The sequence below is a fragment of the Aegilops tauschii genome, chromosome 3 (genome assembly GCF_002575655.3).
Source record: "Aegilops tauschii subsp. strangulata cultivar AL8/78 chromosome 3, Aet v6.0, whole genome shotgun sequence".
NCBI lineage: Eukaryota > Viridiplantae > Streptophyta > Magnoliopsida > Poales > Poaceae > Aegilops > Aegilops tauschii.
This window is the reverse complement of record NC_053037.3, coordinates 265,280,306-265,424,484: the sequence shown is the minus strand read 5'-3', so window position 1 is coordinate 265,424,484 and position 144,179 is coordinate 265,280,306. Positions and strand designations below refer to the sequence as shown.

The following is a 144,179-nucleotide window of genomic DNA, read 5'->3' as shown; positions in this document are numbered from 1 at the left end:
AACTTGCTAAGATTGCTGTGAAACAACAAAGGGCCCTTGAAAAGGTTCAAAACATGCTAGAAAAAAGTGATGATATGTTGGGTGAAGAAATGGATCGCACTAAAACCATGACTGAAAATCTTCAGAGACTTCAGACTAGGTATGAAAACCTTCAAGGTCATCATAACACTCTTTTGTCTGATCATGAGAAGCTTTCTTATGAATTTCTTCAAAGAAAGCAAGATCTAGAGAAGCTAAAAGTGAGTTATGAAGATCTTCAGAAGGAGCGCGATTCATTACTTGCTCAACAAATCAGCGCTGCTCAGGAAGAATTTGTTCCTCCATGTTTGAAATGCATTGAACGTGAATCTGCTAATTCTTCACCTAAATGTTCAAATGCTTCTAATGCTACAAATTCCTCAACTGTCTCTGCTATCACTAATTCCTCAACTGAGGACATTGCTAGTATCACTGACGATGCAGGGCTGGAGGAATTGTACAAGACAGGCATGTACAAAAGCCTCAAAGGGCATTAGACTCTTTGTGATGTGCTTAAAAAGCAGATCCTCAACAGGAACCCTAGGAAAGAGGGTATTGCCTTTGAGAGGAAACTCAATGCTGATGGTACATATTGGAAGCCTGAGCAGTACCCCAAAACCTCATGGGTTGCTGCAAAGGGACCTCCAGTTGATCCATCTAACTTATCTGGCTTTACATGTGAATCTCCTCATTCTTCTGATGGACTCCAACTATAAACTGTTCAAAAATCAGAATGGTGAAGTATTTGCTAGATATGTTGGCACTAACTGCAGGAACGGTTCTCCTATGAAGAAAATCTGGGTTCCCAAAAGATGCCTTGAAAGTCTTCAGGTGAATGTCCTCATGACACCACCTGTGAGGAATAGGAACCCCAGATCAAATTCTTCATACGAACCAAATTCCTCACATGGATCAAATTCCTCAAGAGGATCAAAGTCCTCATATGAACATCATCGTGCTAACAACTCCGTTTCGCATGGAGGAGCCAAGGGCTATGAATATGAGCATTATTCTTCTAATCATTATGTTCATAAGTCCTCGAAGAATTTCTCTGCTTATTCATATGCTTACCCTAACTTCTCTTATGTGAAACGAAACGGATTGGCTTCTATGCCACCTTTCTCATATGGAGCTCGCAGAGTGATGAACTCTTTGCCACCCCTTCAGATGTGGGTGGTGAAGAAAAAGAACTAATCTCTTCTGCAAGGTCAGGTCTCCAGACGTACTTGAACGTCTGAAGAATTTGCTGGAGACCTGAAGTATGCCTGAAAGGACGCATGCTAATCATGAATAAATGAACTTTCATTTCTCACGTCCTCATACTGCTTTATCTGTTCTATTGCTTGATGAAATTGATCTGATGAATTGTGATGTCATATTCTTCACTGATGAAGTATATGAAGTTCGTAAGCTGCACTAATTCATCTACAGGATGATCAACCCAAAGCCACTGAGTGGGTCCTCGATAGTGGATGTACAAATCACATGACTGGTGACAAGAATCTATTGATGGATGCTTCCTTATCACCATCGCATCTGAAGCATATCATCTTCGCTGACAAAGGCAAAAGTCAGGTATTGGGTCTAGGTAAGGTTGCGATCACAAAGGATCGACACATGGACAAAGTCATGCTTGTCGAGTCCTTAGGATACAACCTCATGTCTGTCTCAATGCTTTGTGATCTTGATATGGTAGTTGTCTTTGGCAAGTATCGTTGTGTTGTGGTTATGGAAGCTGACAATTCCAAAGTCTTCGAAGGCTTTAGGAGAGGAGACTTGTATATTGTTGATTTCTCTACAGGACCGCAACCAGCCGTGTGCCTACTTGCAAAAGCTTCAGAAGGATGGCTATGGCATCGACGACTTGGTCATGCAGGCATGAGGAATTTGCACACGCTTGCGAAGAAGAAGCATGTCATTGGCATTGAGAATGTCAAATTCCTCAAGGATCACCTATGTGGAGCTTGTGAAGCTGGAAAGATGACCAAGGCTAAGCATCCAGCGAAGACTATCATGACCACTACTCGACCATTCGAATTGCTTCACATGGACCTCTTTGGTCCTAACCATTACTCAGCTGTCACAAATGACGCATCTCTCTATGGCCTTGTTATTGTTGATGATTACTCTCGTTACACATGGGTACACATTGTTACTTACAAACATGAAGTGCAGGAAGTCTTCAAACGATTTTCCTCGAGGGCTTCAACCAACTTTGGTGTGAAGATCAAGCACATCAGAAGTGACAATGGAACTGAGTTCAAGAATTCTGGTCTTGATGACTATCTTGATGAACTTGGTATTACTCATGAGTTATCTGCTCCTTACACTCCTCAGCAAAATGGCGTCGTGGAGCGCAAGAACAGAACTCTTGTTGAGATGGCTCGCACTATGCTTGATGAGTACAAGACGCCTCGTCACTTCTGGATTGAGGCAATTTATACTGCGTGCCACATCATCAACAGGGTATATCTTCACAAATTCTTCAGGAAGACTGCCTATGAACTCCTCACTGACAAGAAACCCAATGTGAGTTATCTCAAAGTCTTCGGTGCTAAATGTTGGATTAGAGATCCTCATCACAATGCTAAATTTGCACCGAAAGCACATGAAGGTTTCATGCTTGGTTACGAAAAGGACTCGCACACCTATAGAGTCTTCAACACCGTTCTTCACAAGGTTGTTGAAACTGTAGATGTGCGGTTTGATGAAACTAATGGCTCGCAAAGAGAGCACCTACCCTCTGTGATAGATGAACCAGCACATGAGGAAACTATCAAGTTCAAGGCTACTGAGGATGTCATTCCTACCGAAGAATCTGCTAAAGAGTTCATTCCAAAATGTGAAGAACGTCGAGCTAATGCACCTGAAGAAATTGCTGAAGAAAATGGTGCTGAAGAAAATGTTGATCAAATTCCTCGACGACAACCAACTCATCCTCGCGTTGCAAAAGAAGTGCAAGTTGAGAAGATCATCGATGACATTGAAGCACCAGGTCCTCTCACACGCTCAAAAGCTTCACATTTATCTAACTTTTGTGGGCACTATGCTTTTGTCTCTATCTCAGAGCCCACTAAGGTAGATGAAGCATTTCTGGAGCCTGAGTGGATTCAGGCCATGCAAGAAGAATTACATCAGTTCGAGCTCAACAACGTTTGGGAACTGGTCAATTGTCCAGATCCTCGCAAACACAATATCATTGGCACAAAGTGGATCTACCGCAACGAGCAAGATGAAAATGGCCTTGTGGTGAGGAATAAGGCACGGCTTGTAGCTCAAGGCTACACACAGGTTGAAGGAATTGATTTCGATGAAACTTTTGCACGTGTTGCTAGACTTGAAGCTATTCGCATATTACTTGCTTATGCTAACCATCATGATATCACTTTATATCAAATGGATGTGAAAAGTGCATTCCTCAATGGTAAGCTTGAGGAAGAAGTATATGTTGCTCAACCCCCAGGTTTTGAAGATCCTAAGCATCCTGACAAAGTCTTCAGACTAAATAAGGCCCTCTATGGCCTTAAGCAGGCCCCTCGGGCGTGTTATGATACTTTGAAGGAATTCCTCATGAAGAAAGGCTTCAGGCCCGGTTCACTCGACCCTACTCTTTTCACTAAATCATATGATGATGAATTGTTTGTATGCCAAATATATGTTGATGATATCATCTTTGGCTGTACTGACCAACGTTATAGTGATGAATTTGCCTATATGATGAGTGAAGAATATCAAATGTCTATGATGGGAGAGTTGAAATTCTTCTTAGGTCTTCAAATTCGTCAACAGCGCAATGGCATATTCATATCTCAGGAGAAAGACCTCAAGGATGTACTGAGGAAATTCGGCATGCAAGATTGCAAAGGCGTCAAAATTCCTATGCCCACAAATGGCCATCTGTGCACTGATGAAAATGGTATTGACTTCGACCAAAAGGTATACCGCTCCATGATTGGTTCCTTATTGTACTTATGTGCATCTAGGCCAGATATTATGCTTAGTGTTTGCATGTGTGCCCGATTTCAAGCTACACCGAAGGAATCACACCATAAGGCTGTGAAGCATATTCTTCGATATCTAGCTCACACACCAACACTAGGATTATGGTACCCCAAGGGCTCGGCTTTTGATCTCGTTGGATATTCTGACTCTGACTATGCTGGTGATCGTGTGGATCGCAAGTCAACATCTGGTACATGTCATTTCCTCGGACGATCTTTGGTCTGTTGGTCCTCGAATAAACAGAATTGTGTATCACTGTCTACTACTGAAGCTGAGTACATTGCTGCTGGATCTTGCTGTGCTCAATTGCTGTGGATGAAGCAAACTCTCAAGGACTACGGCGTCAACGTGAAGAATGTGCCTCTCTTCTATGACAATGAGAGTGCCATCAAGATTGCTCACAACCCAGTTCAGCACTCGAAGACAAAGCACATTCAGATTCGCCATCATTTTCTTCGCGATCATGTGTTGAAGGGCGACATTTCTATTGAGCATGTGAAGACTGAAGAACAGCTAGCCATATCTTCACAAAGCCCTTGGATGAGAAGAGATTTAGCAAGTTGCGGTGTGAGCTAAATATCTTAGAGTCTTCGAATGTTCTTTGAAAAGGACACTCATCCTAACACTTATGCAAAATTGATGACTTAGATGTGCAACACATGAAGAAACGTTTTTCTTCAATCAATGAAGAATAACACTCTAAGTGTGAAGAAATTAATGAAGAATTTGATTCTCAGAACCCTACGACAATTGTATGCGGTGTCTGAAATCATCATTCTTATACGGTGGGTCACACCACCACAAAAGTTGAAAATCTTCAATTTGAGTTTTCCCTCAGTTTTGAAATTCCTCAGCTGTTCATATTCTTCAACTTTGCAAAATATTCATTGTTTCTATTGTTTCTCTTCATTGGCTATATATATATATATATATATATATATATATATGAATTTATGTCCTCTACAGCATTCACTTATGGCTAATTCTTCAAGTTGGTTTTTCTGCTATGTGAATGTGATCGGACCCTTCCCCCTCTATGCTATACTCAACCCAATCTATTCACAAATTCTTCATGTGCGTTCTATTTGAAACTCGTTCAAAATCTTCACTGTGTCCTTGTCAGCTGAAGAATTTGCGAACGGAACTTTTAACTTATCTTATCCAAATTTTCGGCTTTGCCGCTCAAACCGTTCCGCTTCCCACGATATACTTATCTATTCACCCATGATCTAACACGATCTCCACTTCTCAGTACATGGGTGACACATGTCATGCGAATGAGAAGGGTCAGGGGCACGTTCGTCCAATTTCCTCAGGCAAACCATTTTTCACCGTGGCTATAAATACCCCCTCTCCCCTTCCTCACTTCTTTTACTCCGCTCGACCTCTCTCCAAGCTCGAGCTTCTAGAACCCTAGCGCTGCCGCCACATCATCGTTGCCGGTGAGGAAGAGCTTCACTGCCTCGACCTCGTCGCCGCCGTACTCACGCCGGCCGCGGAAATCTTCACTCCGCCGCCGCCGTAGCCGTCTTCCTCCGCCAAGTTAGGGCATGGAGGATCTGCACAGACGAGCTTCACTTCTCCACATCCCAGTACGTCGTGTTCTTCGTTCAAGGTAATTAAAAGTTACTTTTACTGCCCACTTTGATTCAAATGTTTACTACAAAATCTTCAAAGGTGTTTTTCTTCAAATCCTCACACACTAAACACCTTACATGTCATCTGTTCTTGATTCGTTTCTCTAAGCATCATTTTTCTTCAAGATTCCTCAATTGTGTGGATCTTCGATCCATACAACTCTGGAACCTAAGACAAAGAACGCTTAGTGAAATTCTTCAAGACTCATCTGGTCAAATTCCTCAAACTTGTTCTTATTGAAAAACCTTCTGAGAATGCATATGACCTCTCCAAATTCCTCGCAACTATACTCTGTTCACAGGTACTCATGCCCGCTGCTGAATCACTAGGTTCTCATCAACTTAACTCATTTGCAGTGTTCCTTGAAGAAAATTTGCATACTTCGTCAGAGAGTTCAATTGTTCAAATTCCTCAACTGAAGAACATGGCTAATGAAAAGAGGCCACAGAAAGGAGGAAAGAGGCCTGAGGTCAATACTACCTTTGAAATCCCTGAGGAAATTTATGCTGGGTACTGCACACCCCCTGAGGAAGATAAAAATCAGTGCAAGGTGCGCATTCAGAGGATAGAAAGGAGATGGGCAAAAGAGTGGAGGGAGTACAGGTATGTGACTCCAAAATACATGAAGAAATTCACTGTTACTCCTCCATGCTCAAGACCTCCATTGGCACCTGGCCAAGAGGCAGATCCCTCTAGCATCAAGCGCGGTGAGGAATTTCCTGAAGAATGGGCCAAGCGCCAGGCCAAGTTGGCCAAACAGGCAAAAGATGCAGTGAGGAAATTCAACGAAGATTCCACTGTTGCTGCTGCTGAGGCCTCTGTAAGGCCGAAGAAATCCATGGCAAAGAAGCCTGCGCACAAGCCAAGTGCCTCTTCTTCAATACCCTCACAGCCAATTTCCTCAGCTAAGCCCTCACGGCCAATTCCTCAAGCCGCTCCTGCTCCTCCAAAGTCCTCAGCTGCTCCGACAAAATCCTCAGCACATGTGCATCTTGCCACGTGCCAAAGGACTACAGGCATCTCCATTGCCTCAGGAGCTTCATCTAGTTCCTCAGCTGCACCATATTCTTCAACAGGACCCTCTCTGCTGAAGACTAAGACCACTGCAGGACGAGGCTCTCGCCCAAGTCCTCAGAAGAAGCAGGTCCCCTTCCAAGTACCGTCTGAAGATGACGAAGCTGATGCTGAAGAACTTGCTAAGATCATCAGAGACAGGCAAGTCAGGGCCGCTAGAGCCAAGGGCACAGAAGTGCCACTGCTTTTGGATCCAAAGCTGATCCTCGACTATATTGATCTCTGGCACAAGGACCCAAACACTACTATGCCTGATTTCAAGTTGACACCTGGCCAAAGTCACATGCTGACCCATTTCATCAGTGAAGAAAAATGGAAATATGAGAAGGCCAGGCAACTCAAGAAAGCACAGTACAGGAAGGAGAAGTTTCTGAAGAACAACGTTGTCTCTATGACAACTGATGAACTCGTAAAGCTCCAGTCTGAAATCAAAGTCCTCAGCAATGATTTCAACGCTTACTATGCTGATTGGAAAGGAGCCAAGGTTAGGTTCGTCAATCTGACGAAGACACTCACTTCAAGTGCCACTGCCCATGTGCATATTGAAGTCACTCCGGCTGAAGCATCTGCTCAGCAAACTGAAGAACATGCCAACACCGCTGATGACAATCAGGCTGCTGAAGATAATGTGAGTTCCAGGGCTGATGACTGCATTCCAGCCACTGATGAAATTCCCAGGGCACCCACTTGTGGTGCGCCTGAAGAAAATGAAGAGGTCAGGGCAACTGCATCAGTTGTGCCTGAAGAAACTGCACCAAATTCCTCTGCTCCACCTGCGCCTACTCAAACTCCAATCCTTCCATCTGCATCAGATGTGAAGAAGACCAAGGCTGCAGAGCGTGCAGCAGTGAAGAAAAGGAAAGCATCAGCTTCTTCAGATTCTTCTGCTCTGAAGAAAATGAAGCCAATGACCAGCTCTTTTGCAAACCCGATTGATGATGTTCCAATCTCAACCATGCCATCAAAGGACCTTGTTCCTTTTGATGAAGAATATGTGATCCCTAGCGGATCTGATGAAGAAACTCCTTCTGCTGCTACGTCAGAGCAGATGGATGAAGAAATTGAAGTGGATGAAATCCCTTCAACCCCAGTTGTTTCCTCGCCTGTGCCTCAGTTTACTGCTGAAGAGGCCGGCATTGAAGAAATTGAAGATGAAGATGTGGACATTGGTTGTACCACACCTGTGATGAATGATGACTTTTGGGAAAGTCGGCACCCCAATTCTCCACTCTTCACTCCACTGCAGCAAATTCCTCAGTCCCCAGTCACTACAGTTCAAATGGGATCTGATGAAGCTCATGAAGACATTCCAGCCGCTAGTGCTGAAGAAACTGAAAATGAAGAATTCAAGAACCAGGCTGCCAGAAGAGCCAGAAATTCCTCAACCTGAAGAACCTGAGATTGCGATTCCTGAGGTTGTGATGCAACTCACTGACACTCCTCTGCCCAAACCAAAGGATCCATTCTCCAGGAAGCAAAAATTCAAGACTGATGCCTTCTTTGGCGAGCATGTATTCTTCACTAATTACAACCCTTATGACTCTGCTCGCATAAGGAAGAGGCGTTTCTGGACTGCCAGCCAGGCAAATTTCTATTCCTCAGTGCTGTTCGACAAAGACAAAGTCTTCGATCATGAGCACATTCCTCACATGGACATGGAATCTCTGTCGTGCTTCGAGCCAGTCCTCAGTGTTCTTCACGACGCTGGACTGTTAAATTTCTGCACTAACATCTGTGATTGGAATGAAGAACTTATTCTTCAATTCTATGCAACGCTGCACATCACCGGAAATTCTGAAGATGTGAATTCATGGGTGCTGGACTGGATGTCTGAAAACACTCACTACAAGGCACCAGCTACTGAATTGCTTCATGCCTTACCTCTCAGTCCGCCCCTTGAAGGTGCTTGTTGCGTCTACAATGAACCTGAGCTAACCGATCACTACATGCAAGTGCTGATGAAGCCTTTGAAGCAAGGTCAGACCTCAAGAACAAAATTCCTTGTGAAGGAATTATTGTATGTGCCACGGACTGTCTACCGCATTCTGACGAAGACATTGAGTCCAATCAAGGGCCACAACTCAAATGAAGAAGAAGTCGTTGGCATCATGAAGAATCTGCTTTTCAATATCATTCATGGCATTCCCATAAACTTCCATGATTTCTTCATGAGGACTCTGGCTAATGTCGCCATGTCACCATTTGAGTTGAAGCCTTATGCACCTTGGATTATGAGATTCATCAGGACAAGGTCTTCACTCAACTATAAAGCTGATACACTGAACCATTGCAGCTACTTGCCCCCAATTAAAGTCCTCAAACGGACATTTTCCTCAGCTGATGAAAAAGGCAAGGCTACTGCTGTAATTGATGAAGGCATTCGTCCATTGGATGGAAAATTTCGCAAGGCTGCATTCTACTCCACCAATGATGACTCTGCCACCCATGACTCTGCCGCCAACGCATCCAAGCAAAATCCTCAAGGCACAACACCTAGGGTGATGACTGACCGTGAGCTTCTCCTCAGTCTTCACCAGAAGGTTGATCGCAATCATAAATGAGTCAAGCGTCAGTTTGGTTCAATTCTTCACAACATGACTGCTACCCACAATGTAGTGAAGAAAAACCACTACTACCTTCATGAAATCCTCAACCACACCTGGGCTGTTTTGTCTCAAGTCTATAGTGAAGAAGATCTGAAGAAAATGGGTCTCAAGGACGATCTTGACTGGGCTGCACCTCCTCTGAAGAAGTACAAGAAGGTCAAGGTTCCTTCCTTGGTGGCCAGCTCCTATTCTTCATCACGTGACACTGATGAACATGAAGATTTGGACGACACTGCGGCAGGCCCTACTCTAACAACCGACCCCAACAACGCTGACGCTCCTTCATCACCTTGATATTCTTCAGGGGCGTTAGTCCTCATTTTCGACCCTTTTGGTCATTTGATGACAAAGGGGGAGAAATTTGAGTTAGTCTTCAAGCGGGTCTATTATATGGGCGTTTTTTAAGTTCCAACTCTCGTTCTTTTGAAGACTTTGCTGGATCGAGTTGTAAACTTAAACTCTATGGTGACCTGATACTTTTGTTGTTTCTTCTGCATTCCTCGTTAATGTTATTGCACGCATGCTGAATTACATCAGTCACCATATTTCATCATGCATTTCAAATTCGTCATATATTATGTCAAATGCGTGTATGAATTACAAGATATAGGGGGAGATCTCCATGATTCAACTCTTCAAGTGTGCATTGCTTCAAAATCAAATTCCTCACTATGCACATCTTCAGGGGGAGTTCTTCTATATCTTGCAATCAAATTACTCAATATCAGTATTTACACTTCATATGTTTATCCTCGTTGAAAACTTAACCTATATTGTCATCAATCACCAAAAAGGGGGAGATTGTAAGTGCATCTAGTGCCCCTTAGTGATTTTGGTGTATTGAAGACTTATAGGTTAAGGGACTAATGCGTTTGTGAGTTTACACAGATCTATAAGTCTATGAGGAGTTTGATAATTACAGAGAAAGTCGACCCCTAAAAATGAAGCTCTTCGACTGAAGACTTTGGATTTCTGAAGACTTTCTGAAGACTTTGAAAGTGAAGAAATTGGTGTGACCTTGAAGACTTGGTATTCATTTGAGGAATATGAAGCGTGAAGACTTTTGTTTTCGTAGTTTCATTTTCTCTTTCTTGAGTCATAGGAAACACCGTACTGTTAAAGGGGGTCGAGGAAATACTAAGGAAAAATTTCCATGTGATGCTCAACTCAAAATCCTACACCTACCAATCCCTTCGAGTGAAGCCATTGGAAATCTCATATAGTTCAGTCATATTCTTCAGTGACAGAGACGAAGTTCTTCTGGTCTCTGAGGAATTTGTTCTGACTGACGAGTTAGGAATTCACCAGTGTGGATTGCCTACACAATGAGGAACATGATAGCCTTGAGGAATTTGAACCTCAAATTTCCGACCGTTGCTGTGCTGTGCACCAGCTGTCCCAAAATATCTACCCACCTAACGGTCATATCGTTGAAGGGCATTTATGTCTTATCATGCGGGCTGCTCCCTAGGCTATAAATAGCCGCCCCCTACAACCACTAGCTGGTTGGCTGCTCCGAGAGAAACTGACACTTGTCATTTGAGAGCATCCCATCCTCCAAGGACTTTGAGCGAAAATCATCAAGTGAGGACTATGAAGACTTTGACTGAAGACTTTGACTGAAGACTTTCTCAATTTCCTCAGTTCAATTTCCTCAGTCTGTTTGTCTTCATCCTGTGCTATCCCGTGTTTACGCTTTCTGTACTCTGTGCTTGTCTTCATTTCATCATGATGACCATGCTAGTGTTCTGCTATGCATACTTTTGAGTACTTATTCCGCTGCAAGTAGTTCTTCTCTAAGGAATTTCCTCACCGGCAAATTCCTCAGTGAAGAATTCATAAAAATCGCCTATTCACCCCCCCTCTAGTCGATATAACGCACTTTCAATTGGTATCAGAGCAAGGTACTCCCTTGTTCTGTGTGATTTTGGTTTAACCACCTAGAGTTTTAGTTATGTCGACCGCAGGTATAATCAAGGTCTCTGCTGGGTGTCCTACCTTCGATGGGACGGACTACCCCTACTGGAAGAATAAGATGCGAATGCATCTTGAGGCAATTGATAACGATCTCTGGTATGTTGTGGAAAAAGGTGTTCCCTTTGTCTCACCCTCGCTGAACGCTGCCGATGTGAAGAGATTCAAGCAACTCGATTCTCAAGCGCCACACTCAAGTTGTTAAACTATGTCCAGAAGTGGTACCTCTCCTGGGTTGGGATGTAGTGCTTGTGAGTCAAGATATGACCAACAAGTGTGCAGCTCCTAAGTGCCAAATTTAAAAGAGGGTTCTCACTTAAAGTGAGGAACTTACTACTAAGAAACTTTTGTTTGAGCTGGGTTCAAATTCGAAAACATTACCGGGCACTTGTAGTTGAGATTTATTCAATAGAAGCAACCAAGTGGCTTGTGCGGATCTTCATACGGTAGGCACCATATCATACACATGAGCACATAAGGTTCAAGTCCCTGTGGAAATAACACACAAAATAAAATCATCGATTCGGTATACAAACCCAACCAAAAAAAGAAAATAGAAGAAGAATAGGTTGCTAAAGCATAGGTCAAGGAGCTTCGAAGGTAATTAAATGGAAGAACAAATAAAATAATCGGTTAGAAAATTCCTCATCGACCTCAGACGTCGAAAATAAACCAGTTGGAGGTATTTTTGCGCTCATACGGCCGGCTGCGGTCGTTGAGTATGTCGTCTTTCGCCCTGGAAGTCTTTGCCCAACGTCACCCTCTCATACGAGCGCGCATACGAGCGCAAGCACTCACACGGAACGCTGTCTTGATCTTTGTAAGGTTGCTCTTTGTGGCCACCAGGTTATACGAACGTGCATACGAGCGCGAGTGCTCATACGGTAGACCATATTTCATTCTAGTCCTCTTCTGCTCGTGGCCACGAGCTCATATGAGCATGGATACGACCGTAGCGGTCGTATGATACATCGTCTTCTTCCTTGGAGCTACAAAACTTCATGATATTTTTCGTGCTTCCCCCTCCCGTTAGTAACATAACATTTTTGCATAAGAAATAAGAGGAGGTGTGCAGCAAAACATTGGGCTACCAGTACACTAAATTTTTACCAACAAATATTATTCCAAGACCAATGCTAATAGCAAATGTGCAAAACAAAATAAAAGTGCCAATGCAAACATGAATTCAACTAGACTCAAAGACACAAACCTAAGAAAGACACCTACTTACTTCCAGGTTGCCTCCCAAGCAGTGCTTTCTTTATAGCCGTGTAGCTGGGCTTCGGTGCTCCATTCGGTCATCCACCCGATCCCAAGAGATATCAACCTCGAGCGTGAGACCTGACTCCGACCAGGGTTTGGAGCACTGATATGTCTCCAACGTATCTATAATTTTTGTTTGTTCCATGCTATTATAGTATTAATCTTGGATGTTTTATATGCAATTATGTGATATTTTTGCCTGTGCCAGTTGCTGTTTTTTGCCTGTTTTTTTGGCTTTTTAGGAAATCAATATCAAACGGAGTCCAAACACAATGAAACTTTAGGGTGATTTTTTCTGGACCAGAAGGGACCCACGAAGGCTTGGGTGAATACAAGAAAAGCCACGAGGGAGCGACAAGCTCATAGGGAGCGCCCATTGAGCTTGTGGGCCCCTCGTGGCACCTCTTGACCTAATTCCGCCTATATAAATTCTCAAATATTTCCAACATACCAGAGAGCCACCTGAAACACTTTTTCCGCCACTGCAAGCTTCTGCTCTTCCGTAGTCCCTTCTGGAGGCCTTTTCCGGTACTCTGCCGCAGGGGGTATCGATCACGGAGGGATTCTATATCATTCTTTCTCCCCTTTCGATGATGCGTGAGTAGTTCACCATAGATCTACAGGTCCATAGCTAGTAGCTAGATGGCTTCTTCTCTCTATTTGATCTTCAATACAATGTTCTCCTCGATGTTCTTGGAGTTCTATTCGATGTAATCTTCTTTTGCGGTGTGTTTGTTGGGATCCGATGAACTATGGGTTTATGATATGAATATTTATGACTATTAATTGAGTCTTTGAACTCTTTTATGCATGATTGTTTTAGCTTTCTATTCCTCTCCGATCTATCCCTTTGGTTTGGCTAACTAGATTGATTTATCTTGCAATGGGAAAGGTGCTTTGTAATGGGTTCAATCTCATGGTGCTTTATATCCAGTGACAAAGTAGGGGATAAGACACGTATTTGTATTTTTGCCATTAAGGAAGAAATGACAGGGTTTATTCATATTGATTGGGTTTACTTTATCTACATCATGTCATCTTGCTTAAGGCGTTACTCTATTTTATACTTAATACCCTAGATGCATGCTGGATATCGGTTGATGGGTGGAGTAATAGTAGTAGATGCAGGCAGGAGTCAGTCTACTTGTCTCAGACGTGATGCCTATATTCATGATCATTGCCTTGAATATCATCATAACTATGCGCTTTTCTATCAATTGCCCAACAATAATTTGTTCACCCACCGTATGATATGTGCTCGAGAGAGAAGCCTCTAGTGAAAAGTATGGCCCCCGGGTATACTTTTATCATATATAGAAACACAAAATACCTTGCTACAATTTTGTTTCTTTTATTTTGTTTTTCAATTTATTTATTTACCTACCACTACGAGATTTAATCATTCCAAGTAACCACCAAGGGGATTGACAACCCCCTTGTTCGCGTTGGGTGCAAGTATTTGCTTTTGTGTGTGCAGGTGTTGTTCATGAGGCTTTGTGTGATTCTCCTATTGGATTGATAACCTTTGTTCTTAACTGAGGGAAATACTTATCTCTACTATACTGCATCATCCTCTCCTCTTCGAGGAAATCCCGACGCAGCTCACAAGTAGCAGGAAGAATTTCAGGCATCGTTGCCGGGGAGACATCATCAAGACCTATCCAGTACCTCTACACAAACTATCATTTACTTGCTCTTATTTTTATTTGCCTTTGCCTCTCGTTTTCATCTCCTACACTTCATTTTTTATTAAAAAATAAAAAATAAAAAATATTTGCTCGTTTGCTTGCTTTGTCGTTGTGACTAGTGCTACTTTCCCTCCTTTGTCTCTGGACTTTGAATTTCTTTACTTCAAACAGAAACAAGGAGAAAAATTGAAGGATGCTTGGTATAGGATAATGGAATCTTATTGTGTTTGCACTACAAAGGGGGATATAAGAATTTTGCTTCGAAATTTCTATGTGGGACTAACTGTGCCCCATGGACAACTTTTGGATTTTACCGCTAAAGGGAACTTTACTGAAAGTGATGCTAATACTGTGTATGAAATAATAAAAGGAATAGTGGGAACTCCACCCCCACAAAAGGGATTCAACTATACTCAAGAGGGAGTCCAAATCTTGGAAAAACTAGGTGATATGCAGAACAATTTGATTGAGTTACAAAAGTCTAATGAACCCCTTAAAAATGTTACCGGAAACCACAACTGCATGAATACCCTTATTACCCTTTGCAATAAGCGGCTACATACTTTAGATACTAAAATTGCTTCATTCTATGAGAAAGTGGAAAACATAATGAACCTATCGGCTTTGATAAAAGCCCTACTAGGATGGTGAAGACTAAAGATGACAATACTTGAAACTATGCATTACGTCTAGCTAGGGGCGTAAAATAATAGCGCTTGTTGGGAGGAAACCCAATAGCTATCTAATTTTTATTCCTTTCTTTTCTATTTTTTTGTGTCCACACAATTATGCTGCAGTTATGATTGTGTATTCATGTTTTAATTAGTGTTTGTGGCAAGTAAAGCCTTTGGGATGATTTGGTTGATAGTTGACTTGATTCTGTGAAAAAAAAAACAAAAACTTTTGCCCCCAGTATTGGAATTCTTTAATTTCAATGGAACATGATAAAATGCTGAATATTTTTGCACATGATTGATATACAAATTTCCAACGTTGTTGTCATATTTTTCAGATTTTTTGGAGTTACGGAAGTATTGCCTTTGTTTAGATCATTACGGATTGTTCTGGTTTTGACACATTCTATTTTTGTTGCATAGTTTGCTTGTTTTAATGATGCTATGGATTATATCGGGGGGTATAAGTCATGGAGAAGTTAGAGTACTATAGGTATTATGCAATAATAAAATATGAATGGGTTGACAACAGTACCTAGAGTTTATAATTTTCTTGTTATACTAACGAATCTCAAGAGGTTTCTGTTCAGTTTTGTGTGCTGAAGTTTTCAAGTTTTGGGTGAGATCACGATGGATGAAGTTATAATGAGCGCTAAGACCCTAAGCATGGGGATTCCTAGGTCACCCCAAGTTAATATTCGAGAACCACCAAGCACCTAAGCTTCGCGATGCCCCAAAAGGCATCCCCTCTTTCGTCTACAATCCATCGGTATATTACTTGGAGCTATATTTTTATTCATCATATGATATGTGTTTTGCTTGGAGCGTCGTGTATTATAGTAGTCTTTCCCTTGTTTGCTTTTTATTTTTCCACAATCATTGTTTGCTGGACACACCTTTTCAGAGGGACACACATTTATTCGTGATTTGTTAGAATACTCTATGTGCTTCACTTATATCTTTTGAGCTAGGCAGTTGCTCTAGTGCTTCACACTACAACAAAACAAAGATTAAGTAACACAATCATGTAACATATAGAAAAATGTATTACAGAGCAAAATTGCAGTAACACATCGTGTGTGTTGCAGCGCGGACAGTAACACACAGTTGATAAGGTTTGAAAATGTGTTACCGCCACATTACCATAGTAACATATAAGTTTGTGCCGCCGCAGGTGTGTTACAAACCATTTGGTACAGTAACACATGATCCTGTGTTGCCGCATAATGTTACAAGCTATATAACTTTAGATAAAAAACAATTAGTGCAAACTATAGTAAAAAGGAATAGTGCTACTATGCTTACAAACATAGGTTCAATTTTCACTCACTTGATTTTCTCAACGTTGTTTGTCTCGTGAGATAAGCTTGTACATAGGTCTTGAACATTTTTTCCGTATTACTTGAGCCTTAATTGTATACATATATGATGAACCAGAGCGCACAGAGAAATACTATTCTTTCCGGTCTCTCCATATGTGGCTCACATGCACTTCGAAACTAAAGTAGGAGCATTTAGCTGACCAATTAAACATCTCTCAGTTTTACTAATATCAGCATTAATATCAGATATGAATTTGTACAACTAAGCTTGTTTAGCTCGATGGGTGGAGTAGTGCTATTATGACACGAACCACGTAGGCTGGTCGTGGTCATCATAAAATGGGGAAACCATAAGCATGATGAGTACAGTGCTGACCGTGGCAGTGGGATGGCAGATCTGAAGCTGCAAACCGCGCAAATGGTAGTTAGCAACCGATGTTTTCTTTGAAATAACAACTAAGATTTGGTATGGACAAGAAAGTACAGTCAACAAGTGACAAAGAAATGCAATTCTGCTGTCTCTCTATATGTCGCGACATGCATTTGGAAACTCAAGTGGGACCTTTAGCTAACCAATTAAATGTGTCTGTTTACTAATATCAGTATCATATCACAATCATATTTGAATAACTAAGCTTTCGAATTTTGAGTGTTTTGTTGTTTAGCTTGAAGGGTGGAGTAATGCTAGTATGATAGAAAGCACCTACGCAGATCATAGTAGAGTAGATAAAAGGGGGAAACCCTAAGCATCAAGAGAAAAATCAGGAAAGTGGAACTAGCTGGACCAGTGGGTGGCGCACATGCTTTTCGAAACGAATATAGGAACATTAGGTGACCAATTAAATGTTCTCTGTTTTAGTGATATGAGCATCATATCAGATTCGTATTTCAACATGTAAGCTTTGGGTTGAGGTCTTGAGGAGTAATGCTAGCACAACACGAAGCACCTACGATGATGGTAGTGAATATAAAGGGGGGAAACCGTAAGCTTTATGAGTATAGTGCCCGTGCCATGGCGGATCTGAAGGTGCAAACCGAACAAAGCTACTTCGCAACCAATGTTTGCTTTCAACTAGCCATTACGATTTGGTACGGACAATAAAAGTACAGTAAACAAATTATGATCTATTTTCCGGGTGAGATCAATAACTTAAGCACATATGGAAGAGTAGCACCTCTCTTGTGACGCCGTGTAGGCCTCTGCTGATATGTTGAGGGTGCTGCGGGTGCAATGGCTGTCGGCAGCGGGGAAGAAGACTTTAGACGGCAGACGGTCGGGTCGGGGGATAAATCCTGTTGCCGTGGACGAGGCGGTCGTAGGAGCGGCAACGGCAAGGTGGACGATGGCACCGATGAAGCGAGAGGACGCGATGAAAGGATCTTGGTCCAGCGCCGTCGATGAGAGACGTCCATCTCTTGCAGTGGACGACGGGGTAGGGGTAGCGGCTCCGGCAAGGTGGAGGATGGGGTGGCAGACGGAGGAGGCTGGTTGCAGTGGGGAGGTTGTCGTGGTGTCGATGGTGTATGAATGGGGAAATGGAGGGGAGGGGGATCTCAAACTTTGGGACACGCTTCTCTGAAATGTGGGAAAGTTACGAACTTATCCCCCGTTTAAAATTTCGGACATCGCGTCGGTTGGGGATAGGACGGTAATCTCGCATCTCCCAAATGTTTGTTGGTAACTATTTCGGGAGAGGAGAGGGTGTTTTGCCACCCACGGTAGGTGCCCACGGTGTATGAACGGGGCTGACACGTAGGGCGTTTGTGTCACGTCTGAGGGAAGTTACACAGCTGCCCTTATTTAAAATATTAGCCTACATCGATTTCGGACGAGGAGAGTTTGTTTTGCCGCCCACCGTGCATGAATGGGGAAATGGAGGGAGAGACACATGTCTTTCGGATGAGCTTGAATCAAATGTGTTTTGCCGCCCACGTTTGGCGCCCTGATACGTCTCCGTCGTATCTATATTTTTTTATTGTTCCATGCCAATATTCTACAACTTTCATATACTTTTTGGCAACTTTTTATACTATTTTTGGGACTAACATATTGATCCAGTGCCCAGTGCCAGTTCCTATTTGTTGCATGTTTTTGGTTTCGCAGAATATCCATATCAAACATAATCCAAACGGGATAAAAACGGACGGATAATATTTTTGGAATAGTTGGAGAATTCCGGAAGAAAAATCCACGCGAGATGGTGCCCGAGGTGGCCACGAGGCAGGGGGCGCGCCTGCCCCCCCGGGCGCGCCCCTGTCCCTCGTGGGCCACCCGTAAGGCGGTTGATGCCCTTCTTCGGCCGCAAGAAGGCTATTTTTTGGTTAAAAAATCACGGTGAAGGTTTCAGTCCAATCGGAGTTACAGATCTCCATATATATACGAAACGGTGAAAGGGCAGCGGAGGAGAACGCAAAAACAGAGAGAGACAGAGAGACAGATCCAATCTCGGAGGGGCTCTCGCCCCTCCCACGCCATGGAGACCATGGACTAGAGGGGAAACCCTTCTCCCATCTAGGGAGAAGGTCAAGGAAGAATAAGAAGGAGGGGGCTCTCTCCCCCTCGCTTCCGGTGGCGCCGGAACGCCGCCGGGGGCCATCATCATCACCGCGATCTTCACCAACACCTCCGCCATCTTCACCAACATCTCCATCACCTTCCCCCCTCTATCTACAGCGGTCCACTCTCCCGCAACCCGCTGTACCCTCTACTAGAACATGGTGCTTTATGCTTCATATTATTATCCAATGATGTGTTGCCATCCTATGATGTCTGAGTAGATTTTTGTTGTCCTATCGGTGGTTGATGAATTGCTATGATTGATTTAATTTTCTTGTGGTTATATTGCTGTCCTTTGGTGCCCATCATATGAGCGCGCGCGTGGATCACACCATAGGGTTAGTTGTATGTTGATAGGACTATGTATTGGAGGGCAAGAGTGACAGAAGCTTCAGCCTAGCATAGAAATTGATGCATACGGGATTGAAGGGGGACCAATATATATTAATGCTATGGTTGGGGTTTACCTTAATGAATGTTAGTAGTTGCGGATGCTTGCTAATAGTTCCAATCATAAGTGCATAGAATTCCAAGTCAGGGATGACATGCTAGCAGTGGCCTCTCCCACATAAAACTTGCTATCGGTCTAGTAAAGTAGACAATTGCTTAGGGACAATTTCGCAACTCCTACCACCACTTTTCCACACTCGCTATATTAACTTTATTGTGTCTTTATCTAAACAGCCCCTACTTTTTATTTACGCACTCTTTATTATCTCGCAAACCTATCCAAAAACACCTACAAAGTACTTCTAGTTTCATACTTGTTCTAGGTAAAGTAAACATTAAGCGTGCGTAGAGTTGTATCGGTGGTCGATAGAACTTGAGGGAATATTTATTCTACCTTTAGCTCCTCGTTGAGTTCGACACGCTTACTTATCGAAAACTGTTGCGATCCCCTATACTTGTGTGTTATCTAGACCTTTTTCTGGCGCCGTTGCCGGGGAGCAATAGCGTGGGGTGAATATTCTCGTGTGTGCTTGTTTGCTTTACCACTAAGTAATTTTTATTTGATATTCTTAGTTGTTTTCTATCTTTAGTTATGGGTAGTAAACGCAAAATACCAAAAAAATTAGTTGTACCTACTGAACCAATGGTTGAAGAACCACTCAAAATCTATCACACTCCTGAAGCTTATTACTTGGATCAACTTCGATCCCTATGTGCTCATGCTGAAACCCCAACTAGCTTAGTTGAGGGCAAATCTTTAGATGAGCATGCCTGTTATGTGCGACACCGTATATCTGAAAAAGGGAAACTTTTACTGGGTCAAATTCATCGTTTGCAATGCTATGCTTGGAATCTATGTTATTTATATGATTTTACTTGTTGTTCTGAAAACCCTAAGAAACACCTTCCCTACCAATGTGAGTTTATTGATAATGGAATCTTATCTTCGTATGCTAAAGGTGTTTATAGTTACTATGATGTTCAACAAATTGAAGAATTTGTTGCTTTTAAGGGTGCTTATGAAATTGCTTCTTTGATCGAAAAGTATGGTGCTACTCTTTACAAATCTGAAAATTTTGCCATACTTAAATATTGCTATGATAATTATGCTTCTAATGCCTATGTTGAACCATATATTGAGGACTACTCCGCTGTCCAAGAAGAGACTAATATTTTGCAGGAGTCTATGGAAGAAGAACTTGATGAAACTGTGAGCTCATTGGATGAAAAAGAAGATGAGGAGAGCGAAGAACAAAAGGAGGAAGAGCGGATTAGCTACCCGTGCCCACCTTCTAATGAGAGTAACTCTTCAACTCATACATTGTTTAATTTCCCTTCGTGCTTACCGAAGGATGATTGCTATGATGATTGTTATGATCTCGTTGATTCTCTTGAAATATCCCTTTTTGATGATGCTTGCTATGCTTGTGGCCAAGATGCCAATATGAATTATGCTTATGGAGATGAACTTCCTATAGTTCCTTATGTTAAACATGAAATTGTTTCTATTGCACCCACACATGATAGTCCTATTATGTTTCTGAATTCTCCCGATTATACTATATCGGAGAAGTTTGCCCTTATTAAGGATTATATTGATGGGTTGCCTTTTACCGTTGCACATGATGATTTTGATGAATATAATATGCGTGTGCTTGCTTCTCCTACTTGCAATTATTATGAGAGAGGAACTATATCTCCACCTCTCTATGTTTCCAATACGATAAAATTGCAAGAAACTGTTTATACTATGCATTGGCCTTTACTATGTGTGCATGAATTGTTCTTTTATGACATGCCGATGCATAGGAAGAGAGTTAGACTTCGTTGTTGCATGATATATGTTGCTTTGTGCTCACTACTAAATCACAAATCATTGTTAATTAAAATTGGCTTTGATATACCTTGGGATCCGGGTGGATCCACTACTTGAGCACTATATGCCTAGCTTAATGGCTTTAAAGAAAGCGCTGCCAGGGAGACAACCCGGAAGTTTTAGAGAGTCATTTATTTATGTTGTGTGATTTTATAAAGTTTAGAAATAAAAATAATGTGCCAAGGTTTGCCTTTAGGATGTTTACGATGCTTGTTGGTTTGTGCGGTGCAGGACAGAAACTTTGGCTGTAGTGCACGATTTTAAATTTTTTACTGGAACATCAAATGGTTCTGATTCTTTTTGCACTGTCTTTCTATACAAATTTTTTATTTTTCCTAATTTTTGCAGAATTTTTCAAGTACCATAAGTATGGTTAATGTTCAGATTACTACAGACTGTTCTGTTTTAGACAGATTCTGTTTTTGATGCATAGTTTGCTTGTTTTGATTAAACCATCAATTTATATCAGTGGATTAAGCCATGGAAAAGCTATATTACAGTAGACACAATGCAAAAACAAAATATGAATTGGTTTTCAACAGTACTTAGAGTAGTGATTTGCTTTATTATACTAACGGATCTTACCGAGTTTTCTGTTGAAGTTTTGTGTGGATGAAGTGTTCGATGATCGAGAAGGTTTCGATGTGAGAAGAAGGAAGAGAGGCAAGAGCTCAAACTTGGGGATGCCCGAGGCACCCCAAGTAAATATTCAAGGAGGCTCAAGCGTCTAAGCTTGGGGATGCCCTGGAAGGCATCCCCTCTTTCTTCAACAAGTATCGGTATGTTTTCGGATTCGTTTCGTTCATGTGATATGTGCAAATCTTGGAGCGTCTTTTGCATTTAGTTTTCATTTTTCTTTTATGCACCATGCTGGTATGAGATAGTCCTTGGTTGATTTATAGAATGCTCTTTGCACTTCACTTATATCTTTTGAGTATGGCTTTATAGAATGCTTCATGTGCTTCACTTATATCATTTGAAGTTTGGATTGCCTGTTTCTCTTCACATAGAAAACCGCCATTTGTAGAATGCTATTTTGCTTCACTTATATTTGTTAGAGCGTGGGCATATCTTTTGTAGAAAGAATTAAACTCTCTTGCTTCGCTTATATCTATTTAGAGAGATGACAGGAACTGGTCATTCACATGGTTAGTCATAAAGTACTACATAAAACTTGTAGATCACTGAATATGATATGTTTGATTCCTTGCAATAGTTTTGCGATATAAAGGTGGTGATATTAGGGTCGTGCTAGCTGAGTAATTGTGAAATTGAGAAATACTTGTGTTGAGGTTTGCAAGTCCCGTAGCATGCACATATGGTGAACCGTTATGTAATGAAGTCGGAGCATGAGGTGTTCTTTCATTACTTTCCTTATGAGTGGCGGTCGGGGACGAGCGATGGTCTTTTCCTACCAATCTATCCCCCTAGGGGCATGCGTAGTAGTACTTTGCTTCGAGGGCTAATAAACTTTTGCAATAAGTATATGAGTTCTTTATGAATAATGTGAGTCCATGGATTATACGCACTCTCACCCTTCCATCATTGCTAGCCTCTTCGGTACCGTGCATTGCCCTTTCTCACCTCAAGAGTTGGTGCAAACTTCGCCGGTGCATCCAAACCCTGTGATACGATATGCTCTGTCACACATAAACCTCATTATATTTTCCTCAAAACAGCCACCATACCTACCTATCATGGCATTTCCATAGCCATTCCAAGATATATTGCCATGCAGCTTCCATCATCATCATATACATGACTTGAGCATTTATTGTCATATTGCTTTGCATGATCGTAAGATAGCTAGCATGATGTTTTCATGGCTTGTCCGTTTTTTGATGTCATTGCTACGCTAGATCGTTGCACATCCCGGTACACCGCCGGAGGCATTCATATAGAGTCATATCTTTGTTCTAGTATCGAGTTGTAATATTGAGTTGTAAGTAAATAAAAGTGTGATGATCATCATTATTAGAGCATTGCCCCAGTGAGGAAAGGATGATGGAGACTATGATTCCCCCACAAGTCAGGATGAGACTCCGGACGAAAAAAAATAAAAATAAAAAGAGAAAGGCCAAAAAAAGAGAAGGCCCAAAAAAAGGAAAAAATAAAAAAAATAAAAAATGAGAGAAAAAGAGAGAAGGGACAATGCTACTATCCTTTTACCACACTTGTGCTTCAAAGTAGCACCATGTTCTTCATATAGAGAGTCTCTTGAGTTATCACTTTCCTATACTAGTGGGAATTTTCATTATAGAACTTGGCTTGTATATTCCAACAACGGGCTTCCTCAAATGCCCTAGGTCTTCATGAGCAAGCAAGTTGGATGCACACCCACTTAGTTCCAATTTGAGCTTTCATACACTTATAGCTCTAGTGCATCCGTTGCATGGCAATCCCTACTCCTCATATTCACATCAATTGATGGGCATCTCCATAGCCCATTGATTAGCCGTGTCGATGTGAGACTTTCTCCTTTTTTGTCTTCTCCACATAACCCCCATCATATTATTCTATTCCACCTATAGTGCTATGTCCATGGCTTGCGCTCATGTATTGCGTGAGGGTTGAAAAGGCTGAAGCGCGTTAAAAAGTATGAACCAATTGCTCGGCTCGTCATCGGGGTTGTGCATGATGTGAATATTTTGTGTGGTGAAGATGGAGCATAGCCAGACTATATGATTTTGTAGGGATGAGCTTTCTTTGGCTATGTTATTTCGATAAGACATAATTGCTTGGTTGGTATGCTTGAAGTATTATTGTTTTTATGTCAAAAGATAGACTATTGCTTTGAATCACTCATGTCTTAATATTCATGCCATGATTAGACATATGATCAAGATTATGCTAGGTAGCATTCCACATCAAAAATTATCTTTTTTATCATTTACCTACTCGAGGACGAGCAGGAATTAAGCTTGGGGATGCTGATACGTCTCTGTCGTATCTATAATTTTTGATTGTTCCATGCCAATATTCTACAACTTTCATATACTTTTTGGCAACTTTTTATACTATTTTTGGGACTAACATATTGATCCAGTGCCCCGTGCCAGTTCCTGTTTTTTGCATGTTTTTGGTTTCGCAGAATATCCATATCAAACGGAATCCAAACGGGATAAAAACGGACGGAGAATATTTTTGGAATATTTGGAGAATTTCGGAAGAAAATCCACGCGAGATGGTGCCCGAGGTGGCCACGAGGCAGGGGGCGCGCCTGCCCCCCTGGGCGCGCCCCTGACCCTCGTGGGCCACCCGTAAGGCGGTTGATGCCCTTCTTCGGCCGCAAGGAAGCTATTTTTTGGTAAAAAATCATGGTGAAGGTTTCAGTCCAATCGGAGTTACGGATCTCCATATATATACGAAACGGTGAAAGGGCAGCGGAGGAGAACGCAGAAACAGAGAGAGACAGAGAGACAGATCCAATCTCGGAAGGGCTCTCGCCCCTCCCACACCATGGAGACCATGGACCAGAGGGGAAACCCTTCTCCCATCTAGGGAGAAGGTCCAGGAAGAATAAGAAGGAGGGGGCTCTCTCCCCCTCGCTTCCGGTGGCGCCGGAACGCCGCCGGGGGCCATCATCATCACCGCGATCTTCACCAACACCTCCGCCATCTTCACCAACATCTCCATCACCTTCCCCCCTCTATCTACAGCGGTCCACTCTCCCGTAACCCGCTGTACCCTCTACTTGAACATGGTGCTTTATGCTTCATATTATTATCCAATGATGTGTTGCCATCCTATGATGTCTGAGTAGATTTTTGTTGTCCTATCGGTGGTTGATGAATTGCTATGATTGATTTAATTTGCTTGTGGTTATGTTGCTGTACTTTGGTGCCCATCATATGAGCGCGCGCGTGGATCACACCATAGGGTTAGTTGTATGTTGATAGGACTATGTATTGGAGGGCAAGAGTGACAGAAGCTTCAGCCTAGCATAGAAATTGATGCATACGGGATTGAAGGGGGACCAATATATATTAATGCTATGGTTGGGGTTTACCTTAATGAATGTTAGTAGTTGCGGATGCTTGCTAATAGTTCCAATCATAAGTGCATAGAATTCCAAGTCAGGGATGACATGCTAGCAGTGGCCTCTCCCACATAAAACTTGCTATCGGTCTAGTAAAGTAGTCAATTGCTTAGGGACAATTTCGCAACTCCTACCACCACTTTTCCACACTCGCTATATTAACTTTATTGTGTCTTTATCTAAACAGCCCCTACTTTTTATTTACGCACTCTTTATTATCTCGCAAACCTATCCAAAAACACCTACAAAGTACTTCTAGTTTCATACTGGTTCTAGGTAAAGTAAATGTTAAGCGTGCGTAGAGTTGTATCGGTGGTCGATAGAACTTGAGGGAATATTTATTCTACCTTTATCTCCTGGTTGGGTTCGACACTCTTACTTATCGAAAACTATTGCGATCCCCTATACTTGTGGGTTATCACGCCCACCGTGTCTGAATGGGTTCAGAGGCCGTTGTGTCACGTCTGATTGAAGTTACTAGTCTACCCCTATCGTTAGCAGTGTAAATCCGGTCGATAAGGATGTAAGTGTCAGGGGTAGACAGTAATTTCCATCTCGCAAACACTTGCTTCGGGCAGCCCACAAATTATAGTGGGTGTTTAGTGCTACCTCTTGAGCACTGCGTGTTTTCCCTTAAAGAGGAAACGGTAATGCAGTAAAGTAGCGTAAGTATTTCCCTCAGTTTTTGAGAACCAAGGTATCAATCCAGTAGGAGGTCACGCTCAAGTCCCTTGCACCCACGCAAACAAATAAGAACCTCGCAACCAACGCGATAAAGGGGTTGTCAATCCCTTCACGGTCACTTACGAGAGTGAGATCTGATAGAGATGATAAGATAATATTTTTGGTATTTTTATGATAAAGAGTAAAAGTAAAGAAAGCAAGTAAAAGTTAATGGAAATAACGGGAGATTAATATGATGGAAAATAGACCCAGGGGCCATAGGTTTCACTAGTGGCTTCTCTCAAGAGCATAAGTATTACGGTGGGTAAACGAATTACTATCGAGCAATTGATAGAATTGAGCATAGTTATGAGAATATCTAGGTATGATCATGTATATAGGCATCACGTCCATGACAAGTAGACCGAAACGATTATGTATCTACTACTATTACTCCACACATCGACCGCTATCCAGCATGCATCTAGAGTATTAAGTTCATAAGAACGGAGTAACGCTTTAAGCAAGATGACATGATGTAGAGGGATAAACTCATGCAATATGATATAAACCCCACCTTTTTATCCTCGATGGCAACAATACAATACGTGCCTTGCTGCCCCTGCTGTCACTGGGAAAGGACACCGCAAGATTGAACCCAAAGCTAAGCACTTCTCCCATGGCAAGAAAGATCAATCTAGTAGGCCAAACCAAACTGATAATTCGAAGAGACTTGCAAAGATAACCAATCATACATAAAAGAATTCGTAGAAGATTCAAATATTGTTCATAGATAATCTTGATCATAAACCCACAATTCATCGGATCTCAACAAACACACGGCAAAAGAAGATTACATCGAATAGATCTCCAAGAGAATCAAGGAGAACTTTGTATTGAGATCCAAAGGGAGAGAAGAAGCCATCTAGCTAATAACTATGGACCCGAAGGTCTGAGGTAAACACTCACACATCATCGGAGAGGCTATGGTGTTGATGTAGAAGCCCTCCGTGATCAATGCCCCCTCCGGCAGGACGCCGGAAAAGGCCCCAAGATGGGATCTCAGGGGTACAGAAGGTTGCGGCGGTGGAATTAGGTTTTCATGGTCTCCTTTGATGGTTTGGGGGTACATAGGTATATATAGGAGGAAGAAGTAGGTCGGTGGAGCCACGAGGGCCCCACGAGGGTGGAGGGCGCGCTTGGGGGGTAGGCGCGCCCCCCTACCTCGTGGCTTCCTCGTCTGTTGCTTGACGTCCACTCCAAGTCCTCTGGATCACGTTTGTTCCGAAAATCACGTTCCCGAAGGTTTCATTCCGTTTGGACTCCGTTTAATATTCTTTTTCTGCGAAACACTGAAATAGACAAAAAACAGCAATTTGGGTCGGGCCTCCGGTTATTAGGTTAGTCCCAAAAATAATATAAAAGTGTATAAATAAGCCCACTAAACATCCAAAACAGACTATATAATAGCATGGAACAATCAAAAATTATAGATACGTTGGAGACGTATCAAGCATCCCCAAGCTTAATTCCTGCTCGTCCTCGAGTAGGTAAATGATAAAAAACAGAACTTTTGATGTGGAATGCTTCTTAGCATAATTCTCAATGTAAATCTTTTTATTGTGGCATGAATATTTAGATCCGAAAGATTCAAGATAAAAGTTTAATGTTGACATAAAAACAATAATACTTCAAACATGCTAACCAAGCAATTATGGCTTATCAAAATAACATAGCCAAAGAAAGCTTATCCCTACAAAATCATATAGTTAGGCTATGTTTCAATTTTGTCACACGAACGTTCTCATCATGCATAACCCCGATGACAAGCCGAGCAATTGGTTCATACTTTTTAACGCGCTTCGGCCTTTTCAACTCTTACGCAATACATGAGCGCAAGCCATGGATATAGCACTATGGGTGGAGTAAAGTATAATGATGGGGGTTATGAGAGAAGACAAAAAAGATAGAAAGTCTCACATTAACGCGGCTAATCAATAGGCTATGGAGATGCCCATCGATTGATGTCAATGAGAGGAGTAGGGATTGCCATGCAACCGATGCACTAGAGCTATAAATATATGGAAGCTCAACAAAAGAAACTAAGTGGGTGTGCAACCAACTCGCTTTCTCACGAAGACCTAGGGCATTTTGAGGAAGCCCATCATTGGAATATATAAGCCAAGTTCTATAATGAAAAATTCCCACTAGTATATGAAAGTGACAACATAGGAGACTCTCTATCATGAACATCACGGTGCTACTTTGAAGCACAAGTGTGGAAAAAGGATAGTAACATTGTCCCTTCTCTCTTTTTCTCTCATTTTTTTTCTTTTTATTTTTTTTTATTTTGGGCCTTCTTTTTTTTGGACTCTTTTTTTTAGTCCGGAATCTTATCCCGACTTATGGGGGAATCATAGTCTCCATCATCCTTTCCTCACATGGGACAATGCTCTAATAATGATGATCATCACACTTTTATTACTTACAACTCAACAATTACAACTCAATACTTAGAACAAAATATGGCTTTATGTGAATGCCTCCGGCAGTGTACCGAGATATGCAATGAATCAAGAGTGACATGTATGAAAAATTATGAATAGTGGCTTTTTCCACAAAATATGATGTCAACTACATGATCATGCAAAGCAATATGACAATGATGAAGCGTGTCATAATAAACGGAACGGTGGAAAGTTGCATGGCAATATATCTCGGAATGGCTATGGAAATGTCATGATAGGTAGGTATGGTGGCTGTTTTGAGGAAGATATAAGGAGGCTTATGTGTGATAGAGCGCATCATATCACGGGGTTTGGATGCACCGGCGAAGTTTGCACCAACTCTCAAGGTGAGAAAGGGCAATGCGCGGTACCGTAGAGGCTAGAAAATTGTGGAAGGTTGAGAGTGCGTATAATCCATGGACTCACATCTATACCTACTAATAAAAGAAATAGGTATTCTTAGTCCGTCATGCTATTTTGTAGAAACCCCCTGATGTTTCTGACATTAAACCCGCAGTATATATCAAATGTTTTTTAAAGTACTCATATCTTTTAAACCGTAACTTCGAATTTGACATATTATATATGAAATTTGATTAGAAAAATATGTAAAATCTAAATATGATGTTATCTTACCTGTTAACAATTAAAAAATACTATCTAGGCTGCAATGTTAATCAACAATGCATTATCCGTCTTTTTTCATACCAGTACTGATTCAGATTGGGAATGAACACCTCAGCAAAATCAGGATTAGACATCAAATTGAAGATAAATTTGTTAGAGATATAAATAAGGACATGCGTGACAAGCAATAAAAGGACCAAATAAAGATGGAATGTCCGCTATAAAATAAATAAAAGAGAAAATGCAAAGGAGATCCGATAAAGATGAGATGTTGCGCTATTCTCCTATATATAAGAAGAAAAAAGACAGGACATGCATGAAAAAAATAAAAAGGAGGCATGCATGACAAAAAATAAAATAAAAGACAAGTTTGATAAGAAATAAATAGTGATGAAACAGGGACCAATACCTATGACATGTATGGCAAGAAACAGTGATGAAATAGGGGCGCAAGTACTTGCTTCAAAATGAGACCGTAAAAGAATGTTCTTTTCCAGAAAAAAAAAAACTCTTTTTATGATTACAAAATCCTGTATCTTTTTAACAACCTTTTAACTCTTCATGTATTTAAGAAATAGCTACAAATTCTCAGATTATAGAACATTTTTTAAAATTAAGAGCGTGTGGCATTTTTTCTCCCGTTGCAACGCACGGGCCTTTTTGCTAGTTAGTCATAAAGAACTCATATACTTATTGCAAAAGTTTATTAGCCCTCGAAGCAAAGTACTACTACGCATGCCCCTAGAGGGATAGATTGGTAGGAAAAGACCATCGCTCGTCCCCGACCGCCACTCATAAGGAAAGCAATAAAAGAACACCTATGTGTCAAAATTGTCACACAACTTTTACCATACGTGCATGCTACGGGACTTGCCAACTTTAACACAAGTATTTTTGAATTTCACAATTACTCAACTAGCACACTCTAATATTACCACCTTTATATCTCAAACACTTATCAAGTATCTAACCTCTCATAACATTCAATGAACTTGATATGGAAGATTAATTTCACAATTAAAGCGAATTACCATGCTGTTTAAGACTCTCAAAATAATATAAGTGAAGCATGAGAGATCAATAATTTCTCTAAAATACAACCACCGTCGTGCTCTAAAAGGTATAAGTGAAGCACTAGAGCAAAAACTATATAGATCAAAAGATATAAGTGAAGCACATAGAGTATTCTACCAAATTCTGAATCATGTGTGTCTCTCTCAAAAGGTGTGTACAGCAAGGATGATTGTGGCAAACTAACAAACAAAGACTCAAATCACACAAGACGCTCCAAGCAAAACACATATCATGTGGTGAATAAAAATATAGCTCCAAGTAAGTTACCGATGGTTGAGGACGAAAGAGGGGATGCCTTCCGGGGCATCCCCAAGCTTTGGCTTTTTGGTGTCCTTGGATTTACATTGGGGTTCCTTCGGCATCCCGAATCTTAGGCTCTTTCCACTCCTTGTTCCATAATCCATCAAATCTTTTACCCAAAACTTGAAAACTTCACAACACAAAACTTAACAGAAAATCTCGTGAGCTCCGTTAGCGAAAGAAAACAAAACACCACTTCAAGGTACTGTATTGAACTCATTCTTTATTTATATTGGTGTTAAACCTACTTTATTCCAACTTATATATGGTTTATAAACTATTTTACTAGCCATAGATTCATCAAAATAAGCAAACAACACACGAAAAAAGAATCTGTCAAAAACAGAACAGTCTGTAGTAATCTGTAACTAACGCAAACTTCTGGAACTCAGAAAAATCTACCAAAATAGGAAAACCTAGATAATTTGTTTATTGGTCTTCTGCAATTGGAATCAGTATTTTATCAAGTTCTGGTGATTTTTGACAATTGTATTCGTGAACAGAAAGTTTCTGGAATTTTCAGCAAGATCAAATAACTATCCTCCAAGAAGATCCTATAGGTTTAACTTGGCACAAACACTAATTAAAACACACACAAAATCTAACCAGAGGCTAGATCAAGGATTTATTCCTAAACAGAACCGAAAAGCAAAAAAAAACTAAAAATAAAATTGGGTTGCCTCCCAACAAGCGCTAGCGTTTAACGCCCCTAGCTAGGCATAAAAGCAAGGATAGATCTAGGTATTGCCATCTTTGGTAGGCAATCCATAAGTGGCTCTCATAATAGATTCATATGGTAATTTAATTTTATTTCTAGGGAAGTGTTCCATGTCTTTCCTTAACGGAAATTGGAATCTAATATTCCCTTCCTTCATATCAATAATTGCACCGATCGTTCTAAGGAAAGGTCTACCAAGAATAATAGGACATGAAGGATTGCAATCTATATCAAGAACAATGAAATCTACGGGCACATAATTCCTATTTGCAACAATAAGAACATCATTAATTCTTCCCATAGGTTTCTTGATAGTGGAATCCGCAAGATGCAAGTTTAAAGAGCAATCATCAAATTCACGAAAACCTAACAAATCACATAAAGTTTTTGGGATCGTGGAAACACTAGCACCCAAATCACACAAAGCATAACATTAATGATCTTCAATTTTAATTTTAATTGTAGGTTCCCATTCATCATAAAGTTTTCTAGGGGTAGAAACTTCCAACTCAAGTTTCTCTTCATAAGATTGCATCAAAGCATCAACGATATGTTTAGTGAAAGCTTTATTTTGACTATAAGCATGCAGAGAATTTAGCACGGATTGCAACAAGGAAATACAATCTATCAAAGACCAATTATAATAATTAAATATAGTGGCTTCATTGCTATCTAAAGTTTTAACCTCTTCAATCCCACTTTTACTAATTTTTGCATCAAGATCTAAAAACTCCGAATTTTTGGGACGCCTTTTAACTAAAGTTGACTCATCTCCAGTCCCATCATTATCAAGATTCATATTTCAAAACAAAGATTTAATAGGGGACACATCAATAACTTTTATATCTTCATCTTTATTCTCATAAAAACTAGAATAACACGCTTTCACAAAGCAATCTTTCTTAGCATGCATCCTAGCGGTTCTTTCTTTGCACTCATCAATGGAAATTCTCATGGCTTTGAGAGACTCATTGATATCATGCTTAGGTGGAATAGATCTAATTTTCAAAGAATCAACATCAAGAGAAAGTCTATCCACGTTCCTAGCCAATTCATCAATCTTAGGCAATTTTTCTTCAAGCAAAGCATTGAAATTCTTTCGAGAAATCATAAATTCTTTAACACTAGTCTCAAAATCAAAGGGCATCTTATTAAAATTTCCATAAGAGTTGTTGTAGGAATTACCATAATTATTAGAGGAGTTACTAGGATACGGCCTAGGATTAAAGTTTCCTCTATAAGCGTTGTTACCGAAATTATTCCTACCAACAAAATTCACATCCATAGATTCATTATTATTCTCAATCAAAGTAGACAAAGGCATATCATTAGGATCAAAAGCAACACTCTTATTAGCAAACAATTTCATAAGTTCATCCATCTTTCCATTCAAAACATTAATTTCTTCTATTGCATGCACCTTTTTACTAGTAGATCTTTCAGTGTGCCATTGAGAATAATTAACCATAATATTATCTAGGAGTTTAGTAGCTTCTCCTAAAGTGATTTCCATAAAAGTGCCTCCCACGGCCGAATCTAAAAGATTTCTAGAAGCAAAATTCAATCCGGCATAAAAAAATTGTATAATCATCCATAAATTCAAACCATGAGTGGGGCAATTACGTAACATTAATTTCATCCTCTCCCAAGCTTGTGCAACATGTTCATGATCAAGTTGCTTAAAATTCATAATATCGTTTCTAAGAGAGATGATCTTAGTGGGAGGAAAATACTTAGAGATAAAAACATCTTTGCACTTATTCCAAGAATCAATACTATTTTTAGGCAAAGATGAAAACCAAGTTTTAGCATGATCTCTAAGCGAAAAAGGAAATAGCTTCAATTTAACAATATCATTATCCACATCTTTCTTATTTTGCATATCACACAAATCAACAAAGCTATTTAGATGGGTAGCGGCATCTTCACTAGGAAGGCCGGCGAATTGATCTTTAATGACAAGATTCAACAAAGCAGCATTAATTTCACAAGATTCAGCTTCGGTAAGAGGAGCAATCGGAATGCTAAGAAAATCATTGTTGTTGGTATTGGCAAAGTCAGACAATTTAGTATTATCTTGAGCCATCGTGACAAGCAAGCAATCCAACACACGAGCGAACAAGAAGCAAGCGAAAAAGAGAGCGAACGGAAGAGAGAGGGCGAATAAAACAGCAAGGGTGAAGTGGGGGAGAGGAAAACGAGAGGCAAATGGCAAATAATGTAATGCGAGGGATAAGAGTTTGTGATGGGTACTTGGTATGTCTTGACTTGGCGCACACCTCCCCGGCAACGGCGCCAGAAATCCTTCTTGCTACCTCTTGAGCACTGCGTTGGTTTTCCCTTGAAGAGGAAAGGGTAATGCAGTAAAGTAGCGTAAGTATTTCCCTCAGTTTTTGAGAACCAAGGTATCAATCCAGTAGGAGGTCACGCTCAAGTCCCTTGCACCTACACAAACAAATAAGAACCTCGCAACCAACGTGATAAAGGGGTTGTCAATCCCTTCACGGTCACTTACGAGAGTGAGATCTGATAGAGATGATAAGAGAATATTTTTGGTATTTTTATGATAAAGAGTAAAAGTAAAGAAAGCAAGTAATCAGTAATGGAAATAACGGGAGATTAATATGATGGAAAATAGACCCGGGGGCCATAGGTTTCACTAGTGGCTTCTCTCAAGAGCATAAGTATTACGGTGGGTAAACGAATTACTGTCGAGCAATTGATAGAATTGAGCATAGTTATGAGAATATCTAGGTATGATCATGTATATAGGCATCACGTCCGTGACAAGTAGACCAAAACGATTATGCATCTACTACTATTACTCCACACATCGACCGCTATCCAGCATGCATCTAGAGTATTAAGTCATGGAGTAACGCTTTAAGCAAGATGACATGATGTAGAGGGATAAACTCATGCAATATGATATAAACTCCATCTTTTTATCCTCGATGGCAACAATACAATACGTGCCTTGCTGCCCCTGCTGTCACTGGGAAAGGACACCGCAAGATTGAACCCAAAGCTAAGAACTTCTGCCATGGCAAGAAAGATCAATCTAGTAGGCCAAACCAAACTGATAATTCCAAGAGACTTGCAAAGATAACCAATCATACATAAAAGAATTCAGAGAAGATTCAAATATTGTTCATAGATAATCTTGATCATAAACCCACAATTCATCGGATCTTGACAAACACACCGCAAAAGAAGATTACATCGAATAGATCTCCAAGAGAATCAAGGAGAACTTTGTATTGAGATCCAAAGAGAGAGAAGAAGCCATCTAGCTAATAACTATGGACCCGAAGGTCTGAGGTAAACTACTCACACACCATCGGAGAGGCTATGGTGTTGATGTAGAAGCCCTCCGTGATCAATGCCCCCTCCGGCAGGACGCCAGAAAAGGCCCCAAGATGGGATCTCACGGGTACAGAAGATTGCGGCTGTGGAATTAGGTTTTCGTGGTCGCCTCTGATGGTTTGGGTGTACGTAGGTATATATAGGAGTAAGAAGTAGGTCGGTGGAGCCACGAGGGCCCCACGAGGGTGGAGGGCGCGCCTGGGGGGTAGGCGCGCCCCCCTACCACGTGGCTTCCTCGTCTGTTGCTTGACGTCCACTCCAAGTCCTCTGGATCATGTTTGTTCCGAAAATCACGTCCCCGAAGGTTTCATTCTGTTTGGACTTCGTTTAATATTCTTTTTCTGCGAAACACTGAAATAGGCAAAAAAAACAGCCATTTCGGCTGGGCCTCCGGTTAATAGGTTAGTCCCAAAAATAATATAAAAGTGTATAAATAAGCCCATTAAACATCCAAAACAGAATATATAATAGCATGGAACAATCAAAAATTATAGATACGTTGGAGACGTATCATTTAGCCGCTTCGTTCAAAACTTGGGAGAATTAGCATTCACATTTGTCCTGGGCCCTGGCAAACTAAATTCAAATCCAATTTGTATTCGATTACAAATATCCACAGAAAATTCTACATTTTGTTATTTATTTCTTCAAAACCACAACAAAGATTTATTCCACCTTTATATATGATTATGATTTAGAAATGCCGTGATCTTCGAATTCAGTAGGTTGGATACACTTTGAGTCAAACAATTATTTCATCCAATACAATATGCTCACACGAAAAATAGTTCACCTTATGTCAATCATACAAGTACTGAGGATTACCTCGCCTAAAAAATTCGGATCATTACTACACATGGACAACATAGGGGGTCTTACAACATAATCCATTCAGAGACATGGCACAACATGCAAGTACAATAATCTAATGACAATTTCAACTGGTATCTAAAGAAGAACCTGGATTACCCTGGGCTTCAGATAGCAGAAACAGCAGGACCTCCTCCGTCTTCAAATGCAACATTCTTACTTCCTCCAATTCTTGGGTTGCTTCCATAATGTGTGCCGCTAATTCCATAATTTCCAGCCTCAAGATAAAGATTACCTCATTCATGGCAGCCACACCATCTCTTTCTGCCTCTAGTAGAGCCTCAAGAACTATAATATCTGTGCTCAGACTGGTCTCCGGCGGTGTTGCCACTGAACTGCTACCATCTGGTAACATGGATGGTGCACTGCTTCCACAAATAGATTCTGGGGTTGTACATTGTGTCCTAGTGTGAACGGCATCCCAAAAGGTTTCCGCTGGACATAAGTAAGAGATACTTATCGCATGATCCAGGCAGTAAGCTTACATGGTAAACGACATACGAATTATTGCCAAGCATGGCAAGCTATATTTAAATGATTCGAAGCAGCATCAGCGAAAAGAAATTAAAATGGTAAGATGAAAGTTGAAAGGGAGTGTACCACCGCTATATTTAAGTTGCCAAGGCATCTAAGCAGTTGAAATAAGCTAAGAAAGCACTTAACAGTGTGTCCTCATATAAACTACGAAGACAGTCTTGTGATGAAGTTCAGAGGAAAAGTTAAGGACTCAAATGAACTAGGCATGCATTTCTTTACGATAGTACAACAGGCACTGCTGACATATTGGCCAACTCAGGTATAGCGTAACAACAAACAAGCATTCGAATCAAGCAATACAGCAAAGGAGACAACTGAATTGTTTGTAATTCTATAGGATTACAGGTTGAGGGCATAAGCCAAGAAACCAGCCCACTCGCATTACATTTCACATGTACTAAAACACACTGGCTTACCATATGTTGCTATGAAGCCTCGCTGCTGTTGCAATGTTCTTTGAAGATATCGTCAGCATCCCGTGGTTGCAAATCTAGTTGTTGTAGTTTATTCTGCACCCTCTATTTAGGTAAAATTAATTTTAATCGCATGCACTGGTCCGAATTGATCATCAATGGTTCATATAAACTAATGAAAGAAGGGTGTGTGCATACACGACAATATATCTGCTTCCCTCTATTTTTATGCTTGTTCGAGGTGCCAGCCCCAAAAGAACAAATATTTTGCTTGATGGGGTTGGCAGCTCCATAATTAATAGAAGCATCAAATTAGTCATGCAACTTGGGAAGATCAAGAACACACAAACAAGTAATGAACAGGGGCTCGGAGCAGTGATGTAATAGCTAGCATCAGATAATGTGGGGTAAAACAAACAAAAAGCAGCGGAACCACATGCTAGTTTGCTGATGTGTAATTAAGCATAGAGAACATTAAGCAGACTGATGGAACCAACAGGTGGCATCAGAACAACACCATTATCATAAATATAGCATTCAAGAAGTAAAATAGTAGGCAGTGATATCTAGGAAGTATAATAATACTTAGGACAAAACTAAAGCATATTAACTATATGTGCACTGGTATGTAATTTAGCACATGTAACATGTTCACTGCTAGAAGTATGGCCCTACAGGTGCAAGCAGAATAACGCGTCTCATGAAAAACTGAATGATGCCCTGAAGAAATTCAAAGGTGCGGTGCTTATGCTAAGAAAGTGAACGTAGGCGCCGGCCGTTGGATAATAGTACCTGATTCTCGGCGGCGTATGGGTATCGTTGTCATACTTGATAGCTAAGGATCATCGATGGTGCTCGTGTTGCGGTTGAGTTTGGGCCGGCTGTCGCCGTTGCTGAAGTGGCTCCAGTGCTACGGTTGCGGCGCCTGTCGACATACAAGAAAGCTCATCTATGGTATGTGAACAGTTGCACGATAAAGAGAAAAACCAAAGGAGTACAAATTGAAATAACCTGATGAGGCTGCGCCCTCGGTAAAGCAGGGCCGGTGGAGTTGAATATGGCATACGTGGAGCGGGTTTGGTGCAGTGGACGAAGGCTTTGGCGGGCACGTTGTACAGTGATTTTCGTGAGGCGGATCTGTTGCGGCGGACGAGGGCTTGTATGAAGGGCCAGCGAAGTGGCGGACGAGGGAGTCAGTGAAGGGCCTACACTGTGGTGGACGAGGGCGCCGGTTAAGCAGATCCGGTGCGGTGGACCATGATGGTGGTCAAGGAGATCTGGAGCGGTGGACAAGCCAGTCGCTGAAGCGGCTCCGGTGAAGTGGTGAGTTGGCAGTTGGGGGTTCCAAGGTGCGGAAGGTAGATCCGTCGGGGAATGAGGTCCACCGCTGCGGCGGAGGACTAGATTCGGCGGCTTGCCGTGGTTGGGGGGTCGGGGAGGGGAAGGGGAGGGGCTCTGGGGAAGAATGTTGGGGCAAAGAGGGGAAAATAATGGAGTTACCAAAGTAGCCCTTTTCCGTTCATGTGGCAGGGGTAAAACAAGAATATCGCAGGGCTAAAATTTCGGGCGCGAGATATTTCGATGTGAGCAGGAAGTTTGAAAGCTTTTGGCGCCTGAAATTATATTCTGCTCTTGTACGGCCGACTATGATATCATGGCCAAGAATTTGTTTCTTTTGCACGCAAAAAAGTGCAAGTTTTGAAAATCAATGTCTCCAACTCGAAACTTAGATTGTCCATTCAATTCAAATATGGATCATTGAGCTACTACAAGCAAATACCATCATACAGTCCAATTCAAATGAAATTCCAAATGTGTTTATCCTAAATATGATGACAAAAGCAAAAATGTGTATGTGTATGAATAAAGTGGATGATTATAAAGTTTGAACATGCCCGTATGTGTATATCTCTAGGTTTGATATATGAATTTGAAATCACGAAATTCCGGCTTAAAAAGTGTACCTCCATTTAAATGAATTACAAAAGCTAATGATGGAGTCAAATTTCAAAATTCCAATCTTAGGTTTGTAATTCTGGTACATCAAGGTATATCACGCATGTTCAAAAGTATCATTATCTCATAGTCCAAACTGTGAAACAAATTGATCAACCATGAGTGCACACAGTATTGACCATGTATATCTCAATTACGCTAAAGTCCCTCAAATATAGACACCTCACTCTTTATCTGAAGCCAACCCCCCCCCCCTCCTCGTCGCCCCCCACACACAGAGAAGTCGTTCTCTCCCCCAAACACCAACACACGAGCACATTAACACCCCTCTCTCTTCTAAAGTATGGACCCCAATATAGGTCTCTATCACTTTATCTCTTGGGCATGCACACATCTCTTCCCCCACTCTCTAGCTAGGTCTCGCAGCATCTCTCTTTCCCAAGAACACGCACTATGTAGAGTGTATCTTTCCCATACACACAAAACGTCGCCCCCAAACGTCTATCTCGCTAGTTATGTGGTTCTCGCACACTCACCTCACACACCACCCCCACTGCAAACAAGCACACTTTGTCTCCTTGTGCACCACTCTCCTCTTTCTATCTCTCCCACATGCGGACCCGCCCCAGCTCCTTCCATGTATACATATATGTCGTGACTCTCTCCATAGCTCCCTAATGTATCATCGTTCTCGATCTCGCACATTGTTCTCTACACCATCTATTCTAGATCTCTCATGAAGTCCCTATCACACACACGATGACTCGCTTCCCTTGCGTCTCCATACATAGGCCAATTTCAAACAACGTAAACATTGTCTCCCTATCTATATGCCATTTATAAACACAAACGCCCCTCTCTCGCCCCCTCTCTTCCTCTATCTCTCCATCGCTAGCTCTCTCTCTCTCTCGCTCTCACACCCCTCTCCCACACACACTCGATGTCTCTTCCAAATAGTCTGCTCCCCCCGCCCGCACCCATGCTATCCCGCTACTACACATGTCACACCATTCCCCCTTCCCTTATACTAGGTTTACATCATTAGTGGTCTCTCTACTCCACATACACACACTCCCTCTCACACACAAACGCGCGCACAAACACACACAGACACGCACAAACACCCATTAATCTGGATCCTCATCTCTCCCCATGTCCGCATGTGTATCTCACACACTCACTCTCTAATTATGTATATGTGTCTCCACGTTACACAACACAAAGCCCCATGTACATGTCTCTCTCTATCCTCCACACGCATAGACACAAAGAATCTGTTATCATTGCCTCAGTCTCTAGACATATCACACACGCACACTGGCTCTCTCTCTCTCGCAAACACGCTCAACAAGGGTTTCCCCGTGAATAACTTACCGTCTATTCATCAACAGTCGTGGCAGTACGGCGAACACGAGACGTGAAAAAGAATAAATCTACATGTGCTCAGACCACCTAGTATGACTACTAGGACTAGAGCAAGCCAAAAAGCGTGCCGCCGTCACCCCCTCCTTATCGGCGACGGGAAAACCTTTGTTTTACATAGTCGAGAAGTCGTTGTGCTAAGGCCCCACATGCTGAGGCGTTGAATAGAATGTAGATGCTAGTTTACGGAAACAAGTATCGATAATACGTTTGTATCTCCATACTTATATTTCTTCTCTTATAAAAATCCGAGTTGGTGATGATGGTGCGCGTGCCATCTTGCAATATAGACCGTCCGATCTATATCTGACGGATGGAAATTAAACTAAAAGATACCCGCACCCCTCTCCACATTTGCAGACATGGCCTTCCCTCGTTCATCCTTATCTCCAACAACCTCATTGTTGAGCAATTAAGAAAGGAAGCCTCTGGAACAAACTGGCCTGGTGGCTGCTGCCGGCGTCGTCAATCCCCATGCCTCCGCTCAGTCCGACCACCAATCACCACCACGCCCCACTCCTCTTCACCTTATCTCCTATTTCTCGAGATATCATTAGTTTTTACACATTGGATTACTCCCGCATGGGTCAATCACAACGAGTGTTTTTATTTAAAAAATGCATCTTGATGTTCCGTGCAATGCACAGATCTTGCTAGTACTCCTACAGAAGACTAAGTTGGTGATGATGGTGTGTTTGCCATCCGTCGTTTGTGACCATTAGATCTACATCTAACGACTGTGAGGTAAGTTGTTGCCTTTTCTCACCAACATCCCACTTGTCTACCAATTTGCAGAAAAACCCATAATTAGTATCTTAAAACCAACAACATCCCTCCCTGACCTCACCAAAACAGCCCAAGGAATATATTCTAATTGAAACATAATATATCTCTAGTGATATATGTATATCAAAATTAGAGTCTTTTGTATCAAGTTTGTGAATAAGTATTATTCTAATTATGATTCGTTGCAACGCACATGAACATTGCTAGTATTTCCAACAATGCAATTTTTTCCCTAGTATTCCATAGTTTCGAGTTTTCCATCAAGATATTAGTCACTCATGGTTGATATTTACTTTTAATCATGTACACATATGCACTATGTAACTAGCCTTGCTTATTGGGTTCCAAAGCTTAACTTTCACTCCTACTTACAATATGTAGAGTATTTAACAAAAAACTACCACTTTCAACCAGCCCTAGGAAGAATCTATTGTACAAAAAATAGCAAAAACATACCCAAAATTTCTTAATCCACGCCAAAAACTACTACCTAGTACTCCCTCCGTCCCACAATGTAAGACGTTTTTGCAAGCTAATTTAGCTTGCAAAAACATCTTATATTATGGGACAGAGGGAGTACCGATTAGGTTAGTTTAAACCCATTTATGACAGGGTTGGCCCACACGTCCATGCTGACGAGGCAGCTTAAACCAACACATTTTGTTTGACCGTTGACACGAGGGACCCACATCTGACCTTCTATCCTGTTATTCCCCCTCAAATCATTATTTTTCCTGAACATTACTTCAAACAGTACTGATGCGTGTTCATCGGTGGCGCCGATGATGAGCGAGTTGGCCGCCGCTCCGCCGGAAGGGCCGGACGCCGCGCTGGCCTCCGCACGGGTTGGCAGGCTGGCCCGAGCGTGACTCACGAGCGAGCAAGCCGCCGCGCTGGCCTTCGCTCGAGCCAGATGGCTGGCCTTAGCGCGGTGCGCGCGAGCAAGCCGTCGCGCCGCCGTGCCAATCTAGCTAGCAAACCTTGCAGACAAGTAGCTGGATGGAGCTATCTTGGCTAGCTAGCGGCCGTGAGCGCCGGATGGAGCTGGCATCCGGGCTGCCGCAAGATGGGCTCCGCACCGCCGGCGGTTTTGACCTTGCCTTTTGCCGGCGGCGGTAGCTGCGTCCCATGGCCGAGGATGACTAGGTGGACGGGCCGGAGGTACGAGGTCACTCGGGGATTTTTTTGCAGACTGACATGTAGGTCCCACAAGTCATAACGCTCGGTCGAATAGAAGGCGTTGACTTAATGGGCGACATGGGCCCTATTTGGATACTCTAAGTCAGAGGTTGGATTCTAACCCTGAACTAACTCTAACCAAAGTGGTGTTTGGATGGCAGGGTTAGATTGACAACAAATGTATCCAAACAGGGCCATGGGTTGAAACGTGCCTATAACGGCACTTTGTAGAGTAGTCGTTTCTTGGTAGGGCTGGTTGGTAAGAGCATGTACAATGGTTGATAAGGTAGTCTTATCTTAAGTCTGCCACGTATGCAAGTGGTAGTAGTTTCTTGGCATTATTAGTGGTTTCTTGCATTATTAGGGGTTTCTTGTAAGGAACAATGTACTACTAGCGACAAAAGGCGATTCTAGGTTGCGTTGTACTCCAACGAGTACTACTAGTGGTCGCGGGAGTGTATACCTCGTTTTGTGGGTTCGGTCCTGGCCGAACGCACGGCGGCCTTTTTTTAATAGTAACTTCGCTGCGAGCCAATATTTTACACTGGTAGTTTGAGTTTTGAAGTCAAACGGACGTGCGGCACCACAATCTGGGTGCACTGGATAGCCTAGCCACGTGAATGGGTTTTCCTTCCCAGCATCTCCTGGCTCGCATGGTCGCCCTAGCCGCACCTCGCTTGCAGCTTCCTCATCAGCTAGTAGCATATTTAAACTAGCGCCTCCCAATTAAGCCCGAGGAGCTAGAAAAGCCTGGCGGGGCATTGGGAACTGTGCAATATGGCTCTGTACGTAAAGTGCTCTACTACTACTCTGTAGCTTGTGGCGTTGCACGCATGGACTTCACTCCATTATCGGCTCTACTATAAAAGAAATTCCTCTTGACGTGTTTTTTTTTGAAACGGAGGCAAAAGCTTTGCTTCATCTCATTCATAAAGAAGGAACTACTAACAAAGTTCGACGAGATCCATTACACCTCCACAAATGGAAGCGAAAAGCCTAGTCTCGCTATATCAAATAACTCAAATGTTCTGCCCCCGCAGTAACCGTCGCTGATAAACAGGCTGCTAGTGTGTGTGTGAGAGGAGCGGCTGAGTAGGCCAGCTACGTGAGAGGAGCAACTGAATAGAGCACCGAGAGTACCCACTAGGCCACTACGCAGGTGTACTTTCCCTGCATTGATAGTACATCGATGGTTCTAGAGAACAGTAGTACCCTCCACTTCCAACTGTAGCTCCTTGGCCCTGAGATTCAAGAGTTCAAAACTGGTGCACTATACTAGAAGTACAATACATCGCACTACTAGTTGAGAAAGTAGTACTAGTACTGCTACAGTGCGAGTACGTACTCCTCCGTCGCATAATGTAAGACGTTTTTTGACACTAGTTGGCGTGTACAAAAAATAGCAAAAACATACCCAAAATTTCTTAATCCACGCCAAAAACTACTAGCTAGTGCCAAAAATTTCTTACTAGTGCTATTATTTACAGTATAATGCAATCCCATAATGCTAGTACTAGTAGTAAATAATAGCCTCACCCCTTCGCTAAGGAACGATCTACAGTTGGAAGGGACGAGGCCCTGCGGTTACTATGCTCTTATCTCCTCCTCGCCAGTTCCCTCCCCCCAAAGAGAAGGCAGTTTGTCGCTGCTCCCATGGATTCGCCAGGCGGTTCTCCTCCTCGTCGGGGCTGGGAGACCTTGGACGACGATCCTCTCAGAGAAATCGCATGCCGCTCCGACGTCCTCACCGCCGCAAGACTCGGTGCTTCCTGCACCAACTTTTTCAAGACGGTGCTTAAAAAGGCTTGGGAAAAGGCCATGCTTGTTGGTCTTCCATGCGTCCTCGAGGAGAAGGTTCTTCTATGGGACAATCCTTCGAACAGTCCACTGCTCCCTGGCCATGGTTGCACGTTGACTCCGCTAGAGTTGCCGACGTTGAGAGGTAGTCGGATTTTGTCCGATGAGCAGGTCAAAAATGGAGTTTGATCATGTAGTACTTAGTTATTCCATTTCCATCACGTAATTTCTCCGCTGCCCACCATCTTATATATAGGTCTGGGTCGGTGCCAACGAAGATTGGCTTGCATACCTCCGGCCGGATACCACCATCATTTTGCACAACATCCACAGCAGTGCGGCCGTTCCGGTAGACCCCTTCTCCACCATTGGGATTGTTGGGGAACGTAGTAATTTCAAAATTTTCCTACACACACACAGGATCATGGTGATGCATAGCAACGAGAGGGGAGAGTGTTGTCCACGTACCCTCGTAGACCGAAAACGGAAGCGTTAGCACAACACGGTTGATGTAGTCGTACGTCTTCACGATCCGACCAATCAAGTACCGAACGCACGGCACCTCCGAGTTCAGCACACGTTCAGCTCGATGACGTCCCTCGAACTCCGATCCAATTGAGCTTTGAGGGAGAGTTCCGTCAGCACGACAGCGTGTTGACGATGATGATGTTCTACCGATGCAGGGCTTCGCCTAAGCACCGCTACGATATTATCAAGATGGATTATGGTGGAGGGGGGCACCGCACACGGCTAAGAGATCAAGAGATCAATTGTTGTGTCTATGGGGTGCCCCCCTCCTCCATATATAAAGGGGGAGGAGGAGAGGGCCGGCCAAGGGGAGGAGACGCGCCCAAGGGGGGCAATCCTACTCCAAGTAGGATTCCCCCCTCTTTCCTAGTCCAAGTAGGAGAGGGGAAGGAAGAGAAGGAGAAGGAGAAGGAAGGAGAGGGAGGAAAAGGAGGAAAGGGAGGCCGGCCCCCTAGTCCAATTCGGTTTGGGCTAGGGGGGCCGCGCGCCCTGCCTCCTCTCTTCCACCACTTGACCCATGAGGCCCATTGCTTCTTCCTCGTATTCCCGTAACTCCCCGAAAATACCCGAATCACTCGGAACCTTTCCGATGTCCGAATATAGTCGTCCAATATATCGATATTTACGTCTTGACCATTTGGAGACTCCTCGTCATGTCCCCGATCTCATCCGGGACTCTGAACTACCTACGGTACATCAAATCACATAAACTCATAATACAATCGTCACCGAAACTTTAAGCGTGCGGACCCTACGGGTTCGAGAACTATGTAGACATGACCGAGACACGTCTCCGGCCAATAACCAATAGCGGAACCTGGATGCTCATACTGGCTCCCACATATTCTACGAAGATCTTTATCGGTCAAACCGCATAACAACGTTCGTTGTTCCCTTTGTCATCGGTATGTTACTTGCCCGAGATTCGATCGTCGGTATCTCAATACCTAGTTCAATCTCGTTACCGGCAAGTCTCTTTACTCATTCCGTAATGCATCATCCTGCAACTAACTCATTAGTCACATTGCTTGCAAGGCTTATAGTGATGTGCATTACCGAGTGGGCCCAGAGATACCTCTCTGACAATCCGAGTGACAAATCCTAATCTTGAAATACGCCAACCCAACAAGTACCTTCGGAGACACCTGTAGAGCACCTTTATAATCACCCAGTTACGTTGTGATGTTTGGTAGCACACAAAGTGTTCCTCCGGTAAACGGGAGTTGCATAATCTCATAGTCATAGGAACATGTATAAGTCATGAAGAAAGCAATAGCAGAATACTAAACGATCATGTGCTAAGCTAATGGAATGGGTCAAGTCAATCACATCATTCTCCTAATGATGTGATCCCGTTAATCAAATGACAACTCATGTCTATGGCAAGGAAACATAACCATCTTTGATCAACGAGCTAGTCAAGTAGAGGCATACTAGTGACACTCTGTTTGTCTATGTATTCACACATGTATTGCGTTTCCGGTTAATACAATTCTAGCATGAATAATAAACATTTATCATGAGAATAAGGAAATAAATAATAACTTTATTATTGCCTCTAGGGCATATTTCCTTCAGTCTCCCACTTGCACTAGAGTCAATAATCTAGTTCACATCGCCATGTGATTTAACACCAATAGTTCACATCACTACGTGATTAATACCCGTAGTTCACATCGTCATGTGACCAACACCCAAAGGGTTTACTAGAGTCAATAATCTAGTTCACATCTCTATGTGATTAACACCCAAGGAGTACTAAGGTGTGATCATGTTTTGCTTATGAGAGAAGTTTAGTCAACGGGTCTGCCACATTCAGATCCGTGTGTATTTTGCAAATTTCTATGTCAACAATGCTCTGCACGGAGCTACTCTAGCTAATTGCTCCCACTTTCAATATGTATCCAGATTGAGACTTAGAGTCATCTGGATTAGTGTTAAAACTTGCATCGACATAACCTTTTATGACGAACCTTTTGTCACCTCCATAATTGAGAAACATATCCTTATTCCACTAAGGATAATTTTGACCGCTGTCCAGTGATCTACTCCTAGATCACTATTGTACTCCCTTGCTAAACACAGTGTAGGGTATACAATAGATCTGGTACACAGCATGGCATACTTTATAGAACCTATGGCCGAGGCATAGGGAAAGACATTCATTCTCTTTCTATCTTCTGCCGTGGTCTGGCTTTGAGTCTTACTCAATTTCACACCTTGTAACACAGGCAAGAACGCTTTCTTTGACTGTTCCATTTTGAACTACTTCAAAATCTTGTCAAGGTATGTACTTATTGAAAAAAAATCTTATCAAGCGTCTTGATCTATCTCTATAGATCTTGATGCTCAATATGTAAGCAGCTTTCCCGAGGTCTTTCTTTGAAAAAACTCCTTTCAAATACTCCTTTATGCTTTCCAGAAAATTCTACATTATTTCCGATCAACAATATGTCATTCACATATACTTATCAGAAAGGCTGTAGTGCTCCCACTCACTTTCTTGTAAATACAGGCTTCACCGCAAGTCTATATAAAACTATATGCTTTGATCACACTATCAAAACGTACATTCCAACTCTGAGATGCTTGCACCAGTCCATAAATGGATCACTGGTGCTTACACACTTTGTTAGCATCTTTTGGATTGACAAAACCTTCTGGTTGCATCATATACAAATCTTCTTTAAGAAATCCATTAAGGAATGCAGTTTTGACATCCATTTGCCAAATTTCATAAAATGCGGCAATTGCTAACATGATTCGGACAGACTTTAAGCATCGCTATGAGTGAGAAAATCTCATCATAGTCAACACCTTGAACTTTGTCAAAACCTTTTTTCGACAAGTCTAGCTTTGTAGATAGTAACACTACTTTCAGCGTCCGTCTTCCTCTTGAAGATCCATTTATTTTCTATGGCTTGCCGATCATCGGGCAAGTCAACCAAAGTCCACAATTTGTTCTCATACATGGATCCCATCTCAGATTTCATGGCCTCAAGCCATTTCGTGGAATCTGAGCTCACCATCGCTTCCTCATAGTTCGTAGGTTCGTCATGGTCAAGTAACATGACCTCCAGAAAAGGATTACCGTACCACTCTTGGTGCGGATCTTACTCTGGTTGACCTACGAGGTTCCGTAGTAACTTGATCTGAAGTTACATGATCATCATCATTAGCTTCCTCACTAATTGGTGTAGGAGTCACAGGAACAAATTTCTGTGATGAACTACTTTCCAATAAGGGAGCGGGTACAGTTACCTCATCAAGTTCTACTTTCCTCCCACTCACTTCTTTCGAGAGAAACTCCTTCTCTAGAAAGGATCTATTCTCAGCAACAAATTTGCCTTCGGATCTGTGATAGAAGGTGTACCCAACAATTTCGTTTGGGTATCCTATGAAGATGCACTTCTCCGATTTGGGTTCGAGCTTATCAGTTTGAAACTTTTTCACATAAGCATCGCCGCCCCAAACTTTAAGAAACGACAGCTTAGGTTTCTTGCTAAACCACAGTTCATACGATGTCGTCTCAACGGATTTATATGGTGCCCTATTTAACGTGAATGCAGCTGTCTCTAATGCATAACCCCAAAACGATAGTGGTAAATCGGTAAGAGACATCATAGATTGCACTATATCCAATAAAGTACGGTTATGACATTCAGACACACCATTATGCTATGGTGTTCTAGGTGGCATGAATTTGTGAAACTATTCCACATTGTTTTAGTTGAAGACCAAACTCGTAACTCAAATATTCGTCTCCGCGATCAAATTGTAGAAACTTTATTTTCTTGTTACGATGATTTTCCACTTCACTCTAAAATTCTTTGAACTTTTCAAATGTCTCAGACTTATGTTTCATCAAGTAGATATACCCATATCTGCTCAAATCATCTGTGAAGGTCAAAAAATAACGATACCCGCCGCGAACCTCAACACTCATCGGATCGCATACATCAGTAAATATTATTTCCAATAAGTCAGTTGCTCGCTCCATTGTTCCGGAGAACGGAGTCTTAGTCATCTTGCCCATAAGGCATGGTTTGCAAGCATCAAGTGATTCCAAAATCCCATCGGCATGGAGTTTCTTCATGCGCTTTACACCAATATGACCTAAACGGCAGTGCCACAAATAAGTTGCACTATCATTATTAACTTTGCATCTTTTGGCTTCAATATTATGAATATGTGTATCACTATGATCGAGATTCAACAAACTATTTTCATTGGGTGTATGACCATTGAAGGTTTTATTCATGTAAACAGAACAACAATTATTCTCTGACTTTAAATGAATAACTGTATTACAATAAACATGATCAAATCATATTCATGCTCAACGCAAACACCAAATAACACTTATTTAGGTTCAACACTCATCTCGAAAGTATAGGGAGTGTGCGATGATGATCATATCAATCTTGGAACTACTTCCAACACACATCATCACTTCACCCTTAACTAGTTTATGTTCATTCTGCAACTCCCGTTTCGAGTTACTACTCTTAGCAACTGAACTAGTATCAAATACTGAGGGTTTGCTATAAACACTAGTAAAGTACACATCAATAACAAGTATATCAAATATACCTATGTTCACTTTGCCATCCTTCTTATCCGCCAATTACTTGGGGTAGTTCTGCTTCCAGTGACCAGTCCCTTTACAGTAAAAGCACTTAGTCTCAGGCTTAGGTCCAGACTTGGGCTTCTTCACTCGAGCAGCAACTTGCTTACCGTTCTTCTTGAAGTTCCCCTTCTTCCCTTTGCCCATTTTCTTGAAACTAGTGGTCTTGTCAACCATCAACACTTGATGTTTTTCTTGATTTCTACCTTCGTCGATTTCAGCATCACGAATAGCTTGGGAATTGTTTCCGTTATCCCTTGCACATTATAGTTCATCACGAAGTTCTAGTAACTTGGTGATAGTGACTAGAGAACTCTGTCAATCACTATCTTATCTGGAAGATTAACTCCCACTTGATTCAAGTGATTGTAGTACTCAGACATTCTGAGCACATGCTCACAGCTGAGCAATTCTCCTCCATCTTGTAGGCAAAGTACTTGTCAAAGGTATCATATCTTTTGACATGGGCATGAGTCTGAAATACTAATTTCAACTCTTGGAACATCTCATATGCTCCATAGCGTTCAAAACGTCTTTAAAGCCCCGATTCTTAGCCGTCAAGCATGGTGCACTAAACTATCAAGTAGTCATCATACCGAGCTTTGCCGAACGTTCATAACGTCTGCATATGCTCCTGCAATAGGTTTGTCACCTAGCGGTGCATCAAGGACATAATTCTTCTGTGCAGCAATGAGGATAATCCTCAGATCACGGACCAAGTCCGCACCATTGCTACTAACATCTTTCAACTTAGTTTTCTCTAGGAACATATCAAAATAAACAGGGGAGCTAAACATGAGCTATTGATCTACAACATAGATATGCTAATACTACCAGGACTAAGTTCATGATAAATTTATGTTCAATTAATCATATTACTTAAGAACTCCCACTTAGATAGACATCTCTCTAATCTTCTAAGTGATCACATGATCCATATCAACTAAACCATGTCCGATCATCACGTGAGATGGAGTAGTTTCAATGGTGAACATCACTATGTTGATCATATCTACTATATGATTCACGCTCGACCTTTCGGTCTCAGTGTTCCGAGGCCATATCTGTTATATGCTAGGCTCGTCAAGTTTAACCTGAGTATTCCGCATGTGCAACTGTTTTGCACCCGTTGTATTTGAACGTAGAGCCTATCACACCCGATCATCACGTGGTGTCTCAGGACGAAGAACTTTCGCAATGGTGCATACTCAGGGAGAACACTTATACCTTAATAATTTAGTGAGATATCATCTTATAATGCTACCGCCAATCAAAGCAAGATAAGATGCATAAAAGATAAACATCACATGCAATCAATATAAGTGATATGATATGGCCATCATCATCTTGTGCTTGTGATCTCCATCTCCGAAGCACCGTCATGATCACCATCGTCACCGGCACGACACCTTGATCTCCATCATAGCATCGTTGTCGTCTCGCCAACTTATGCTTCTACGACTATCGCTACCGCTTAGTGATAAAGTAAAGCATTACAGGGCGTTTGCATTGCATACAATAAAGCGACAACCATATGGCTCCTGCCAGTTGCCGATAACTCGTTACAAAACATGATCATCTCATACAATAAAATATAGCATCATGCCTTGACCATATCACATCACAACATGCCCTGCAAAAACAAGTTAGACGTCCTCTACTTTGTTGTTGCAGGTTTTACGTGGCTGCTACGGGCTGAGCAAGAACCGTTCTTACCTACGCATCAAAACCACAACGATAGTTTGTCAAGTTGGTGCTGTTTTAACCTTCGCAAGGACCGGGCGTAGCCACACTCGGTTCAACTAAAGTTGGAGAAACTGACACCCGCTAGTCACCTGTGTGCATAGCACAGCGGTAAAACCAGTCTCGCGTAAGCGTACGCGTAATGTCGGTCCGGGCCGCTTCATCCAACAATACCGCTGAACCAAAGTATGACATGCTGGTAAGCAGTATGACTTATATCGCCCACAACTCACTTGTGTTCTACTCGTGCATATAACATCTACGCATAAAACCAGGCTCGGATGCCACTATTGGGGAACGTAGTAATTTCAAAAATTTCCTACGCACACATAGGATCGTGGTGATGCATAGCAATGAGAGGGGAGAGTGTTGTCCACGTACCCTCGTAGACCGAAAGCGGAAGCGTTAGCACAACGCGGTTGATGTAGTCGTACGTCTTCACGATCCGACCGATCAAGTACCGAACGCACGGCACCTTCGAGTTCAGAACACGTTCAGCTCGATGACGTCCCTCGAACTCCGATCCAGCCGAGCTTTGAGGGAGAGTTCCGTCAGCACGATGGCGTGTTGACGATGATGTTGTTCTACCGACGTAGGGCTTCGCCTAAGCACCGCTACGATATTATCGAGGTGGATTATGGTGGAGGGGGGCACGGCACACGACTAAGAGATCAAGATATCTTGTGTCTATGGGTTGCACCCCTCCTTCGTATATAAAGGGGGGAGGAGGAGAGGGTCGGCCAAGGGGAGGAGGCGCGCCCAAGGGGGGCAATCCTACTCCAAGTAGGATTCCCCCCTCTTTCCTAGTCCAAGTAGGAGAGGAGAAGGAAGGGACGGAGAAGGAGAAGGAAGGAGAGGGAGGAAAAGGAGGAAACGGGGGCCGGCCCCCTAGTCCAATTCGGTTTGGGCTAGGGGGGCCGCGCGCCCTGCCTCCTCTCTTCCACCACTTGGCCCATGAGGCCCATTGCTTCTTCCTCATATTCCCGTAACTCCCCGGTACCCCCGAAAATACTCGAATCACTCGGAACCTTTCCGATGTCAGAATATAGTCGTCCAATATATCGATCTTTACGTCTCGACCATTTCGAGACTCCTCGTCATGTCCCCGATCTCATCCGGGACTCCGAACTACCTTCGGTACATCAAATCACATAAACTCATAATACAATCGTCACCGAAACTTTAAGCGTGCGGACCCTACGGGTTCGAGAACTATGTAGACATGACCGAGACACGTCTCCGGTCAATAACCAATAGCGGGACCTGGATGCCCATATTGGCTCCCACATATTCTATGAAGATCTTTATCGGTCAAACCGCATAACAACATACGTTGTTCCCTTTGTCATCGGTATGTTACTTGCCCGAGATTCGATCGTCGGTATCTCAATACCTAGTTCAATCTCGTTACCGGCAAGTCTCTTTACTCGTTCCGTAATGCATCATCCTGCAACTAACTCATTAGTCACATTGCTTGCAAGGCTTATAGTGATGTGCATTACCGAGTGGGCCCAGAGATACCTCTTCGACAATCGGAGTGACAAATCCTAATCTCGAAATACGCCAACCCAACAAGTACCTTCGGAGACACCTGTAGAGCACCTTTATAATCACCCAGTTATGTTGTGACGTTTGGTAGCACACAAAGTGTTCCTCCGATAAACGGGAGTTGCATAATCTCATAGTCATAGGAACATGTATAAGTCATGAAGAAAGCAATAGCAGAATACTAAACGATCGTGTGCTAAGCTAACGAAATGGGTCAAGTAAATCACATCATTCTCCTAATGATGTGATCCCATTAATCAAATGACAACTCATGTCTATGGCTAGGAAACATAACCATCTTTGATCAACGAGCTAGTCAAGTAGAGGCATACTAGTGACACTCTGTTTGTCTATGTATTCCACATGTATTACGTTTCCGGTTAATACAATTCTAGCAGGAATAATAAAAATTTACCATGAGAATAAGGAAATAAATAATAACTTTATTATTGCCTCTAGGGCATATTTCCTTCAGGGATCGGCCTTCCGGAATGGCTGGGCTTGAATACGTATGATGATGCCTACATGAGATTGAAGAAGATAGCAATTGCGGACCCGCCGACAAAGCGACGCGGCTACGACGATTACTATCTCATCACGGTGTTCGACATAAGGATTGCCATCAATGCAAGAGGCAGTAACGGCAGAGGCTGGCGCATGTTGGCGGCGACAGATTTGTACCCCTACACGTTCGAAGACGTCGTGCGCCATCTAGGGCGCATCTTCGCGGTGACAAGCCAGGGGACTTGTTTCATCTGGTTGCCATCCTACGGTACAGGAGATTACAAACGGAATGCACAAACCATCATTGCATCCCTAACGGTACTCCATTATTTTGCAGGGACCAATCATCCCGCGATCAAAATAAGATCGCCGATCCTGGATGTGCATTTGCATCCGCGATCCGGTCTAACCTGGAACCTTGTAGCTGACTTTGGCATATTGGTATCAACCATCTTAGCAGTCATTACCCATGGTACCACTGATGTGCAACATGGTCACACAATCTACCATGATCGGACGTCACCATCTACCCAGGTATTCCATTTTTTAACCCTCTCGCCTTCTCTTTCATTGTTGTACTGGTAATCTACTTACGTACTAGTAGGAGTAGTTTTTACCTTGGAGGATGCGTATAGCTAGCTAGGCCCTTGAAGACTTGAACCCACTAGCTGGCACCATTTTTTCTTTTCCATGTCTTACTATCTCATCCATGTAGCCAAGAGTGGCTATATATAATAAGCCGGTTATTTTACTTCCTCTATACCGGAGTAGTACTATTTGCTGCACAGTATTACTGACCGCCATATTTGAGCACAACATTATTATGCATGGACCTTGACTATGTACGTCACCATGTGTCCAGATCTGAGATGCCGCGTGTACCAGATGAACAGCGCCGAGTTCGACCCCCGTGATGCTATGTGGGTGCCGAGGAACACTCTTGGAGAGTACTCGCTTTTCATTGGGGACAGCTACCCCATTGTGAAGCGGATGCCACCTTCCGTGCACGACACGGAAGGCCTGCCGTTCATGAAGCATGGTTGTGTCTTCAGTGCGCACCGCCGGATGAACGACATGCTAGGACACGCTATCCCTGATTTATGCCACTATAGCTTGGATGAGTCTCCATCGTGTGGAACCGGACTAGAAAGCTGCGACAATGATTCCCGTTGCCCACCGCTATGGATCATGCCATCCATGAAGAACACCTGGGACTGGAACCTGGAGGAGGACATGTAGCCCATCTATAATGTGTAAGTGGAGTACGGTAAATTGTGAACGGTAGCGCTGTGAATATATGTAGACTAGTCGTGCACAAATTTATCACATGAATTGGAGATGAACTTGTGTGGCATACTGGCATTTGTCCTTTAGAATTTATTACTAGTAAATGTGTTATGTGTATGTGCAACTTGTGTGGTTGTTGCACGGGCTCCAACACGCTCTTTGAGAAAAAAGGTGGCACAGCTTTGGATATACGTGACGTGGCGGCATCATACAGTAGCATCGTTCGCTATAGTTGTAGTACACTCCTACTAGGACGACAACTCCTATAAAACCTTGCGCTTGGCTCTTTGCCTCTTCGGGAGGTTCAACAGTTTGTACTCGTGTGAACCTTGCACTTGGCTCTTCGCCTCTTCGGAAGGTCCAACAATGATGATACTACAGTACATTATGCTTCTGGCAATCTGACACCGATTGAACTGCTGCACGTCCACTGCGAGGGTGAGGGCGAGGGAGAGGGAGAGGGCGTTGTAGTCAAAACTTTCTCCTCGTCCTGCGAACCACCGCGCGCGTGGGCGAGGGAGAGGCGTAGTAAGCAAGCTTCTCCTTGTTCGGTGAGTTGACGGGACACATCAAAGCAGTACTAGTACTAGTCCATACTGCGTCCTTTCCGGTTAATATGGCTTAATTTGAAATGAGAAAAATACACTGGCGGTCAAGGTATGTAACAATACGCTCTTTACGGTCACTATATATAGTTTTGCGGTGATTATACGATCACTAGCTCATCATAGAGCACCGTATTGCACCCTACTGACCGACCACATAGTCGACGGGGCACTTTGTTGACTGGTTAAATTGTTACCTGGTTTCTGGGTCCCACCTGTCAGTTGGCAGAGCAAAGAAATTAGCTAAAAAACAAAGAGTGTAGTACATCTACACTTCCAATGCATTTAGCCTTTAATCTAAATCGATATTGATTGACTAATGCACCAACTTGTGATCTAGGTATAGGCTACATGTCTATCCTTAATTACAGCATGCAACGACCTTCATTTAATCTTCTTCTCTCAATGGTCGCATGCACACATAAGTCTGCTACTTTTGGGTGTTAATTATGCCCTGGTCAATGTGTAAATCTCTAAATGTATAGTCGTTCACGGACGTAGGGAGTAGGTTGAGCACTTGAGCGTGAGCGTGTGTGTTGCGTCATGTGCTGGGTGCCGCATGGGTGCATGAGTGTTGCGTGTGTCCATGTGTACGTGTGAGTGTTGCATGTTGCATGCACGCATGCATGCATGCATGGGGCTTACCCCTCCCATTGACATGTTCATATTTCAAGCTTCCTCTATTCCCTCCATATGGTGATACTCCCTCTGTTCCCAAATACGGAGTAAAATCCTCCCTCTGTTCCCAAATACAGAGTATTTGTCTTCCTAGAGATTTCAACAAGTGACTACGTACGGAGTAAAATGAGTGAAGTGAGCGTATAGGCATAGGGATAATGTAGAAAGGAAGTCTTCGTGATCCATTATTCCCCATCTCGGTCAGAGAGAACTATCCAACTAGTCTTCGCAGTGAAGTGACAATACACGCTGCAGCAGATGGGACACTTAATTAATAAGCTGAACCAGCGTGTTGGTGTTACTAAATCAGCCTTACCCAGTACTGCCATCATATTTGCCAGTAGAGCACGCTTCTGTCCTCCATTAACTCACATATGGGCCCTCTTGTGGTAGACCCACATGTCATCGGTGTAACTATTTACATTCCGAAGGACGATATATCCTAGTAGTAGTACTAGTAGAATTGAGATTTAATGCACTTTCTTCCCCGTCTTCCACTCTTCTTCCTCCTCTCTTCCCCATCGTCGGCCGCACACCATTTCCCCCCGCTCACTGCTCGCCCGCCCGCGCTATCTTCCTTGGTAGCTCACGCGTACCATATCCCCCCGCTCACTGCTCGGCCACACGAGGAGAAGCTTCTTCACTCGCCTGCCCGGATCCACTTCCCCGCTGGCTCGCAGGCACCGAAAACCCCAATGGCAGAACCGACTGACACGCAGAGCCGCGATTGGAATTCCCTCCCCGATGTTCTCTTGGAGCAGATCTGTAATCGTATGGACCTACTCAGCACCGTCCGTCTGGCCTCATGCTCGGTGTCTTTGTACCATCTACTCGTCTGCAACCGGCCGGCTCTTTTCAAGACACCCTGCTTGCTGATGCCCGATCGTCGCAAGTGGCCCAAACACCGACTTGATGATCCTATGGAGGTTGCCGTGGTGCCCCTCGACATGCTACCACTACCCGTCCACCTGTCCTTCATGCGCGGCCACTACTGGGCGGGCATGAAGGCCAACTGGATCGTCCTCATCCACCAATCCGGTAGTCCGTGGCGTCTCGTGGATATCTACACCCAGCGAGAGATCACTCTTCCATCGTTGGATACCACCACCATCGAGCCTCGCGGCCTGCCGGACACTCCTGCCTACTACGCACGAGACGCGTCAAGCTTTTGGCTCGACCTCTGTTTGCTGAAAGTTGTAATCTGTGAAGTGCCCACACCATCAGAAGACTACATGGATTACAAGCTCATTGCCTTGTTCAACATGGGATTAGTCTATCTGGAATCTGGTCACCATACATGGTTATGGATCATTGTCAATCCTGTTGAGGCAACATTTTTGTCTGATGCTATAGTGCACGATGGCATCGTTTACGCGGTCGATGCACAGATTGGCTGCCTATACTGGTGGAATCTATCATCGTGTAATTGTTCTATCTCATCTCATTTTTACCTTATGAATACAACTGCATGTTCATTGTTACAAATTTAGAATAGATAGTATGTCTATAACCACATCATTGCTATATGTTCCTCTCATTTCCTAGATTTTTATGACCACACATGTTATTGTTAGAGTTGATATGAGAACAATTGGCATCTATTGATTGTTAGAATAGCTATTATGAGCATAACATCATGATTGCTATATGTTACTCTCATTTCCAAGATTTTTATAACAACGCATGTTATTGCTTAGAGTTGATATGAGAACAGTAGTAGTAAGTGCTATGGTCGAATATGAGTAGGCTCTGTCATAGCTGTTTTCCTCTGATTGTTACATGATGTTTGAACCATGACATATTGCTAGAATATGAAAGCCATTGGCTTATTTTTTTTAACTTGGGGTATGATTATGACCACGGCATTGCAATTCTCTGTCTATGATATGTGTCACTGTTATAATAATCTTAATTCCACACATACTCTGAACATGATTGTTTATTTTTGTCCTTTTTGGTCACCAATTTGAATTGTTGCAGCAGACGCAAATGCGCTGACCTTCATGATTCCAGGTCCTGGAATCATACCAGCCGATGGGTGGTGGTTTATCGCTCGTTCAGCTGACGGCGGTCATTTGATGCTCATTCGCACATACCAAATTGACCAAACCATTACATCAAACCACATGCAGTACAATGCCTGGGGCGTTCGTGACATTGATGGCTATGGCTGCTTCGTGTTCGAGAAAGATCCCAGCTCCATTGGGCCAGGCGTATTCAACTGGAGGCGGGTTTACAGCCTCGGCAACCACTCCATGTTCCTCGGGCTCAATTATCCGATCATCCAACCAATCATCGATCATATCACCGGCGATGATTACCGTGCTATGCAACTTCCATTTGCCAGGGGGGACTGTGTTTACACATCATACCATGGGTTTCATGAATCACCATATCCATAGATTCGTCGACACAGCTTGTTGCCAGATAATCTTCAGTGTGTGAAAGGCATCAAGCTTCCATGCGATGGATGGCTTTTGCAAACCCGACATGCGGCGATGTGGTTCATGCCAACAGCAAATATGCACAACTTGATTCGTACTGATATCTAGACTGAGCCATGTATTCTGTTGTTGTAGCACGACCCTCTTTTGTTGGATATTATGTACTGTTGTTAGTTTGAAGCACTCCTCTGGTTTGAAGGATAGATATCTTTCTGGGATCAAGTGCATCCTAACTCACCTGCACAGGATGTACTGATAATGATGATGGAGATGCTGTGCAGTATATATATATATATAGGGCTGGACTATTCTGTTACCCGTAACAGAATAATATTCTGTTACCCCCCCCCCCCCCCCCCGCCCTATATAGGCGCGACGCGCAGACCACCGTAGAATCCCCCCGACCCAGCCCGAACCCAACCCGCCTTCTTCCGCCGGAGGCAGCCGTCGTGGGCGAGCGAGCGACGGCGGCAGCCGGAGCGAGGGAGCCCGCGGCGCCGTGACTGGCCGGCGACGGATCCGCCGCCGTCTCCTGCCTCCTTCCGTCGCCGGATCCATCGACGGGGCCGTGATCCGCCGTCTCCTGCCTCCCTCCATCGCCGGATCCATCGACGGGGCCGTGATCCGCCGCCTCCTGCCTCCTTCCGTCGCCGGATCCAACGACGGGGCCATGATCCGCCGCCTCCTGCCTCCCTCCGTCGCCAGGGCTCCTTCTCCGGGGCAGTGATCCCCGCAAGGTGCTGCCTCCCCGGACCTCTTCGCCAGACGTCCACCACAAGCAGGAGCTGCATCAATGGCGCCGCCTCCCAAGAACATGCCAGTCCGCCGCCCACGAGAGGAAGAAGAAGAAGTCAGTCCACTGGAGGTAATGTCTGCTTCCCACGTTTGTGTCGGTCCATCAGTTCATCAGTCCTGCTATGAAGAAGAACCTGATAGTACATTGCAAATGCTTGATCAGTTCATTACACCCCTGCCACTTGATGCACAATTTGGATGTCGAGGTTACTGTCAGTACCTCTAATATGCTAGCTTCAGTTCAAAACCAAAAAACATAAACTTATGCATCAGTCCAAGGAGCTACTAGGCTTTATATAAGGTTCAGCTACCACTGCAAGTTGTATGATGTTATTTCTAATAGTACATGCCGTGTAGTTGCATCAGTTCGAACTAGTGAAAGAATGTTGTTGAAAAAAATATACACATGTTACACAGTAAGTTAAATGATACATAAACTAGGAGTACTTCTAGTGTAGTTGCATAAGTTATAGATGAACAAAAGAGAAGACATGCATCAGTTTTATATATATGCATATCCATACATCTCTGAAGTTCAATGTTCAGTTTACAAGCAGTGCTAAAAAACAGTACATCAGTGTTGAACATGTACGGTTATACTGTTCGACTGAAAACGAAACCAGATACAAAATAGAGAACAAAAGTTTAAATAACAACCAGCGATGCAAGTTCAACTTGTACATTGCCTTCAGTGCATGACATGTTACCCATAGCATGTATACGAGAAAAATGCAGAAAAGATTAATCCCAAAACTGTTGAATGTCATTGCAGAAGCATGCAAGGCGGCACACGCAGCGAGCGTTTGATGAGCCAAGCAGATATGGGGCACCACCTGGTTGGGTAACACCAGAAATACCACCTGGATACTTCAACAATACAGGCAGATTTCAAGATACATCGGAATCATCAGAAGCACGGACAAGTTCTTCTATCCAGCAAACACCGATATCTGGGAATACAAGCTTTGTCACACCTGGGTTGCAACAAGGCCAACAATATCCCCAACAACAAATGTTTTCCTTCCCTAGCGCATGCAGAAAGCCAAGGACAGGAAGCCGTGGATGGGTTGCAACAAGGCTTCCACCAGTCGCTCCGTCAACATCAACCATCCGTGCTGCAAAAGCGGTTGCGACGGGAAGACCAGTCCAAAGAGACAGAAATTTTGGCCGCTCTAGCAGGTTCCAAAGTACAAGATATGAGCCATATAGACAGGAGCAACCTCACAACGAATCTGAGGGGAGACGGCCGTACAATGAGAGATGGAGATCTTCGTCAACATTGCTCCCTCCAAGAGATGCATTGCTGCATGTGCCAAGGGTGACACCACCCGCGCCCATACACCAGGGTGAACAGCAAACACCGGAGGCAGCACAGAGCTATACACATGTAAGTATCCATATAGAAAAAAAACATACAAGCACAGTCCATACCATGTTACTATGACCACCCCATCTAACATTTTCATAACTGCGTTTTTGTTTGCTCACTGTTGCGTGCAGCCACCTAACATTGAAGCTTACGTTCTGCCAAGACTAGAGATGCGCTATGAAACTTTCGAAGAAGCAAAGAACTTCTACAACGTCTATGCGAAGCACGCGGGTTTTGCTGTCAGGGAAGGCCCCAAGTTTAAGACCAGAGCCTACCTTTAGTGCACGTGCTATGGAGTCCATGAATCGAAGGTGTCTGAAGCAAATAGCCAGCGGAACAAACAACAGCCAGGAGTAACTGCGGGGCTAAAATGAGGCTGAAGAAGGAAAAGGATGGAACATTTGTCGTAAAAGAGATAGTCTGGGAACACAACCACAGGCTACTTCTCACTCTGGAAATGCTTGTCTTCTTGCACTCCCACAAAAACTTTGACAAAACAATCTTGGAGTACGTCAAGTACCTACAGTTCAAAGGCATTGAACACGCGCAAATCATGAGCATACTGGGCGGTGATGACCCTGGTAGCTACTTCCTCGAAATGAATGCCAAAGCTGATTAACCTGTAAGTACAAACTTGTTCTCCTCCCATAAACCGCCTCCGTCTTTTTTCCTCTGTCAGTACAAACATATTACGCAACGCATAACCTGACGCCAGTTCAACATTCATTTTTGAATGAACTTTTAATATGCAGGAAAGCAAAGAATTCAAGGATGGATGATGTGGACGACATCCTAAAGACTGTCAACTTCTTTAGGGAGATGAAAGCTATAAACAGGGAATTCTTCTGTGACATGCAACTCGATGAGTCCGACAGAGTTAAGAACATATTCTGGGCGAATGCAAGCTGCCGAGGGGCCTATCAGGACTTCGGTGACTGCGTAACATTTGACACCACATATAAGACCAACAAGTACCATATGCCACTTGGGGTGTTTGTCGGTACTAACAACCACTTACAGACTACATTCTTTGGTTTCGCCCTGATAAGAGATGAGGATGCAGATTCATTCAGATGGTTGTTCAAGACATTTTTAAGGTGCATGAGAGGGAAGGCTCCTACATGCATCCTCACAGGTACAACCGCGAAAACCACCCCCAACCACCACCACCCCACCCCCTCCCCCAAAAAATAAAAGGAAAATAACACACTAAAAAATGTTGTGTCAGTTCTATTGGTATATATGCACCACCATCTGCTGACCACTCCATGTCTCTTTTCTCATTACCAGACCAGTGCCCGGCAATGGCTTTGGCGATCCCAGATGCTTTCGGGAACACAGTACACAAGTTGTGCCGCTGGCACATTATGAAGAAGTACATGGAACACCTCACATACCTGTACTACCTGCACGAAGACTTTAAGGATGAATTCACATCAATCCTCAACTGGCCCCTCATGCCAACTGAGTTTGAGGATGCCTGGAAAGGACTCATGGATAGGTACAACCTCCATGATGATGCCACGATGGTGGCCATGTGGAACGAGCGTGAGAAATGGATATCAGCCTACTTCAAAGAAATTTTCTGCGCCAAAATGACATCCACATAGCGAAGTGAGCGCATGAACTATGTGCTCAAGAAGAACTTTGTAACCTACACCGGTTTGTCAGCCAGGTAAACTCCTGTGTCAAAACCAGGAGGCAGACAGAGAACCAAGAGACAATGGGTAACAGGGTATAGCTCTATCACCTGTCGTGAGACAAAAAAACATGCTTACTAAAGTAAAACTTTATTAGTTAGACAAGTTTTTGCTGTGAGAAAATTAACAATTTGGTCATCATTCTTGCATGTGCAGAAGGTGTTGGGGAACGTAGTAATTTCAAAATTTTCCTACGCACACGCAAGATCATGGTGATGCATAGCAACGAGAGGGGAGAGTGTTGTCCACGTACCCTCGTAGACCGACAGCGGAAGCGTTATCACAACGCGGTTCATGTAGTCGTACGTCTTCACGGTCCGACCGATCAAGTACCGAACGTACGGCACCTCCAAGTTCTACACACGTTCATCTCGATGGCGTCCCTCGAACTCCGATCCAGCCGAGTGTTGAGGGAGTTTCGTCAGCACGACGGCGTGGTGACGATGATGATGTTCCACCGACGCAGGGCTTCGCCTAAGCTCCGCAACAGTATTATCTAGGTGTAATCTGGTGGAGGAGGGCACCGCACACGGCTAAAATATCGTATATCAAGTGTGTCCATGGGGTGCCCCCCTGCCCCCGTATATAAAGGAGCAAGGGGGAGGCCGCCGGCCTAGGGAGGAGAGGCGCGCCAGAAGGGGGAGTCCTACTCCTACCGGGAGTAGGACTCCTCCTTTCCTTGTTGGAATAGGAGAAGGGAAGGGAGAAGGAGAAAGAAGGAAGGGGGCGCCCCCTTTCCCTAGTCCAATTCGGACCAGATCATGGGGAGGGGCGCGGCCACCTTTTGAGGCCTTTCTCTCCTTTCCCGTATGGCCCATTAAGGCCCAATACGAATTCCCGTAACTCTCCGGTACTCCGAAAAATACCCGAATCACTCGGAACCTTTCCGAAGTCTGAATATAGTCGTCCAATATATCGATTTTTACGTCTCAGCCATTTCGAGACTCCTCGTCATGTCCCCGATCTCATCCGGGACTCCGAACTCCTTCGGTACATCAAAACTCAATAAAACTGTCATCGTAACGTTAAGCGTGCGGACCCTTTGGGTTCGAGAACTATGTAGACATGACCGAGACACCTCTCCGGTCAATAACCAATAGCGGGACCTGGATGCCCATATTGGCTCCCACATATTCTACGAAGATCTTTATCGGTCAGACCGCATAACAACATACGTTGTTCCCTTTGTCATCGGTATGTTACTTGCCCGAGATTCGATCGTCGGTATCTCGATACCTAGTTCAATCTCGTTACCGGCAAGTCTCTTTACTCATTCCGTAATACATCATCCCGCAACTAACTCATTAGTCACAATGCTTGCAAGGCTTATAGTGATGTGCATTACCGAGTGGGCCCAGAGATACCTCTCCGACAATCGGAGTGACAAATCCTAATCTCGAAATACGCCAACCCAACAAGTACCTTTGGAGACACCTGTAGAGCACCTTTATAATCACCCATTTATGTTGTGACGTTTGGTAGCACACAAAGTGTTCCTCCGGTAAACGGGAGTTGCATAATCTCATAGTCATAGGAACATGTATAAGTCATGAAGAAAGCAATAGCAACATACTAAACGATCGGGTGCTAAGCTAACGTAATGGGTCATGTCAATCACGTCATTCTCCTAATGAGGTGATCCCGTTAATCAAATGACAACTCATGTCTATGGCTAGGAAACATAACCATCTTTGATTAACGAGCTAGTCAAGTAGAGGCATACTAGTGACACTCTGTTTGTCTATGTATTCATACATGTATTATGTTTCCGTTAATACAATTCTAGCATGAATAATAAACATTTATCATGATATAAGGAAATATATAATACTTTATTATTGCCTCTAGGGCATATTTCCTTCAGAAGGAACAAAACACGCTGACCTTCTATGGGTTTGACACCCAGATGGCAAAGGTTTACTCACGAGCTGTGTACAGCGAGATCAGAAAAAGGCTAAAACTGAGCACACTCTTCACGGCGACAGAGACGAAAGAGCCCACAAAGTACCTCGTGCGCTACAACAACCCGCAAAAACTGTCTGCGTGGTCTCAGCACGCGTTCCGGGTGGTTGCAGACCCCGTGGGATGAACATATGAGTGCGAGTGCAGGCTATGGGACCACACAGGTGAGGACTAAAAAAAGATGTTACATACTGTACTATTTTTTTGCAAAGTTTTTCTTCGAATGAAATGACAAAAAACATGCACCTCTTCCAAAAAATACAGGTCTTTTCTGCGTGCATGTCATGTGCATGATGCAGACAATTAAGGCTGCCAGCGTTCCAGAGAAATACATCCTCAGGAGATACACCAAACGCCCGAACATCCAGCCAACGTTCAACAGAAATGACTTGAGGACAGTAGCGTCAAACAAGGCATCCCAATACTGCATTGAAAGCTCACTGCTGACGCTGAACATGAGGGTGCACAGAAAAAGCGTGAGAAGCCAAGAGCAAATGGCGAGGTCACGGGTCGTATTGGACAAACTTGAACAAGAACTCAATGCCATTCACTCTGCTGAAAATGGAGGTGTCACGGACAATGAAGCCATTGAGCAGGATATTGCTACAATGTTATCCGAGATGAACCATCTGGGATCTGTTGACCCATTCGACAACGAGGAAGAGGAGTAGCAGCAACCAGAGCTTGCCCATGTGCACACTCAAGAGCGGCAACATGCTCACATGCACGATCATGAGCTTGATGGTGCTGTAGGCGAACGACATGACAACAGGACATCCTACCGGCAGTAGCAGGAAAGGGTGATTAAACCACCCATATTCTCAAACACAAAGGGGAGGAAGAGTAAAACGCAAGCAGCGAAAGCAGCAGCCAAAAAGCCACCACGCCCCATCAAGCGCGTGGAATTTGGCCCGGACGGCAAACCTCTCGGGATAAGGGCATGCGGATTCTGCAACGTCGTGAGCAACCATAACTACCGCACATGCCCACTCTGCACAGATGGCACTCTCAACAAGCAAACACTGCACAAGCAGATTGGAGCCTCCCAGGTTTCTACCAATGGAGACAACACACGTAACAGATACACTTGCCGCAAGTGTGGGGGAACTGACGGGCATAATGCCCGCACGTGCAAAGTGGGCAAGGAGGTCAGTGGCGCTGAACAGACACAGGGCAAGGTGCAGAGTTCCAAAAAATCAAATGATGACGATGAAGAAGAAGAGTTTGACGAGAATGATGACCAATCAGACGAAGACAATGAAGATGACAGTGTCGGGGACGAGGAAACTGAAACTGACGATGAAGCTGCCAAGGCTCAACCAGGAAAGGGCGCCGGCAAGGCACAACATTCGGGGCCAGTTAGGAGAAGCTCAAGACTGAACAATACATAGTGGTTATGCTGCTGCGTCAACTAAAAAATAAGCTTGTAGTCTCAGTTGCCTCGGCACACAATGAGGAAACATTTCAGAAACACTGTCGTTACCAAAACTTATTTAGCTTTATCGTCGATTTCTCGATCAGTACTATAGTTAAGATATAATTTGTGATTTGTGCCCGCTGGACCAGTGACATTATTATGTAAACCATTTGATAATCCTTTTGAATGCAGTCACAAATACATTTGAAAAAACTTGTCTGGATTTATCTGACGCAAACGCTACTGTCGACCAGTAACTCAGCAAAAATATGTTAAGGAAAATTTAAACTCTTATAGTACATCAGTACTGATAGTTCTCAATCGTCAGTACAAAGGCAGAGTACACATCAGTACTGATATAATTTGTGATTTGTGCCCACTGGAGCAGTGACATTATTATGTAAACCATTTGATAATCCTTTTGAATGCAGTCACAAATACATTTGTACTGACGAAAACACTACTGTCGACCAGTAACTCAGCAAAAAAAATTAAGGAAAATTTAAACTCTTATAGTACATCAGTACTGATAATTCTCAGTCGTCAGTACAAAGGCAGAGTAAAACAAACACACCCGTGAACACCTCAAAAAAACATCGTTCTGAAAAAACAAAGCTATGTCTGCTTCTGCCAGTCCCAATTCAGAAAGACCATCAGTACATAAAAATAATTACCTCAAACAAAAATGCGAATATAATACATTCTGTACTGATGAAAATCTAATTTATCTGTAAAATATACTCAGAGATTATCTTGATATAAACAATCCTTTAAAAATACAAAAATTGTTCTAAAAAACATTAGCATCACACATAGTCTCACTGGTATTTGGTAAGTTCAATTACACTTCAATCACCAGTCCAAGTACCACAGTAGAGGAGTACAGACCTCCATCATCACCAACCCTGACACGTGCAAGTGGGATAAGCAGCTGATAAGTACAGCTTGACAAGACGAATCAGTGAGTAAAATGCCGTCATCACCACCCCTAAGACGTGCAAGTGGGATTTAGCAGGTCATAAGTACAGCTTGACGAGACTAGTCAGTGCAGCAGTAAAAACCATTTGACTTGGACGGTTACATCTTCCAGGCCACCACCCGCGCCACCCACTGAGCGGTTGCCACAAGGGACTGCAAACGGCGACCCCACGCCACTACACCCACTACACCCATGCCCCCGACGAACCGCCTCCCACAAATCCCCGTCGACGCACTGCAGAAAACCCCATTCTCTTCCATCTCTCCATCATCCCCATAAACCACCATTGTCGCTTCCATCTCCACTGCACACAAACCACAAACTTCTCTCTCACAAGCCCACAGCCGCCGAAGGAGGGCGATGGCGGAGGAACCGTCCGCCAAGCGTCATCAAGACGAGCCGTCGAACAAGAGCAGCAACCTCGTCGACGTTCACGTCCCCGGCGAGAAGTGCGAGTACACCAAAACCCTCAGAGGGGTTGAGCTCCACGGCAAGGAGACGCTGGAGATCGTCTGCACCAGCGAACCAGACAAGGCCAACGAGGTGATCTCCAGGCTCTGGAGGAAGCTTGGCGGCATGCTTCGTAGGATCGTCGGCGTTGGTGTGCACTACACCAACGAAGATGAACCTCCCCAGATGGCAGCAGTCCTGCAGTTGTGCGTCGACGAGCTCTGCTTGGTGTACCACATCGCAGCGGCCACAAAATGGTGAGCCATCCTACTCATTTGCCCTGTTTGGTTTATCTGTTTTATTAGTATTGTATCCTGAAAATCTCATCAGACTTGTTTTCCAACTAGATGTACTAGTGTGGTTTGTGAAAAGTGGATGCACTACTGCATTTTCTCAAGTAGATACACTATAAATGTATTTTTGAACCTGATGCACTGGATTACTATTTGGAAAATCTTGCGGAAGATTAATTTCTGAAGTTGATCCACTAGTGTAGTTTCTGAACTTGATCCAATAGTGTAGTTTATGTACTCGATGTATTAAAAAGATGTTTCTGAACTTGATGTAGTGAAGTATTTTCTGAATTTGATCTAATGTTATTTTCATAAGAAAATAAACTAAGGACTTGGTAAAGCACTGGTTATGTGTTATCCTATTCAACAAAAGTAAACTAAACTACTACCAAAGCATAACATACAACATTGACTGAAACTATGTATAATCCAAAAAGAAGAATAACATGATGTACTTAATTTAATTTCAGAACTTTGTTTACTAGTTTTTGAAGCACGTTCATCCATTATTTATGCTACATAAACATCTACTTCATGGATTCGTCGCTTGTAAAACAAAACAAAAATGAATAATTCAAACATCAAAGTAATGCTAATTTTCAAAAATGTCTCTCCCCTTGCAGGCCCAAGCGCCTGAACGAGTTGATGCAGCATGAGACGTTGTTCACATTTGCCGGTTTCAGCTTTGAAAGCGACAAAGAGAAGCTGAAGTTGTCCGGTTTGGAGATCAACCCCAACAAGTTCATCGACATTCAGCGCAAGTGGAGAGTTCCATACACCGGAAAAGAGTACGACTCCTTGACTGATGTTGCAGCCAGCGTCATCCACCCATTCTACAAAGGCATGAAGAAGAACATCAACACGCAGGAAGACTACAAACTGTGGGGGACCAGCCCGCTGCCAGACAACCTCATTGAGTACGCAGGAGTAGATGCGTATGCCACGTACAAGTCATGGAGCATGATCGACTACATCATAGATGGTTCGGAATTTGCAAAAGAGCGGGAGGATGCGAAATTCTACGACCACCCCTATTTCCCCTTTTAGGGATGAAGATACATCAGAGCCTGCCTTCGTTTTCCTTCCGCTTGTGCTTGCCTTTTATCTTGTTGTTTCAAATTAGTAGTTTGCTCTTGTTGGGTTGAACCAGTATGATTATGTCGTGCTTGTCATGGTTGAACAAGTTTACTTATGTCATCAAGTACAATGTTTTGCTTATCTCATTATATAAGTTTGGTAGCTTCGTATGTTGTTAATCCATCATTTCAAATTCAAAAGTAGCTTCTGAATGGAACTTTGTGGCTGCTCTAAAGTACTGGTTACGATGCAACTAATCACACAACGTTGTTCCATGTCTAGTTTCGATTCAGTATTGTATAGAAAACATAACATTGAGAACAATCAGCACAATTTGAGTTGCTTAACAACACTTCAAAAGTTGAAGCAAAAATTCTTAGTACTTCATGTAGTGTTCTCATTCATATGTAGCTGCTAGAAAATTAACAAGTACTACAAACAGAAAAAGTTAAGAAGCATCAGCACACACTTATGTTGGTCGCTTGCAGATTAAGAATGACAGTACTAGTACACTTGATCGGACAGTACATACTTACTACAATAAAAAGTACATAGAAGCATCAGTCCGTAAGCGCTACTATGAATGGACTATCAGTACAACTTAGTCTACACGCAAGTACATCTTAGATTACACTTACACAAAACTGACAAGAACTAGACAAAAAGTTTCAGTCCAAGTTACTGCTGGAGTCAAGTACTAGATTCAAACAAACAAAAAAAGAAAAAACTGACCGCCCAAGGTCAGGCGCAGGCCCTGACGCTGCTAGATACTTGAAATCGAACCCATAGGCGAATCCCTAGTAATCCGCACAATGCAGGGCCCATCGATCAGGGCCCACAGGTCAAGAGAGAATGAGCGAGCGCCGTGTATAAGCGCGCAGGTAAGTATTCAGAGGAGTTCAACCAGTGAGCCTCGGCTGCGCTTATAAACAGGTCCGGAGCCCCCTCGACTAGCGAGGTGGGACTAAACCCAGAGCGCATGCGCACGCCGCACTGCACAGCCGCGCGGACGAGCTATCTGCGCCGGAAAACGGCCCAATAGCCTGCATCGTTTACAAACACCACACCAATAAGCCCAGTTAAACAAACCAGAGGGCGAGGCAAAGAAATATAAACTACAAGAAAAATGTTCGAAACTCAAAATATATATTCAAATACTAGTTCGCAGGAAATAACTTTGAATACGAAAAATATAAATAAAAATAATTTTAGCTCTGCACCACGGATGATAAAAAAGGGAGAAAATATGATACAAAAACAATGAACCTCTAAAAAGAAGAGAACTTAATAGCCTATCTGTTAAATGTACATAATTTAAAAAACCAAATTAAATATTACTTTCAAGTTCAACTACTAAAATGCAAAAAGTTCAAACATATAATGTTTGTCAATTATGCTAAATTTCTTATTTATATAAAATCTGACAAGTTCAACTACTAAAATGCAAAAAGTTCAAAACATATAATATTTGTCAATTATGCTAAATTTCTTATTTATATAAAATCTGACAAGTTCAACTACTAAAATGCAAAGAGTTCAAAACATATAATGTTTGTCAATTATGCTAAATTTCTTATTTATATAAAATCTGACAAGTTCAACTACTAAAATAAAAGAAGTTCAAATAGAATTTATTTGTCAATTCTGCTAAATTTCTAATTTATATAAAATCTATACACACCTCAATGAACGATCTGGTCGTAAAATAATCTCAATCCCCCAAACCACCCAAAAAACAAAAAAACTCAGTTCAAACATACATATGACATCAGTACTAAAAAAGCAGGATCAGTCAGGCCACTCACACCACTACGACACCAAATTTCAAAACCGCACGCTGTATAAAATTACATTTCAGTTCACACAGCACTAAACCATAAGTGCACTAAAATGAGAATACAAAAACTATAAAGGCCTAACTTAGGTAAGTACAGGTGAAAATAAAATAAGTACCAGTTTTGAGCAACAACTCCTAGGGCACTGAAAAATGTTTTCAGATAAACCAGTCTATAAGACTTCAGTGGAAAAACAATACTTAACATCCTCACGGAAAAACATCACAAAGCATACGTCACCTAAACAGTCCAAAATGCCATCATCACCACCCCTGAGACGTGCAAGTGGGATTTAGCAAGTCATAAGTACAGCTTGACAAGACAAGTCAGTGCAGCAGTAAAACCATTTGAATTGGACGGTTGCTTCTTCCAGGCCACCTCCCGCGCCACCCACTGAGCGGTTGCCGCAAGGGACTGCAAACGGGGACCCCCACGACCACCACACCCACGCCCCCGACGAACCGCCTCCCACACATCCCCGTCGATGCACTGCAAAATACCCCATTGTCTTCCATCTCTGCCTCATTGCCAGAAACCACCATTGTCGCTTCAATCTCCATTGCACACAAACCACAAACTTCTCTCTCCCAAGCCCACAATCTCCGCAGGAAGGCGATGGCGGAGGAACCGTCCGCCAAGCGTCATCATGGCGAGCCGTTGGACAAGAGCAGCAACCTCGTCGACGTTCACGTCCCCGGCGAGAAGCGCGAGTACACCAGAACCCTCACAGCGGTTGAGCTCCACGGCAAAGAGACGCTGGAGATCATCTGCACCAGCGAACCAGACAAGGCCGACGAGGTGATGAGCAGGCTCAGGATGAAGGGCGGCGGCTTGTATCCGAGCTTCATCGGAGTTGATGTGGAATTCACCAGCGACGATGAACCTCCACAGATGGCGGCAGTCCTGCAGTTGTGCATCGAGGAACTCTGCTTGGTGTACCACATCGCAGCAGCCACAAAATGGTAACCCATACTACCGTTCATTCATCTGTTGTACTAGTACTACTCACTAAAAACTTCAATAAACTAGTTTCCCAACTAGATGAACTACTATAGTTTGTGAAGTGGATGCACGAGTACATGTTCCTCAAGTTACATGCATTTCTGAAACTGTGAAGTGGATTGTTTCACCAGATTAGCATATGAAAAAATGTTTATAGAATTCTAAACTTGATGCACCAAATTAATTTCTGAACTTGATGTGCTAGCATATATTCTGATCTTGATGCACTAGTATAGTTTATATAATTGATGTATTAAAAGATGTTTGGTGAAGTGGTATAGGTCCATATCTTGATGCACATGTTTCTCAAATTAATTTCTGAACTTGATATAGAATTGATGCGCAAAGATGTATCAAGCACTGGTATAGGTCTTTTATTCAACAAAAAAGAAAACTAAACTTGAATCAAGCAGCACATATATCATTGAATCTGGTAAAATGATTCTTGAATTTGGTGAAGCATTTGGTGAAGCACTGAAGATAGCAAAAAGGAAAAATAACATGGTGTAGTTGAATTTAATTTCAGGACTTTGTGTACTAGTTTCTGGACTACATTCATCCATGACTTATACTATATAAGCATCTACCTCATGGATTATCACTTTCAAAACCAAAAAGCAGAAGAATTAAATCTTCAAAAAGAAGACTAATCTTGAAATGTGTGTCTCCCCCCTTGCAGGCCCAAGCGCCTCAAAGACTTCCTGCAGGAGGAGAAATTGTACACATTTGTCGGTTTCAGCATTGGAGGTGACAAGCGGATGCTGAACAAGTCTGGTTTGGAGATCAACCCCAACAACTTCATTGACATGCAACGCAAGTGGAAAGATCCAAAGACCAGCAAATACTACGACTCCTTGGCCGATATTGTAGGCGGCGTAATCCACCCATTCTACAGCGGCATGAAGAAGAAGATGGACAAGGGAGAACACAAACTGTGGGGGACCAGCCCGCTGCCAGATAACCTCATCATGTACGCAGGAATAGATGCGTACGCCACGTACAAGTCATGGAAGACAATCGGCAACATCGTGACAGGTTGGGATATTTCAAAAGAGCATGAGGCTGACCCTTACTACCACTGCAACTTCGCGGCATGAAGATGCATGAAAGTCTGCATTCGTGTTGCTCGCACTTCTGCCTGTCCTTAATATTGTTGTTTCAGATTTGTAGTTTGCTTTCGTTATGTTGAACCAGCTACCTTATGTTATGTCTGTCAGGGTTTGAACAAGTTTGCCTATGTCTATCATGTACATCGTTTGCTTATGTCATTCAACAAGTTTGCTAGCTTCCTATTTTGTTCATCCATCATTTGAGGTTGAAGTAGGTTGAAGTTGAAACTAGTCATGCAGAAACAAAAATCACACATGGATATTTTCACAAAAAAACAAAAACAGTGGCAGACTAACTAAGGACAACAGCAAATAGTAGAATTGGACGCTCAGTACAACTTAGACATTTACGGTAGTACTATCACACTAAGAAATCAGTTTTTAGTTTCAGAAGAACACTAAAAAGACTAAGTTTCAGCCGAGGACAACATTCACTACTAACAACATCGTGCTAATAGTAGTTAGAAATTTACTGAGTACTGCAACAGGAAAAGCAAAGAACAATCAGTACGTATTTCCCAGTCACTAGCATGCTAGGACTGAGAGTTCTGGTACACTTGAACAAACGGTACATTCATTCTACAAAATATAAAAAGGAACGGGAAGCTTCAGTTCACATTCCATAAAACATTGACACACTAAAGAATAACAGTAATAGTACAACTGAAATGTCAGTACAACTTAGTCTGTAAGGCAAGTACTATGATCATACCAAACATTGCCATGAGAAGAACCACAGCCTAGAAAAAAGAAGGCCAAAACTAAATCAAAAAGATATCAGTTCGACCAAGGAGAAAAATCACAAGAAAGACAACAGAAGCATCAGCCCACATTGACCAGTGAGGCACTAGCTTCAAACAACACAAGAAAATAAAATGATCAAAGTACCAGCACAATTGAAATCTCAGTACAACTTAGTTTATTCAGTAAGTGCTATGATGATACCAATTAATGCCTTGAGAAAGATGGCCAAGACTCAACCAAATAGATTATAGTTCAACCAAGGACAAAAATTAACAAAAAACAAACGACAGAAGCATCAGCCCACATTGACTAGTGAAGTCATTATGAACTTTATACGGCTGCCTGTTAAATGTAGCTAATTTAAACCAGTGCTTTAAATTTTACTATGAAGTTCAACTACTAAAATTCAAGAAGTTCAAACAAAAATTTGGCTCTCAAATCTTGCTAAATTTCTTATACTTGAATAAAATCTGGCTAGAGATGACGTAGCAACTTGGTCGTAAATAATTTCAATCCCAAAAAAACTTCAGTTCTAATACATTATATGAAACCAGTTCTACATAACAAGGAAGCATCACTCCACTCACGCTAGATCCACAAGTGCTATTGTGACACCAAATATTAAAAGCCTTACGCTGAACGACAGTACAATTCAGTACTAACATACCTATACTATAAGTACAAGAAAAGAGGGTACAGAAACTATAAAGGTCCAACCTAGGTTGGGACAGATGAAAACCAAATAAATCTCACTTTTCCAACAACAACTCGTAATGAACTTGGGAAAAGGTGTTTTCAGTTCAACTAGTTTACAAGACTTCAGTACAAAAAAATAGAACTTAACCAAAACGAATTCCCAATGAATCATACACAAGTGAAAACAGATATTCAACCACACTATCATCATGGAAAAAAAGATTGTTAAACATTGTGCCACACTTAAACACAACACAAAATATACCAGTAATTACATAGTACTTGACTAGACATCCAAACACTACAATCAAAGCCTACAATGCTTTCAAGAGATATATCACACAACTATCCATTTCACTACGCAAATGATGACCATTTCTTCTATGCACCAGGAGCCAATGGCTTAAACTCCTTGGGAAGCTCCGTCACCAGAAGCTGGTTATTCCGGTTGAACACAACTCTATACAGATCCTCAGCATTCCAATCAACAATACGAGGCTGCAAAACATTAAAACAAATTATTAAAAATCATGACACATTAAAAAGAAGAATACACAATAAGCCAAACACAGAAAAGTGAAAAGCTCAACTAGAACCCACATCATTATCTCGAATGTTCCCAACGATCTTTTCACCATCATAGCATTCCGCATACTTCAGAATAATGGCCACATTCATTCGCCCCTTGAAGTGGAACCTTCACAAACATTGGTTTGTTTGCAAAAAGCTCCCATTTGGGCTGCTTGCTCGCATTGTACTGAGCATCACCATAAAAAGCCTTCGTTACTTGGACCATCCTGGAGATCTGTAAAAAAAGAAAAGAAACCACACATTTTCAGGTCTCAGAAAAGCAGAAACAAAGACGCGGAAAAATTAATCCAGTACAGATAATAAATGTCACTCACAATCTTCTCGCAGTCTTTATGATAGGTGTTCTTTGAAGGACGATGGTTCTTCGGATAAGGTAAAGAGTCAAGGATGTCGACGCTACTTCGGTACCGATTCATGACATATAAGGAAAAGTGGTTCACTTTCTTATCCTTTGCTAAAACCATAGGCTTGAATAGAGGCATCATGATCTAAAAACAAATGACCAAAAAATAGATGTTAAATATTCAAAATAAAAACCAGCATGACAACAAACAATTAAAACCAAAAATCAGCTAGTAGAACTCACAAGGTCGGCACTGAGCAAGTCTTCCTTTTCTTTGACATAGCTCTTGAAATCTCTCGCTGCACTCTCGACATTAAACGCTTTATTTTCATCACCGTAAAACGTACAGTCAAGCACAACCCGCAAAAAGCCCAGAAAAGAAATAGACAGGTGGAAAGGATCAACAAGCAAAGTATTATTAAAACTCGTAAAACAATAGGCAGTCTTGTTTAAGAGAAACAAACGATCTGATTGATTACCGTGATGAAATATGGACTCAGCAATACCCTTTTCCCAGACGCAAAATCAACATTTCTATCGGGATCTTTCTTCCAATCATCAATGAGGAAGTCCATTACATCACCCTCCATCATTTGCCCAGGTGCAAAAACTTCCCAGATGCGTTTCCCAGTGAAGCTAGTAACGTTATCACCAGGCTGAGGTATCATTGAGAATGTATTCCTGCAGCACACACAAGAACAAAAAATCAGGGGAAGCAAGATAAGGCATTCATAGCAGTTCAAGTTGTATAAAAAGTAACAGTTAAGGTCATATATATCTAGCAGTTACAAACAACAGAGGAAAAGAAGAGGAAAAGAAATGAGAGATACTCACTCGGCATACTTCTCACATGCTTCATCGCTAAGCAACAGATTATACAACTTGCGAGCCTTGTCCAGGTGAGGGAATTTATGAGGGTGAAGCTGCTGCACAGGGGAGCAAAACTTTATAGGAGCTCTGGGTGCACGCTTCGTGCTTGTAACATTGCCAGAATCCAAAGCAGGATCCTTCCTAGCACCACCAGCTCTACGGGCCACTATTCCAGCAAGTGGGGATAAACCCTTGGCAGCAGCAGCGCTCCTGGTGACTCTTCCCATGCCAGCAATCTTGTCAAACGCATCATCATCGCTGTCTATCAATTCCACAATGGGATTCTTGGGTGTAGAGGGGCTCTCTGCACAAGCAGCCGTAGAACCTTTCAGAGCTCCCAACCGCCCCTTAATAAGACCAGACCTTGTCTTTTCTGGAGAACGCCCCAGGCTAAGATCAATAGATACGCACTCGAGCTCCGAGAACTGGCTGCCAAAGATCCTGTAGTCCTGCTCATCAAGATCCAGCCACGCACCTACAAAAAGAAAAAAGAAAAGACCGCATCAAGGGTAAAGTTCAAATACGTAATTCATGACAGTACCAATCAAGAAGTACAAGCTGCAAAAAATTACAAAAGTTCATGCATTACGTACAGGGTTCGATGCCAAACAAACCACGGAAGTCAACATCAAACACATCGCTAGTTGCGTAGGTATACAGAAAAGTCTTCCTAATGTCAAGAATGTCTTCGTGGCTGTAATCCAACATTTCAATCACACCATCCTCCCGGCAATGATAGGTCTTGCAGCTTTGTAGCATAAAGAATCCACAATCATGCCTGTTAACAAAAGAAAAAACAAATGGGTACATCACAAATCCGAAAATACAGGAACACCACCCTCCCAGCAACAAAAACAACTAACAAAAACTCATTAAAAATGGATACTCACATGTTTTTCTGCTGCGGCACCCGCACAAACTCGCAAGAGAAACCATCAATATGCACCGGCGAGAACGGTTTGGCCCTGTCTACGCTGGACTCCCTCCAAAGCTTCTTTATGTTATCTGTCATAGTCCTTAAGAATCTAACTGCATCACTCCAGGTTTCATCACGCAGTGAATCAAGACACTCAAAACGACGGAACCTCAAATTCAGAACAATCAAGCACCAATGCCCAGATTCTTCGCTAGGCTTCATGGTAGCCGCAAAGGACGGCGGATCAAAAGTAGGGAAGAGAAGCTGACAAAAAAATCGCAGAGGAAAAATGAATTTAACAAATCATAATGAAACAAAAAATTCAGCCTCCAAACAATAAAATAAAAGAAGGAAATTGAAATTCAGAAGTACAAACAAAAATAAGATAATCATAAGTTCTAATTGAGTAAGCAAAACACTACAAAAAATATATGCTACTCAAGTTAAAATTGCAACAAACATATCAGTTCAATTTCCTTGCGACAATAAGTTCAGCTTCAAAAAAAGAAGCACACATCATTCATAAGTGCAGGGCTAAAAGCAGGCTGCTCAAGTTCATTCCCCCACCTCCCAAACTTGCAAGAAAACATGACAGTTCTAGTTCATGAGTACAAAAAGTTCAAGTTCACCTACTTGGTCAAAACCATCAGCACCCGATCTCGTGAACCAATTTAGCACATTGGAATCAATATTTCCATCACGGATCTTGGTCTGTTGTACAAAAAGAACAACAACAGTTAGAAAATTGGCAAAACAAGTTATCATCCTATCTACAAAGCAAAATACTGACCGTCACCCATCTGGGAACTATCAACTTGTCAGTGTCTCGGTACTTCTGACGTAGAGAATATTAAACAACGTCAGCACTGTCTGAGTTGAGCATGCCAGTGGGGACAAACGCTTTAGCAATAGAACCAACACTGGCATCACATTCTTTATTTTGAAACATCGGCTTGTGACTAGAAAAACACAAAAGATTACATGAATTAAAACTACTGCAACAACAACCATTCTCAAATGAGAGAAAGAAAAAGAGACAAAAATGGTACGGGCAAAATCCCAAACTAACCATTTCGTACGGTTCGTGCGCAACCTCGTAATAGCGAAGAAAAACATATCAACCTTAACAACCTTACCACTTTCTGCTTGCCGAAAAAGAAGAAAAATAATAAGTTCAAGCACTACAAGTGAACATGTCCAAAATGCCAAAATTGAGAAGTACGCCTCATTTACAAGTCCTTACCTGCACTATCAGTGTTTGACGACGACGGTAGTTCCTGTGATGAGACCAATATGCCTCCAGTTTTAGGGTTTGACGATTGGACATCTTGAGAGGACACCAATATCGCTGCGCTTTCAGGGTCTGTAGAAAGAAAATCCTGGGACGACATGAGCGCCTCCTCCGTCAAGGGGCCAGAAGAAATCGACAGAAGTAAATCATCATCCTCAGATGGCACCTCCTCCATGCTAGAAGCATCTTGCAATGCATCACCGTAATCAAGACCTCCAGGCGGGAAATTCTCCGGCGGCAAATCTTCACAATCAAGAACATTTTCATTCCCAGCAATACCAACACCAGACGGTTTGGCATCAAGTATGCTAGCAGCACCAACATCCTCATCAACAACTTTGGTACCAACATCGCGCCCACTACTCAATGGAACACCACGAGCATCATCTCCACCACTAACGACAGCCTCACGCTCAACATCAGTCATCTGAAGAAATAAAAATTCAGAAAAAGTGAATAATATGAGCAAAACTAACAATCAAAAATAAGCTAGCAAGAGGTGCACAGAAAAACAAACCTTAGAAGCATTCACAGCAACATCATCGATCTTGCTGCTGCTAACATTCAAAGCAACATCACCAACGGGCGAACAAGGCTCGTCGCCAACAACAGGACCCTGATTTCATATGTAATGAACCAAAAAAACAATGCTATTATTAGCAACAATAAACACAAGGAATTAAACCACAGTAACAAAAAAGGTAGGTATCACCTGCAAAACTCTTAACGGTGTGGAATAGAAAAATGAACAAGCAAGGCACATTGGTGCGCATGAAAATTCAAGAAATATGAATAAACACATTAAAAATAAAAATAACCTTGCACTTATCAGTAGATGGATCATTAACTCCACGGTCAACAACAGCCTCAACATTATGACTGGTCTCCTGCATGACAAGAAAAAATTAATAAACGGATGAAGATCAGGAAGTTCAACTATAATACTGACAGCAGAACAACATAGTAAAAACATACAAACACCGAGGACTGACTCACATCAACAACAGGGTGCTCCAAGCCAACATCGTTCGTATGGTGATCAGAAACATTAGCCTCAGTACCATCATCAGCCCTACTATCGGTGGCAGCAGCCTCATCCTGCTCAATCTGCATGGAAGAAAAATTAATAAACAGATGAAGATGAGAAAGTCCAACTACAATACTGACAGCAGAACAACATAGTAAAAATTGCAAACACCGAGGACTGACTCACATCAACAACAGGGCGCTCCAAGCCAACATCATTCGTTTCGTGATCAGAAACATTAGCCTCAGTACCATCACCAGCCCTGCTGTCGGTGGCAGCAGCCTCATCCTGCTCAATCTGCCTGATAACAACTTTTGCACTTTCTTCATATGGCTTGCAGCGAGAGTCTTGCATAGTTTTGAAATGCTTCATGTTGTTCAACAGACGAACCGAGCTCTGAACTAGATCAGCAGCACCGTCACGCATATCACCAATAAAAATTCTCTCCATCTCAATATAGTCCACTGCTTCCTCAGTGTTAAATTGATGACCTTCAAGAAGGATACCATTGATACAGCTCAGACGCTCAACAGTCGTTGGGACCTTTTGCAGCTCAGAACACACATTACTTAAAATATGCTCAGCGCGCTCCAATGTAGAAACAGCAACATCAATACCAAAACCCTGCCTCTGTGAAGTACTAGCATTACTAGGGCCAGGGGGAACATAACCAGCACCCTCAACACCACGGCCATCTCTCAACTCATCGTGCAGAAATGAAGACTTGGGAACCTGAGACGACGACATCTCCAGGACTGGCCGTTTATACACTCGGAAAAAAACAACCTCCTCTTCAGTTTTCCACTACAAACAAGGGGAAAAAGAGTTAATTAATCAATGCAACACACGGGGAAAAATAAAACATGATATTAACAGATTTAAATCAACAAACTATCAATCTTTAACTGTCAGTGCCAATTTGTTAGTATTTACCGATAGGACGGTTGAACAAACATATTCAGTTCAACCACACATGAAAAAACAGTACTAAAAATCATACCTAAACCTCACAAAGCTTAAGAAATGACAAAATCTAAACAGGTAACTCCGCGGGACACATGTTCACTCCAGCAAAAATAGCTATACCTAAATAAAAAAAGGTCTACAAGACATGAAAGAAATAAAACTCACCGGAAGCTTCCCAAACACCCAAGTCTTTGGATCTGCATTGCCTTTTTTTATCAAATCTGCATCAACCAGATCAGAAAGCTTGACAGGATCCATGAAACATATGCGGGGGACTCGCATGTCAGGCTCCGCAGTGTTGCCACGGATAAGGCAGTCAAGGTACATTAGTACAGGCCCTATAGCATAGCCTGTGATTGCCTTCCCAAGGGTAACACCATCTTGGTACCTGACAATAGCCCTTCTAAGCTCATCAACCATCAGCTGACAATAATCCATATTAGCCATGTCCTCAAAGACGAGACCCTCAAACATTGCTGCCTCTCTAGAAACACGCGGGGCGGCACCAGGCAACACAACCTTCATAAACACAATAATGAAGAACACTTTCAGAGCAAGGTCATCTTTGCTAGGATCCTTGACGAGCACCTTGAGCTTATTCCTCAAATCCTTTGTCTTGATATCTTTGTTCCTGCTAATGTCAAGCTCCGATCTTAACTTCATCAGAGCGTCGTCATATCCATCCTCCGACGGCCTTGGCGGAGAACGACCACCACGAGGGAACCCAAATAGTTGATGTATACCATCGCTAGTGATGCGAAGCTTCTTATTAGCCTCACCCATGTCAAGAGTCATCGTATTAGGATCTATCCTCAGGTACAAAACTCCCATCAGAGGGCGGGAAATGTTAGACTTCACCCTCCAATTGAAGATAGAACCAAAACCAGTTGCACGAACCCTAGCCACATGCCGACTCTCAAGCAATTTAGCACAAGCTTCAACCTCTCCCAACGAACATCGCACAGTTAAGTTCAATTTCCGTTGGTCACCTTCATCCAAGGCAACTTTTCCGGCATTGCCTCCCACCGGCTTCACCGGACTCATAACGCTAACAGGCTGTAAATGAAAATAAAGAAGCCACACCTTAAATAAATGAATATAGAAAACAAAACAAGCATATGAAGGCAAGTAGAAAAAAGAAAAGATTGCACAAGTTCAACTCTTGAAACAACATCAGTACCACCCTCGATTGATGCAAACAATGACCAGCCTTGCCTGGCCAGCATACCAGCCCAGACACAATTAAATCATTGCAAGTACAACTAGTTAGTCACATACAGTACAAAAGATGTACCACTGCAAATTCATCTTCAGAATCAACTTCGATATCATCTTGTTCAGATACAACATCTTCAGCTTCGACACAAGCACGCTTCTTCACACCTTTCTTCACCTTCGCAGGATGAACTTTACGCTTATTATTTTCTTTCAACAAAGAGCGCTCTCGAAGAGGAGGCGAAGAAGGCTTCTTATTTGTCAAAACCCGTGGACTATGACGAACAGGGGAGCCACCAAGTTTTCTTGGACCAATCTTCACAGCAACACTATCCCCATCAGCTTTGCTATTACCAGGTTGGGAACCAGCTTTCACACGTGGGCTACACCTCTGTGTGCCATGAGGATTTCGATCTGAAATCTTCCTCTTCAAAACAGTTTTGTTCTCCTTAACTGCATCACGAGTAAACACTTGCGTCAAACGAGTTTGCATCGGGTTTGTCTTCACAGGCATGTCACTTCCATGAGATCCAGCATCAACAGTTGAAAAGGCCGCGTCACCACCTTCATCACCTACACCTTCAGGAGCTTGAGCAACATCCCGATCACTTCATTGAACACAGGCAGCCTTTTGACGCCGTTCAAACTCCTTTCTTCTCTGGAAATCACACTTCTTCTTTCTTATCCTTTCATCCTCGAGCTGTAACTGCATAGGAACATCCTCGGCCTGAGTAACAGGCTCAGTGCCATCAACACTCTGTGACTGAGTAACAGACAACTGCAAGCTGCCATCAACATCATCAACGTTAAGAGAATACATTCCATCATTAATATCTTTGACAACATCAGCAATGTCCTCAGGAGCACCATGGTTGTCATTAACTGCATAAACCAACAAACATAAGCACACACGTATAAAATCAAAACACAATTAACATTGCAGAGACAAGATAAATAAAGTGCATAGCATCAGACACAAACAAAAGGAACAACTCATGTAGCTAAGCATATTTATGTATTCAAGGCTGATAAAAAAAGAGCAAATATAAGGGAAACACCAGCAACATCCGCAAGTTCTTCTAGCGGATTTGGTGTCTCAAAAATAACATTCACAAGATCTTGAAAGCGTTCTGATTTTTCAGAATCAGGAGGCACCGACACTCCAACATCTGCAACAACATCATAATTAGCAAAAAAGTACATGAACAAGCAATCAGTTCAACTATATGAACACTACAAGTGCACCCAATAAAACAATATGACCCACCACTGGCACAACAAACTTCAGAATGAAAACTCTTTCAACATCATACCAGTTCTTCACTGACTACTACAACCTATTCAAATGCCAGGCAGCAGTTCAAACTACAGATGGTGATCAGTACTACAACCTGTCTGCAGGTCACATCAACCACCAAAACTATACACACCACACAATCCAGGGCAAATTTAACAGCTATCAAAATACATACAACTTATAAAGTCGATACGACCACACCTATACAACATAAAAACCAGATCTGTTAAAACATCATCCAAATTACAGGGAAAATCACCTGCATTCAACTTGTCCGGACTGGATGATGTACCCATTGAGATCTACAGACCTAAAATCTGCCGAACCAAATCTGCAAGACACATGAACAAAAATTAGGGCTCTGACCTATTTCACAAACGAAGCACGCCATACAAAGCAAAACTCTTACAAGCAAACACAAAGTCCGCCACGCAATCGAGTATCACTGTCGCCAACCGCTTGTTCAAGAGCAAAGGAACCCTAGCGAATCCAGCCTGAGACAGCAAGAGAGCAAGAGCTAAGAAATAGAGGGAAAATATGTACATAATAGGACGCAAGGGAAGTCAATCGCAGACCAAAAGGAGCAAACAGAGCACCCAGACCTCCACCCCTGGGGTTCAACCCGCCGGCCGACGCTCCGGCGGCGAAACAGGAGAAGTAACTTCTCTGCGAGAAGAGGGGAACGAAGAAGGAATCGATTTGGAGAGGGGAGCGGAGAAGAACGGGGGAGAGCGGAGGTTAAAAGGTGAGTGGGAGAAAACCGACGGCTAAAGCCTAGAACCGCGGCGAAACCCACTATCTCTAGGCACTTACCAAAGATAATAGCAAAAATTAAATACAACAAAAAATTAAATACAATAAAAAAATTAATATAGAGGGAGAAAACAAATAGCTAAAGTACAAATAATAACTCACAACAATACAATAAAAATTATCAAGAAGTACAAATGAAATAATAATTCATAACGGTGCTGGTTTTTCCCCTAAAAAATAAAGATAAGATAATGGGGGCAAATCATGTACTACTATGCCCCTCGGTGCGGTGCGGTGCGGTGCGGGGACAAGTCATGTTACAGAGATGTGTCAGCACAACTATGCCCCTCGGTGCGGTGCGGTGCGGGAGCAAGTCCATACAAGGATGATGTGTCAGTACAACTATGCCACTCGGTGCGGTGCGGTGCGGGGGCAAGTCATGTTACGGACTCGCCTCCGCATGCGACGCCGCGGCACGCCGCGTCGTCGCCTGCTACGGCTCGTTCCTGGCTCGGCCTCGCCGGGATGGGGGAGGGGGTCCCCCCTGCCCCCCGGCCCGGCCTCGCGCTAACGTGGCAGTGCGCTCGTTTGACAGGCGCAGTGCGGTTATTCTGTCCCCCCCCCACACGCACCACCTCACGCACCCACACACCCCTCAAGATAGATAATGGGGGCAAGTCCATACAAGGAAGATGTGTCAGTACAACTATGCACCGAGGGGCAGTGCGGTTATTCTGCCCCCCCCCCCCACACGCACCCACACACCAATAAGATAGATAATGGGGGCAAGTCCATACAAGGAAGATGTGTCAATACAACTATGCACCGAGGGGCAGTGCGGTTATTCTGTCCCCCCCCCCCCACACGCACCAACACACCCCTAAAGATAGATAATGGGGGCAAGTCCATACAAGGAAGATGTGTCAGTACAACTATGCACCGAGGGGCAGTGCGGTTATTCTGTCCCCCCCCCCCCCACACACACACACGCACCCACACACCCATAAAGCTAGATAATGGGGGCAAGTCCATACAAGGAAGATGTGTCAGTACAACTATGCACCGAGGGGCAGTGCGGTTATTCTGTCCCCCCCCCCACACGCACCCACACACCCCTAAAGATAGATAATGGGGGCAAGTCCATACAAGGAAGATGTGTTAGTACAACTATACACCGAGGGGCAGTGCGGTTCTTCTGTTCCCCACCCCCCCCCCCACACACACACACACACACACACCCCTAAAGATAGATAATGGGGCAAGTCCATACAAGGAAGATGTGTCAGTACAACTATGCACCGAGGGGCAGTGCGGTTATTCTGCCCCCCCCCCCACACACACGCACCCACACACCCCTAAAGATAGATAATGAGGGCAAGTCCATGCGAGAAAGATGTGTCAGTACAACTATGCACCGAGGGGCAGTGCGGTTATTCTATCCCCCCCCCCCACACACACACGCGCCCACACACCCCTAAAGATAGATAATTAAGGCAAGTCATGTTAGGGACTCGCCTCCGCATGCAACGCCGCGGCACGCCGCGTTGTCGCCTACTACGGCTCGTTCCTGGCTCGGCCTCGCCGGGATGGGGGAGGGGGGTTCGGACCCCCCCCCCCCCGGCTCGGCCTCGCGCTAACACGGCAGTGCGCTCGTTTGACAGGCGCAGTGCGGTTATTCTGTTTCCCCCCCACACGCACCCCCCCCACACGCATCCACACACCCTAAAGATAGATAATGGGGGCAAGTCCATACAAGGAAGATGTGTCAGTACAACTATGCACCGAGGTGCAGTGCGGTTATTCTGTCCCCCCCCCCACACACACACACGCACCCACACACCCCTAAAGATAGATAATGGGGGCAAGTCATGTTACGGACTCGCCTCCGCATGCGACGCCGCGTCGTCGCCTGCTGCGGCTCGTTCCTTGCTCGGCCTCGCCGGGATGGAGGGTGGTCGGACCCCCCTCCCCCCGGCCCGGCCTCGCACTAACGTGGCAGTGCGCTCGTTTGACACGCGCAGTGCGGTTATTCTGTCCCCCCCCCCACACGCACCCCCTCACGCACCCACACACCCCTCAAGATAGATAATGGGGGCAAGTCCATACAAGGAAGATGTGTCCGTACAACTATGCACCGAGGGGCAGTGCAGTTATTCAGTCCCCCCCCACACACGCACCCACACACCCCTAAAGATAGATAATGGGGGCAAGTCATGTTACCGACTCGCCTCCGCATGCGACGCCGCGGCACGCCGCCTGCTACGGCTCGTTCCTGGCTCAGCCTCGCCGGGATGGGGTAGGGGGCTCCCGACCCCACCTCCCCCCGGCTCGGCCTCGTGCTAACGCGGCAGTGCACTCATTTGACAGGCGCAGTGCGGTTATTCTGTCCCACCCCCACCCCCCCGACTCGGCCTCGCGCTAACGCGGCTGTGCGCTCGTTTGACAGGCGCAGTGCGGTTATTCTGTTCCCCCCCCCTCCCCACACGCACCCCCACACACCCCAAAAGATAGATAATGGGGGCAAGTCCATACAAGGCAGATGTGTCAGTACAACTATGCACCGAGGGGCAGTGCGGTTATTCTGTCCCCCCCACACGCACCCACACACCCCTGAGATAGATAATGGGGGCAAGTCCATACAAGGAAGATGTGTCAGTACAACTATGCACCGAGGGGCGGTGCGGATATTCTGTTCCCTCCTCCCCACACGCACCCACACTCCCCTAAAGATAGATAATGGGGGCAAGTCCATACAAGGAAGATGTATCAGTACAACTATGCACCGAGGGGCAGTGCGGTTATTCTGTCCCCCCCCCCCCCACCACCACCACCACCACCACACGCACCCACACACCCCTAAAGATAGATAATGGGGGCAAGTCATGTTACAGACTCGCCTGCTACGGCTCGTTCCTGGCTCGGCCTCGCCGGGATGGAGGAGGGGGGGTCGGACCCCCCCCCCCCCGGCTCGGCCTCGCGCTAACGCGGCAGTGCGCTCGTTTGACAAGCACAATGCGGTTATTCTGTTTCCCCCTCCCCACACGCACCCACACAACCCTAAAGATAAATAATGTGGGCAAGTCCATACAAGGAAGATGTGTCAGTACAACTATGTACCGAGGGGCAGTGCGGTTATTCTGTCCCCCCCCCCCTCCACACGCACCCACACACCCCTAAAGATAGATAATGGGGGCAAGTCATGTTCCGGACTCGCCTCCGCATGCGACGCCGCGGCACGCCGCATCGTGGCGTGCTACGGCTCGTTCCTGGCTCAGCCTCGCCGGGATGGGGGAGGGGGTCCCGACCCCACCTCCCCCCCCGGCTCGGCCTCGTGCTAACGCGGTAGTGCGCTCGTTTGACAGGCGCAGTGCGGTTATTCTAATCCCCCCCCACACACGCACCCACACACCCCTAAGATAGATAATGGGGGCCAGTCCATACAAGGAAGATGTGTCAGTACAACTATGCACCGAGGGGCAGTGCGGTTATTCTGTCCCCCCCCCACACGCACCCACACAGCCCTAAAGATAGATTATTGGGGAAAGTCCATACAAGGAAGATGTGTCAGTACAACTATGCACCAAGGGCAGTGAGGTTATTCTGTCCCCCCCCCCCACGCACCCACACACCCCTAAAGATAGACAATGGGGGCAAGTCATGTTACAGACTCGCCTCCGCATGCGACGCCGCGGCACGCCGCGTCGTAGCCTGCTACGGCTCGTTCCTGGCTCGGCCTTGCCGGGATGGGGAGGGGGTCCCGACCCCGCCTTCCCCCCCGGCTCGGCCTCGCGCTAACGCGGCAGTGCGCTCATTTGACAGGCACGGTGCGGTTATTCTGTCCCACCCCCCCACACGCACCCACACACCCCTAAGATAGATAATGGGGGAAAGTCCATACAAGGAAGATGTGTTGGTACAACTATGCACCGAGGGGCAGTGCGGTTATTCTGTCCCCCCCCCCACACGCACCCACACAGCCCTAAAGATAGATTATTGGGGCAAGTCGATACAACGAAGATGTGTCAGTACAACAATGCACCAAGGGGCAGTGCGGTTATTCTGTTTCCCCCCACCCCCCACACGCACCCACACACCCCTAAGATAGATAATGGGGGCAAGTCCATACAAGGAAGATGTGTTAGTACAACTATGCACCGAGGGGCAGTGCGGTTATTCTGTCCCCCCCCCCACACACACACGCACCCACACACCCCTAAAGATAGATAATGGGGGCAAGTCATGTTACGGACTCGCCTCCGCATGCGACGCCGCGGCACGCCGCGTCGTCGCCTACTACGGCTCGTTCCTGGCTCAGCCTCGCCGGGATGGGGAGGGGGGTCCCGACCCCGCCTCCCCCCCCCCCGGCTCGGCCTCGCGCTAACGCGGCAGTGCGCTCGTTTAACAGGCTTAGTGCGGTTATTCTGTCCCCCCCACACGCACCCACACACCCCTAAGATAGATAGTGGGGGCAAGTCCATACAAGGAAGATGTGTCAGTACAATTATGCACCGAGGCGCAGTGCGGTTATTCTGCCCCCCTGGCTCGGCCTCGCGCTAACGCAGCAGTGCGCTCATTTGACAGACGCGGTGCGGTTATTCTGTCCCCCCCCCCACACGCACCCACACACCCTAAGATAGATAATGGGGGCAAGTCCATACAAGGAAGATGTGTCAGTACAATTATGCACCGAGGGGCAGTGCGGTTATTCTGTCCCCCCCCCCCCACACACACACCCACACAGCCCTAAAGATAGATTATTGGGGCAAGTCCATACAAGGAAGATGTGTCAGTACCACTATGCACCAAGGGGCAGTGCGGTTATTCTGTTTCCCCCCACCCCCCACACGCACCCACACACCCCTAAGATAGATAATGGGGGCAAGTCCATACAAGGAAGATGTGTCAGTACAACTATGCACCGAGGGGCAGTGCGGTTATTCTATCCCCCCCCCACCCACACACACACGCGCCCAGACGCCCCTACAGATAGATAATGGGGGCAAGTCATGTTACGGACTCGCCTTCGCATGCGACGCCGCGGCACGCCGCGTCGTTGCCTGCTACGGCTCGTTCCTGGCTCGGCCTCGCCGGGATGGGGGAGGGGGGTCCCCCTCCCCACCCCCCGGCTCGGCCTCTTGCTAACGCGGCAGTGCGCTCGTTTGACAGGCGCAGTGCGGTTATTCTGTCCCCCCCCCCACACGCACCCACACACCCCTAAGATAGATAATGGGGAAAAGTCCATACAAGGAAGATGTGTCAGCACAACTATGCACCGAGGGGCAGTGCTGTTATTCTGTCCCCCCCCCCCCCAAAACACGCACCCACACACCCCTAAAGATAGATAATGGGGGCAAGTCCATACAAGGCAGATGTGTCAGTACAACAATGCATCGAGGGGCAGTGCGGTTATTCTGTTTACCCCCCCCCCCCACCCCGGCTCGGCCTCCCGCTAACGCGTCAGTGCGCTCGTTTGACAGGCGTAGTGCGGTTATTCTGTTTCCCCCGCCCCCTCCCCACACGCACCCCCCACACGCACCCACACACCCCTAAAGATAGATAATGGGGGCAAGTCCATACAAGGAAGATGTGTCAGTACAACTATGTACCGAGGGGCAGTGCGGTTATTCTGTTCCCCCCCCCCCCCACACACACGCACCCACACACCCCTAAAGATATATAATGGGGGCAAGTCATGTTATGGACTCGCCTCCGCATGCGACGCCGCGGCACGCCGCATCGTTGCCTGCTACGGCTTGTTCCTGGCTCAGCCTCGCCGGGATGGGGGAGGGGGGTCAAGACCCCACCTTCCCCCACCCGGCTCGGCCTCGTGCTAACGCGGTAGTGCGCTCGTTTGACAGGCGCAGTGCGGTTATTCTAATCCCCCCCCCACACACACACGCACCCACACACCCCTAAGATAGATAATGGGGGCAAGTCCATACAAGGAAGATGTGTAAGTACAACTATGCACCGAGGGGCAGTGCGGTTATTCTGTCCCCCCCCCCCCTCCACACGCACCCACACACCCCTAAAGATAGATAAATGGGGCAAGTCATGTTCCGGACTCGCCTCCGCATGCGACGCCGCGCACGCCGCATCGTTGCGTGCTACGGCTCGTTCCTGGCTCAGCCTCGCCGGGATGGGGGAGGGGGTCCCGACCCCACCTCCCCCCGGCTCGGCCTCGTGCTAACGCGGTAGTGCGCTCGTTTGATAGGCGCAGTGCGGTTATTCTAATCCCCCCCCACACACGCACCCACACACCCCTAAGATAGATAATGGGGGCAAGTCCATACAAGGAAGATGTGTCAGTACAACTATGCACCAAGGGGCAGTGAGGTTATTCTGTCCCCCCCCCCCCACGCACCCACACACCCCTAAAGATAGATAATGGGGGCAAGTCATGTTACAGACTCGCCTCCGCATGCGACGCCGCGGCATGCCGCGTCGTCGCCTGCTACGGCTCGTTCCTGGCTCGGCCTTGCCGGGATGGGGGAGGGGGTCCCGACCCCGCCTTCCCCCCGGCTCGCCCTCGCGCTAACCCGGAAGTGCGCTCGTTTGACAGGCACAGTGCGGTTATTCTGTCCCCCCCCCACACGCACCCACACACCCCTAAGATAGATAATGGGGGAAAGTCCATACAAGGAAGATGTGTCGGTACAACTATGCACAGAGGGGCAGTGCGGTTATTCTGTCCCCCCCCCACGCACCCACACAGCCCTAAAGATAGATTATTGGGGCAAGTCGATACAACGAAGATGTGTCAGTACAACTATGCACCAAGGGTCGGTGCGGTTATTCTGTTTCCCCCCACCCCCCACACGCACCCACACACCCCTAAGATAGATAATGGGGGCAAGTCCATACAAGGAAGATGTGTGAGTACAACTATGCACCGAGGGGCAGTGCGGTTATTCTGTCCCCCCTCCCCCCCACACACACACGCACCCACACACCCCTAAAGATAGATAATGGGGGCAAGTCATGTTACGGACTCGCCACCGCATGCGACGCCGCGGCACGCCGCGTTGTCGCCTACTACGGCTCGTTCCTGGCTCAGCCTCGCCGGGATGGGGAGGGGGGTCCCGACCCCGCCTCCCCCCCGGCTCGGCCTCGCGCTAACGCGGCAGTGCGCTCGTTTGACAGGCTTAGTGCGGTTATTCTGTCCCCCCCCCCACACGCACCCACACACCCCTAAGATAGATAGTGGGGGCAAGTCCATACAAGGAAGATGTGTCAGTACAACTATGCACCGATGGGCAGTGCGGTTATTCTGTCCCCCCTGGCTCGGCCTCGCGCTAACGCAGCAGTGCGCTCGTTTGACAGACGCAGTGCGGTTATTCTGTTCCCCCCCCCCCCCACACGCACCACACACCCTAAGATAGATAATGGGGGCAAGTCCATACAAGGAAGATGTGTCAGTACGATTACGGACCGAGGGACAGTGCGGTTATTCTGTCCCCCCCCACCCACACGCACCCACACAGCCCTAAAGATAGATTATTGGGGCAAGTCCATACAAGGAAGATGTGTCAGTACCACTATGCACCAAGGGGCAGTGCGGTTATTCTGTTTCCCCCCACCCCCCACACGCACCCACACACCCCTAAGATAGATAATGGGGGCAAGTCCGTGCAAGGAAGATGTGTCAGTACAACTATGCACCGAGGGGCAGTGCGGTTATTCTATCCCCCCCCCCACCCACACACACACGCGCCCAGACACCCCTACAGATAGATAATGGGGGCAAGTCATGTTACGGACTCGCCTCCGCATGCGACGCCGCGGCACGCCGCGTCGTTGCCTGCTACGGCTCGTTCCTGGCTCGGCCTCGCCGGGATAGGGGAGGGGGGTCCCCCTCCCCACCCCCCCCGGCTCGGCCTCGCGCTAACGCGGCAGTGCGCTCGTTTGACAGGCGCAGTGCGGTTATTCTGTCCCCCCCCCCACACGCACCCACACACCCCTAAGATAGATAATGGGGGCAAGTCCAAACAAGGAAGATGTGTCAGTACAACTATGCACCGAGGGGCAGTGCTGTTATTCTGTCCCCCCCCCAAAACACGCACCCACACACCCCTAAAGATAGATAATGGGGGCAAGTCCATACAAGGCAGATGTGTCAGTACAACAATGCATCGAGGGGCAGTGCGGTTATTCTGTTTACCCCCCCCCCCCGGCTCGGCCTCCCGCTAACGCGTCAGTGCGCTCGTTTGATAGGCGAGTGCGGTTATTCTGTTTCCCCCCTCCCCACACGCACCCCCCACACGCACCCACACACCCCTAAAGATAGATAATGGGGGCAAGTCCATACAAGGAAGATGTGTGAGTACAACTATGTACCGAGGGGCAGTGCGGTTATTCTGTCCCCCCCCCCCCCACACACACACGCACCCACACACCCCTAAAGATATATAATGGGGGCAAGTCATGTTATGGACTCGCCTCCGCATGCGACGCCGCGGCACACCGCATCGTTGCCTGCTACGGCTTGTTCCTGGCTCAGCCTCGCCGGGATGGGGGAGGGGGTCCCGACCCCACCTCCCCCTGGCTCGGCTTCGTGCTAACGCGGTAGTGCGCTCGTTTGACAGGCGCAGTGCGGTTATTCTAATCCCCCCCACACACACACGCACCCACACACCCCTAAGACAGAAAATGGGGCAAGTCCATACAAGGAAGATGTGTCAGTACAACTATGCACCGAGGGGCAGTGCGGTTATTCTGTCCCCTGCCCCCCCCCCCACACACACACGCACCCACACACCCTACAGATAGATAATGGGGGAAGTCCATACAAGGCAGATGTGTCAGTACAACTATGCACCGAGGGGCAGTGCGGTTATTCTGTCCCCCCCTCCCACACACACATGCACCCACACACCCCTAAGATAGATAATGGGGGCAAGTCCATACAAGGAAGATGTGTCAGTACAACTATGCACCGAGGGGCAGTGCGGTTATTCTGTTCCCCCCCCCCCACACGCACCCACACACCCCTAAAGATAGATAATGGGTGCAAGTCCATAAAAGGAAGACGTGTCAGTACAACTATGCACCAGGCGCAGTGCGGTTATTCTGTCCCCTCCCCCCACACGCACCCACACACCCCTAAAGATAGATAATGGGGGCAAGTCCATACAAGGAAGATGTGTGAGTACAACTATGCACCGAGGGGCAGTGCGGTTATTCTGTCCCCCCCCCCACCACACGCACCCACACACCCCTAAAGATAGATAATGGGGGCAAGTCATGTTACGGGGGGAGGGGGTCTCGACCCCCCTTGGTGGGGGCAGTGCGGTTACCCACACACCCCTAAAGATAGATAATGGGGGCAAGTCATGTTACGGACTCGCCTCCGCAGGCGACGCCGCGGCACGCCGCGTCGTCGCCTGCTAGGGCTCGTTCCCGGCTCAGCCTCGCCGGGATGGGGGAGGGGAGTCACGAACCCCCTCCCCCCCCCCGGCTCGGCCTCGCGCTAACGCGATAGTGCGCTCGTTTGACAGGCGCAGTGCGGTTATACTGTTCCCCCCCACACGCACCCATACACCCCTAAAGATAGATAATGGGGGCAAGTCCATACAAGGAAGATGTGTCAGTACAACTATGCCCTTTGGTGCGGTGCGGTGCGGGGGCAAGTCATGTTTCGGCCCCTAAGATAGATAATGGGGGCAAGTCCATACAAGTAAGATGTGTCGGTACAACTATGCACCGAGGGGCAGTGCGGTTATTCTGTCCCCCCCCCCACACACGCACCCACACAGCCCTAAAGATAGATTATTGGGGCAAGTCCTTACAAGGAAGATGTGTCAGTACAACTATGCACCAAGGGGCAGTGCGGTTTTTCTGTTTCCCCCCACCCCCCACACGCACCCACACACCCCTAAGATAGATAATGGGGGCAAGTACATACAAGGAAGATGTGTCAGTACAACTATGCACCGAGGGGCGGTGCGGTTATTCTGTCCCCCCCCCCCACACACACGACCCACACACCCCTAAAGATAGATAATGGGGGCAAGTCATGTTACGGACTCGCCTCCGCATGCGACGCCGCGGCACGCCGCGGCACGCCGCGTCATCGTTCTTGGCTCAGCCTCGCCGGGATGGGGGAGGGGGGTCCCGACTCCGCCTCCCCCCCGGCTCGGCCTCGCACTACTCGTTTGACAGGCTTAGTGCGGTTATTCTGTCCCCCCCCACACGCACCCACACACCCCTAAGATAGATAATGGGGGCAAGTCCATACAAGGAAGATGTGTCAGTACAACTATGCACCGAGGGGCAGTGTTGTTATTCTGTCCCCCCCCCCCCAAAAAAAACACGCACCCACACACCCCTAAAGATAGATAATGGGGGCAAGTCCATACAAGGCAGATGTGTTAGTACAACAATGCATCGAGGGGCAGTGCGGTTATTCTGTTTACCCCCCCCCCCCCCCGCCCGCCCACACACACCCACACACCCCTAAGATAGAAAATTGGGGCAAGTCCATACAAGGAAGATGTGCCAATACAACTATGCACCGAGGGGCAGTGCGGTTATTCTGTTCCTCATCCCCCACACGCACCCACACACCCATAAAGATAGATAATGGGGGCAAGTCCATACAAGGAAGATGTGTCAGTATAATGCACCGAGGGACAGTGCGGTTATTCTGTCCCCCCCACACGCACCCACACGCCCCTAAAGATAGATAATGGGGGCAAGTCCATACAAGGAAGATGTGTCAGTACAACTATGCACCGAGGGGCAGTGCGGTTATTCTGTCCCCCCCCCCCACACACACACCCACACACCCCTAAAGATAGATAATGGGGGCAAGTCCATACAAGGAAGATGTGTCAGTACAACTATGCACTAAGGGGCAATGCGGTTATTCTGTCCCCCCCCCCCCACACACACACATACGCACCAACACACCCCTAAAGATAGATAATGGGGGCACGTCATGTTACGGACTCGCCTCCGCATGCGACGCCACGGCACGCCGCGTCGTCGCCTGCTACGGCTCGTTCCTGGCTTGGCCTCGCCGGGATGGGGGAGGGGGGTCCCCCCCACGCGCACCCACCCACCCCTAAAGATAGATAATTGGGGCAAGTCCATACAAGGAAGATGTGTGAGTCTAACTATGCACCGAGGGGCAGTACGGCTATTCTGTCCCCTCCCCCCACACACGCACCCACACAGCCCAAAAGATAGATTATCGGGGCAAGTCCACACAAGGAAGATGTGTCAGTACCACTATGCACCAAGGGGCAGTGCGGTTATTCTGTTTCCCCCCACCCCCCACACGCACCCACACACCCCTAAACATAGAGAATGGGGGCAAGTCCATACAAGGAAGATGTGTCAGTACAACTATGCACCAAGGGGCAGTGCGGTTATTCTGTCCCCCCCCCACACACGCACCCACACACCCCTAAAGATAGATAATGGGGGCAAATCATGTTACGGACTCGCCTCCGCATGCGACGCCGCGGCACGCCGCGTCGTCGCCTACTACGGCTCGTTCCTGGCTCAGCCTCGCCGGGATGGGGGAGGGGGGTCCCGACCCCGCCTCCCCCCCGGCTCGGCCTCGCGCTAACGCGGCAGTGCGCTCGATTGACAGGCTTAGTGCGGTTATTCTGTCCCCCCCCACACGCACCCACACACCCCTAACATAGACAATGGGGGCAAGTCCATACAAGGAACATGTGTCAGTACAACTATGCACCGAGGGCCAGTGCTGTTATTCTGTCCCCCCCCCCCAAAAAAAACACGCACCCACACACACCTAAAGATAGATAATGGGGGCAAGTCCATACAAGGCAGATGTGTCAGTACAACAATGCATCGAGGGGCAGCGCGGTTATTCTGTTTACCCCCCCCCCCCCCCGCCCGCCCACACACACCCACACACCCCTAAGATAGAAAATGGGGGCAAGTCCATACAAGGAAGATGTGCCAATACAACTATGCACCGAGGGGCAGTGCGGTTATTCTATTCCTCACCCCCCACACGCACCCACACACCCATAAAGATAGATAATGGGGCCAAGTACATACAAGGAAGATGTGTCAGTATAATGCACCGAGGGGCAGTGCGGTTATTCTGTCCCCCCCCCCCCACACGCACCCACACACCCCTAAAGATAGATAATGGGGGCAAGTAAATACAAGGAAGATGTGTCAGTACAACTATGCACCGAGGGGCATTGCGGTTATTCTGTCCCCCCCCCCACACACACACTCACACACCCCTAAAGATAGATAATGGGGGCAAGTCCATACAAGGAAGATGTGTCAGTACAACTATGCACCAAGGGGCAATGCGGTTATTCTGTCCCCCCCCCCCCCCCACACACACACGCACCAACACACCCCTAAAGATAGATAATGGGGGCACGTCATGTTACGGACTCGCCTCCGCACGCGACGCCGCGGCGCGCCGCGTCGTCGCCTGCTACGGCTCGTTCCTGGCTTGGCCTCGCCGGGATGGGGGAGGGGGGTCCCCCCCACACGCACCCACCCACCCCTAAAGATAGATAATTGGGGCAAGTCCATACAAGGAAGATGTCTGAGTCTAACTATGCACCGAGGGGCAGTGCGGTTATTCTGTCCCCCCCCACACGCACCCACACAGCCCTAAAGATAGATTATTGGGGCAAGTCCATACAAGGAAGATGTGTCAGTACCACTATGCACCAAGGGGCAGTGCGGTTATTCTGTTTCCCCCCACTCCCCACACGCACCCACACACCCCTAAGATAGATAATGGGGGCAAGTCCATACAAGGAAGATGTGTTAGTACAACTATGCACCGAGGGGCAGTGCGGTTATTCTGTCCCCCCCCCACCCACACACACACGCACCCACACGCCCCTAAAGATAGATAATGGGGGCAAGTCATGTTACGGACTCGCCTCCGCGCCGCGGCAAGCCACGTCGTTGCCTGCTACGGCTCGTTCCTGGCTCGGCCTCGCCGGGATGGGGGAGGGGGGTCCCCTCCCCCCCTGGCTCGGCCTCGCGCTAACGCGGCAGTGCGCTCGTTTTACAGGCGCAGTGCGGTTATTCTGTCCCCCCCACACGCACCCACACACCCCTAAGATAGATAATGGGGGCAAGTCCATACAAGGAAGATGTGTTAGTACAACTATGCACCGAGGGGCAGTGCTGTTATTCTGTCCCAACCCCCCAAAAAACACGCACCCACACACCTCTAAAGATAGATAATGGGGGCAAGTCCATACAAGGCAGATGTGTCGGTACAACAATGCATCGAGGGGCAGTGCGGTTACTCTGTTTACCCCCCCCCCCCCCCGCCCGCCCACACACACCCACACACCCCTAAGATAGAATATGGGGGCAAGTCCATACAAGTAAGATGTGCCAATACAACTATGCACCGAGGCAGTGCGGTTATTCTGTTCCCCCCCCCCCCCCCCCACACGCACCCACACAGCCCTAAAGATAGATTATTGGGGCAAGTCCATACAAGGAAGATGTGTCAGTACCACTATGCACCAAGGGGCAGTGCGGTTATTCTGTTTCCCCCCACCCCCCACACGCACCCACGCACCCCTAAGATAGATAATGGGGGCAAGTCCATACAAGGAAGATGTGTCAGTACAACTATGCACCGAGGGGAAGTGCGGTTATTCTGTCCCCCCCCACCACACGCACCCACACACCCCTAAAGATAGATAATAGGGGCAAGTCATGTTAAGGGGGGAGGGGGGTCTCGACCCCCCTAGGTTGGGGCAGTGCGGTTACCCACACACCCCTAAAGATAGATAATGGGGGCAAGTCATGTTACGGACTCGCCTCCGCAGGCGACGCCGCGGCACGCCGCGGCGTCGCCTGCTAGGGCTCGTTCGTGGCTCGGCCTCGCCAGGATGGGGGAGGGGGGTCACGACCCCCCTTCCCCCCGGCTCGGCCTCGCGCTAACGCGGCAGTGTGCTCGTTTGACAGGCGCAGTGCGGTTATTCTGTTCCCCCCCCCCCACACGCACCCACACACCCCTAAACATAGATTATGGGGGCAAGTCCATACAAGGAAGATGTGTCAGTACAACTATGCCCTTTGGTGCGGTGCGGTGCGAGGGCAAGTCATGTTTTGGCCCCTAAGATTGATAATGGGAGCAAGTCCATACAAGTAAGATGTGTTAGTACAACTATGCACCGAGGGGCAGTGCGGTTATTCTGTCCCCCCCCACCCACACACACACTCGCCCAGACGCCCCTACAGATAGATAATGGGGGCAAGTCACGTTACGGACTCGCCTCCGCATCCACGCCGCGGCACGCCGCGTCGTTGCCTGCTACGGCTCGTTCCTCGCTCGGCCTCGCCGGGATGGGGGAGGGGGGTCCCCCTCCCCACCCCCACAGCTCGGCCTCGCGCTAACGCGGCAGTGCGCCCGTTTGACAGGCGCAGTGCGGTTATTCTGCCCCCCCACACGCACCCACACACCCCTAAGATAGATAATGGGAGCAAGTCCATACAAGGAAGATGTGTCAGTACAACTATGCACCGAGGGGCAGTGCGGTTATTCTGTCCCCCCCCCCTCCCACACGCACCCACACACCCCTAAAGATAGATAATGGGAGCAAGTCATGTTACGGACTCGCCTCCGCATGCGACGCCGCGGCACGCCGCATCGTTGCCTGCTACGGCTCGTTCCTGGCTCAGCCTCGCTGGGATGGGGGAGGGGGGTCGGCTCGGCCTCCCGCTAACGCGGCAGTGCGCTCGTTTGACAGGCGTAGTGCGGTTATTCTGTTTCCCCCCTCCCCACACGCACCCCCCACACGCACCCACACACCCCTAAAGATAGATAATGGGGGCAAGTCCATACAAGGAAGATGTGTCAGTACAACTATGTACCGAGGGGCAGTGCGGTTATTCTGTTCCGCCGCCCCCCCCCCCCCACACACACACGCACCCACACACCCCTAAAGATAGATAATGGGGGCAAGTCATGTTACGGACTCGCCTCCGCATGCGACGCCGCGGCACGCCGCATCGTTGCCTGCTACGGCTTGTTCCTGGCTCAGCCTCGCCGGGATGGGGGAGGGGGGTCCCGACCCCACCTCCCCTCGGCTCGGCCTCGTGCTAATGCGGTAGTGCGCTCGTTTGACAGGCGCAGTGCGGTTATTCTAATCCCCCCCCACACACACACGCACCCACACACCCCTAAGATAGATAATGGGGGCAAGTCCATACAAGGAAGATGTGTCAGTACAACTATGCACCGAGTGGCAGTGCGGTTATCCTGTCCCCCCCCCACACACGCATCCACACACCCATAAAGATAGATAATGGGGGCAAGTCCATACAAGGAAGATGTGTCAGTACAACTATGCACCGAGGGGCAGTGTGGTTATTATGTCCCCCCCCCCCCACACACACACACCCACACACCCCTAAATATAGATAATGGGGGCAAGTCCATACAAGGAAGATGTGTCAGTACAACTATGCACCAAGGGGCAGTGCGGTTATTCTGTCCCCCCCCCCCACACACACACGCACCAACACACCCCTAAAGATAGATAATGGGGGCACGTCATGTTACGGACTCGCCTCCGCATGCGACGCCGCGGCGTCGCCTGCTACGCCTCGTTCCTGGCTTGGCCTCGTCGGGATGGGGGAGGGGGGTCCCCCCCCACACGCACTCACCCACCCCTAAAGATAGATAATTGGGGCCAGTCCATACAAGGAAGATGTGTGAGTCTAACTATGCACCGAGGGGCAGTGCGGTTATTCTGTCCCCCCCCCACACGCACCCACACATCCCTAAGATAGATAATGGGGGCAAGTCCATACAAGGAAGATGTGTGAGTACAACTATGCAACGAGGGGTAGTGCGGTTATTCTGTTTCCCCCCTCCCCACACGCACCCCCCACACGCACCCACACACCCCTAAAGATAGATAATGGGGGCAAGTCCATACAAGGAAGATGTGTCAGTACAACTATGTACCGAGGGGCAGTGCGGTTATTCTGTTCCCACCCCCCCACCCGCACACACGCACCCACACACCCCTAAAGATAGATAATGGGGGCAAGTCATGTTACGGACTCGCCTCCGCATGCGACGCCGCGGCACGCCGCATCGTTGCCTGCTACGGCTTGTTCCTGGCTCAGCCTCGCCGGGATGGGGGAGGGGGGTCCCGACCCCACCTCCCCCCCCGGCTCGGCCTCGTGCTAATGCGGTAGTCCGCTCGTTTGACAGGCGCACTGCGGTTATTCTAATCCCCCCCACACACACACGCACCCACACACCCCTAAGATAGATAATGGGGGCAAGTCCATACAAGGAAGATGTGTCAGTACAACTATGCACCGAGTGGCAGTGCGGTTATTCTGCCCCCCCCCCACACACACGCACCCACACATCCTAAAGATAGATAATGGGGGAAGTCCATACAAGGCAGATGTGTCAGTACAACTATGCACCGAGGGGCAGTGCGGTTATTCTGTCCCCCCCCCCACACACACACACGCACCCACACACCCCTAAGATAGATAATGGGGCAAGTCATGTTACGGACTCGCCTCCGCATGCGACGCCGCGACACGCCGCATCGTTGCCTGCTACGGCTCGTTCCTAGCTCAGCCTCGCTGGGATGGGGGAGGGGGTCGGCTCGGCCCCCCGCTAACGCGACAGTGCGCTCGTTTGACAGGCGCAGTGCGGTTATTCTGTTTCCCCCCTCCCCACACGCACCCACACACCCCTAAAGATAGATAATGGGGGCAAGTCCATACAAGGAAGATGTGTCAGTACAACTATGTATCGAGGGGCAGTGCGGTTATTCTGTCCCCCCCCCCCACACACACACGCACCCACACACCCCTAAAGATAGATAATGGGGGCAAGTCATGTTACGGACCCGCCTCCGCATGCGACGCCGCGGCACGCCGCATCGTTTCCTGCTACGGCTTGTTCCTGGCTCAACCTCGCCGGGATGGGGGAGGGGGGTCCCGACCCCACCTCCCCCCGGCTCGGCCTCATCCTAATGCGGTAGTGCGCTCGTTTTACAGGCACAGTGCGGTTATTCTAATCCCCCCCCACACACACACGCACCCACACACCCCTAAGATAGATAATGGGGGCAAGTCCATACAAGGAAGATGTGTCAGTACAACTATGCACCGAGTGGCAGTGCGGTTATTCTGTCCCCCCCCCCTACACACACACGCACCCACACACCCTAAAGATAGATAATGGGGGAAGTCCATACAAGGCAGATGTGTCAGTACAACTAAGCACCGAGGGCAGTGCGGTTATTCTGTCCCCCCCCCACACACACGCACCCACACACCCCTAAGATAGATAATGGGGGCAAGTCCATACAAGGAAGATGTGTCAGTACAACTATGCACCGAGGGGCAGTGCGGTTATTCTGTTCCCACACACGCACCCACACACCCCTAAAGATAGATAATGGGGGCAAGTCCATACAAGGAAGATGTGTCAGTATAATGCACCGAGGGGCAGTGCGGTTATTCTGTACCCCCCCACACACGCACCCACACACCCCTAAAGATAGATAATGGGGGCAAGTCCATACAAGGAAGATGTGTCAGTACAACTATGCACCGAGGGGCAGTGTGGTTATTATGTCCCCCCCCCCCCCACACACACCCACACACCCCTAAAGAGAGATAATGGGGGCAAGTCCATACAAGGAAGATGTGTCAGTACAACTATGCACCAAGGGGCAGTGCGGTTATTCTGTCCCCCCCCCCCCACACACACACGCACCAACACACTCCTAAAGATAGATAATGGGGGCACGTCATGTTACGGACTCGCCTCCGCATGCGACGCCGCGGCACGCCGCGGCGTCGCCTGCTACGGCTCGTTCCTGGCTTGGCCTCGTCGGGATGGGGGAGGGGGGTCCCCCCCACACGCACCCACCCACCCCTAAAGATAGATAATTGGGGCAAGTCCATACAAGGAAGATGTGTGAGTCTAACTATGCACCGAGGGGCAGTGCGGTTATTCTGTCCCCCCCCCACACGCACCCACACATCCTTAAGATAGATAATGGGGGCAAGTCCATACAAGGAAGATGTGTGAGTACAACTATGCAACGAGGGGTAGTGCGGTTATTCTGTTTCCCCCCTCCCCACACGCACCCCCACACGCACCCACACACCCCTAAAGATAGATAATGGGGGCAAGTCCATACAAGGAAGATGTGTCAGTACAACTATGTACCGAGGGGCACTGCGGTTATTCTGTCCCCCCCCCCCACACACACGCACCCACACACCGCTAAAGATAGCTAATGGGGGCAAGTCATGTTACGGACTCGCCTCCGCATGCGACGCCGCGGCACGCCGCATCGTTGCCTTCTACGGCTTGTTCCTGGCTCAGCCTCGCCGGGATGGGGGAGGGGGGTCCTGACCCCACCCCCCCCGGCTCGGCCTCGTGCTAATGAGGTAGTGTTCTCGTTTGACAGGCGCAGTGCGGTTATTCTAATCCCCCCCCACACACATACGCACCAACACACCCTAAAGATAGATAATGGGGGAAGTCCATACAAGGCAGATGTGTCAGTACAACTATGCACCGAGGCGCAGTGCGGTTATTCTGTCCCCCCCACACACACGCATCCACACACCCCTAAGATAGATAATGGGGGCAAGTCCATACAAGGAAGATGTGTCAGTACAACTATGCACCGAGGGGCAGTGCGGTTATTCTGTTCCCCCCCCCCCACACACCCACACACCCCTAAAGATAGATAATGGGGGCAAGTCCATACAAGGAAGATGTGTCAGTATAATGCACCGAGGGGCAGTGCGGTTATTCTGTCCCACCCCCCACACGCACCCACACACCCCTAAGATAGATAATGGGGGCAAGTCCATACAAGGAAGATGTGTCAGTACAACTATGCACCGAGGGGCAGTGTGGTTATTATGTCCCCCCCTCCACACACACACCCACACACCCGTAAAGATAGATAATGGGGGCAAGTCCATACAAGGAAGATGTGTCAGTACAACTATGCACCAAGGGGCAGTGCGGTTATTCTGTCCCCCCCCCCACACACACACGCACCAACACACCCCTATAGATAGATAATGGGGGCACGCATGTTATGGACTCGCCTCCGCATGCGACACCGCGGCACGCCGCGTCGTCGCCTGCTACGGCTCGTTCCTGGCTTGGCCTCGTCGGGATGGGGGAGGGGGTCGCCCCCCCACACGCACCCACCCACCCCTAAAGATAGATAATTGGGGCAAGTCCATACAAGGAAGATGTGTGAGTCTAACTATGCACCGAGGGGCAGTGCGGTTATTCTGTCCCCCCCCCACACGCACCCACACATCCCTAAGATAGATAATGGGGGCATGTCCATACCAGGAAGATGTGTCAGTACAACTATGCACCGAGGGGTAGTGCGGTTATTCTGTTTCCCCCCTCCCCACACGCACCCCCCACACGCACCCACACACCCCTAAAGATAGATAATGGGGGCAAGTCCATACAAGGAAGATGTGTCAGTACAACTATGCACCGAGGGGCAGTGCGGTTATTCTGTCCCCCGCCCCACACACACGCACCCACACACCCCTAAAGATAGATAATGGGGGCAAGTCATGTTACGGACTCGCCTCCGCATGCGACGCCGCGGCACGCCGCATCGTTGCGTGCTACGGCTCGTTCCTGGCTCAGCCTCGCCGGGATGGGGGAGGGGGGTCGGACCCCCCCCCCCCCGGCTCGGCCTCCCGCTAACGCGGCAGTGCGCTCGTTTGACAGGCGCAGTGCGGTTATTCTGTTTCGCCCCCCCTCCCCACACGCACCCACACACCCCTAAAGATAGATAATGGGGGCAAGTCCATACAAGGAAGATGTGTCAGTACAATTATGCACCGAGGGGCAGTGCGGTTATTTATTCCCCCCCCCCACACACACACGCACCCACACACCCTAAAGATAGATAATGGGGGAAGTCCATACAAGGCAGATGTGTCAGTACAACTATGCACCGAGGGGCAGTGCGATTATTCTGTCCCCCCCACACACGCACCCACACACCCCTAAGATAGATAATGGGGGCAAGTCTATACAAGGAAGATGTGTCAGTACAACTATGCACCGAGGGCAGTGCGGTTATTCTGTCCCCCCCCCCACACACGCACCCACACACCCCTAAAGATAGATAATGGGGGCAAGTCCATACAAGGAAGATGTGTCAGTACAACTATGCACCGAGGGGCAGTGCGGTTATTCGTTCCCCCCCCCCCCACACGCACCCACACACCCCTAAAGATAGATAATGGGGGCAAGTCCATACAAGGAAGATGTGTCAGTACAACTATGCACCGAGGGGCAGTGCGGTTATTCTGTCCCCCCCCCCACCACACGCACCCACACACCCCTAAAGCTAGATAATGGGGGCAAGTCATGTTACGGGGGAAGGGGGTCTCGACCCCCCTTGGTGGGGGCAGTGCGGTTACCCACACACTCCTGAAGATAGATAATGGGGGCAAGTCATGCTACGGACTCGCCTCCGCAGGCGACGCCGCGGCACGCCGCGTCGTCGCCTGCTAGGGCTCGTTCCTGGCTCGGCCTCGCCGGGATGGGGGAGGGGGGTCACGACCCCCCTCCCCCCCGGCTCGGCCTCGCGCTAACGCGGCAGTGCGCTCGTTTGACAGGCGCAGTGCGGTTATTCTGTCCCCCCCTCACACGCACCCACACACCCCTAAAGATAGATAATGGGGGCAAGTCCATACAAGGAAGATGTGTCAGTACAACTATGCCCTTTGGTGCGGCGCGGTGCGGGGGCAAGTCATGTTTCGGCCCCTAAGATAGATAATGGGGGCAAGTCCATACAAGTAAGATGTGTCAGTACAACTATGCACCGAGGGGCAGTGCGGTTATTCTGTCCCCCCCCCCCCACACACACACGCACCCAATCACCCTAAAGATAGATAATGGGGGCAAGTCCATACAAGGAAGATGTGTCAGTACAACTATGCACCGAGGGGCAGTGCGGTTATTCCGTCCCCCCTCCCCACCACACGCACCCACACACCCCTAAAGATAGATAATGGGGCAAGTCATTTTACGGACTCGCCTCCGCATGCGACGCCGCGGCACGCCGCGTCGTTGCCTGCTACGGCTCGTTCCTGGCTCGGCCTCGCCGGGATGGGGAGGGGGGTCTCGACCCCCCTCCCCCCGGCTCGGCCTCGCGCTAACGCGGCAGTGCGCTCGTTTGACAGGCGCAGTGCGGTTATTCTGTTCCCCCCCCACACGCACCCCCCCACTCGCACGCACACACCGCTAAAGATAGATAATGGGGGCAAGCCCATACAAGGAAAATGTGTCAGTACAACTATGCACCGAAGGGCAGTGCGGTTATTCTGTCCCCCCCCCCCCACACGCACCTACACAACCCTAAAGATAGATAATGGGGGCAAGTCCATACAAGGAAGATGTGTCAGTACAACTATGCACCGAGGGGCAGTGCGGTTATTCTGTCCCCCCCCCACATGCACCCACACACCCCTAAAGATAGATAATGGGGGCAAGTCCATACAAGGAAGATGTGTCAGTACAACTATGCACCGAGGGGCAGTGCGGTTATTCTGTCCCCCCCCCACACACACGCACCCACACACCCCTAGAGATAGATATGGGGGCAAGTCATGTTACGGACTCGCCTCCGCAGGCGACGCCGCGGCACGCCGCGTCGTCTCCTGCTAGGACTCGTTCCTGGCTCGGCCTCGCCGGGATGGGGGAGGGGGGTCTCGACCCCCCTCCCCCCGGCTCGGCCTCGCGATAACGCGGCAGTGCGCTCGTTTGACAGGCGCAGTGCGGTTATTCTGTCCCCCCCCACACGCACCCACACACCCCTAAAGATAGATAATGGGGGCAAGTCCATACAAGGAAGATGTGTCAGTACAACTATTCCCTTTGGTGCGGTGCGGGGGCAAGTCATGTTTCGGCCCCTAAGATAGATAATGGGGGCAAGTCCATACAAGTAAGATGTGTCAGTACAACTATGCACCGAGGGGCAGTGCGGTTATTCTGTCCCCCCCCCCCACACGCACCCACACACCCCTAAAGATAGATAATGGGGGCAAGTCCATACAAGGAAGATGTGTCAGTACAACTATGCACCGTGGGGCAGTGCGGTTATTCTGTCCCCCCCCCACCACACGCACCCACACACCCCTAAAGATAGATAATGGGGGCAAGTCATGTTTCGGACTCGCCTCCGCATGCGACGCCGCGGCACGCCGCGTCGTCACCTACTACGGCTCGTTCCTGGCTCGGCCTCGCCGGGATGCGACCCCCCTCCCCCCCCGGCTCGGCCTCGCGCTAACGCGGCAGTGCGCTCGTTTGACAGGCGCAGTGCGGTTATTCTGTTTCCCCCCACACGCACCCACACACCCCTAAAGATAGATAATGGGGGCAAGTCCATACAAGGAAGATGTGTCAGTACAACTATGCACCGAGGGGCAGTGCGGTTATTCTGTCCCCCCCACACGCACCCACACGGCCCTAAAGATAGATAATGGGGGCAAGTCCATACAAGGAAGATGTGTCAGTATAACTATGCACCGAGGGGCAGTGCGGTTATTCTGTCCCCCCCCAACACGCACCCACACACCCCTAAAGGTAGACAATGGGGGCAAGTCCATACAAGGAAGATGTGTCAGTACAACTATGCACCGAGGGGCAGTGTGGTTATTCTGTTCCCCCCCCCCCCCCACACGCACACACACCCCCCTAAAGATAGATAATGGGGGCAAGTCATGTTACGGACTCGCCTCCGCAGGCGACGCCGCGGCACGCCGCGTCGTCCCCTGCTAGGGCTCGTTCCTGGCTCGGCCTCGCCGGGATGGGGGAGGGGGGTCTCGACCCCCCTCCCCCCCGGCTCGGCCTCGCGCTAACGCGGCAGTGCGCTCGTTTGACAGGCGCAGTGCGATTATTCTGTTCCCCCCCCCCACACGCACCCACACACCCCTAAAGATAGATAATGGGGGCAAGTCCATACAAGGAAGATGTGTCAGTCCGACTATGCACCGAGGGGCAGTGCGGTTATTCTGTCCCCCCCCCCCCACACACACACACGCGCGCACCCACACACCCCTAAAGATAGATAATGGGGGCAAGTCATGTTACGGACTCGCCTTCGCATGCGACGCCGCGGCACGCCGCGTCGTTGCCTGCTACGGCTCGTTCCTGGCTCGGCCTCGCCGGGATGGGGGAGGGGGTCCCCCTCCCCCCCCCCCGGTTCGGCCTCGCGCTAACGCGGCAATGCACTCATTTGACAGGCGTAGTGCGGTTATTCTGTTTCCCCCCACACGCACCCCGCCACACGCACCCACACACCCCTAAAGATAGATAATGGGGGCAAGTCCATACAAGGAAGATGTGTCAGTACAACTATGCCCATTGGTGCGGTGCGGTGCGGGGGCAAGTCTTGTTACGGCTCGTTCCTAGAACAAAACTCACAAGAACTAGATCAAAAAAGTATCAGTCCAAGTTACTGGTGGAGTCAAGTACTAGATTCAAACAACAACAAAAAGGAAAAATTGACCGCCCAAGGACAGGCGCAGGCCCTGACGATGCTAGATACTTGAACTCGAGCCCGTTGGCGAATCCATAGTAATCCGCACAACGCAGGGCCCACCGTCCAGGGCCCTCAGGTCATGAGAAAGAGCGAGCGCCGTGTATAAGCGCTCAGGTAAGTGTTTAGAGGAGTTCGACTGGTGAGCCTCCGCTGCGCTTATAAACAGGTCTAGAACCCCCTCGACTAGCGAGGTGGGACTAAACCCATAGCGCACGCGCAAGCGGCGCTGCACAGCCGCGTGGACGAGCTATCTGGGCCGAAAACAACGACTCAGGCAGATGGCCCAACATAGTACTTCGCCCCATTACAAAATTCCAGGCAATCACACACGACAAAAAAATGCAGATAATTTTAAAAAAACCTCACAAGAAATAAGTTCAAAAACAAATAATGTAAAAAGTTCAAACGCATCTTAATTGTAAGAACTAAAAAAAATAGAAATACATATATTTTTTGTAAAATTAAACGTAGAAGATTGTAAATAAAAATTTCAGAAACAAATTTATAAAAAGTTCAACTACTACAATTCATAAGGTTCAAGTAAAAAAATAGTGTGCAGCAAAGATTAAAATCTTTTAATTTTAAAAAATACTAGAACTATCATTATTCAACTGTAAAAAGAAAAAATTTGATCCAAAATTGATGTAAAAAAGTAAGAAAAAATGTTATACAACAAACAAATTTGATTGCTAATTGACAACCTAAAATAGTTCAGTACTATCATTAACAGAATGTAAGTTCAGCAAACTCAAACCCAAAAAAAGGGGTTCTACAAAAATCATCAGCGTATAGTTCCGTCTGCGAGCTATGTACATGAAAATATACTAGTCAAAACAAAGGATGCCCATCAGTTCAACTATAGAATTGTTCCAGTACTAATATAAAGAATATATAAGTAAAACAGTTATACTTGAGCAAAACAAATAGGAAAAGCATTACATAACTTGTTCCAAACCATCTGATAATACAATAGAATTCAACCATCTCACATGCAAAAGTTTTAAAGAAAAAATACTGCAACATAATCAACCACACACAAATCTCACAACCGGCGTCATTTGCCACATTTAAACCTACAACACATAAATTCTGAACATCAGAGAGTCATCTTCCCTAGAGAACATAACCATAACCACATCACCATCCTCAAATCCAGACTCTGCCACAAACTCCTTCCACCCAGTAGTTAGGTTGATGCAACCATCAAAGTCGATGTGGTAGGCAACTTCCATCAACTGATACCCATTTTTGTCTGAAGTCTCCATCTTCAGAACACCGGAACTAGGAGCAACAATCCTGATCCTGGGTGACATTTTCTGCAAATGGGCATGGGAGTACAAAACAAAAGTGAACATCTGACATAACTGAATTTTTACACAGATATAGGAACGGTTTGCATAACAAACTGAAAAGAAAAAATCTGAACCAAAACAGTAACACAAAACTGACTAGTCATGTGAACTGACTAAACTGAAGAAATATACATATCAATACACCTACAGTAAAAACATCTGACAAAAAATAGATCAAGGATTATACAAAAATGGATAAAAACTGTTTAGTAATGAACAAATACACACAGAAATCCCTACTGTTAAATTCTGACAAAACCAAATAAAAAAATATAGACAAACTATTCATAACACTAAACTACAGATCCAGTCCATGGGATTCAAAAAGAGACCTACAAAAAAAGTAGAAAACAAAAGAATAGAAACAAATACCCATGATTCCTTCAAGTCACCAACCGTCAGGCGACAAACATATGGCGCACGAAACCCATGGTTGCTGTACAGCAGACAAGAAAGTTGACCACGGCGCTGAGTCTGGGTGAGCTCCAAACCAGATTTGTACACACAACCGTCAGCTATGCGCGCCATCTTTGCCAGGCATCCACATGAACAATCCTCCATGGAACACACAGGAACAGGGAAGAAAACAACGGAGAGAAGAGGGAGGAACCTAGATCTAATTCTGGAAGAAGGAAGAAAAAGGACGGGGAGACTGAGCCACACACCACACATAGATGGATAGAATTTATAGCCAGGGAGACTCGCAGATTATAAAAATAATAAATAGGCAGGTGGGCAGCCAACTGGTAGGAAATAGTTATTATACAAGCCATGCAACATTTGACCGCAAATCAGTTCAACTTCTGACAAACAAGCAGTTCAAAAGTGCACATGTCAAAACATATGCAGATAAAACAACACATTCAAAGATAAAACAGTTCAATTCATTTAGTCATTCAAACATCTGCTCCCTCACAACAAAAATCTTAAAAACATAATCTTCACTACTTCAGTCATAACGATCAAAGAAACGACGCCATTTGGCCCTGGTGGATGGATGTGGAGCCGTGGCTGCTCTCGCCCTAGCCCAACTGATGATCTGAATATGGTTCCTTCCCCTGCCCTCTGGGAAAAGAAGCTCCAATTCATTGGAGTTGCAAGTATCCATCACCTCGCGCGCAAGGCGTCTGTTGAACTCTCCTCCAGTTCCTCCTCGGCAGCACGTCGTGCCATCTGCCTGCGCCTGCGCCTCCTCCTCCTCCTCCTTTGCTCCGCTACTGCAGCCCTCACATCGACGGCATCCCCTCCTCCTCTGTGACCTCTCCCAACTCAGGATCCATCTCGCTTGTCTTTGCTTGCAGCTGGTAGAATGAAAGTGACAGAGGGCTCAGGCTTTATAATCAAAGTGCAGAAGTATCGGTAGGCAGCCAGTTCCGATGTCAACGCACATTAAGACAACTTTGACACGCAGCAGTCCAACTACACATACGATAGCAATTCAAACAAACACTGAAAAACACGCAACTTAATTACACAGTTTGACCAGATTACAAGAAAAAACACAGCCTACAGTCAGCCACCATACACCACCTCCGCCAACGACAAAATAACATGGGAATCTAGGGTAGAAACAACTCAAAAGAAGCAAAATTGACAACGCAAATATTTTCATACAATCCTCATATCTCTCCCTGCAACACCAATTCGAAAGTAAAACAACAGAAAAAGAAGAACACATTTACATGGTGGGCGTGGAAAACGACCAAGAACACCAAAACTTGTAATCAGAAATTACAAATGAAATTAATATCCAAAAACTCTAACATACCGATAATTCTCACACCCAAAACAACAAATAGGACGTAAATTGAGGCCTACGAACACCACCGTAAACACCAACGCCCAAAACACGTCCGCCGCCAAATACCCACGCTGTCACCTCCGGTGACTACAGATCGCAAAACACAACCAGGTGAGCGCGCGCACGTGCGGAACCCCTTACATGTCTCCTCTAGCAACGAATAGCCCGCAGCATCGCGCCGGAGAACGCCCGGAAGCTCCACGTTGCATCCCCTATTTCCGCCCGTCGTACACGCAGGAAGATCAGTTCAAGAGGAAAACTACGTCAGTCCAACCTGTAAACCACGACAGTTCAAGAAGGGTAACAGAATAGCCCAGATGTGTGTCATATATATATATATATATATATATATATATATATAATATATATATATAATCCATCCTACCAGCCGGTGGTAGTTACCCCACATATCTCATATACTACCATGTGGTACTATATATACTATTTTATTATTTTAAATATGTTCATATACTATATCTAAGATATTTCAAAGCAAGTTGCATGAAAAAATTGCATATGAGCCCATAGTTTTTGTTATATTTGTGAAATACGTACATATTTATACGTAAAAAAGAGCATACTCAAAACATGGTACATACTACCTAAAAATTAGTATATATACTACCTAATCATTGTTATATACTACATACTACACGTACGTACTCTCGGTTTCGATAGATACTACATACAACATACAAAAAACAAGTGATGGTATAGGAGCCACGAGGTGTTCTAATCCCAGAATTAGAATAACTATTTGGATCACAGCCAGGAGCCACGAGGTGTTCCGGAACTCCCGAAAACCCCACCGGACCGATTACATAAAAAAAAAATACCCCAGCCCACCCGCTGCCCCGATCCCCACATCAACCTCCCACGATCCCCTCCCCCGAGGGCCGCCACCCTCCTGGATCTCGCCGCCCCGCGCGCCTCCTCCCGTTGGCCGACCTTCCCAAGGCGCCGCCCCCCCCCCCCCCCCCCCCCCAGCAACCCCCAACGAGAGCCTCCGCCGCATCCCGCGTGCCCCCCGTCGGCGAGCGGCTCCCTCCTCGTCGCCGGCGTCGTGCCCCGCCGTCTACACGGGCGCAGAGGCTCGCCGCCTCAAGGACCGGGTTACAGGCCCCGGTCTCCGGCCAAGCTGCCGTCCAGGGGTTCGACGCCGTCGGGAGTCAGACGCCTTGGGAGGTCACGCCGTATCCCGCCTGCATGCGTCCCTCGCCGACGCATCTCCAACTCACCATGGACGGCTTCCTCGTCGGGCTCGATCTTCTTCTCCAGCCTCTGTTTTGCTAGCCTAGCTTTCCTCCGGCCGCAGCAGCACTCAAGCCGTTCGCCGCTGCTACCTCCGGCCGTTCAACTACACTGCGCCCTCACCTCATTGCCATTCCACATCCTTGGATGGATTCTTCCTCACGTACGTGCGTCCTCTATTTTTCTTCTTTCTGGTTTCTCCGGGTGTCCGTTCCCTTCCAGTGGCAGGTAAAATTTTCATCCTCGCTCATACGTTCCCTTCTGTCGCAGTAGTATCATCAGATGACATACCCGTAGCTTTTCTTCCAGACATTTTCCTGAATTTGATTATAGAACAAAAGGCAAAAGGGCCAAAAGACTTCTTTGCTTGGCTTCAGTGTCTTGCGGTTTTGTCTTGTCTAAGATAGACAAAAGGGAGATGAGCTAATTAAACTTTTCATACGGTTGATCGTCGCATCGGAACAAGAAAAGGCCAGACAGGCGTTCTTCCAGCATGTGCATCATGCCTGTAGGCAAAAAGGAAGAAGCTTCACTGACAGAGCTACTAGCCAGTGTACTAATAGTCTAATACTTTAGGGAAAGCTCCAGCTTTCCAAAGACTATTATGATAATACAGATCAAGTGTCAGAGGGTGTGACTAACATATTAGGTTCGGTGTGCAAGCATGGAAGCACAGACCATGACGCTATGATGCATTTTGACGTGGATGTTTTTTCTTCTCTTTGACGCAGTGCTGCCGGCACCACCACGGGAATTGCAGTCGCAACCAGATGGCACACCACCACCGCGAGCCACTCGTCGGCGACCACCAGCCCATGTGTGCACACGGGGCCTCATGCGCGGCGCCACTGATGGGGATTGGGCGTGACCTGCACCTGGAGGAGGCCTCGACCTGCAGCTAGAAGAGGCCTCGACATGCAGCTGGCCGCGTGCCGCCACACCAGTCTACAACCTATAGCTGGCGCCGCACGCCCAGGCCGTTCAACTTTGGCACAGCAGGTCGTTCAACTCCGCCTGTGCTCCTCTTAGATTACCTTCAGTCAAGACTGAACACAAAAAATCAATCAATTCGGTACAGTGCGGTTGTCTTGATTAGTCTTTCTTGCAAACAAAAAAGAAATGCCCGTACCTTTTGCATGTATGAAATGGGGAGCCAGAAAATGTGAACTACCCTGTGGAATCTTCATATACTTCCCGCTGCCTCTTCTCTTCTTTTTGCTGTGAGTCTGTAAATTGAAGATTAGTCATAACAGGGGAAGAAATAGTTACAGAGAGTTTTTCGTAAAAATTCAGAGATGTTGTTTAGATCTCTATGGACTTTCGTACATGTTTATGCTAGTTCATGCTCGTTTGTACTTTCTTTTCTTCTTACTCTGGTTCAGATTTTGGTTCGAAAAGTATGTGCATGTTGATAGAGACAATCTGTACAAAGAACTTCAAATATTATTGCCCCCTAGGTTCATGTCTTCACAAGATGTACCATTATTTTTTCTCTCTCAAAAACTGTCTTTTCAGCACTACAGCAGATCCAAAATCCCGAAGAAAATCATGGCAAAAAATAAAAAAGAAAGTCCAAAGAGTTTGGGGACAAAGGTTCAAAGAGGATTTCTGTAGTGAATATTTTTTTATTGCTATGCGAAGTACCTTGTTGTTCCTGGATGATGAGCATTTCGTTCCCATATACTCCTTGCTTTTTAAAGAATGAAGTTCAAAAACAAAAAAACGAGAAGTTCGGAATGTTCAACTTTTACAACAACAAAAAATCATATATTGTTCCTGTTACGATAAGAATAAAACGAAGAAGTTCAAATTAAAATAACAGAGCAATTCGATGTTTAGAGCAATTCGATGTTTATATACCAAGAAGGAAAACACGCGTTGCCAAAAAAATGGTAACTTTGGAAGTTCAAAACTAATAAATTGGAGAGTTTGAAAAAACAAGAAAACAAAAAATAGACACACATATGTTTGTACAATAAAAATTCATGGATTTTCCCTTTTTCAATAAAAGCCCAAAATCTATAAAAACAAAACAAAAATTGTTTCGTTGTTTGTAACAAAAACATATGTTGACCTATCTAAAAAAATCCCAGGAAGATCAAAGTAAGAGCAGTTCAATTTTTTATAAAAAAAGGATTTTAGCCATTTCTAAAAAGACCTAGAAGTTCAAATTAGAAAAATTGATCATTTCAAAAATTATAAAAATAATGGTTTTCCCTGTTTCTAGAAAAAAACCTAGACGTTCAAATTTAAAAGAAGAAGTCCAATGTTTATTACAAACCCAAGACGGTCAAACTAAAAAAGGAAAGCATCTCAACGCAAATTTATAAAAAAGGATATTCTCCGTTAAAAAACCCTTGAAGTTAAAACATATGTGATCATAGGATGGTTAAAACATTTTCTCCGTTAAAAAAATGTTTGATGCTTATTTAAAAACATATTTTTTCTAAGAATAATACTAAGAAGTTCAAATTAAAATAAAAGAGAAGTCCGAATATTATGAAAAACTTGGATTTTTTGCGTTACTAAAGTATAAAACAAAGAAGTTCAAAGTAAAAAAGGAACAACTAAAAAATTTTAAAAATAGATTTTCCCCATTTCTAAGAAAACTAGAAGTTCAAATGAAAATAACGAAGTGGTCCGATGTTTACTTGGAAACTAAGATTTTACCGTTATTAAAATACTCAAATATCCCTTAGTATTGAAGAATCAACCATGAAGTTTAATAAAACCAGGAAGTCCATTTTAAAAAGATGGAGAAGTTCAATGATTATAGAAAACTCATATTTTCCTCGTTATTAAAGAATGGAAACAAGAAGTTCAAAAAAAATAACAAGAAGTTCAACTTTTAAAAATAGAGCGCTTCAAAATTCCATAAAAAAGATTAAGAAATAAAACCAGGAAGTCCATATTAAAAGATGGAGAAGTTCGATGATTATAGAAAACTCAAATTCTCCTCGTTATTAAAAAATAGAAACAAGAAGTTCAAAAATAAAAAATAAGAAGTTCAATTTTTAAAAATAAAGCGCTTCAAATTTTTATAAAAAAGGATTAAGAAATAAAACCAGGAAGTCCATATTAAAAAGATGGAGAAGTTCATGATTATAGAAAACTCAGATTTTCCTCGTTATTAAAGAATGGAAAACAAGAAGTTCAAAAAAATAAATAAGAGGTTCAACTTTTAAAAATAGAGCGCTTCAAAATGCATAAAAAGGATTAAGAAATCAGATTAAAAATTCATAAAAAAACTCATATATTTTCACGTAACCAAGAGAAGTTTAGATTGATAACTACCAGAAGTTCACGTACTGCACAATGTGCATTTTGTATTAAAAAAAGAATAAAAATGCAAAGTCTAAAAGTTTTGTTGTTATAAGTTCAAGTCCTCGATCGGATAAAGTTGAAAAAATTATTGTGAAAGAGGTTTGTACAAAAGGAATATCATTTGTGTAACACGGACGAAATGAATGGGAAAAATTACAAACGAAAATACGTCACAGAAGTTTAACGTGAAAATAGTAGGAAGTTCGACTACTATAGTGAATGAATTTCAGATGAAAAACTTTTCAAATCGTCACGAGTATGAAAAAAGATCAACACGGAAAAGTTGCGTGTTTACATCAGCTTTCCACCGGTATATTACTTAATCAATTCCGGTGAGTATTCCGGTAAGTGGATGGAGAGCTGCGGGCAAAAAAAATCACGTGAAAAACAGAGTGAAGTTCAGGTACACGCGCCGAGAAGTTCAGGTTCTTCACGCGGTGCATTTTCGAAGAATCTGTTTTGCGATAAAGGCAGAACGAGTGATCTCGCCGTTTTCGAAATTACATGAAAACGGCCAGGAATCAGAGAAAACCATGAACATGAAAAAGTTTCGCATTTTCCGTAGCTTTTCAGCGGTATATTATTTGCCTCATTCCGATAGAGTTTGTAGAAATTACGGGGAAAATACTTTTTTAGCCATTTTCAAAATTGACTTAAAACCGTAAGGAATTGGGAGAAACAATATATACAAAAAAGTTCCGCATTTGTTCAAGCTTTACAATGCCATATCATTTGCTGCATTCAGACGTACGGTTAAAAAATTAGCTCGAAAATACGAACTCGGTGGAACTTGTATCGTTTTCTAAAGTACTTTTAAACCGTTCAAAAGTAGAAAAAACTTTTAACATGAAAAAGTAGCGCATGTTCATAGGATTTCCAACGCCATATTATTTGACTCAATTGGATTAGCCGTTTAGACATGGCATCGAAAGCGAAATTCTACGATTTTCCAAATTACTCTTTATCCATAGGGAATTAGAGAAAACATTCAACATGTGGAAGGAGCGGTTTTGCAGTAGATTTCCAACGCCATATTATTTGCCTCATTCCGATAAATGGTTTAGAAATGCGATCAAAAATACAATTCACGTTTTTTGTATGAAGAAAAACGGTTTTCAAAACTGCTCTTAAACCACTTACATTTTGCCAAAAATTTAACTTGGGTCATGATACTGGTGTACATAGCTTTCCAACGGTATATCGCAAGCCCCATTTGGGCAATGTTGGCGGAAGTTCAACCTAGCACTGAAAGAAGTTCAGGTCGAACAACTCAGGCAGTAAAATTGCAAAAAACGCAATTTCATCACGACCCGAGAGCAAAATCCGCCAACGAGCGAGATTCCTATTTAAAACCGGTATTTAGTTGCTAAAAATGTTTCTAGATTACACTAACATCATATAGAACATGACTAAACAGAATAATTCGCGGGGGAAGCCACGGTTGCGAAGATAGCCCGAAGGTCGGGTTCGTACAGAGAGAAGTCCAGGCGCGTTACTCAGGCAATTCAGGTTGTGATCAGAATATTATTCTGATCCCGTGATCAGAATAGTGTTTATGTATATATATATATATATCAATTAGGCTTCAAGTGCGTACTTGTTAGTTAAACCTATGGTTAAAATGTCACACTAAATACGACTAGTAAGTAGTACAATAGCAGTACTAGTATACGTCGGTCAAATTATTCATCATGTCCACACATTGAATTGACGTGACAACACGCTGCGCGTGAGGTGACACAAGAATCCCGGCGGCGTGTTCGGGTATTCTGGACTTCGGATTTGGAGTACCACTTATCTGTCGAAATCTTTCATCATTCACTTAAAACAGTCGATTGATCATACATTGAGTACCATATAACTGGAATTAACCGATGCAAGTCGAAGAAGGATTGGCCGGTGCTGCCAGCTGGCGTCAAGTTTGATCCCACGGATCAAGAGCTGATCGAGCACCTTGAGGCCAAAGTGAGTGCTAACAGCGCGAGATCTCACCCTCTCATCGATTTGTTCATACCAACCATCGACAGCGAGCACGACATATGCTACACCCATCTTGAGAAACTTCCAGGTAAGTCACCGATCGGCCGTCTACTTGCACAAACATATTCCTTTGTTTATAGCTCTATTTTTCTTTTTAGACGCAGACCTGGTGAAGCAATTACAATTTGACAGTTAATAAAAAGTGAAACAAGTGACTGCAACATGCCAAAGATGTTATGAAAATGCCAACTACGTACACTAAAACATGTATTCGACAATACTGCAGGTATCACATTGAGTGGCCTAAGCAAGCATTTCTTCCAGCACAATTCCAGGGCGTTCAAAAGGGGCACGTGGACACGTCGCAAGATACAGTCAGAGTGCGGCATGCACGCGATGTGGCACAACACCGGCAATACCTTGCCGGTGATGGTCAACGGCCGGCAGACGGGCAGCAAAAAGGTTCTGGTGCTGCACACCAACAAGAACTTCGACCAGCAGAGGACCAACTGGAGCAAGAGAAGGAGCGGGAGCTGGTCCTCTGCAAGATTTTCTACCAGACGAACACTAGGGCCAGGAGTAAAAAGATTATAAGTTAGTTTGGTATTGGTACTTGTACTACCTTGTCGTCCGCAAGTTGGTATTGTTGTTAACGATCCTTTGGTATGAACTTGGCATTTGCTTCCAACCATCATGCCGTGGGTCGACGTGGATATAAAGCTGAATCATTTGTTTCGAAACGAATTTTCAGGCACCTGATTTTTATTTGATGGGTAGCATAAGCACCTGCCGTTCGAATTCCCAGTTCTCCAAATTTTTCGAAACAAGTGCATGCACTTATTATCACGATGAAAAAACAATATCCCTGCTGCATCCCAGTTACAGTCTGTACTTGCAGAATTCTCTCGTTTATTGAGCACGTATATTGTTTTTTCAGGTCGAGCAAGTTTCAACTGGGCTGTAGACTGCACAGGCTTGGTTTTGTTTTTAACAGGCCCAGCCCATGACGACAACGGGGCGCAAAGATCCATCAACTATCTACTGGCCTCTGGCACGCCAGCGTTAATTATATTTTGTCTTACAACATCCGCAGGCAGTTTTTTTACTGAATCAAACACACAACCCAATTCTATTTTCCTCTTGAAACGCATGTCCTACATCCGTTTTCTAATCTCTACCTATAGTTTTACTAGTTCATATACACGTATCATTATATTGTAAATACATAAAATTCCCTTTTCATATTTACATCCTTATTTTTGTTGTTTTTCCCTCCCAGCGCTGATTTTTTTACCACTGGTTTTCCCTTAAACCAACTCAATTGTCCCACGTCTTATTTGCTTACAAAAACAAAACGATTTTTTTGGCAAATCAATAAGTTCTAAATGTTTATCATTTCGGGATTACAAAAGTTTGGACTCCACCGAAATATGCAAAATAAGGTTGTTGAGGATATAGACCTTAGAGTCACCCGCCAGGAGGGGCCGGGTTACTCATAATGGTCATCGCCAGAAGCCCGGCGCCAAGCTTGAAGACGGTGGGCCAAAGATGGGCTTAAGACCCGGATATGGCTTAAAGCCTGTAGTTACAACCATCATTATGGTAGAACTTGTAGTGTAAGGCAAGAATAGTTGAGAGTCCGAGCCGGACACTCTTATGAGCCGGCCGGGACTCTGAGAGCCACTGGGCGTCAGCCTCCCTATATAAAGGGACGACCCGGCAGCGGTTTAGGGGCAAGAGAGATCTGATCGAGAGCCAGGCATAGCAGTTAAGCTCCCTGGTCATCGAAACCCTAATCAATACCACCTCAACTGGATGTAGGCTTTTACCTTCACCGTAAGGGGCCGAACCAGTATAAACCCTCGTGTTCCTTGTCCCGTTAACCCCTTCAAGCTTCCTAGCGGCGATGGCTCCACGACTAAGTCCTAGCTTGAGGACATCTGCCGTGACAATTCCACGACAGTTGGCGCCCACCATGGGGCCAGCGCACGGTGGATTTGAGTTCTTGAAGGGCAGCTTCGAAGGGCTCAAGGGGTACGCTGTGGGCCGGATGACCAAGAGTCGTCGTGGCAAGCTCTACATCGACGATGCAAACTGGGGCCCCGACGCCGGCTCAATCGAGTACGGGTACCGGGTCCCCTTCGGCGAAATTCATGTTTTCATTGGCAAGATTGGCGAGCCGGGCCCTGAGCCGGATCTCTGCGCCGATCTCATCGAGACGGCTCAGCGCGCACGACCCGCCCGAGCCATGCCTGCCTTAAAACATGCTTTTGTGGGATGTATCCATGGAGGGCTCTCTCATAGATCTGGATCTGGTGATCAGACGGCCGCCGGCTCTGACGGTGAGTCGTCCACAGATGAGTCAAACTCGTTGTATCAACTTCAAGATGGCAGGCTCATGGGTTGTTCCGATGGTGACAGTATTCCGGACCCGTTTGAGCCGCCGAGCCGGGTTGGAATCTTCATGGCCGGTGCGCAGCCTGCTCAGAACCCTGCTGCTGGAGCGGGAAACCCGGTGCCCTCGCCGGCTCATGTGCTGATGGATCTCACGGACAAGATGACGGCCCTGTTGACCGCCGCGGTTGACCCGGCGGTTCAAGCTCAGCATGATGCGGAGGTGGCGCAGTTAAAGTTAGATCTAGTGAAAGCCAAAGAGGATCTGGCAGCGGAAGGGATCAGGATGGCTGCGGAGAGGGCGGCTCTCGACGCCCAAACCAGTTGATTCAGGCGCAGTCCTTCCGGCTCATGATGGATCAAAACGCGTCCAATGAGGTCATGAGAAGGAGGCATCAAAAAGCCCAATCTCGACTCCCTCTGGTTTACGATCCTCGAAACCTCTTCAACACGCCAGGTGCAGGGTCTAGTAACCCGCCAGGGATCATAGTGCCTGGGTCTGGGACCCCCGTTCAGCCGCAAGTGATGGGGCCTCCCCGGGTGAACCCTGCCCCGCCTCAGTATGTGCCAATACCGCCGGGTCATTATGCTAACCCGCTGGAGAACATGGTTGCCGCAGCAGCATGGCTGGCGGCCCTCCCAATTGACGGCGACTCTCCAACGGCTATTGAAACCCGCCGGGTCAGGGAACTCCTTCAGACAGCACTGGCGCAGCAAGAGGCGTACTCTTACAGCCGGGACAGGATCCACTCGACCCCTCGTCCAGGCCGGAGCCCGAGTTATAACAGACACATGGTCTCAGCGACCGGCTCAAGTAATGTCCGACGCCATGACCCGCCCCCTGGCCATGGCCCGGTTCATAACGGAGCCTTTCACGCAGCAGACCAAGACAGAGCGCGGCAAGAGGCGGAGCAGGTGCCTCAGTTGACGGCTTACCAGACTCCCCCGGCTTATCCGACGACTTCCGTCGACGTGGGTATCCCTACCAGGACTGGAGGTGTCCCTTGTTTAGTGCCAGCTCTCCGCAATGAATGTCTACCAAGGACTTCAAAGGCCCTAGGAAGGTGCCTAATTACACGGCTGACTTACAACCCGCAGCCTAGATCAAGAGTTACGAGATGGCCATGGAACTGCTGGAAGTCAGTGAAGCGGCAATGGCCAAGTACTTCACCATGATGTTAGATGGGACTGCCCGCACTTGGTTGAAAGGGCTACCACCGAATTCCATTGGGTCTTGGCTGAGCTGAAAGCCCGGTTCATCCAAAACTTCAAGGATACCTGTAGGCAGTCTATGTCAATTGTGGATTTGACTAACTATAAGCAGCAGGAGGGTGAGTCTACGACACATTGGGTTCGCCGGGTTAAGGAGATAATACATTCCTCTGATAAGATGGATGCCGGCTCTGCAGTCTTAATGTTGGAACAGAATTGTCGTTTCGTGCCCCTGAAGATGAAACTCGGGCGGCTTAAGCGCGACTGCAATGATATGGGTACACTGATGGCGTCTCTCGTCAAGTACGCCGATTCTGATGGTACCAAGGACCCCGCTTCAGATGATGAAAGGACAGGGAAGGGAAAGAAGAACGGCAATGGCAAGGGTCCTCAGCATAACCCGGGGAACCAAGGAGGTGGCAAGCGCAAGGTCGATGGCAGCCTAGAGTTCGTAGCCAACGCCAGCTCACAGGGTAATAACCAGCGACGCAAGGGGAGGCCCCCTCCCCGAGCCGGCGGGTCAGGCCCGACGCTGGAGCAGCTGTTGAATGAGCCTTGTCCAAGGCATGGCTCTAGAGAGAAGCCAGCTACTCATCTATGGAAGGATTGTGCAATCATGAAGGCCTTTAAGAATTCCAACGCCTTTAATGGAAATAGTGGCCCGGGCGGTGGCTCAGGCGCCGGCGGCTTTCACGGCCCGGGCGGCGGCTCAAATTCTAATCCTCAGAACGGTCAAGGGGGCTTTAATCAGCAGTCTGGCCAGGGTCATCAACAGCAGCAGGGGGGTTATCAGACCAATCCAAAGCAGCTTAGCGGTGGACAGTATCATGTGTTTACCACCAGTCTGTGTAAGCGAGATCAGAAGCTTCATAAGAGGGCTGTGAATGTTGTTGAGCCGGCGGTTCCACGCTACTTGCGGTCGTCTGAGCAGCCTATAGTGTGGAGTAGGGAGGATCACCCTCCCCGGGTGGATAATCCGGGTCACTTGGCCTTGGTGGTGGCTCCTCAGATGGGAGGATATAAGTTCACTAAGGTGCTCATGGATGGAGGCAGCAGCATCAACATCCTCTATTATGAGACGTTCCGTCGTATGGGGTTGATTGATAAAAACCTCAGCCAGTCAAACACTATTTTCCATGGTGTGGTACCTGGTACGTCGGCTTATCCAGTCGGCAAGATCGAGTTGGAAGTGGCCTTTGGAGATGAGCACAACTACAGGGTGGAAAAATTGACCTTTGAGGTGGTCAAGATAAGAAGTCCGTACCATGCCATATTTGGGCGGCCGGCTTACGCCAAGTTCATGGCACGGCCGTGTTACGTGTATTTACAGCTCAAGATGCCGGGTCATAATGGGACCATTACGGTTCACGGCAGCCGGAAGGTGGCCTTGGAGTGTGAGGAAGGTGATGCAGCCTATGCAGAATCTGTTTGTGCAACAGAGGAGTTGAAGTTTTACCAAGACAACGTTGACCCAACAGATATGACCTCTCTGAAAAAGCCAACTACGGAGCATGAGCCGGCAATGAAATTTAAGTCGGCTGATGAGACTAAACTTGTTGATTTCGTTCCAGGAGATTCATCTCAGCAGTTTAGCATCAGTGCCAATCTGGATCCAAAATAGGAAAGCGCGCTCATCGAGTTCATCCGTGAGAATAGGGACATTTTTGCATGGAAGCCGTCTGACATGCCAGGTGTACCTAGAGAACTCGCTGAGCACACTCTCAATGTTGATCCGAAATTTAAGCCGGTCAGGCAGTTCCTTCGGCGGTTTAATGAAGAGAGGCGGAAAGCTATTGGTGAAGAGGTGGCCCGGCTCTTGGCGGCCGGGTTTATCGTTGAAGTCTTTCACCCAGAATGGTTAGCTAACCCGGTGCTCGTACTCAAGAAGAACGGCACCTGGCGGATGTGTGTGGACTACACGGACTTGAACAAGGCGTGTCCGGCTGATCCTTTTGCCCTTCCCCGTATTGATCAAATTATTGATGCTACGGCAGGTTGTGAGCGCTTAAGTTTCTTGGATGCTTATTCCGGATATCATCAGATTAAAATGACAGTTAAGGACCAGGAGAAGACAACGTTCATCACTCCCTTTGGAGCCTTCTGCTATGTGTCCATGCCCTTTGGACTCAAGAGTGCACAGGCGACTTATCAGCGTTGCGTGCAGAACTGTCTTCATAACCAGATTGGGCGCAATGTTCATGCTTATGTGGATGATATTGTGGTTAAATCCAGGAAGGAGGAAACCCTGATAGATGATCTGAGGGAAACCTTTGATAATCTCCGGGTCTACAAGATGATGCTTAACCCGGCCAAGTGTGTTTTTGGTGTTCCTGCAGGCAAACTCTTGGGTTTCTTGGTTTCTGACAGAGGCATTGAAGCTAACCCGGAGAAGATCAAGGCCATCACCTCCCTGGCTAAGCCGGCGTGTATAAACGACGTCCAGCGCCTGGCGGGTCGCACTGCTGCTTTAAGCCGTTTTATAAGCCGTTTGGGGGAGAAGGCTATGCCATTATATCAGTTGATGAAGAAAACTGATGACTTTGTCTGGAATGATGCAGCCAATACGGCTTTTGAGGATTTGAAGAGACAGCTGGCCGAGCCCCCAGTCCTTGCTGCTCTGGTTGACAAGGAGCCTTTATTGCTGTATGTGGCTGCTAACACACGAGCCGTCAGTGTGGCCGTGGTGGTGGAGCGCAAGGAAGAGGGTAAGGAGCATCCGGTTCAGCGGCCGGTTTATTATGTCAGCGAAGTACTCATTGAGTCCAAGCAGCGGTATCCGCATTGGCAGAAGCTTGTTTACAGTGTGTTCATGGCAAGCCGGAAGCTTAAGCATTATTTCCAGGGTCACCCCATCACTGTGGTCAGTTCTGCCCCCCTTGGAGATATCATTCAGAACAGAGAGGCCACAGGGAGAGTGGCTAAGTGGGCTATAGAGCTCGGACCTCATAGTCTGAAATACGTGCCACGCACTGCTGTTAAATCTCAGGCCTTGGTGGATTTCATCAATGATTGGACAGAGCTACAAGTGCCCGAGCAAAAGCCGGATAACACGTATTGGACTATTCACTTTGATGGGTCCAGGCAGTTGGAGGGCTCGGGGGCTGGAGTCGTGTTGGCTTCCCCTAAAGGTGACAAGTTCCATTATGTGCTACAGTTGATGTTTCCTTGCACTAACAATGCGGCTGAGTACGAGGCCTTGCTCCACGGTCTTCGGATGGCTAAGGAGATGAGCTTGAGCCGGGTAAGGTGCTTCGGCGACTCAGACTTGGTGGCTCAACAAGTATCAGGAAAGTGGGACTCCAAGGACCCTCTCATGGCGGCTTATCGCCGCGAAGTTGATGCCATTGCTGGGCACTTTCTGGGTTACCAAGTAGAGCACATCGATCGCAGGAAGAACGAGGCGGCTGATGCCTTAAGCCGGCTGGGCTCTCAGCGAAAACCGGTGCCGCCCAATACTTTCCTGGACGTCTTGCATAACCCTTCTGTTAAGTTGCCCACAGAGGAAGACTTGGCTGTCCCTGACCCGGAGGCATGACTGGTGGCGGCTCTCCACATCATCCCGGACTGGACAGTGCCCTATTTGGCTTACATGACCCGGGGAGATTTGCCTGAGGATGAAACTTTGGCCAGGCAAATAACCCGGCGGTCTAAGTCCATGGTTGTTATCAATGGTGAGTTGCATCGCCGCAGCGTTACGGGGGCGTTCCAGCGCTGTGTCTCCCCTGAGGAAGGTCAAGAGATCTTGCGTGAGATTCATGAAGGGGACTGTGGCCATCACGCCGGCTCAAAGTCTCTTGTGGCCAAGGATTTTCGTCATGGTTTTTATTGGCTGACGGCTCATGCTGATGCGGAGGACTTGGTCAGTAAATGTGATGGTTGCCAAAGGTTCTCGCGACGGGCTCATGTGCCAGCTCAGGAGCTGAGGATGATCCCAATTACTTGGCCCTTTGCGGTCTGAGGGCTTGATATGGTTGGGCCTTTTAAAAGGACCAAGGATAAGAAGACCCACCTCTTGGTGGCAGTTGACAAATTTACAAAGTGGGTTGAAGCCGAACCAGTTAGCAAGTGTGATCCAGCCACGACGGTTCAATTTATGAAAAAGGTGATTTTTCGCTTTGGTTTTCCGCACAGCATTATAACTGACAATGGTACCAATCTATCCAAAGGCGCCATGGAGGAGTTTTGTCAACGAGAGCATATCCGACTTGATGTTTCATCAGTGGCTCGTCCTCAATCCAATGGTCAAGCTGAGAGGGCTAATCAGGAGATCTTGAAGGGTATCAAGTCTCGGCTTTTGGTCCCTTTGCAACGGACGCCGGGTTGTTGGGTGGAGGAGTTGCCCTCCGTGTTATGGAGCATCAACACTACTCCTAACAGGTCTACAGGTTTCACGCCTTTCTTCATGGTTTATGGGGCAGAAGCAGTCCTCCCCAGTGACATCCGTCATGACTCACCTCGAGTGGCGGCTTATGTTGAGGCGGATAATGAGCAGGCGCGCCAGGATGCTCTTGACTTGTTGGACGAACAGCGTGATGTGGCAGCAGCTCGCTCAGCGATTTACCAACAAGACCTGCGCCATTATCATAGTCGCCGGGTTAAATCCCGGGTCTTCCAGGAAGGCGATCTGGTGCTCCGGCTCATCCAAGATCAAACAGATGCGCACAAGCTATCCCCGCCTTAGGAAGGGCCCTTTGTGGTCAGCAAGAATTTGCACAACGGGTCATATTACCTCATTGACATTCGGGAGCACAAAGATTCACGTAAGTCGGAGGAAGAGACCCGTCGGCCGTGGAATATAGCTCAGCTTCGGCCTTACTACACTTGAGCCACCGGCTCTCATAATGTACATATTTCTCTAAGCCATGTATATATTATGATAAGCAATAAAGCAGGACCTCTGTCCTTTTTTCTCCTCCAAATGTGCACGTGTTGTTTTCATTGCAAGATCACATGGTAACTTGAAGGAGGATCCGGCTTATGATCGTATTCGAATCTAGCCGTAGGCAATAAGATCACTTGGGGGCTTCCTGTTCAAACATAGGTCGTATTCGAACCAAAGAGAACATAGCTGTCGATACCCATTTGATTGGCAAAGTGCCGAGCTCATTGGGGAGTTTTCTTTGATCATGTCTGAATCACAAGTTCAACCCCCTTTGGGAACCGACGTGGATCGTATTCGAATCAGCCGTTAAACAATTCTTAAAGTCATTTGGGGGCTTCCTGTTCAAACATGGGTCGTATTCGAACCAAAGAGAACATAGCTGTCGGTACCCTCTTGATTGGCATCGCCACACCCACTGGGGGCTATATGATCGCATTCGAATCCTAGCATAACCCCTTTGGGACGGGTCTCTGGTCGTATTCGAACCGGAAGCCCCTAAGTTTTTCTGATTTATAGCGAGTTCTTATGATTATTTCAAGTATGCACGGCGGGTCTCACTTTGCCAGCTTAACTTTGATTTACAGTACTAGTCGAATACAATCGGCGTTATTAAATACTGGTAAACCGAAATTGAGGTACCAACCTTATTGCCCGGGTTATCTAAGCCGGAAGTTGCTTGTAGGCTGGTAAGCGTGTTATTACGGCTATATCAAGGACATAATTGAGGACCAGTCTTTTTTGATTCATATTCTGGGTTATATGTCTAAAACTATGATTCTCAGTGCGGTAAGCCGCCTAGAGACTTATGATTTGTCCTTCTATGCAGGATAGTTAAAGGCAACTATTTGAGCTTAAGGAAAATGAATGATCGATTATGACCCGGAGAAGTATTAAGGAGACAACTTCAATGGAATTCAGCATTCAACGCGTGCACGATGGCACGGCAAAGTTAAAGTGTTGATGCTACTCTATTACAAGACTCATCGAGTCCAAAAGGGTGAAGCATTGTTTAGTAAGCCGCCTGCAGAGTTATGATGCTTGCTGGGTTGAAGTTTCCGGCTCATCCCTCTCTGCTCCTCCGGCTGTTCCCAAGACCTGGAAAGTTGACGACTTCCAGTCAATGCCGCTCAGAGCTTCAAATTGTGCTTCCTCGTCAATTAACCCGGCCGGGTCAATCTCCGGGGCAAAGGTGTGCTTCCGAGTCGGCGGGACTAAGCTGATGGCTTCATAGCGCGGAGTGGGGATCCTCTGATTCTCTGAATCGTAACCCGGCTGGTACTTCGTCAGATCCGTATCATTGCCAATCAGAGTGGCCACCGGGCGTACGATCTTCACGCAGGCTGCAAAGTTCCTTTGGTCGAAGTGGGTGCCGTCTTCCTTCAAACTGGGGTAGCCCAGAGCGATGTCCGCCGGGTCTAGTTCTGGAAGGAACGCCTTGGCCCGGCTCAGAGCAGCTATGGCTCCGGCTCTTGCACAGGCCCGTTGCAACTCTTGGACACGTTGAGGAAGAACGGCGAGCCGGCGAAGAACTTCCGCCAGGTGAGTCGGCACCTCATTGGATAGGGCCACCACAGCCAAAGCACGCTGTGACCCGGTGTAGAGCTGCTCCACCAGGGTGTACACGGCCTTCAGCTTGGTTACCACACTTTGGTTGAGGTTGGCGCTTTTGGGACCTGTTTAACAGAATAAGATAAGCCGCCGACAAGGATGAGTTATGAGATATAAAGATTATAAACTTGATGAAAGCCGGTGAAATGACTTACCGAAGATTGCGGCAACCATCTGGGACACTTGGCGCTTTAAGCCGGAGAGTTCGGCGGTCTTCTCTGTCAGAGCCTTCTCCGCCTGTTCGGCCCGGTTCACCAGAGTAGCCTTTTCTTCGGCCCAAGCTTTCCGTTCAGCGTCAAAGTCCGTCTTCAGCTTTTCTTGCGCAGCAATACTGGACACAAATTTGGCATTGGCCTTCCGGGTCTCAGTTTCTTGCGTCTTCAGGCGGGTCTTTAAATCGGAGATGTCAGCCTCAAACTTCTTGCAAGCAGCCTGCCTAATTTCCGGGTTATAGCATGAACAGTTACTATGCAAATTTAAAGTCCCAAGCGTTTTCCAAGCAAAGACACTTGGCACTTGGGGGCTAATGCATATCGAACGTTTCCTATCTACAAATTACCGGTTCATGGAAGTAAGCCGGAACTTAAGTCTACAATATATTCAATCATAGGTCGTCGACTTGGGGGCTAGCATGGTAAAGATAACTATGCAGTAAAGCAAGAAGAGTGGTACCTCAGACTTCTGTTGAATCTGATTCACCATGTCGATCTCTAAGTCCCGGCTCTTGTGCACCTGACTGACATAGCCGGAGACGATCTCTCCGATGTTCAGATTGGCGTAGTCCGTGAGGTCCAGATTAGCCCGGCGGCGCCCTAGCAACTCCTCCTTGGCGGAGCACTTGGCCAGCGCAGTAGGTCTCCCCGGCTCAACAAACTCCGTCCGGGTGATTACCACGTCCGGATCATTGACCGGGTGAGCCAGGCTGGAGGTTTTCGGGTTAGCAGAAGCTTCTTGAGGTTCTTGAGCTGAAGGGGCAGAGGCAACTGGCGTTTCTTGAGCCACAACCTCCGGTTCAGGCAAGTCTAGCTCTTCGACCGGCTTGTTCTTCTTCACCCTCTTGGTGAGCTTTGCCTGGGCACTGAAAGGACAAAAAGGTTAGTACAAAGGTATGAGCAAAGATAAGCACAACAAAGAGATGATCATTGTTACCCGGGTACGGTCTTGAAGGCCGGCAGGCTTGATTGCATCGAGTCACCAGAGGAGGGTGAGGTTTCCTGATAGTTTGAATCAGAAGAGTTGAGCGGTTGACGTATAACACCCGCCAAAGGATGAAAAGGGTACAAGTTGGAGATAATCTCGTTTCGGCGTTTCCTCGATGCGTCGGGTAAGCCGGAGGAGAGGTCAGCGTCCTTGTTGGTCCGGGTGTGCCGCCGGCTCTCATGAGTCTGTTGCTTCAAAAGAAATTGAGGATCTTGATAAGCTAAAGGATGAGAAAATCTTACTTTCCGGGTTACCCTTCGGACTTTCAGCCTTGGCAAGGGCTCCGAGTCGGAGGAAAGTATCATTACCTCTTCAACCACCGGGTTACTTGCTCCGGTGTCATCCTGTTGATGAACAGTATTGATAAGGTGGACAGAAATAAACAATAAATACAACAAGAGATTATAGGCTTAGGGGTTACCTCTGACTCGGAGTTGTCGCTTAGTTGCATCAGCTCTGAAGCAGTAGGCCTACTTCCCTTCTTACGGGGAGCGGCTCTCTTGGCGGCTTTCTTGGCCTTCCTGGCCTTCTTGGCCGCCTCGTGGTCATATTTGACCTTCCAGAATTTGTCATCAGCCTGAAAAATACAATGATGATTTCTTAAAGATTCAGATGAAGGTTATCTACAGAAGAAGATAAGGGGGCTAACCCGGTCCTCCCGCAGTCTGCCAAGATCTCATTTAAAAGAGCCTTGGTCATGTCTTCAGCAACATCTTCAGAAAGATCGTTGCAGCTGTGTCGCAGGGGGTCATCTTTCCGGCCTGTGTATTCACACATTAAGCCGGGGCGGCGGCTCAGGGGGATCACCCGCCACGAGATCCAGACCCGGACTAGATCAATTCCGTTGAGACCATTGCCCAGGAGAGCCTTGATCTTGTTGATGGTGGGGAGCAGAGGTTGGCGCTCCGCCTGAGTTAACTTGTCAGACAGAGGGTGAGTTGGTTCCAGACGTGAAGGGCGAAAGCCGGGCAGCGGACTCTCGTCAGCCGGCGACGTGTCTTGGCAATAGAACCACGTCTGGTTCCAGTCCTTTGGGTGGCTTGGCGGCTCGGCGTAAGGGAAAAGGCAGTCTCTCCGTCGCTGAATGGAGATGCCACCCAGTTCCAAGCTTGGCCCGTTGGCGCACTCGTTCTGACGGTTCAGGTAGAAAAGCTCTTTGAAGAGCAGCAAGCTGGGCTCCTCTCCAAGGTAGACTTCGCAGAACACTTGGAAGTTGCATATATTGGACACAGAATTGGGTCCTATGTCCTGTGGCCGCAGGTTAAAGAAATTCAGCACGTCTCTAAAGAACTTTGAGCCGGGCGGTGCGAAGCCCCGGCTCATGTGATCCGCAAAAATGACCACCTCCCCGTCCCTTGGCTGTGGTCTCTCCTCTGATGGGTCGGGGGCATGGTAGGACATGATGTCTTTCTTGGGCACGGTAGGAAATGTTTATCATTTCGGGATTACAAAAGTTTGGACTCCACCGAAATATGCAAAATAAGGTTGTTGAGGATATAGACCTTAGAGTCACCCGCCAGGAGGGGCCGGTGATAGAGGCAAAGGTGTCCCGTCTTTCGATGAGATGATGAATATCGCTTTGATGGAAGTCGACTTTGACGATCCGACTACGAACGTGCGAGGACGTCGCGCCTTAGCAATCGCTAAACCAACTCCGAGAGGTTATCGACCACGCCGGAGCACGATCAACCTGACCACGAGGGTCTGTTTCCTGCGAGCAAACGAAGAACAGGCAAGAAACTGAGATTGCAATCTGGATATTGCGAATATAAGATGAAAGCTTTATTGATCAAGGTGGGGTTCTGTGACGCCTTTGTCTGGTCGCTGAACACAAACGAAGTACGCGAAGTTGCAGCTATGGCGAACTTTTAATCTAAACAAAACCCAAAGTCTAAACGACGCCCTAAGGGCTGTATATATGGAGGAAGAGGGGGGGAATTTCGTGGCCCTTGAGGAAGGGGTCCGAAACCAACCCTATCTCTTGTTTCCCCACACATACGGACTCTAAAAACAGCCTATACTTATGTATTTCGAAATTACATGGGCCTGGCCCAATAATAAGGTGACGCAGCACCTAGAATAGCCTCTGGACGAAAGTTATGAAGTAGCATCTTGTATATTTCGTCCAAGGCTTCATGCACGCATTATGGTGGCTTCAATGTCCTGAAATCATCACTTGTAACTCCGTTCTTGTTCCCCATGCGCATGCCATCATCTCCATGCTTGTTCTTGCTCCAATGTTCATCCTTCTCAAAGCTAGGCCCTTCATTTGTAAGCAAAACAAATGTATCCAATTTAGGCAGCATCATATTCTCATGAACATTAGAATCATTAGCAAGAAACGAAAGTACCTGGTAATTTAATTGGCGTGCGCGAGCTCTAGTAATTGGTCCAGTATGTATAGCAGCAGGGACTGTGGGTGTAATAATTGTATTGATGTCCTCATCATCCTCCCCTTCTTGAAATGAAGTCGTCCTCGACGGAAGCTCATCTTCCTCACCCAAATAAGGCTTCAAATCTGCAATATTAAAAGTGGGACTAACCCCAAAATCTGCAGGCAGCTCAAGTTTATATGCATTATCATTTATTTTCTCTAACACCTTAAAAGGACCATCAGCACGTGGCATTAGCTTTGATTTGCGCAAATCAGGAAATCTATCCTTACGCAAATGTAACCAAACAAGATCTCCAGGTGCAAACACAACATGTTTTCTACCCTTATCTCCAGCAAGTTTATATTTAGCATTCATACGCTCAATGTTTTCCTTAGTTAACTCATGCATTTTTAAGATCAATTCAGCACGTTGTTTAGCATCAAAATTAACCTTCTCCGAAGATGGAAGAGGCAACAAATCAATAGGTGCACGAGGTAGGAAACCATACACAATTTCAAAAGGGCACATCTTAGTAGTAGAATGCAATGAACGATTATAAGCAAACTCAATATGAGGCAAGCAGTCTTCCCACATTTTCTTATTATTCTTCAAAACAGCCCTAAGCATAGTAGACAATGTTCTATTGACTACTTCAGTTTGTCCATCAGTTTGGGGGTGACAAGTAGTACTAAAAAGCAGTTGAGTCCCCAACTTAGCCCATAAACATCTCCAAAAGTGGCTAAGAAATTTAGTATCACGATCTGAAACAATAGTATTTGGCACACCATGCAAGCGAATAATTTCACGAAAGAACAAATCAGCAACATTAACAGCATCATCGCTTTTATGACATGGTATAAAGTGCGCCATTTTCGAGAATCTATCCACGACAACAAATATGCTATCCCTCCCCTTCTTTGTTCGAGGTAAACCTAAAACAAAGTCCATAGATATATCCTCCCAAGGAACACTAGGTACAGGCAAAGGCATATATAAACCATGAGGATTGAGGCGTGACTTAGCTTTTTGACATGTAGTGCAGCGAGCAACAAAACGCTCAACATCCCGTCTCATCTTTGGCCAAAAGAAATGTGTAGCAAGTACGTCCTCCGTCTTCTTCACGCCAAAGTGTCCCATTAATCCTCCTCCATGCGCCTCCTGCAACAACAAAAGACGAAGAGAGCTAGCTGGAATGCATAGCTTGTTAGCACGGAACACAAATCCATCATTAACGACAAACTTGTTCCAGGTTCTTCCTTCTTTACAATTCTGCAATACATCTTTAAAATCAGCATCATGCACATATTGATCTTTGATGGTCTCCAAACCAAATATTTTGAAGTCAAGTTGTGAAAGCATAGTATAGCGACGAGACAATGCATCAGCAATAACATTTTCTTTACCCTTCTTGTGTTTAATGACATAAGGGAAAGTTTCAATGAATTCAACCCATTTAGCATGTCTACGATTCAGTTTAGCTTGACTTTTAATATGTTTCAAAGATTCATGATCAGAATGTATAACAAATTCTTTGGGCCATAAATAATGTTGCCATGTTTCTAAAGTCCGAACAAGAGCATATAGTTCTTTATCATAAGTAGAATAATTCAGACTAGGCCCACTCAATTTTTCAGAAAAGTATGCAACAGGTTTGCCATCTTGTAATAACACACCTCCTAATCCAATGCCACTAGCATCACATTCAAGCTCAAAAGTCTTATTAAAATCAGGAAGTTGGAGTAAAGGAGCATGTGTCAACTTATCTTTCAATACCGTGAAGGCTTCTTCCTGTGCGGTACCCCAAACAAAAGGCACATCCTTCTTTGTAAGCTCGTTGAGAGGTGCAGCAATGGTGCTAAAATATCTCACAAAACGCCTATAGAAACCAGCGAGTCCAAGAAAACTCCGCACTTGTGTGACCGTTTTGGGCTGCGGCCAACTCTCAATAGCTTCAATCTTGGCTTTATCAACTTCAATTCCCTGTGGAGTAACAACATAGCCAAGAAAAGATACTCGGTCGGTGCAAAAGGTGCACTTCCCAAGGTTACCAAACAAACGTGCATCACGTAGAGCAATAAAAACAGCACGTAAATGTTCCAAATGTTCTTCCAAAGATTTGCTATAAATCAGTATATCATCAAAATAGACCACCACAAATCGTCCAATGAAAGCACGTAAAACTTCGTTCATTAGTCTCATGAAAGTACTAGGTGCATTAGTTAACCCAAAAGGCATGACTAACCACTCATATAAACCAAACTTAGTTTTAAATGCAGTTTTCCATTCATCTCCCAATTTCATACGAATTTGATGGTATCCACTACGCAAATCAACTTTGGAGAATATTGTAGAGCCACTCAATTCATCAAGCATATCATCGAGCCTAGGAATAGGATGACGATAACGAATAGTAATATTATTAATGCCTCTACAATCAACACACATACGCGACGTACCATCCTTTTTAGGCACGAGTATAATAGGAACAGCACAAGGACTAAGAGATTCGCGTATATAACCTTTGTCGAGCAGCTCCTGTACTTGACGCATAATCTCCTTCGTCTCCTCTGGATTGGTACGGTATGGTGCACGGTTGGGTAGCGATGCACCGGGAATTAAGTCAATTTGATGCTCAATCCCTCGAATAGGTGGTAAGCCCGGAGGCACGTCTTGTGGGAAGACGTCAGCGAACTCCTGCAAAATGTGAGTGACAGCAGGGGGCAAAGAGGAAGGCACGTCCTCGAATGAAAATAATGCCTCTTTGCACACAAAAGCATAGCAAACAGATTTGCTGAAATCTAGTTCATCAATATCAGATTTTGTGGCAAGTAAACATGCACTTTTCAATTTAATTTCAGAAACAACACTAGATGGTTTATTATTAGGTTTCATTTGTTGCTCAAATTCCTTTGCCACAATCTGATTTTCACTCTTATGTTTCTCCTGTTTTGCTTTATTAGCTCTATTAATGTCATCTTTCAAAATGGAATCAGGAGTCATAGGAAGCAAAGTAATATTTTTATCCTTATGAACAAGAGTATACTGATTGTTTCTACCATGGTGTACAGAATTTTTATCAAATTGCCATGGTCTACCTAGTAATAAGGAACATGCTTGCATGGGTACCACATCACAATCAACATAATCAGCATATGTAGAGATACTAAAATGCACACGAACAGTACGTGTTACCTTAACCTTGCCGCTGTTGTTGAACCATTGGATGTAGTAAGGATGTGGATGTGGTCTTGTGGTGAGAGATAGCTTCTCCACCATCTCCATGCTAGCCAAGTTGTTACAGCTCCCTCCATCTATGATGACGCGAACAGAACGTTCCTTCACAACTCCCTTTGTATGGAACAAATTATGCCTCTGATTTGGCTCTGCTTGTGTGACCTGCACACTCAAAACACGTTGAGCAACTAAACATTCATACCTGTCAGCGTCTTCAGGAGCCATGTATTGCGTCTCATTTTCAGAATCATCTCCACCATGTTCTTCACGTGTAATAAGAGCCAAAGTCTCCTCATCATAGTCACTAGCGGACTCATACCCACCATCCTCAGTAGCAATCATGACACGCTGAGATTTGCATTCTCTCGCAAAATGTCCTCTTCCCTTACAACGACGACAAATAATATCACTTGTGTGCCCTGTCGATGCCATGGAAGAAGAAGAGCTCTGCACAGGCCCGGCAGGTGTGCTCTTGGCAGAGAGTGGTGGTTGTGCCTGCTTTCTTGTATCACGGCTGGAGGTGGCACCTGATGGAGGTGATGGTGAAGTGGAAGTAGAAGATGCACGCGGTGTCCATGATGAAGGTCGACCTGCAGAAAAGTTAGTTCGCGCCAATGGCTGTCGATCCTGCACTTCACGTTCAGCTTTACAAGCAAGATGGAATAAACGAGTGATATTATTATAATCCTTATACTCTAGAATGGTCTGAATCTCTTTATTTAATCCACCCATAAAACGTGCAAGCATAGCTTCATTCTCCTCAACAATACCACATCTAATCATGCCAGTTTGTAATTCCTGATAATATTCTTCTACAGAATTTTTTCCTTGTCTTAAACGCTGCAATTTTTGAAGTAATTCACGTTGATAATATGGTGGAACCCAACGAGTACGCATAGCAGTTTTCAAAGCAGCCCAAGTAGCTGGAACAGGATATAATCTACAATGTTCAGACCACCAAACACATGCAAAGCTAGTGAAAGCACAAACAGCAGCAGGAACACGTCTCTCCTCAGGATATTGTAAACATGTAAATCGTTGTTCAGTTTCTAACTCCCAAGTAAGATATATATCAGGAACATATCTACCCTCAAATGGTGGAATATTCAATTTCAGTTTAGGGAGATGGTCATGATCTCGTACCTGAGGTGGTGGTGCCGGCCTACCGTTGCGAATATATACCTGAGGTCGACCTGCTGGTGGTGGTGCTGGTGGCTGCACGTAGTTCTGATTTTGATCAACCTCATCCTCATAATCGCCCGCATAATCGTCATCCTCCTCAGCCGCCGCAGGAGCAGGAGCCAAAGAAGCATCAACAGTAGGGACAGCAGCACCCGAATTTTGACCAATCTCAATTGGAACGCGCTGTGCCCGTCCCACTTGATTTGGAAGGCGGCGTTGGAGATGTGGTTGTTGTTGTTGTAGAGGTGCGACATGTGCAGCCGGTGGTGGTTGGGGAAGACGCTTTAGTAATTCAGTAAACTTGTTATCCAGCTTTGTCTCAAACGACTTCTCCACGGCATCTATCTTCTCCATAGCCTCTTCAAATCTGTTTAGCACATCTCCCACCTGGCCACTCATCATTTGCTGAAATTTATCATGCAACTCCTTGTTCGTCATGTTCGCCCAATCAGTCTCATCGGCTTGTGAACCTGCCATGGTTAGCAGCAATAGAAACACAAAAGAATATGATCCTGCAGACTACTAGAAGTGGTGGGATGGTGGTGTGTCACAAAACCTTCAAGCGAATCTCAAATTCTTACCAGTTCTTACCCAGCAGCAGGTGGTGATCGGCAACCGTTGTAGTCAAAAACTCTCAAAGCTTGGATATAGCGATTACCAGGGAGAGTCAAACGCACGATGTAGACTTATGTGGAGCTGGGAAGGCTTATAATATGGTAGCAAAATGGTAAGCAATAATCAATTCAGAGATGCAAAGTTGAATAAACGCTCAACGACGGTACTGTGCTGGTCCTAGGCTAGACCGTGCTAGAGACGCGAGCCTAGAACACTAACAAAATCACGGCGCTGCACGTAAACAAGGGAAAAGCACACTCAGGAATTTTTTTTTTTCGCTCTTTTTTTTTTTTTGCGCTCTTTTTTTTTTGCGCTCCTCTTTTTTTTTTTTTTTTTGCGAAAAAATCACTATAATGGCGAGTGTCTCAAAACTCTTCCCAGGTCAAACTGACAGGATGGGCACAAAATTTTTTGACTATTTTTTTTTTCGGAAATCAGGGCAGCGACGACGAAAAAGTGCGACAAAAAATCACTATGATGGCGAGTGTCTCAAAACACTACCCGGGGCCTAAAAATAGGATAGGGAAAAAATATTTTTGGTTGCCGAAATTTTGGCCTAAAAACTGCCCGGGGGTCTCCAGACTCTTTTTTTTTTTTTTTCCGAGACCTACTCAGGCAAGGAAACACGAAACGGAAAATATATGGATCTCTAAAACAAACCGACTATGAAAAGAACTCGGATTGGTGGTGGATATATGGCGGTGGTATATGGCAGCGGTGGTGGTATATGGATACGGATTCAAAGCGGTGGCGGATAAGCAATGGTGGTAGATGGCAAGGCGATGATGATGGTGCGGCGGCGGCGTGACAACTTATGACCAGAACTCGAAACTCTAAAAGACTAGACTCTAAGACCAGCAACTTGACACGACGATGCAACCGCAAATTCAACAAAGCAAAAACCCTAAAAAGATTATGCAAAGGCTCAGATTGGTTCGGATATGATGAACTAACCCTAATTTTTTTTTGTGGCTTTTTCGTGGACTGTAGGTATGAAGAACAGACTCGATCTAAACTACGAAAAACTGTAAAATCTCACCGAGCAACCTGGAAATCTGATACCACTTGATAGAGGCAAAGGTGTCCCGTCTTTCGATGAGATGATGAATATCGCTTTGATGGAAGTCGACTTTGACGATCCGACTACGAACGTGCGAGGACGTCGCGCCTTAGCAATCGCTAAACCAACTCCGAGAGGTTATCGACCACGCCGGAGCACGATCAACCTGACCACGAGGGTCTGTTTCCTGCGAGCAAACGAAGAACAGGCAAGAAACTGAGATTGCAATCTGGATATTGCGAATATAAGATGAAAGCTTTATTGATCAAGGTGGGGTTCTGTGACGCCTTTGTCTGGTCGCTGAACACAAACGAAGTACGCGAAGTTGCAGCTATGGCGAACTTTTAATCTAAACAAAACCCAAAGTCTAAACGACGCCCTAAGGGCTGTATATATGGAGGAAGAGGGGGGGAATTTCGTGGCCCTTGAGGAAGGGGTCCGAAACCAACCCTATCTCTTGTTTCCCCACACATACGGACTCTAAAAACAGCCTATACTTATGTATTTCGAAATTACATGGGCCTGGCCCAATAATAAGGTGACGCAGCACCTAGAATAGCCTCTGGACGAAAGTTATGAAGTAGCATCTTGTATATTTCGTCCAAGGCTTCATGCACGCATTATGGTGGCTTCAACGTCCTGAAATCATCACTTGTAACTCCGTTCTTGTTCCCCATGCGCATGCCATCATCTCCATGCTTGTTCTTGCTCCAATGTTCATCCTTCTCAAAGCTAGGCCCTTCATTTGTAAGCAAAACAAATGTATCCAATTTAGGCAGCATCATATTCTCATGAACATTAGAATCATTAGCAAGAAACGAAAGTACCTGGTAATTTAATTGGCGTGCGCGAGCTCTAGTAATTGGTCCAGTATGTATAGCAGCAGGGACTGTGGGTGTAATAATTGTATTGATGTCCTCATCAGCCGGGTTACTCATAATGGTCATCGCCAGAAGCCCGGCGCCAAGCTTGAAGACGGTGGGCCAAAGATGGGCTTAAGACCCAGATATGGCTTAAAGCCTGTAGTTACAACCATCATTATGGTAGAACTTGTAGTGTAAGGCAAGAATAGTTGAGAGTCCGAGCCGGACACTCTTATGAGCCGGCCGGGACTCTGAGAGCCGCTGGGCGTCAGCCTCCCTATATAAAGGGACGACCCGGCAGCGGTTTAGGGGCAAGAGAGATCTGATCGAGAGCCAGGCATAGCAGTTAAGCTCCCTGGTCATCGAAACCCTAATCAATACCACCTCAACTGGACGTAGGCTTTTACCTTCACCGTAAGGGGCCGAACCAGTATAAACCCTCGTGTTCCTTGTCCCGTTAACCCCTTCAAGCTTCCTAGCGGCGATGGCTCCACGACTAAGTCCTAGTTTGAGGACATCTGCCGTGACAATTCCACGACAAAGGTTGAACTTTTTGACCGTGGTCCTGGGCAGAAAATGGGCTATAATAAATTACTTAAGAATTAGCAAATGGGCTACATATTATTAAAAAATAGCAAACGGGCTCTATGTTGTCTGCCACAGATTTGGAGACTGGCTTGTGGGCCTACTAAGTTCATGCGTACACAAGGTTTCTCAAAAAAGAAACTTAGTCAACAATCGACTCTACCAGCGTCAGACCGTTAGATGTCAATCTAACGGCAATCGTGCTTCTTCAGTCTCTGATCTTCCTGCCCCAGCCACCCAAACCAGTGCCGTCGGAACCACCTGATCCCGCCTCCCGTGGCCGGCTGTGCTGTCGGGCAGGCCTCACGGCCCCATCATATACTCGCATCCCTGGCCTGTCTATCCCTCTACTCACCCACACCTCCTGTTATTTTCCGGCGACGGCAGCCGAACCAGTCAACCCTCGTACTCTCCACCGCGTGGGCAGCCACTGCCGTGTCTTCCCCGGCTCCGTGTCGTTCCCTTTGTAGGCCTCGCCGTCGTCCATCGCCCTGGTGCTCTCGGCACGGCGTGGTCAACGTGGTCAACGAACGACATCCATCGGAAGTGGACTATACGTGGAGAGGCTGACAGCTGGGTCCATGGCCGCACACAAGGAAATGCCTCCTTATTACGCACAAAATAATGATTCCTCCACCTGACATTTGGGACCCACCGGAAGGGCCTCTGTATTTCGCGAAGAAAACATTCCCTCCACTGATAGGTCGGACCCACCAACTATATCTTCGCACACAAGGAAGTGCCTCCTTATTGCGCACACAAAAAATGAATACCCCCTTGCCAGCTGGGACCCACCATAGTGGGAGGCTGACTTGTGGGCCTACTAAGTTGACGGGGACGGAGGACTTTGTTAACTTAGTCAATATATGAACGATTCTAGCTCCAGTGACCGTACGATGTCCATCCAACGGCCATAGTGCTTCTTCAACCTCTGGTCTTCTTGCTCCAGCCGCCCAAACCAGCGCCAGTCGTGCCGCGTGCTCTTGCCTCCCGTGGCCGGCTGTGATGCCGCGGAGGCCTCACCGCCCCTACTACTCCCACCGCTGGCCAGGCCATCCCTCTACTCACCCACACCCCCTGTTATTCTGCGGCGACGGCAGCCTCGCACCGCAGCCGAACCAGTGAACCCTCATACTCCTCTCCGCGTGGGCATCCACTGCGGCATCTTCCCTGGCTCTGCGTCGTCCCCTTCCTATACCTCGCCGTCGTCCACAACCTTGGTGCTCTCGGCGCGGCGTGGTCAATGTGGTCAACGACCGACTTCCATCGGAAGAGTACTGTACGTGGAGAGGCTGACAGCTGGGTCCACGGCAGCCGCAAGGAAGTGCCTCCTTATTATGCGCAAAATAATTATTCCTGCACCTGACAGCGGGGACCCACCGGACGGGCCACCGTATTTCGCAAAAAAAAACGTTTCCCCCTGACTGCTTGGACCTACCAGCTACATCTTCGCACGCAAGTGCGTCCGGGCAAAAAAAAAAAACGATTCGCCCCCCTGACTGCTGGGACCCACCAGCTACATCTTCGCACGCAAGGAAGTGCCTGACAGTCGGGACCCACCTGGTCGAAGCGTACGTAGCGTTGTCATTCTGGTCGTGAACGTGTACGTACATACTGGTCGATGTAGAGGCGCGCACGTAGCATGTACACGTACGTACAGCGGCCAGGGTGCAAGAAAGTAAATACGGCCACATACATACATACGGGCGGGGTCTCGAACACCTACTCGCGCGTACGTACGGCCAGGGCTCGTGTACATGGCTGGGTCGGAACGGAGAAACAACGTCGTCGTCGTGTTCATGGGAAGCCAACCGGCTGGGTCGGAACGGAATGCGTCGTCGTGTTCATCGAGAGGGCTTGGACGGAACAGCCGATGGAAACGAGGCCTGGCGTACCGCAGAACGGAGGAAACGGCCTTGTGTTCGACCGGCCACGGTCGAAACGGGATCCTGTTCATCGGGAGGGGTCTGGCGTACCGCAAAACGGAGGAAATGGACCTCCTACGGTCGAAACGGGAGTCCTGTTCATCGGGAGGGGTGTGGCGTACTGCAAAACGGAGGAAACAGACTTGTGTTGGAGCGCTACGGTCGAAACGGGGGTCCTGTTCATCGAGAGGGGTGTGGCATACCGCAAAGGACTCCACGGGATACTGTTCATCTCCACCGTCGACCCCCTCCAGCCTCCACGGGCTACTGTTCATCCACCGTCGACCTCCTCCAGCCTCCACCTGCGACTGTTCATCCACGGGCTCATGTTCATCCAGCCTCCACCACGCACTACTCCACTGGCTACTGTTCAACCAGCCCTCTCCACGGGCTCCTGTTCAACCACCCCTCCACGGGCTACTGTTCATCCAGCCCTCCACCGTCTACTGTTCATCCAGCCCTCCACGGGGTAGTCCTGTTCATCCAGCCCTCCACGGGGTCCTGTTCATCCAGCCCCAACCGGCTCGATCGATCGGGGTCCTGTTCATCCAGAGGCAACACCACGGGGTCCTGTTCATCCACCCCCACCGGGAACTGTTCATCCAAACCCCCCAGCAACACTCACTGTTCATCTAGAGGCAGCATCGATCGGCTTCAGTTAGCAGCAGTAGCGAAGGAATCACTCGATCGGGTTCAGTTAACAGCCATCGATCGATCGCTCGGGTTCAGTAACGCGTAGCCTGCAGTGCAATCGCTCGGGTTCAGTTAGAGCCCAACGCCTCGCTCGGGTTCAGTTAGAGCCCAACGCCTTGCACCCACGCGCGTGCGTGTATGAGAGAAACGTGCATCGCTCGGCCCCGACCACCCACCGTAACCGGGAACACCCCGATATTTTCCTCGCCCTCGCTTCTACCACGGTTTTTTCCGTCATGGACGGCCCAAAGAATGTCATGCAGCTGCGTCTCCGGCCCGCCCAGGACGAAAAGCCCATTTTCTGTCATGATTTTTTGTCATAGAAGTAGGAGCCCACCACATCTATGATGATACTGGGTTTTGTCACAATTATCGTCATAGTGTCATAAGTATGACAGAAAAAAATTCGTTCGGCCCAAAATGTCATGGATGTGTCTTTTTTTGTAGTGTTGTGTGGATGAAGTGATCAAAGATCGAGGAGGTCTCGATATGAGGAGAAGGAGGAGAGGCAAGAGCTCAAGCTTGGGGATGCCCAAGGCACCCCAAGTAAATATTCAAGGAGACTCAAGCATCTAAGCTTGGGGATGCCCCAGAAGGCATCCCATCTTTCTTCAACAATTATCGGTATGTTTTCGGTTTCGTTTCGTTCATGTGATATGTGCAAATTTTGGAGCGTCTTTTGCTTTTAGTTTTCATTTTTCTTTTGTGCACCATGCTGGTATGAGATAGTCCATGGTTGATTTATAGAATGCTCATTGCACTTCACTTTTATCTTTTGAGTGTGGCTTTATAGAATGCTTTGTGTGCTTCACTTACATCATTTGAAGTTTGGATTGCATGTTTCTCTTCACTTAGAAAACCGTTATTTGAAGAATGCTCTTTTGCTTCACTTATATTTATTAGAGCATGGTCTTTTATAGAAAGAATTAAACTCTCTTGCTTCACTTATATCTATTTAGAGAGTCAAAAGGAATTGGTCATTTGCATGGTTAGTCATAAAATCCTACATAAAACTTATGGATCACTGAATATGATACGTTTGATTCCTTGCAATAGTTTTGCGATATAGAGATGGAATATGTGGGAGATAATAGTAAATGGTTATGGTTAGTAAGAATATTGGTGTTAAGGTTTGTGATTCCCGAAGCATGCACGTATAGTCTTCCTTATGAGTGGCGGTCGGGGACGAGCGATGGTCTTTTCCTACCAATCTATCCCCCTAGGGGCATGCGTAGTAGTACTTTGCTTCGAGGGCTAATAAACTTTTGCAATGAGTATATGAGTTCTTTATGACTAATGTGATTCCTTGGATTATACGCATTCTTACCTTTCCGCTATTTGCTAGCCTCTACGGTACCGTGCATTGCCCTTTCTCACATCGAGAGTCGGTGCAAACTTCGAGGTGCATCCAAACCCCGTGATATGATACGCTCTATCACACATAAGCCTTATTATATCTTCCTCAAAATAGCCACCATACCTACCTATTATGGCTTTTCCATGGCCATTCCGAGATATATTGCCATGCAACTTCCACCGCTTCCGTTTGATGACTTGAGCATTCATTGTCACATTGCTTTGCATGATCATATAGCTGACATAGTAATTGTGGCTCAGCCACCGTTCATCATTTTGCATACATGTTACATTAGATCATTGCACATCCTGGTACATTTCCAGAGGCATTCATATAGAGTCATACTTTGTCATAGGTATCGAATTGTAATTTTTATTTCTTTTGAGTTATGAGTAAATAGAAGTGTGATGATCATCATTATTCATTTCTAGAGCAGTGCCCCAGTGAGGAAAGGATGATGGAGACTATGATTCCCCCACAAGTCGGGATGAGACTCCGGACAATGAGAGAAAAAAAGAGAAAAAAAGAAAAAAAAGGAAAAAAAAGGAAAAGGAAAAAAGGAAAAAGAAAAAAGAAAAAAAAAATAAACAAAGAGAGAAGGGGCATTGTTAGTATCCTTTACCACACTTGTGCTTCAAAGTAGCACCATGTTTTTCATATGGAGAGTCTCCTATGTTGTCACTTTCATATACTAGTGGGAATTTTTCATTATAGGATTAGATACACACCCACTTAGTTTTCATATTGAGCTTTCATACACGTATAGCTCTTAGTGCATCCGTTGCATGGCAATCCCTACTCTTCGCATTGATATCAATTGATGGGCATCTCCATAGCCCGTTGGTTAGCCGCGTCGATGTGAGACTCTCTTACTTTCTTGTCTTCTCTATATTTACCCCTATCATCATACTCTATTCCACCCGTAGTGCTATATCCATGGCTTGCACTCATGTATTGCGCGAGGGTTGAAAAAACTGAAGCGCGTTAAAAAGTATGAACCAATTGCTCGGCTTGTCATCGGGGTTGTGCATGATAAATACTTTGTGTTAAGAAGACAGAGCATGACAAGACAATATGATTTTGTAGGGATAACTTTCTTTAGCATTGATATTTTGAAAGACATGATTGTTTGTTGGGATGCCTGAGTATTGTTGTCTTTATGTCAAATTATAGACTATTGCTTTGAATCACTTATGTCTTAATATTTATGCCATGATTAGACATATGATCAAGTTTATGCTAGGTAGCATTCCACATCAAAAATTATCTTTTTTATCATTTACCCGCTCGAGGACGAGCAGGAATTAAGCTTGGGGATGCTGATATGTCTCCGTCGTATCTACAATTTTTTATTGTTTCATGCCAATATTATACAACTTTTATACACTTTTGGCAACTTTTTATATGATTTATTGGACTAACCTATTGATCCAGTGCCCAGTGTCAGTTCCTGTTTTCTGCATGTTTTGTATCACAGAGTATCCATATCAAACAACATCCAAATGCAATAAAATTGCATGGAGAATTATTTTGGAATATTTGTGATTTTTGGGAGTTGGAATCACCGCAAACGGAGGCCCACACAGCCCACAAGACACCAGGGCACGCCAGAGGCCCCTGGCGCGCGGTGGTGGGTTGTGCCCTCCTCGAATGTCGGTTGGAGCTCTACTTCGGGCGCAAAGAAGCTTATATCCAGAAAAAAAAATCGTGTTAAAATCTCGGCGCAATCGGAGTTACGGATCTCCGGGAATATAAGAAACGGTTTCGGCCAGATCTGGGAACGCGAAACAGAAGAGAACAGAGAGGGAGATCCAATCTCGGAGGGGCTCCCGCCCCTCCGCGGCCATGGAGGCCATGGACCATAGGGGGAACCCTCCTCCCATCTAGGGGGGAGGCCAAGGAAGAAGAAGAAGGAGGGGGCTCTCTCCCCCTCGCTTCCGGTGGCGCCGGAGTGCCGCCGGGGCAACGATCGGGACGGTGATCTACATCAACAATCTTGCTACCGTCAACACCAACTCTCTCCCCCTCTATGCAGCAGTGTAACACCTCTTCCCCCCACTGTAATCTCTACTTAAACATGGTGCTCAACTCCATATATTATTTCCCAATTATCTATGGTTATCCTATGATGTTTGAGTAGATCCGTTTTGTCCTATGGGTTAATCGTGATCTTGGTTGGTATGATTGTATATTTTATTTATGGTGCTATCCTACGGTGCCCTCCGTTCTGATGCAAACGTGAGGGGCCCTCGCTATAGGGTGTTGCAATATGTTCATGGTTCGCTTACGGTGGGTTGCGAGAGTGACAGAAACTTAAACCCGAGTAGGTGGGGTATGACGTATGGGAGTAAAGAGGACTTGATACTTAATGCTATGGTTGGGTTTCACGACCTTAATGATCTTTAGTTGTTGCGGATGCTTCCTAGAGTTCCAATCATAAGTGTATATGATCCAAGTAGAGAAAGTATGTTAGCTCATGCCTCTCCCTCATGTAAAAATACAAGAATGATTACCGGTACTTGTTATCGATTGCGTAGGGACAAATGACTTTCTTATTGACAAAAGCTATTCACTTTTATTTCCTTGCAATTTATTCGTAGTTTTATTATTGCAAAGTACTCATAGTTTTATTCTTGCAAAATAGTTTGATACTTGTTTTAGGTAAAACAAACGTGAAGTGTGCGTAGAGTTGTATCGGTGGTCGATAGAACTTGAGGGAATATTTGTTCTACCTTTAGCTCCTTGTTGGGTTCGACACTCTTACTTATCGAAAGAGGCTACAATTGATCCCCTGTACTTGTGGGTTATCATCAGGCTGGCAATCAGGTCGGGTTTGGTCGGGTCGACCTCTCCCAAACCCATGCCCGATTTTCTTGTCTGGTCATGCGCCCGTCCACGCCCCTACCCATGGGTCTGATTCTATACCCATGCCCGAACCCATCGGGTAACCCGACCCGATCGGGCACCCATCGGGTTTCACACTATTATAATATTTTTATAAAATAGGCCCAACGTCTTGTCTAGCCAAGGTGGAGCCGTGCTGCTCGAGATGGAAGACAACTGAGTGGCTGGTTGGAAGAGCATCTACTAGTCCCTTTTATAGACAGAGCTCCACCTCCCATTCACATATGTAGGTGAGGTGGTACTAAATAAGCTCCCGGTGTGCAGTTTGCTCTCGTGTGACTGTACACATATGGCAGGGCATGAGCTAATGGGCTTTTGACTGTAGAAGCCCAGGCCAACATGTTGCATCGTTGTTACACTTGGGCTGCTACTAGTTTGCCATCGTCTAATTTTTTATGGGCCGATCAGTCCACTTCTCCAGCGATAAGGAAAGGAAGATCTAATGCGTATCATTGGCAGCATTTTGCGAATATTGTTAGTGTGCATCTTCACAAAAGTGTATTATTTGTCTGCATATTCACAAAAAAGACCACATGTCATGTAAAATTAAATACGTAGTTTTATTACTATTAATCGGGTAACCCATCGGGCGACCCATGGGCATGACCTTATGCCCATACCCTACCCACGACTAATCGGGTTACCCATCGGGCTTACCCATGGGTGGAGATGGTGACCCATACCCTACCCACTCGGCTCGGGTGCCCATGGGCACGGCTGCCCATGGGTTGAATTGCCAGGTTGAATCGGGAGAG

The 144,179-nt window shown here is 46.2% G+C and overlaps 3 protein-coding genes and 1 long non-coding RNA gene across 4 annotated transcripts; all 4 read left to right on the top strand.

The window, feature by feature from the left end:
• Window positions 1-60,295: 60,295 nt before the first annotated feature.
• Window positions 60,296-61,134, top strand: LOC141042887 (protein FAR1-RELATED SEQUENCE 5-like). Its single transcript, XM_073511797.1, has 2 exons — window positions 60,296-60,659; window positions 60,815-61,134. Exons 1-2 carry the CDS (start codon window positions 60,296-60,298, stop codon window positions 61,132-61,134), a joined length of 684 nt encoding a protein of 227 aa, XP_073367898.1.
• Window positions 61,135-65,942: 4,808 nt separating this feature from the next.
• On the top strand, window positions 65,943-67,372 carry LOC141042886 (uncharacterized). Its single transcript, XM_073511796.1, has 2 exons — window positions 65,943-66,289; window positions 66,949-67,372. The coding sequence occupies exons 1-2, from the start codon at window positions 65,943-65,945 to the stop codon at window positions 67,370-67,372; spliced, it is 771 nt and encodes a 256-aa protein (XP_073367897.1).
• Window positions 67,373-69,852: 2,480 nt separating this feature from the next.
• On the top strand, window positions 69,853-71,336 carry LOC141042885 (uncharacterized). Its single transcript, XM_073511795.1, has 2 exons — window positions 69,853-70,199; window positions 70,919-71,336. The coding sequence occupies exons 1-2, from the start codon at window positions 69,853-69,855 to the stop codon at window positions 71,334-71,336; spliced, it is 765 nt and encodes a 254-aa protein (XP_073367896.1).
• Window positions 71,337-109,633: 38,297 nt separating this feature from the next.
• LOC141042369 (uncharacterized) lies at window positions 109,634-111,487 on the top strand. The gene is made up of 2 exons (XR_012204878.1): window positions 109,634-110,259; window positions 110,763-111,487. It is a non-coding gene; the product is annotated as an uncharacterized lncRNA (long non-coding RNA).
• Window positions 111,488-144,179: the final 32,692 nt, after the last annotated feature.

Coding starts and splice junctions, on each gene's coding strand:
- LOC141042886 (XM_073511796.1), top strand. CDS start 65,943: ATGGCGGAGGAACCGTCCGCCAAGCGTCATCAAGACGAGCCGTCGAAC. Junction 66,290..66,948: donor ATCGCAGCGGCCACAAAATG/GTGAGCCATCCT, acceptor CTCCCCTTGCAG/GCCCAAGCGCCTGAACGAGT.
- LOC141042885 (XM_073511795.1), top strand. CDS start 69,853: ATGGCGGAGGAACCGTCCGCCAAGCGTCATCATGGCGAGCCGTTGGAC. Junction 70,200..70,918: donor ATCGCAGCAGCCACAAAATG/GTAACCCATACT, acceptor CCCCCCTTGCAG/GCCCAAGCGCCTCAAAGACT.
- LOC141042887 (XM_073511797.1), top strand. CDS start 60,296: ATGGATGATGTGGACGACATCCTAAAGACTGTCAACTTCTTTAGGGAG. Junction 60,660..60,814: donor TCCTACATGCATCCTCACAG/GTACAACCGCGA, acceptor TCTCATTACCAG/ACCAGTGCCCGGCAATGGCT.